At 40.0% G+C, this 121,896-nt stretch overlaps 8 protein-coding genes across 10 annotated transcripts; 6 read left to right on the forward strand and 2 right to left on the reverse strand.

The window, feature by feature from the left end:
• Nucleotides 1-30,135: 30,135 nt before the first annotated feature.
• RRAD (RRAD, Ras related glycolysis inhibitor and calcium channel regulator) lies at nt 30,136-34,006 on the reverse strand. Its single transcript, XM_065641012.1, has 5 exons — nt 33,933-34,006; nt 33,467-33,825; nt 33,157-33,230; nt 32,458-32,662; nt 30,136-30,954 (listed from the first exon to the last, which is right to left on the reverse strand). The coding sequence occupies exons 2-5, from the start codon at nt 33,819-33,821 to the stop codon at nt 30,677-30,679; spliced, it is 912 nt and encodes a 303-aa protein (XP_065497084.1). The 5' UTR covers nt 33,822-33,825; nt 33,933-34,006; the 3' UTR covers nt 30,136-30,676.
• A 13,417-nt stretch (nt 34,007-47,423) lies between these two features.
• CIAO2B (cytosolic iron-sulfur assembly component 2B) lies at nt 47,424-49,699 on the reverse strand. Its single transcript, XM_065640983.1, has 5 exons — nt 49,495-49,699; nt 49,325-49,402; nt 48,921-49,046; nt 48,397-48,442; nt 47,424-47,863 (listed from the first exon to the last, which is right to left on the reverse strand). Exons 1-5 carry the CDS (start codon nt 49,636-49,638, stop codon nt 47,766-47,768), a joined length of 492 nt encoding a protein of 163 aa, XP_065497055.1. The 5' UTR covers nt 49,639-49,699; the 3' UTR covers nt 47,424-47,765.
• Nucleotides 49,700-54,154: 4,455 nt separating this feature from the next.
• LOC135991943 (fatty acyl-CoA hydrolase precursor, medium chain-like) lies at nt 54,155-63,809 on the forward strand. The gene is made up of 13 exons (XM_065640812.1): nt 54,155-54,230; nt 54,811-55,015; nt 55,444-55,579; nt 55,841-55,974; nt 56,505-56,658; nt 56,916-57,017; nt 57,842-57,940; nt 58,429-58,569; nt 59,864-59,944; nt 60,725-60,872; nt 61,505-61,654; nt 63,398-63,470; nt 63,620-63,809. Exons 1-13 carry the CDS (start codon nt 54,155-54,157, stop codon nt 63,807-63,809), a joined length of 1,689 nt encoding a protein of 562 aa, XP_065496884.1.
• A 4,013-nt stretch (nt 63,810-67,822) lies between these two features.
• On the forward strand, nt 67,823-76,206 carry LOC135991906 (fatty acyl-CoA hydrolase precursor, medium chain-like). Its single transcript, XM_065640756.1, has 13 exons — nt 67,823-67,953; nt 68,684-68,888; nt 69,734-69,875; nt 70,312-70,445; nt 70,783-70,936; nt 71,574-71,675; nt 72,576-72,680; nt 73,366-73,506; nt 73,591-73,677; nt 74,492-74,639; nt 74,832-74,963; nt 75,273-75,345; nt 75,766-76,206. Exons 1-13 carry the CDS (start codon nt 67,881-67,883, stop codon nt 75,938-75,940), a joined length of 1,671 nt encoding a protein of 556 aa, XP_065496828.1. The 5' UTR covers nt 67,823-67,880; the 3' UTR covers nt 75,941-76,206.
• Nucleotides 76,207-77,450: 1,244 nt separating this feature from the next.
• On the forward strand, nt 77,451-85,821 carry LOC135992251 (fatty acyl-CoA hydrolase precursor, medium chain-like). Its single transcript, XM_065641289.1, has 13 exons — nt 77,451-77,581; nt 78,328-78,532; nt 79,378-79,519; nt 79,956-80,089; nt 80,427-80,580; nt 81,218-81,319; nt 82,221-82,325; nt 83,013-83,153; nt 83,238-83,324; nt 84,373-84,520; nt 84,713-84,844; nt 85,154-85,226; nt 85,647-85,821. Exons 1-13 carry the CDS (start codon nt 77,509-77,511, stop codon nt 85,819-85,821), a joined length of 1,671 nt encoding a protein of 556 aa, XP_065497361.1. The 5' UTR covers nt 77,451-77,508.
• LOC135992252 (fatty acyl-CoA hydrolase precursor, medium chain-like) lies at nt 85,775-95,001 on the forward strand. 2 transcript variants are annotated; one of them, XM_065641291.1, is made up of 13 exons: nt 85,775-85,832; nt 88,209-88,413; nt 89,258-89,399; nt 89,840-89,973; nt 90,195-90,348; nt 90,503-90,604; nt 90,893-90,997; nt 91,696-91,836; nt 91,917-92,003; nt 93,052-93,199; nt 93,391-93,522; nt 93,834-93,906; nt 94,327-95,001. In XM_065641291.1, exons 1-13 carry the CDS (start codon nt 85,793-85,795, stop codon nt 94,499-94,501), a joined length of 1,638 nt encoding a protein of 545 aa, XP_065497363.1. In that variant the 5' UTR covers nt 85,775-85,792; the 3' UTR covers nt 94,502-95,001. The 2 variants fall into 2 exon arrangements, with proteins under 2 accessions (XP_065497363.1, XP_065497362.1); XM_065641290.1 differs by lacking the exon at nt 85,775-85,832 and adding an exon at nt 87,332-87,462.
• A 1,866-nt stretch (nt 95,002-96,867) lies between these two features.
• PDCD2L (programmed cell death 2 like) lies at nt 96,868-102,514 on the forward strand. 2 transcript variants are annotated; one of them, XM_065640939.1, is made up of 7 exons: nt 96,868-96,988; nt 97,078-97,241; nt 97,328-97,397; nt 98,464-98,867; nt 99,975-100,088; nt 101,700-101,848; nt 102,384-102,514. In XM_065640939.1, exons 1-7 carry the CDS (start codon nt 96,875-96,877, stop codon nt 102,512-102,514), a joined length of 1,146 nt encoding a protein of 381 aa, XP_065497011.1. In that variant the 5' UTR covers nt 96,868-96,874. The 2 variants fall into 2 exon arrangements, with proteins under 2 accessions (XP_065497011.1, XP_065497012.1); XM_065640940.1 differs by having other exon boundaries at nt 101,700-101,823; nt 102,384-102,496.
• A 1,222-nt stretch (nt 102,515-103,736) lies between these two features.
• On the forward strand, nt 103,737-120,896 carry UBA2 (ubiquitin like modifier activating enzyme 2). Its single transcript, XM_065641025.1, has 17 exons — nt 103,737-103,945; nt 107,015-107,098; nt 107,347-107,417; nt 108,556-108,620; nt 109,101-109,201; nt 109,364-109,485; nt 110,234-110,301; nt 112,610-112,731; nt 113,536-113,635; nt 114,187-114,347; nt 115,240-115,333; nt 115,432-115,544; nt 116,005-116,160; nt 116,751-116,847; nt 117,449-117,554; nt 118,425-118,561; nt 119,990-120,896. Exons 1-17 carry the CDS (start codon nt 103,802-103,804, stop codon nt 120,169-120,171), a joined length of 1,923 nt encoding a protein of 640 aa, XP_065497097.1. The 5' UTR covers nt 103,737-103,801; the 3' UTR covers nt 120,172-120,896.
• Nucleotides 120,897-121,896: the final 1,000 nt, after the last annotated feature.

The following is a 121,896-nucleotide window of genomic DNA, read 5'->3' on the forward strand; positions in this document are numbered from 1 at the left end:
GTCAGCACTCCTTCGACAGCTAGCTATTAGAGTAAAGTTTCCAAGTCTGGTGTGTTAATCTGTCTCCGCTGAGATCAAACATCGCACCTTCTATAATAAGAATGCCAACATCTTAACGGGCCAGATAGTTATCAAAGATGTTTGGAATCACTTCCATGTTTTGTGCTGTGTTTATCTCAGCTTTAAGCCTTCATGTGCTACTCTAAAAACAACAAAGAAATATTGAGATTGCAAGAAAAATTATCCTATTGAAGTTCATCTCCATTTATCAGAGCATTTTTCTAACCTAAGGCCTCAAAAAACAATGTTACACCAAGGAAAGGAGATCGTGTCAAACCTAGAAGAGTAGGTCAAAACTCTGACCTACCGTAGAAATTTCAAGAGACTTTTGGAATTTTGAAGAGTTCCTACAGGTGTGTAGACATCCAAGTCGGTATGCCCAATGCTCATATTCTTATTGCAAATCTTCTGAAAACTGGTACTTTGATTATAGCTTTAGCTCTTGATATAAAAAGTAACTCTTATGCTACTTCATGCAGCACATGGACTGTGCTGGTAGATACCCTAAACATTTGAACTGCTAGCCTATCTAATTTGGAAGAGACGCATCACCAAAACAAGCTAAGCAGTCAGTCTTGTCCAGAAGCTGAGAATTTATGCCATGAGCTGGACTACAAAGAGCTAAAATTACTTTCTATTTTTAATTTTTTCTGACAAGTATTGATCACATTTCAAATGACAGTATTTCAAATAAGAGTTTGTCTACAGAGATCTGCAAACAGGACTTCATTGTATGCACTATTCTCAGCTTTATATTTTCCAGAGAAAAATCTAAAACCTAGAGGTAAAATGTGTTATTACTGACAGAAAATACACTTCAGAATCCCAGATGGCAGCTTGCAGGCTTTCCTACTACATGGAAGTCCCAAGGCTCTTTCTATAAATATGTAGGACCATATGTTCCTACATTACTGAAACATCAGTAATCTCTTTTCTATTACACCCCTTTGGAAAAGTGGGACAGTAGCATGATAATAGGGACATCTGAAATATCCAAGACCAAGATAGTGTAGACAAGAAGATCTGTACTGTATGTCTATGCAGCTCAACATTTGGCACAGTATTCTTTCTTAAGAATGTTTTTATGGGTTGATGGATTCTGGGATCAAGTTCAGATGGACATGAAACAGTATTTAAAGCACAGATGCGATTAACAACAGTGCTGCTGCCAGACCTGCCTTGCTGTTGGGATGCTCAAACTGCTTTCCGTGCTCATCGTTCCTTTGGAGGGCCCTGTGCAGCACCTTTAGCTCAGCATCTGCTTGTCCTTACTGGGCCAGAGGCTGGGATTTTCCTTCTAACTGTTTTCAGGTAAATTACAGTTTGTTTCCCTCATATTTTGGGGGAATTATGACTAATTACATAGCGAAAGATCATGAGATTTACTCCCATGAAAATAACTATGGAGGAAGTATGAAGGAGTGCAATACTGGTGTAAAAATCTAAACACAGTTAATACTTCAAATCAAATAAGAATTAAAGTCCAAGTTAATCATATTTTGTAAAGCACTGTTTTTACAGTCAAGGGTCAAATCCTTCTCCTAATCCACTCCAGCCTTTCTCTACTGGAAAACAGAACTGCACTCTGCAATTGATATCAGCAGCTTATTCCTCAAGGGAGGAGCTTAATGGATAAGGCACTGAACGGAGCATAATTCCTGGGTTAGTCACAGGCTGCATCTACGTGTTTGGGCAAATGACTCTACCTTGTGTCTTGCCTTCTGCAGGAGGAGATAATAGCATTTTCCACTGCTCGGAAATGCTGAAGTGCTATCCGTTAAGAGTGGCAAGGCGGCATGCAGGGACATAAATCCTAGTGTTGTGAGACAGGGAGTTCTTAGCAGGCAAATTATTGTTTCTCTGGCCTTATCTTGAAGAATCCTATTGTTTCACATAGGTGAAGTTTCCTTAATCCATATTAACAAAGCCCTCTGTGTACTTGAATCTTCTGAGCACTAGTTGAAGAAGTTGTACTACAACATTGGACTGATTGCTCCTTATATGTATACTTACTTCTGCCTGACTTTCTCTGTCAAGCTCTAATGTTGCATAAATGTTTCTGGCTGGATCAATTGAAAAAAAAAAAAAAGCCCTGAGGGGAGCTCACCTTCAAATGGTAATGGACCTCTCTACTTTGCCACTGAACCTGGAATCATGGGTAAAATATTAATGCAAATGGAAATATTCCAAGTTTAAAAAAAACCCCTAACAACAGCAACCCCAAACAAACAAACAAAACCCCCAAAACATTGGGATGGTTCAGTCTCAATGACACAGGGTCTCTCAAAAACACCATTAAATTTTTGCTGGCAACTACAGAAGATTGCTATTAAAATAAACAGGTGTAGAAATGAAACTGCCCTGTAAAAATCATCTACTCAGAGCACTGTCCGGGCACTTTGAGTGGATATTAGCAAGTTCTTGTGTTATCATTCCATCTCCATACTATCCTGTGTATGAACCAAGAAGCTTGTCTCTGGTGTTAGCAGCCCAGAATATGTTCTTATCAAAAGAACTTAATCCTTTTTATCAGTTATTCTTTTTAGAGAGGCAACACACCTCAGGATGAAGCTGGAGACAACATTGCTTTTGCATCTAGCTGCAGTACAGTGTCTGCTCTTAAAGCGGCTATGGTTGAAGACTCTGCCAATGTGTTTTGCCATAAGAGGTTTCTTAAACAATTTATATTATCAAAAAATGTTGAGATGTGATTTACTAGCTATAGAAGGTATCTGGGCATCCAGAAATACTGGGCTTGGATTTCCATTTCTGCCAGACTCATTCTGTGTATGAGTGGGCAAGCTATTTGTAACTCTGAAGTTAACCAGTTTCTCTTGAGTTCAACTGGATTTATGAATGAATGTCTAAATACCCAGCCATTACTAATCTCTGCATCAGTTATAGTAAAATACAATAATTTATGCCTGCGTCCTGCAATATTGCAGGACTCGTATACCTAATTTTTTTAATCTGCTTTGAGATCCTTTGAATATATAATTGTCATGATTCAGACTTTTGATGAGATAGTGCAAACCTCTGCAGCTCCACAAGTAGCAGTATTTTATATCAAATAAATTCAAAAGAGTAATAAGGAAATTGAAGTTAAATAATGAAATAATGAATTTCTTCTAGAACTTTGGGACTCATTTCCTTGTTGTTACATGGTATAATCTATCCATCATCACAAGCCAAAGCAAAATCGAATCAGTGGAAGCTTTGCCTGACATCCACATCCTTTGGCAGACTGAAAGTTAACTCATTTTCAGACTGATTTAAATATGAAATTGAATTAGCAGAGCTAAAAATATTTTTTCAGTACTGCACTGGTGAAAAACAATAAACACTTTTATGCCAGATAGTCTAAGGAGGAATGGACAGCAAACTCTGAGAAAATTATAACCTTTTTTTTTTTGCTGTTACCATGGAAATGTAGCTACAAACACTTGTGTTTAGACTGTACAGTCCTTGTGAAATACAGCTTGTCAGCTGTTTTTGTAAGACATAAACCCTTTCAACTCCATGGATGCAGAACAGTTCCTAACAAGGAGAAATGAGAAGATGACTGTTATAAATGGGATGTGTGCAGTGCCTCATCAGTCCTCAAAATAATAAGGCAAAGCCATTATGGAGGCCTCATTCTAATTTAAACATCCATTTGTTTATGCTAGCATTAATGTGTTTCTTGGGTGATTTTGTTTAGATTTTGTGCCTCTTAACCCATATGACTGTATTCCCAAAGTATGTGGATACAGTCCTGTGACTCGGTTCCTTCACTGCATTACTTGCTTTGCTATGAGGAAAGACAGTTCAATCTCTAATTCGTGTTTAAAATAAGATTGCTGTTTTAAGTGACCTTTTGTATCTCCACGTGCCTGAGGGATTCCCTTTGGAGTTCCAATAAACAGAACAACAGCAGGCTTTACTCCGTGTATTAGACAGCCCTGTGTTTCTGTTATTGCTCAAACAATGCGAGCTGAACAGGCAGTTAGGGTTGTAGTAAGAAGTCGGAAAATGCAGCACTGATTTCAGGTATTTCCTAGAATGTAGGGGTAAGAATGCAAAAGTGTGGAGTTTAGCCTTTTGGGGAGAAGACCAAGACTTTCAGTCCAAAACATAGGCGTATAAATTATTTTAAACACCTTCACGCATATGAAACACGCTTTCATCAGTTGCCAGTTGAAGATCATATACCTGAGATCCGTTTCCTAATCTAATTAAAATTGGCCTGTTGCCACACACATTTCTTTTTTGCTTTCCAATATGCAACACACAGCATATCTGCCTTTTGTAATGAACCTGTGCACGTGGCAGCATTTCTGCAAATGCACAAGAGAAGGCTAAATTTAATTGGATTATTCATAAACCTAAATTAATCAGGGGTTTGCAGTATCAAAGCCAATGTTCCTAATCCAAAGGAATTACCCAGAGTAGATACAAGATTGCAGGAGAATCCCATCTCATCTGAGTTGAATGATTTTGAAAATCAGGATCTCCTGACTTACCTGGGAGATGATCTGAGGATAATTCGCATTCAGGAGTTCTGGAAGGAAAATGGTACCTTGGAGCTACCTGGGTGTTTCCCACAATTGCAATTTCCACTGTTGCTAAGGCACAATATCCTAGAGACCGATTCCCCAAATCTTTGACTTGCACAACTAGATGATAATCACTGACCTGGGATGTGTCTAGCACAGACGAATAAGAGAAACTTATTAAAGACATATATAATTATTTTGCAAAAGCATGACAGCTGATATAGGAACATGAAATTAAGCTCCCTTTCTTGTTAACTGCTGCTAAATAATTAGAGCAAATACTTCGCTACAGGGATCTGTGGGTTTGATTTTGTGTATTTTTCTATAGTTGTTTACGGATGGTTCAAATCAGTTTTGTTACTGCCAATTGTAGTAAGGTGGTGGATGTGAGACTTTTGCTGAGGCTGCTAGAACGGAAGAGTTTGGGGTGCTCATGGGACAGTTCTGTAGCGTATTTTCCATGATACCAATGTGTCTTTCAGAGGCTTGTAATGATTGTATTGATCACTTGCTGCTGGTAATCCTGGGTTACTGGCTGCTAAATCTTACTTTAAGGTGACTGCATCTGCTGCTGGAAAGGGAATGAAGCGTTGCCAGGAAAAGGTCTTTAAGTAACCCTGAATGAGAGATGCCAGGAGAGAGAAGCACAGCTTCGGGGCTCTGAGGAGAGAGCTACTCTGCTGAGGGACAGGTGAAGCAGTATGTGGGCAAATGAGAGACAGCCACTTAGACATCATACAGATCTTGTTCTACGCAAAGCTGTGACCTGTGTTCACTATCACTTGTCTGAGGTGATGTTTGTTTTCATGACAATCTGACTGCTCAGCATACAGCATGGAACACTCCTTTGTTACTGCAGGGAGTTGGGGGAAGAGCTTTCAGAACTTGGATGTAGGCAAGTCCTCCTTCCCTTTTCCAGTGGAGGGGCCCATTCAGACAAGTTAACATAGCTACACCAGCTCCTAAATCCTTAGGCACCGGGCATCCCGATCCGCCTGGCATGCCAATGTGATGGGCGCTACTGTCTAAAGCTGGACAGAGATGATGTCAAGCTGACTCGTGATGACCAACGTTTCCTTGGTGAGGACAGTCTCAGACCCCTGCGAACTCCAGCAATTTATCACTGAGTTGCATTACCTTTTGCCCTGCCTGGCCCCTCTGTGAGCAGAAGGCAGCCCTTCCAAACTGCTCTGTAGGGACCTTTCCTCTAGTTCCAGACTTTTGCTGGGTTACCTTCCTGCTGCTTCTGTATGAGTAACCTCATTGACTGGAGTCGGGAATGTCAGGAGAGGGAGGGGATGTAGGGCTTAAGCTTGTGTTAAAGCAGCCTGTCAGGGGGGTGTAGATTTATCTTTGAATGTTCTTCTCTCCTACATTTCTGTTGAGCTGGTGATGCAGCTTTCTGTAATGATTCTGTAGTGACTAATACCTAAAAGCCATAGAAATTTCTCTGAACTCTTGAATGAGGGAAGGTGTGCTCTTCTGTTATCACGAGGGAGACAGAGGATGTTTTTGCTTTTGTATCAGAGGGTGAGATTTACATCGGGTTGCTGTGCCAGTACAAAAGCAGTAGCAGCCAGCAGAGAGAAGTTAGGGAAGCCTGGTATTTTTCAATCTGTTTACCCAAAACACAGTTATGTGGACAATGCATTTCACTGTTAAACTGTTCCTGGAGCAAAAGAAATCAAGTGGATGACAGCTGTATTTTAGATAAAAAAGGTGCAATACTAGACTAGAAGGCTGGGAAAAAAACCTAATTTATCCGAACCTTTCTTTTTGGAGTTTGTTGTTTGACACACATTTTCAGTGATAATTTAGTTAAAACAACCTTCATATAATCCTAGAAACTAGCTGTCCAGATTGATCATTGTTCCTGACTGTTATCCTGACCTTAGCCTTTACCTGAAACATGAACAAGGATCTTAAGTGATGCCCACCAGCTGTTTTTCCAGAGGAAAACATTCTTTTCCCAGTTTCGTGAAAACACTTAAAATCACTGTTTCAGCCTTGGGTTTGTTTTTAAGTGCCCTTCCATTATGGTGGTCAACCTTACATAACATTTAGAAATGTAAAAATAAGCGAAAAAATATATTGAGGAGCAGCTTTGAAATTTTTATTTTGTAATTAAATAATAGGTGTTTTCCATATTATTGCATAAAGCATATCAAGAGGTGACCAGGAATGCACCTCTGTGCGCTGTTGTAACACAATGCAGCAAGGTACATTTCAACAGATTATTGTAACCTGTGTTAGCTTCTTAAAAGATGAGATTGCTCTGCCTTTCCAATTCATTCCATTATCGTTTTTGAGTTGTCATGTTCTACTGTTATATCTCCAGGAGATTTTTATCTGTATAAAATGTCATTTGCAGAATGTCTATGGCAGGAGACTGCTACAGAGCCAGCCCATTGAAGCCCAATCCCAGACATTCATTCTTCAGTCAATATAGCATGTGATTAAAAACCTCTCAGGCTGGATATTTTGTTTGAGGGGAGCAGACATACAGTGCTTGTAGTTCTCTTTTGCAACATTTGACATTATTAAATTTTTTGTAGTTTTTTAAAGGAAAGTAATTTTTCCCAAAGTCTTTTTTACTCCCTTTGACTTCCTCTTTTCTTTCCTACTGATGCAAAATAATACACAAAGTTTGACACAATTCCAAGTTATGGGTTTAAAAAAATCTTTATAGATTTATTTAATCCCCTACCCATATGCATTGACTTCTTTTAGATGCACTTTCCAAAATTTTTGACAGCTGTTACGTTAGTATGGACTTGGTCTTTTGAGAATCTTTCATACAGTACACAATGACTACAGACGCACAAAATGAACTTCAAAAAGACCTTTCACTGCACTTCAAAAAGCCTAATCCAACCTGTCACTATTGGTGATGCATCATGTGGGTGTACACAAAGCATCAGGCAGTGTTTTTCAAGGATAGCAATTTTCACGTTCTCAGCTGTACTTTATAATCTGCAGATTCAGAATAAAATCTGCTATAAAATAAAACTTTGCATGCTGGATTTAATTCACAAAATGTGAGGATAGGAGTCATGAGGGGCAGCATCATCTGGTGGTAGGTGCATTGGGATACAATCTCATTGAAAGCTTTCTGCCCGGCTTCACAGAAAATCTCAGCATTGCTGAGATCATTATAAAGTGCTACTCAGAATGAGTAATGCCAAGGTATTACATTTCTACTGCTTAGGTAACTTAAAATCAGAACCGTAAACCTGATAGAAAATTTTACATCAGGTATTACTGAAGGGCCTTTTTTTCATATAGAAACAAGGAATTCCAAGATATGACAGCTGCTGTGTTGCGTGCTTTTGTTTCTCTGCTATGTATTCATTTGGTTATTCAGAATTTTATCACTGGAGTTGTGTAGGGAGTTGAAGACTTCTTGTGGCAACAGCACCTAAACGGCTCTCCAGACCCAGGGCTTATTCCTAGCTCTAAAAAAGACAGTACATCCATGAACCTCTAAAAACATTCCTTCGTTTAGTTTGCATGCTTGTCTGCATTTTACATGGTCTCAAAATAGATAACTGACTTCTGTTTCCTAAGGCTTAAGGTCTGTTCTTGTTCAAACACTTCAATACAAAACAAGGGAGAACTACCCAGTTGTATCTTACTTTCTACAGGTAAAGAAATAGCCCATGTCCTTGAATCCACCTGGAACATATGCTCCAAGGTTGACTTGGAGCCTGTCTGATAAATTTATATTGTAACCCAGTATTTGGTGTGGAAGAGTCATCTGAATCAGTGACGCAGCCAGGCACAAAGGATACTCCAGGTTTAAAGACTGCGAAATGGTTTTAGTGGCACAGTAATTTATCTAAAACACAATGGAGCTCAACATGACAAATACTTTTTATAGACACGTTTGTTTTCCTAGTGAGCACCTACCTATCCTGAAAACATTAAGTACATTGTACTTATAGGCATTTTGTATGAGAGTTCGGTGTTTCATTAGGTGGAAAACACAGCAGTGTGTACCTTCCAATCATGACTCTGTTCAAGCTGATTCTGCATTTGCTGCCTGTTTAATAGTTTATTTTTTAGAAGTTATGTCCTGTAAGTTTTTAAATCTTAGGGCTGCTTCAAATACCTACTGTAAATGAGGATACACTATCAAGAGTAAATTTATAGCCACTTTTCTCTGGGGCATTGAAGGGCCTTACAGCATTTCTTATCAGCCTTGTTTTGTAGGCTCAAAGTTGCCAGCTCTCATGACATTTGTCTTTCTTACTAACCCATCTGCTGACAGTTTCGATTAGGCTAGTAGTGGAACAATGCATTTTTTCGATTGCACAGAAAATCTTCAAAGTGGATGTGAGGTTTTAGGCACAGGTGGTTCTTTCTACTTGTTTTTACAGACTGTATGCGTCTCGCATTAGGTCTCTCTCGGCAACACGTGAAGAAGGCACAGACAGGTCCTTGCTGGTTTTATTCTAACACCATCAGAAAGAAAGCTTCACCTGAGAATTTGGGGAAGAGAACTTAATGGGGTGTATGTTATGTTTGTTTGTGCGACGTGTGGAAGGAAGTCAGCAGTAAGAACAAACGCTGAGTGAGAGGTACTTGTGTGTGTGTCACTGCGTGTCAGCTAAATTTCCTGGTGATAGTCTTGCTAAAGTTACAAGACTGAAACAAAAAATAATACAAAGTTTTATACATATGATGGAAATGCAGGGCCCAGATACTGGTGTGCCTCATCTTCTGTGGTCATCTATACCACTCCAAAAGGGGTGGGTGCTTCCTCCTGGATTGATGGTGTTTCCTTCTACTTTGCATTGAGATTAGTTACGGCCCAAGAAATGCAGCAATAGATCAAACGTGAGTTGAGGCCTAAGCCTCTCACTATGGTTTTACTCAGGAGTGGCAGTATTTCTAAAATATTCTTTTAACACCTGGTATGAATGAAACCAAATTCTCTTGTCTCTTTAGCAAGAGTGTGAAGTAGGCAATAAAGTGATATATCGCTTAGAGAGATTATAGTCTTGTTGGTCAAACTCAGCAAGTTTCCCTGATGTGAACAGTGTCCGTTCTTTTCTTTCTATATTTTAATACAGTGTTGCTTTGTTTCATTTTGAAAAAACAAAAAAAACCCCAAACCCGTACTTCGAAGTAAATAGTCCAGTTTTTACATTTGCATGTACATTAAACAGCTGTTAAATAGCTTTTGTATTCCACACTAGAGGTAGCTATCTTATGGTCAAAACATAGTCAAAGTCTAGCTTTGCTTATATGACGATATAAGTGGGATTTTCTAGATGTGGTAGATAATTTCTGTGTGTTTGTAGTTTATGCAATCAGGTGGCATTTGCTAAATGCAGATTGAATGGTGTTGTCAAGATCAAATGGTTTGACATGCATGGGAAATCCCAAAGGACCTGCTAATTACCTGGTCAAAAATGTGTCTCTTCTCGGGGCGGGGGGGATAGTAGAGATCCAGCAATGTTTTGCAGGATTGTTCTGAGGAGTAAGCATTAAGAAAGCATCTAATCAATATGATGTATTCCCATTAATATGAAAGCAGAGACAGGCCATGTAGAGGTTAGTATTTGGAACAGTAGAAATATTTAGAAAATAACATTAGGAAAGCACTGTTATGTTAAATGTCAGTAATTGTAGCACTACTTTTCTCCACCCATTTTTTCCTTTATTCTCAAGAGATTTTGTTATAGGTTGGAGAAAATGACAAGTACTCATTAAAACTCATTTAGCCTTCACACTGTGAATCCTTCTGCTGCTGTGACTTGAAGTAACTTTTGCCTCTCTTACAAACATATGGAAATGCACAGCAAACCTTTTATAACGTCTACAATATAACAAATATTGCTGTTAAAAGCCACCTTCTGAGATGTGACGCAAAACAGCATGACCAATGCAAGTCAAATGAATACATTGAGGAAACCATCATGCTGAAGACAAGTATTTCAGACGGAAAAAACTTCTTGTGATTAATCAAGGATCTTATTCTCTGGCTTACACCTCATTCTCATCAGTATAATAAGCCTGAGTTCAGTGAAAATACCCCTGATTTATAACAATGTGAGAGGAATACAGTACGAAATAGGTCATATTCTCTGCTGATTTTTTGCTTTGCATCGTGACTGTCTGACATCTGTGCCGGCTTAAAAATGCTTCCTGTTTCATGTTGGAGCTTTTTATACCATTTGTACCTGCTGTGTAGGGGAGAGGAAAATTAATCGCAGTCTAAATTAAATCCCTTTGGGATGCATTTAGATATGACTAAAAGGACTTCTAAAAATATGTTAACTAACATGCTTTAAAAGTATATTGTGAACAAAGAACATTTTAATATACGCTTGCAGGTAAAGGTGATCTATAGATTGAGTGTGCCTTTACAGGATCACCTCTGGAAAACAGTATTATCTTGTCCGTCACCACTCCAGTCTTTGACGATTTCCATAATGTGTTGCCTAAGGTGATCTAAACCCACTTCTTTTCCTTTGCGGTCCGCACGCATTCTTCTGCGTTGTAAACCCAGTTGACAAGTAAAATATGATGCACCTGATTTTGCTCCTTTTTGACATCAGTAGACCACAAGCAAATACAGAGCTAATTTAATATACACTTTTCCTGGGAAGCTGGGTAAATCCCCTCAGTTTAAATTTCCAGAATGTTTGCAAAAGATGATTGACATGCACTTTGCTTACTGTTTGAAACAGTAGTGCTCGTGTGTTGGAAAGGTGATCACGAAGTGCCTCACCAGATATCACAAGTCCCAGTTATGAGGTATTTCAGAGCAATGCACAAGCTCAAGAAGTGTGCCCACATGAACCAAGTGGAAGGTCCTGCACCTGGGTTGGGGCAACCCCCAGTATCAATACAGGCTAGGGGATGGAGGGATTGAGAGCAGCCCCGCAGAGAAAGACTTGGGGGTAACTGGTGGATGCAAGACTGGACATGAGCCGGTAACGTGCGCTTGCAGCCAAGAAAGCCAATTGTATCCTGGGACAGGACAGGACAAGGGGGAATGGTTTTACACTAAATGAGGGTAGATTTAGAGTAGATATTAGGAAATGTTTTATGATGAGGGTGGTGAAACACTGGCCCAAGTTGCTCAGAGAGGTGGTAGATGCCCCATCCCTGGAGACATTCAAGGCCAGGCTGAACGGGGCTCTGAGCAACCTGATCTGGGTGAAGATGTGCCTGCTCATGGCAGGGGGGTTGGACTAGATGACCTTTTGAAGGTCCCTTCCAACCCAAACTATTCTATGATTCTATTAATTCCTGCTATTGCAAAACTGAGATTTATCAAGAATTTGGCCCTTATTTACCATTCCATGATAACTTAACGATCACCTGAAGATAGGTAATTTTCTTCCTATTTCTGGCTTGTATCCTGAAGATTTACACTTATGTTTTCCCCATTTTTCTGACAAGAAGAATCATTTTAACATAAAGACTTAAGTACACTAGCAGCCTTAAACAACAGCCTAACAAGATCAAACTATCTCACCCTGTATGAAGCTCCTGAAGTAACCTCTAACTCTGTATTAAAATATTAAAATACTGTCTCCTCCTGACTTTATGTTTGGCTAAGCAATAACATTTGCTGTTCAAAAATATGTTGGGAAGTTTATCTATAGAACTAATGATAGAACAGTCCATGTTTCTAAAATAGTCTCTGTTTAGCCTGCTTATCTCTTCCCTGACATTTCTTACTGAGCATCAGTGAACAGGCAGCTTTGTACTGACATCTGAAAGCAAGTCTGCAGCAGCAGTGTGCAAAAGGCTATGGAACAACCAGTCACATGGTTTCTATATTTTCTCTCTTTGTTTACTGTGTTCATAATGCCAAATGGCAAATTAAAAGAGTGCCCTAATCCCAAAGAGTAAGGCATGGTATTTCTCCTTCCCACATGGATAGCTGTGATTATCTTTGGGGAAGGAAGGTATTTTATACTTGTTCTTTTTATATTCAGTTCTAGTCTTCTCTCTGGGAGAGCAAATAATTTCTGAACTTCTTCATATAAAGACTATATAAGTTATATAAATTTACAATTTATATAAATTGGATTATTTTAACAAAATGTTTTACTAAATTTACAGATATTGGCACATGTGATCTGTTTGGCTTTGAATGTATGAGGAGACAAAGAAATGTGCATTTTTAGAAAGGAGCTGGGGAGGTTGATGTTACCTTGCTATGTTTGCTAAGAACTGCAGAGAAGACATCTTCAGCCAACACTGGTATGATGCCTTATTTCCATCTTTACCTGCTGTGATTGTGGTCATAGAATTCAGTTCTGGATGCTCACCTTCATCTTTTCCAAATGCCATTTTCCAGAAACATTTTTAAATCCCCTTTGAAAATATGTGCTGTAATTTCACTCTATGAAAAATTGTACGCTTGTATTTGGACCATGTTGTGTGCTGGGGAATTCAGAAAGTGCCAGGTGAAGAAAATACTAAGACTGAAAATAAAGTTCCAGCACTGGCTATGCAAGCCTTGAAACCGTTTTCAAAGATATTGGCGTTATCAGTATTGACTTTAAGGGTCCTGGTTAGTGGTGCTGAGCACAGCAGCAATAAAATGGCAGTGTTCTGTTCAAAGTCAATTTAAGTACAGACTAATGAGTCACTGAAGCACCTATTAAATGGCAGATGGTGCTTATGCCTGGGAAGGAGAATCACCGTTTGTTATTCTAGCAGAGGGCAGTTACTGACAGGTTGTTAGGGATTAAAAGGCAAACTTAGTATCAGTGACATTTGTTTTGTTTCAATTGCAGGCTCCATGATAAGACTGAGAAGGAGCACAATATTTATGTTAAAAGGACTTTGACTCTGTTTTCGTGAACAGTTATGATGTCTTTTCCAAAATCTCTTGGTGCCTTATGAGCTCTCAAGATACAGAGTAGTCCACAGTATAAATTGTTTTCGGTATGCATTTTAACTGAGTGACTCCAGTCAACAACGTTTATACTTACAAATTTAGGATATTGGGTTTGGTTTTCATCATTTATTGTGTGAAGATTGTATCGTGTAGTAATTGTAGAACTCTAAAGGTAGACTAGGTGTGTCTAACTCTTCATTTAAAATGAAGATGCTGAATAAAAATCGGGAAATTATGGGTTTAAGCATTTAAGAATATATTTGGAGACCCTCAAAGCGAACTAGGAAGTATTTTCTGGGTCTCTGATAGTTCTTCTCTGTGAACTAATCTCCCTGTTATCCTACTTTTTGATATACAATGATCAGTAAATCTTTAGATATGTAAGCAGCAGGAACACTTCAGTGCTTTATGGCTGCATATTGCCCTGTTAGGGACCCCAGCTCCTGCAGTAGAATAGAGGACAAACTGTGACTCCTCGGAGTTACCACAGCAACATTTTCAAATCCAAATTTCCAGGATTTTTTAAAAAAATTATTTTATGAATTTTTCATGCCTATATACTTCTGTTGACATTTTTCTTGGAGGAAAACTGCTTTCCAAATACTTTTAAGCATTGAGAGAATTCTTTTACGTAAATAAAGACCAGGAAAAAAAGCTTTTCTAGTCCATTTTTCATACTGAAATCCTAGCCTCAGTCTGCTTCAAAAATGTTGTCAGTATAAAAGTCTATCTGGATGTAAGGCAAAAAGGAGGCTGCTGAAGTCAGGTATATTAAAATCAAGATATTTTTATCTGATACTAGTGGCTTTCTCTTGTATTTCCCGGACACCAGCAATAGGAGCCTGGAAGAGCAAAAGAAATTAAAAAGGACATACCATGCTAAGATCAAAAGTGGTGCATGTGGGTTTTGGTGGGTTTTTTGTTTTGTTTTGTTTTGCTTTTTTTAATATGCTGAAAAGTGGTTTTGCAAGCAGCACCAGACTATAGTAGTGCAGGTGAGGTAGGTTAGTCTGTTTGGCTCATGCCTGTTTTACAATGGTGTCATTTCATTGACTTTGGGGCTACTGAACAGTGAAAATGAGGGGAGAATAATACTTGTGAAGTCTTGAGTGAGTTTTTATGGTAGCGTAAGGAATACAGTGGCAATGAGCCACCATACCTTTTCAGGTACCTCTACCTATTCTTTTCTGAGATATATTGTTGATAAAAACATAAGAACCTGAAAGATAAATTAACCTCTTAATTCAGATAAAACCAAACACTTTTTCTTTTCTGGCAATACTAGAGTGACATCTTCCTTTCACAGCAAGGGAACCAATACCAGTCTCATTCAGTGGCATCACTGCCTCAAAGTCAGTCCTGTTATTCTGAAGTTGATCAATATGCACCAGGGCAGACTTCAGTCCTTTCTCCTCTTTCAAATAAGAATAATTGCTTGTTTATTTGTACAGTGTCCCTAAGTACATTCCTCTAAGTTCTCTACTTCAGTGAAATATTTAACAAAAATGTTTGCATAGGTTAACAACTTAAACATACCATTCTATGTTTAATCTTCCCTTTATGTGTGACAGGAATGGCTGGAAACCTGGCTATACTTCAAGGAAATGTTTAGACTGTATCTAGCAGCAGATAGGACGAGCTCTAACGAACAGAGGATTGAATCTTGAATAGTGCTGAACATCGACAACTTTCACTGAATCCTCTAGAATTCAGAGTGTCTTTGTGTCAGGTTTCTAATTATGATTATCTGAAGTCATCTCCCTAATCTGGAGATGCTTTTAATGCTAAGGAACGAGTTCTGAAACAATCCCTAATTCTGAATATGTGTTATGGTCTGAGCTACTCAGCTAACCTTGGTGCAGGAACCATGTACAGTCAATTTGATTGTTCTTTAATAAACTTAAGCTAGAGAGTTGTTATAGTTTAAAGATGGTCAGAATAAAACTTCAACAACAGATACCCCTGCGCTTTTGAAAAATTTTCCCTCATGATAAGTTTATGGTTCATGGTCATCTGAATAACAAACATCAACCTTGAATGAGGTCTACATAAAATCTCAGGGTAATTAAACAGACAGGCATATCACACAGGTGGCTGCTCAGGTGACAGGATTACTGCACTTATAAAGGTCATGTGGAAGAAATTAATCTTATCTCCATCCCTGCAGAAAACTCTTGTTTGTAACATCACTGGTGATCAGACGACATGGTGAAGCAGAAAATGCTTGAACCTACAGACTGATAGGTGTCACATTTCCTTGATTTGATTATTGATGTTTGCTACAGATTACATCTTAGGCAAAAAGCATAGAGGAAAGCTCTGAATGATGTCACAAATATATCTTAGCCTATTTAATAATATAATGTGATCAGGACTCCTTGGTATGCCTAACATTTCTTTTTGGTTCTGGTATAGTAGTGTACCAACATAAAATATATTTCTCAAAGATGTGGTCCCCATACGTGCTTTATATTAAGAGGATCCACAGAGAATATAGGACATCCCACATATATTGTAATTAAAAGTTACCTGCTTTTATTTACCCAGTAGCTAGAGTTAACAATTCCATGCAAAGTAACCAGTGAGACAAAAACATAGGCCATTACTCCTTCTCCTTGTGCAGAGAAACCAAATCTTGAATGAGTTTTCCTCATTGTATGTTTTCCTATGATGCAAGCCCAATGAAAAATGAGTCTGTTCAAAAAAGTACAGATGATTCACTATTCAGAAGGAAAAATTTTATGTATGTGTATTTTCTGTCTTGTGAATCACCATGGAGAGGGAAAAAAAATCATGAATAATTATGGACTGTTTCTATAACTCTTCATAAGAGTGAAAAGACCTCACGAGAGACTTGTAAGTCTTCCTGTAGCATCCAGAAGGTCTGAAGAGCAAAGAAGTGGAGACTCTGCTGCTTTGGTAGTGGTGTCACTACCTAGACATCACTATTAAAGAAATGTCAGTGACGTTTTTGTAATAAATATTCCTCTGTTGGAACGTGTGGTATCTGAATGACACAAAAGTGACAAAGCACAAACTCACTCCTACAAAACAGGTGAATATGTGTGGTCCAATATTCTGTCAGTGTGTAGCTGTATGTGCAAGAGAATTATCTGAACCTTTAAAGTCTTCATCATTAACTTCCTACAGTGTTATCACCTTGTTTTCATATTTTTCTTCTTTACCAGGTCATTGTCTTTGTCAGCCTACACCCTTTTACATCTAATTATGGAACAAATGCAATAATAAGCTGACTGTGGATATGTGTATCACAAGGTTACAGGGCTTGGCTCTTCCAGAATTGTCAGATTTCTGTTCATGGTGCAAACTCCTGGAACAGGTTCATAGTGTGCTTTAGGGACAAAATCAAACTTGCTATGACTGAGAGAGGGTATTTATGGTACAAATGACTGGTTTAGTCCCCTATTATTCTTAGGGTCATATCACAATATTATGATCCAAATATCCTGTTATGATATATTACTGTAAATCTGCATCTGTCTGTTCACTCAAAATTTCTGAATATTTGGGTTCAGCTGACACTTGCTGAGACCTTAGCTTGTCCAGAGAAGCTGGAATGAAGGCTTGGCCGTGCTGTTTATCCAGCATCAGTGGTGTGGGTCAGTCAGCATTGCACGGCAGCCCTGAGAAGCTGCAGCTTTGCCAATTGCTGGTATGCTGGAAATGGGGTGAGGAGGGCGTTAGGTAACCTGCACAAACAGGCTTTTCCACAGAGGTTGCCACAAGATGATGTACAAAACACCCAGGTCTCCTTTGCACTGCGCCTTGTTCATCTGTACGCGGCAGATACCTCATTTGAGTTCTCTGATCTCCACATTGTTTGGGACTCACTTTGCATAAAAATGTAAACAGGAAGTAAAGAATGGGACCCTCTATGTTTCATTCTGATCTCACAGCAGTGTAAGTTCAATTAAATAGAATAACTCTTGATATAGGTCATGATTCACCCACTTTCTTAAGTAGGCATCCAGTTTTAAGCACATAGGAGGACAATGACTCATATAGTCAAAGTCGATTATGCCTTTAAAAACTTAGCTTAACTGGTTATTTCAACATTTTGAACTGAGATCATACACAAGAAATTATGTTAACTTAAATATTTCGATGTCCAGTAATAGTATAATTTTTTTTAAATTGGAATAGACATTCCATATTTAGAATGGAGAGTGGCTGGGATCATAAACTTGTACTTAAAACTAAAAGCTTATTTCCTTTTTTTAATGTTAATGGTATAAATGTGCCATGAAAGAAATAACATAGCTTTCTTATCCAATTTTAATCTTCTGATTTGCTTAGAAATAACTGAAAAAATTTCTTCAAAATGTATTACTGGAGTAAGGTACAATTAATATGTTAAAATGTTATTAAAATACATACAATTACCCAGATGAAATATAAATTAACTAGGAATATACAATACCTAAGCAAGAAATAGGGAGGATTCATTCTTATTCCCCTCATATCAGTAAAGATTTCTTTCAGCCTTATCAGAAGTCAGGCAGCAGAAGAATTTAAAAGAAACTTGATCATTCCCAATACTCCTGAAGGAAAAACAACAATGACAAAAACACCAAACAGCCACCAGATGTTATTTTCAAATCTTCTGTATATAATAAGATTAGAAAGGGACAACTTTTGCAGGTGACCTGTTTTGTAGGTTGGAGATATACCTACAGATTTTAGTACAGAATACCACTTAGAGTATTTAGAACTGCCCATAACATCACATAACACTACTATATAGTGGTGTGGTTTGGTTTTGTTTGTTTTGTTTTGTTTCATTTTTTCCTTAACTGCTAATAGGTATCGTGCTGTGCTAGGCAAATTTATTTCTGGAAAATATTGCCTCGTACAAGCTCGATGCTTCTCAAGTGGTACGTGTGCTTACATAAATTTACTCTTGGACCCTTAAGTCAAAAGAAGGAGTAAAGGAAAAAAACCCCAACACTGACTTATTTCTAAAATGCCTAACTCTAACCTACCATGGTTTCTGATTATTTTTTTTTTTACAATTTCAAATAAAATGTTGTTTCTTTTAAGACTTGGAGTTTTAACTAAAAAGCCCACATTCATGTTTTAAAGCAGTTGAGCCTTCAGTACCCTTAAACAGAGATATCTGAAAGGTGTAGACATGTATAAGGAATCTCAGCTAACACAAACTCATTAAATAGGAGAACGAGCTCACTAATGTCATTTGTGCTGTAGTGAATAGTCCTTGTAACATTTCAGTCATAAACTAGACTGATGATATTTCTGTAGGCACAAGCTAGATAATTGAAGTCTGATATTTAAATATCTGTATGAAAGGTAAAAGGATTTCAGGGTGAAATAGAAGTTCATTTATACTAGAAAAGTGGAGGTAGCAATTTTATCAGAACAGAGCATTAACGAAGAAAAATTATTGTAAATACTCTTTTTTAAAAATATAAATCTAATTATTAAGGCTGTATGGAAATTCTTGTTTACTGAAAAGTGAATGGTGAAAGAACAACATGTGCAAAAATAATTTTAAAGCCAGCTATGCCTGCTGTTTGGTTAAGTGTCAGAAAATTGGCTTAATTGCATCCCTCGTGTAAACTAAATTAAAACAATTGACTAAATTTAATTGACCATTCCCATGATATAAAGCAACAAAATCACACAGTGAATGAATGTTTTTGATTTCTCCTGTTTTCGTGTAAGTACTGGACACTATTTTAATCTATCAGTATTACCCTGATGTCTTTTGAAAAAGTTATTCTGAGGAAAAAAATATTGGTTTACATAAAAAGAAGAGTAATACTGCAATGGATGTCCTGGTAGCACAGTTACTCATTAGAGCAGTAGGTCTGCAAATACGTGTGCACATGTTATCCTGAATTTTATTCAAGTAGCATCAAGTACATGTTTAAATGTCAGCACATCAGGGAAGTAGCAATATTAAAGTTGCCTTCATTAAAGCAGTCTATCAGTTTGATTTCTAACAGATTAGTTGTTTAATACACATCAGCTTGTACAGGAAGGCTGTAATAATTCGGAGCTGTGATAGAAGAGCTCTGATAAATTCTGCTGTGGATCTTTAAAACGCTGTTCTCAATATGGATGGGACCTCTTGGGTGAGGAGTGACCAGGTCTGACCACAGCCCTGCCCTGTCTGAGCCAGGTCAGCCGGGGGGGCGGCGGGACACGCACTCGCTGCCAAAGAGAGGGGGCTGGGGAGGGGCAGCTCTCCAAATCCCCCAGCATATGTTAAATTCCTTACATTGAAGTTGTCCCTTTGAACTCAATAAAGCTCTTCTGTAGCTTAAAGCGCGGCAGGAGCATATGCATTTGTAGGAGCCTGATCTTTGCTTTATTTTTAATCCAATAAAATGAAAGACTTTCCTGCATTTTGTTGTTAATTGCCTCCCAGACATAGAAACATAGTTTTGCATTTAGTCATTCAAATATTTGAGATGTTGGAAACAAAAATAAACAGGAAACCTTTACTGGGTTCGTTTTCTTAATTTCTCTGTCTGAATGCATCCGTCAAAACATTCTTGTGCAAAATACGTAACATGAGGTACAGGTTTTGAATTTGTTCTGTGCATATCTTGCTAATTTGTACAAAACCCACTTAAAAACATAACTAATTTTCCTTTTTGTGCTGTTTCAAGTTACTACATCTTTAATGACAGAGGAAATACAGCTCTTGGCTATAGATGGGTCTAAGGCAAAACTTAGTGCCTTCATCAGGATTAGCATTTAACTTGCTGTATTTGCCAGCAGGGCTTGGGAAGGAAACCATTTTCCTACCACAAGATTCTTGGAAGCATTCAATTATTTTCTTATTCTCAGCTTCAGGACAAACCCCCAAAGTACTCTCTGTTTTCATTAGGGAGGGGTGGGTGAAAAGGAATCTCAACAGGCATTGATTCTGGAAGCTAGAGCAACTGGATCCTGATCCATCTGTGCTCCAAGATACACGTGTGCAACTAAATTGGAATGGGTCTGAATTAGGAAAGACAAACGCAAAAAAATAACCATCACATTTAAGCTCAGTACTCCAACCATCCAAGTAACGGGCACTGTAGGGTGTCTTGCCTTTGGGCCTTAAAAATTCCCGAGATGTCCTTGGGTTTCTTCTCCTGTATTGCAGCGGTACAGGAATGGTACCTGATGTTTCAGCACTCAAAGAAAGAGCGTTATGTAGACATAGAGAAAACAAAGAAACTCCAGATAAGGTGGGATTACATTACACTGTAAATCTGTCTATTCAGCTTTTTAAGAATTCAACATCTAAGATGGCAAACAAGGTTTAAATAAAAATAAAGAAAATAAAAGCTAATTACTATAGGCAAAGCTTGATATAGGGAAAGAGTGTGCTGTGCTGCAAATTTATAGAATATTTTCTTTTTTAAAATAATCATACTTCTAATGAGAATATTAAAAATGTCACACAGTTAAACTTAGGTCTAAAATGAGTTGCTGTTTCTCCAAGTAAGAGCCAGTGGATGGATATGAAATTAATGGTTCATTTCACAAGATATTCTTATTGAAGAGGAAATGAAGAGTGGCTAAAAAACCAAAACAAAAACCAAACAAGCACAAACAAAACAGAAACAAACAAACCAAAACCAAAACAAAACCCAAAAAACACCAACTACAAAACCCCGTAAATCCAGTTCTCTTCCAAAATCCATGTAATTATTTTTTTATTTATTCTGCTGTAATTCAGAATCCTTATTGGCTCAGAAGCAAGTTCATACTGGTTCTCTAAATTGCAAATGGATGTTTTCCACAGACGATAGAGATCCATGATACTGCCAGGCTTAAATTTTATCACAGTCACAAGACAGAATTTTAAATTATATGAAATATAATAAATAGCCAGATCTTTAATTTCTAATCAAAGTGAGATTCCAACATAATTACTCTCCAAAATGGGTAGTATGTTAAGCAAAATTTCAGCTATTCCTTTGATAAATTTGCAGGACTTAGAATTAGAATAGTATGTTAGAATTATATCCTTTTCTTTGGAAAACTAATTCTTAACTCTATTCTGCCCTGTGAAAGTTCTATGTCTATGTGACATTAAGTTTATTATTTTAATTTCTTAACCAATGAACTGTAAGTGCTGAGATCATACCAAAGTAGGGTTGAATTTATTAGTAATTAATGTAATCCCTCATTCTTATTCTAGCAGTGAATACCTGATCTGTCTTATTGTTATGGCTCCTGAAATTTAGTAAAACAAATCAGTGGAGGAATGGTTTGGTTTTGTTTTTCTTTATTTCAAATAACCTATTCTGTGCTTGTTCATGTTTTTGCCACAGTGTGATTGTGTCTCTCAGAAACTGCCCTGCAATTATTTTGTTTTCAAAATGTAGTCCTGATTCTACAAACGTGCCAATACATTTTCCTGACATCACGTAGACACTCTCACAATGCCAAATTCTATTTTTGTTTTCCGCATAGTGTAGCAAGAACACAATTCCAAACTAAGAGCCTTTTACATATTCATTTTTACACACTCAATGTACACTGTTGACATTAAGCATGTGATAGTGTTTCCAAAAACAGGGCCTAAATCTGCTGACTCTCCACAAAAGAGCAGGATTTGTCCTGTGATCTTAATAACGTTATTTGCATAAATGGTATTCAGTTGAATAAGGAATTATAAAGCTGGGTGTACATTTAGCAATGAACGTGCTGTGCCTTCTCTGCCATATAGACAGGGATGCAAGTTACGTATATTGGAAATTTCAGTTGTGTGGTTTGTGTGTGTCTGTTGTTGTTTGTTTGTTTTCCTATTAATTCTTCTGGAAATTACAAAGGATAAGGGAAACACAGATATTAAAATGCAGCTAGTTTTCTTCATCCATTATTCACCAAGTGACCTTAATAAGCCATTTTCAATGTCATGTAAAATGTAATGTTTTAAAGATTTGAATGGTTTTGGCAGGTTTTACCACAGAAATATGGTTAAGTTCAAGGAAGAGAACAGAAAACTGCCTAAACTATATCACTTTGGTTAAACAACCTCGGCAAGGATTTGTTTCCTGAAATGGATAGGATTTTGCTGGATTATGTTAGTACCAGGTGGAGTTTTAATTAAACCTCTGTCCTGCTGTTGGGAAAGAAAGCTTTACAATCCGAGAACTTAAAATAGCCTTTCCTTTGGTGGGGGGTGAGGGAAGGGCATGAAGGAGGCAGGGAGGAGGTGATGCTCTGAGATGCAGGAAGTTTCCCACCCAGCCCAGCATGGAAGAACAAACTCCTGCTTGAGCAGCTGAGAGACTTTTCACTCAGTCTGCCTCAGGCACAGCTCCTTGCTGAACTCTGCAATCCCCACGCTGCACTCTCTTCTTGAAGCATCTCAGAGACAAGAAGTTAGTACAAGTGATGTTTTTATTCCTCCCTTCCTCTGCTTCAGCCCAAGAACCCCTGCATTTGGCTGTAGAGTTTGGGAAGAGAACAGTTGGCAACAGGAGGTAATCAAAAAGTTCGTTCTACATTTGGACCTACAGTTCTTCTCTGGCCTGTTGATCCACTCCATACCCCATCTGCAACTTTGGCAGTGAGGTCAGAAGTGGTTCGCTTCAGAAATTCTTCCCTTGAATAGAAAGATGAGGTTGCGAATAGATTTCGTTTCAATGTCTTCCTTCTTGCTCAGTCTTTTATGTAACATCTGTGGGTGCCAATGTAGAGCCAGTCTTTCTGCGATACCCAAAGTAAAAAATGCTAGAAAACTCAGTGTAGAACAAATGTCATTTTATAGACATAATTTTGTCTTTCATACTTTCCACCAAACATGACCCATGCAGTATGTAACTGAAAGTTTAGAGTGCATGAATGCTTCAAAAAGTCTTAAAAACAAGCCTACAAAATACTGACAGTTATTAATGAGGAGAATATTAAAAATCTTTGTCCAGCCAAGAAAACCTGAAATTACCACCTGGAATACTAATTTGCTTTTACAATATTCACAACATTCAAACTCCTGTCAAAATTTGTTTGTGGTTTGTTCTTTAGGGCTTGTCATCTGCTCTACATCATACTCCTCAAACGAATACTGTATTAGCAGATATTTGGGCATAGTCATTCAAAAAGAAATTGAAAAGCAGGTGAAATGCTCATGACTGCAGGGCTCAGTTCCAAGGCTGGAGACCTCCTTATGTTGGTGGGAGGGACAGGTGAGAGCAGCCCCCGTTTAAAGGGGTCGCAGTCCGAGCCAGCAGAAAAGACAAAGTCAACCAGCTCCCCATTTCTCTGGTTAAAATGAAAACGCTCCATAATCCATCTGGCTTGTGAAGGGCAGAATGTAACTTTTGGGGTGAAATAGTAAAGACATGTTCGTTAATTATGTACCTTGTAATTAAAATGAACCAATTACTAACCAAGTCAGGATCTGTAGAATTTAACTAAGAATTTAATTTACAGCTCATTTTCTGAAGGCTGAGTATGAAATTGTTCATTAAAAAGCCCTTAGCTTTTTTTTTGGTTTTGAATATGTTTTTAGAATATAGCATGTGCTGTTTCCTTGAAACCGATCTAGAAATACTTGGATGTTCTGCTAATGAAATCTCTGGGAAGGCAGAAGGTACATTGGTGCATATTTGCATCCTAAATCTTTGTTCTTGAGGACCTGGCCATTCAGAGTTTTGCTCTGATACTTGAATAGCTCAGCTTTTGAATAAATGTTGCGAAGGCATGCATGGGTACTTTAGCTCTCCAGTACCCTGAAAAAATAAAAGATGAATAAGAGGCAGATCTGCAGGAGGCATTATTTGCTTACTCAGTGCTGTCTACTGCTTTATTTTTGTGCTTATTTCCCTTCTATGCTGTAACTCAGATTTTTAGTATTATCTTTTGAATTACTACATAAGAGAAAAAGAAAAATGGTTCTGCAAGTAATGGATGCATATAGGTGCATTTGTTCTGTATTTATCATACATATGAATTGAGTGTCTTTACTTGCACAAATGAAAGCTTATTATTGGTAATGATTAAAAAGTGCAGTGAAAACAGCCTAGTCTTGTAGTTTCTGGTTTGTCTACTTCTTTGCAGTTTATTACAGTGACTTTAGATCTGCTCCAGAGTATCAAGACAAACACAGAAATTCTTATTATTGAAAAAGACTGAGTTCTGTTTCCTTCGTTTCTCTAGCCGGTTTTTAATTCTTGAATTTAATGGACTACCACAGTGCTGTGGACTGTCAGCTGTAAACCCTGCACAGAAATGTTAATTTGAATAAAATGTTTTCATTTCAAAATCACGGAAACTTTTCCATTGCTCTTGTGTGTCAGATTCTAAGAAGGTTTTCCATATGAGACTTGGATAGAGATATAGTGGATGGTCAGAGGGCAGAAGAGCATACGCAACAATACTCCATGGCTGAAAAGATTTCCATTGAAAAAATTGCTATAGAGTGAAAATTAGAGGTGGCTGTCTGATTGCATACGTTTTTTTTCTTGTTTCCTCCTTGCTTAGTTAGCTAAAAATCTTCCATTCCCTTTTGCCTTGCAAATGCAACAATACCTCCTGACATTCAAGGAGAGAGTAATTTAATTTGCTGTGCTGTCTTAATCAGAGACTTACGTGCAGCAAAATCTGACATTTTTATCTAGACTATATTATGTAAAGCAATGAGCTGGGAGACCAGGTTCATGTTACAACTGTTGACAGCTGCTGTTTTTCAGTAAGTTTTTTCAGCAGAGCGGTGCCGCTTTCCCACCCCCAGCGCACCGCTGAGCCACTGCTGCAAGGGTGACAATGTGTAACAATGGAAGGTGGAAAGATAAAAGTGAAGTTGACATGAAAAGCGTGTGACTGAGATACCCATAGATAAAAAATCTGTGAGAAAATTGTTTGGCACCTGGCTGATACCCAAAGAGCGTTACATTATTCTTTTCGTTGAAGAATGTTAGTGAACACTCAATAAATTCCAAGGGCAGGCCTGTAATGAAGTGGAGCTGATACAAGTTGGCATGGTTTTAAAATTCAGCATATATTCTAGTTCAGATAAGATGCATTTCTCTTGCTTTATTCTTTTTGCATCCTTGATCTGCAAGAGTAATAAATAGGGCACGATCTCTTGCAGTTACCATTGCAGTGTCAAATGCACTGAACTGTTCTGGCCTGGATACCTGTAATGAGGTACCTGAAAACCTGCGATTAGAAATGCAAAGATCGTTCTTGTTGGGCAGTCCAAAATCAAGCAATGTTGCTGATGTACCGAGTTCCACAACCTTTGTAGCCAGCCAAGAAACATACAACAAAGTGAAGCAGTTTCAACATTAGACATGTCCAATGCTATTTACAGCTTCCCTAAATCATCACTTCACCTAAAAACGTATGGGAACCCAGACCTAAGCACAGAAGTTATGTGCTCCTTTTGACCTAGCCAGCTTAATTAACGTGGCTGCATTTCCTACCACCTGAAGCTCCTGAAAGCTCTTTGCTAAGCATAATGCATTACAATAATCCAATTTAGACATGACAAAAATTACTGTTCTTCTGCCAAGGCATCTACTGAGCTGAAAACCGTCATTCCCAAAGTAAGGGTCACAACCTTTAGTGGGACTGCAAGCCTAACAGTAGTGTAATTATTTATCCTAGTGTAATGAGGCTGATGAAAATGGGACTTACTGCCAGAAGCAAGCTGAGGAGATTTTTATGGGTCTGACTAGACTATTCTGAGCAGGAACACTTGCTCTCCAAATCCTGTCCTTTGTCCAGCCCCTGTTTTGGACCTCAGAGAAGATCTTTTAGGAGAGTGAAAAAAAAATAATATTTTCAAATGTAGTCTATTTCTCTCAGTCTCTGAATCTGCTAAATTATAGTTTGGATTAATATTTTCTTCAGCTCCTGTGATAAATATGGGAACAACTAGAAAAAAATCTGTAGGCTCTTAATTGGTTTCCAATGATTCATTCAGACAGCACATTTATAAATAGGGCAGGAAAAAAAAAAAGAAAAAAGAAAAAAAAGGAAAAAAAAAAAAAAGGAAAAAAAAAGGAGAACAAGAGAGAGGAGAACCTTTAGAATGTACACTGCCCATTTTACCCAGTTGCCAGAACATTGTTGTGACATATAATTAATACTATTTTGTTGGTGAAGAACTTGATGTTGAAGTAAATTTCTTAGCCTCCTTCCTACCTTCTAGTGCTAGAATCCTTAGTGTATTTTTAAGTTAAACAATGTTGTTTCCCCTTGGATTCTAAACAGTGGGTTAGAGAAATCTTATTTGGAGATAAGCAATGGGCATTTGTTCTCTCTTTTTATATTTTACTTCTCTGTTCAATATCCATGCCATAGAGCACAAGGACAGTTGACATAATTTACTATTTCAATTTTTAGAAATGAATAACTTCAATAGTATTGGAGTTCAGATGTTCTCTTATGCAGAGAGGGAGTCAAATTGTCTGTTATAATGCTAGAGACTATCTGGTAAAATATAAATTAAATGGTGGTCCTGGAATTCACAGAGATCACCTTTGAGTGTAACTGCAGATTCAGTGAGGTCTCTGTGATGTACATTCAATTGAACCTGAACATTGCCTCTGAATAAAATTCAGAGTATTAAAGCAAATTTCAACATAAGTATTACTCTACTTATTGTAGACTACGTCTTAGCAATCTTTTCTCATACGCTGGATTGTTAATCACTGTCAACTCACTATACTTTCCTTTTCAGTAAAGAAAAGTGAAGTTATGCAATCTTACTATGTAGATTATGCCCTGTTTTTTCTAGTCCTATTTTGAGAAAATGCATCTAAGTAAAACCACATTTTTGGTGATGCTAAGTCTTCCCCTAGCAGTTAACATTTCATCTATATTTATGTGACATGACTTTATGCTTTGTGGTTTTGGCAGATGGAGGAATGATTTTCTTCACATTTTTCATATGGTGAAGAATTTACAGGAGCTAGTTTAGCAATAGCAAGCAGAGGAGGCTTTGATTTGTTTACCTAACATATGTGTCACATATAAAAGGCAATGTCCTTCCACTGTAGTTGTTAATAACTAGCTGTTCCAAATGGATTTGTGCCAACACAAAATCCACCACCACAATTAGCAGTAGTAGGAACTTCAGCTGGCAGCAGCAGTGAAGGCAGTAAAGATTAAATGACTGCGTGAACTGTCCCTTCAAATTAAAATGGATGTACGTTGGCAAAAAATAAGAAAACTCACACAACTGTTACCCCTTACACTCATTTCTGCTCTGGTGATACTTAGAGAAAATACTGCTGTCTGGAACACACTAATTTTAACATTACATAGATTCACCCTAGTAAGGACAAGAATCTGAGCATCCATATCAGTAAAACATCTCAAATTATTAAAACATATAGATGACTTTCAAATGCTCGAGGGTACAAATAATGTTTTGAAGAAGGCATTTGTTGGTCAGGTACCTGTTACTGACTTCTAGCTGATGTTGCACATGTACTTCCAAAAAGTCTGCTTGGAAATTCCGCTAAATGATACCCAAGAATTTTTTTTTTCCCCAGTAGAAAATCTTCCAGGAGCTACAAAATCTCTGCTATAGAAGTATTACTATGAAACAAACCCTCCCCCTTTTCATGAACCATGGCAGAATTATGCTAATCCCTGGACAAACGAATGAAAAAAAATAGTGTAATGAGGATTTGAATCAATATTTTATTGTACAATATTAACTGATAGAATACGTTATAGATTAGCCCAAGCTTCTTTAGAGTGATTCACAGTTTACTGTCTCACAGTATCCTGTATAATATACTTTCAAAATATAAATTATTTTCCACAGTTTAAATGGACCTCTAGCAATGCGCTAGAGCACCTCAGAAATATTTTAGGCTTGAGTTTTCCAAACCTAACCTTTGAATTCATGAAGATAGTAAAACATCTGATTTGTAGGTCAGAGTATGTAAAAAGCAGGGCTGTTAACCATGGCCTTGGAGAGCCTTTGCAGCTGCAGTTACGTTGCAGCATTCAGTGACACATCTTTGTAACACTTGGCACTTCGTGAAATGCCGTTTCCTTAACTCTGGGTTTGCATCCTGTTCCTTGTGTTTATTATGAACAGAATTAAATCTTGCAAGCCAATCAGACGTATCAGTCCTCTCTGGTTGTTCTGAAAGCACAAGGCAACTGAAAGACAGAAGCCTTGCGAACATCCAGGGAACACCGTGTAGTTTTGTCGGTAACTTTAGCGTGTGCATGAACAGGTATTTATGCACGTGAATCTGGATACTCTTGCTGTAGAATTGTCAGGACTAGAGTGATTGCTTTGGTGTTGACAGTTAAAAGCTTCCATGTAAACAGACACCTGGTGTCGTACTCTGGCAGTGGTTAGACGTCCCAGTGATAACAGTTTGCCAGAAAGCAAGGCTAGTGAAAAAAAGCCAAATTCAATTAAAATGTATCATCAGATAAATGTGAGTTTTGGCAGCAGCACAGAATGATACATTTTAGGCTTCACTCAGGTCACAAAGTAAGCACCTCTTTTCATAAAAATAAATGTTCTGTTTCCAGCAACATATGCTAAACCGTGCATCTAACCACTTAGGCCCAGCATCGGCAACACCAGGCAACACTCATTCTACAGAGCATTACCTACACAAATCAGATGCCATTTCCCCCGGTACTAACTGTTCTCTGACAAGTGCCCAAGCACTGGGCTAACCCAAGGGAGAGCTGCTAGTTCGAGCTCAGGGAAGCTCAGTGTAAGGTGTAACAGCAGATGCAATTTGCCTGCTGCATGGAAAGGTCAGCCCCTATAAAATCACGGACAAACAGAGCTCCCAGGCAGCTGGAACAACCTCTCTGAAGAACTGGACTTGGGCAGGAGAGTAGAAAGAGACAGAAGAGTGTATGTTTTACTGGTTTTAAGAAGTGAGTTTATGGACAATTTTAAACAGAATGTATCCTATGAAAAGGAATGCATAAAGCAAATGAGGTAAGTCCAAGTTTTTCACTGAGATATGACTGCTTTTTAACTTCATGAATAGCAAATAGGGAAAAAGAATAGAAGCACATTAATTATAACACAGTGAAATGAATATGAAGACTTTAACAGCACTGAAGGCCACCATATACCACAGCTGAAGCCCACAATTCTTTCAAATGGCCTTGCCAGCCTACTTTGAGCTTCTTGAAACCACGGGGAGGTATCTACAGGCTTGTGAGTAGGTTAGAAAGCTATACCACTCCCAGAAAAGAAGAAAAAAAACAAAATCAAAACCAAACTCACACATTTGCTTATTGGCTGTAACACAAGGCCTTCAAGCCAGGAGAGGACTTACAAAGTAGAACATTGCAGGCTTCGATTTATCTAACTAATGGCATTATAAAGAGGCCTGTTCCTGCCAGAACCAGGTTGAAGATAAACAAAAATATGAAGGGTCAAGGCACCTCTTTCCAATATGAACTGTAGAAGTAGTGTTCATAAAAGCAGGTTTTACTTCTTAAAGAAAAAGTCTGTTGAAGAACACAAGATATTCCTGATTCATCTTGTTCCAGATCTTCAGCATGTGTAAATCTGCATAGTTTGTGTGTAACGTTTTGCACAGTGAAAAAAGTCAGTATAAAAATACCGTTCTCCCATTCTTTATCCATAGTATGAGAAAAGCACAGTTGATTATAACAGGAAATAATACTTTATTATAAAATCTGCATGTAAACAAGTAACAAATTAATTGAATAATGGTTAATGCAAGTGCAAATTAACTTCATAAAATGATATCTGTTCTGTATTTAACTATATATTTATATGTCATTTGTTTTCTCCCATTCTAATGTAGTTCTAATCCCCTCTCCCCACATTTGTTTAAAAAGATTTATCATTGCTTGCTTTATACTAGAAAGAGTGTACGAGCCTGCGTACAAGTTTAAGTTTTGCTCTGCAAACAAGACAAGTCTATGGTGATACTCATCATATCTTTGCATCTCTGGTATCCACAGGACAAGAGGATATATAACATATGTACACAGTGAAAATGTGGCCATGCCAAGCCACTATTTACAGTTAGTTCATTTACTTGCACACATTGAAACTTAAACCATTTATCAATGAAGCAGACATTGTCGCACAACTTCTGGACTTGCTTGTGCACCTTAAGGCATTAACAAGAGTCTCAACTGACAAGTCATTCTTCTTATCACCATGAGGATCATCCATATGCTTCTCATAACAGTCAGATGCTTGTTCATCACACACGCATAACATCTGGCCTTGCTGAAGCTTCTAAAGCACAGATAAGTCATGGCAAGACTTGGATTTTGCTTTGAAAGCCATCTTCTTATTGTTCTTTGCCACAATTCTCCCAAGGAATCGCTTTGCCTTTTTGCCTATGCTTTCTCTTCTTTTTGTGTTAGCCATTCTCCTGGCATTGTCTTCTTTACTGTCTTTTCGAAGTCTGATTTGCCGAACAATACCTTCAAACAAGTCCTTGACATTATGATGAAGAGCAGCTGATGTCTCGATAAATTTGCAGTCAAACACAACGGCACAGGCCCGTCCCTCTGGATGGAAAGAGAAAAAAGGAGATGAGTGGAGATGTACATTTTCTCTCCATATATACTGTCAGAAAAAAACCCCAAAAGTTGACTTTAAGTGAGGGAGTGCCTTTACTGCCATGAAGAACCTTACTGCATAGTGGGAAAGTGCAAATTTGAGCTCGTGGTTTTGCCCCCTTACTTTTCTTGGTTTTGTTGTGATATAGTCAGAAATCTCATTTGACCAATGGTACTGAATGTAAGACAACAATAGTCCTACAGGCTGACAGACCATCCCAGTATTGTTTAAGAGCTAAAGATGAGACAGGAGTGGTGCTTGGATGCACGCTTGCTGCTTGATGGGAAAGTGAGGTACAGAAATTTTTATTTCTTCTGAAAGCTGTTGAGCAATTATACACCTCTGCCTTACTGCAATAAGTGAGAGTTTTCCACATTAGTTATAAATGAAGGTCAAGTCATTGAACAGATCAGTAGAGATCATGAAGATGTACACCACTGGATTTGACTAGGACTACATTCAAAATGCAAGATGCTCAATGTTCCAGACATAAGCACGTAACTCCAGAACATTGCTGCAGTGTAGATTTCCATGCTCAATTTGTGGTAAATAATGGCAAAGTTGTAAACCTGAGCAAAGTATTGATGTTACCACTAGGACAGGTCAACCATGCACTGCCACCAGCCTGAAAATTGATAATCTCCTGGTGAACAGTCAACTCCCTGTGCAGGCGTTTGATATAGGGAACATGGCAAGACCAGACAGCAAGAGATGGCTCATCATCATCAAGGCACCAATATTTCAGAGTATTCTTCCCAATGAAAAACACAACCACCACCAATCAAACCACACACCACAAAATGTTTACTTAAGTGAAATTAATATTGTGGTGTTGGCAGTGGTTACTGTGCTCTAGTTACAGAAATGCTAGCTGGAACTGAGAAAATTCTCACTGATCACAACTGCAGAATATACAAGAAGACTAAGTTGTGTGAGCCTGGTCCCACCAGCTCAACTCAAATGTGATGGAATCACTTCCAGAAGAAAAGAGGATTGTACAGGCTGTAGGGGATTGCCCTTTTCAAAGGCTGCCTGAGTTCTATGACATGGCACTCCTGTCCCTTAAAAAGCATAGCTCGGTCTATCAAATCTTGAGACTAGCAAGTGCTGTTGTACATGTAACATACAATTAAACTCTTTCAGTTAATATGGACCAAACCTGAATGCTACACAAAACAATCTGCTAAACTGCAGCTCTGAAGCATTTATTTCTCTTGTACTGCAGTTGAGAGCATTGCTCTGTGCAGTCACAAATCTTCCTCCACCACCATCTCCACCGGTTTCTGCGGTACCAAGTCCCTCAGCGTGAACCAGCTGGCTTGATTTCTCTGGTGTGCCTCAAATAATATGTTTTTCCTACATCAAACCCAGACCATTTCTATTGACTATGATCATCCATAGCCTTTGCTACTGATTTAGATGCTATTGTATAAACTAATAGTGTCTCTTACCATCAACTGAGACTTCCCGGGACCTGACCAGGTCGCTTTTATTGCCCACAAGAATAATAGGAATGTCTTCTGTTTGCCTTGCTCTTCTTAGCTGGATTCTTAGCTCAGAGGCCTTTTCAAAACTAACTTTGTCTGTCACTGAATAGACAATAATATAGGCATCTCCCATTTTCATACAGTGGTTCTGAAGCCATTGGCTGTCATCCTAAAACAAAAGCAAGAAATAGATTTATTGCACTGAAAAAATCTATTCAACACCAATCAATGATTTAATTATTTTAACCACCTTAAAGATATTTTTGTTAGCTTTATTAAATAGTCAGTAAAAGTAAGCCAACCTCCCTTTAAAAAAATGATTTTGTTGGTTTTTTTTAAAAAAAAAAATCACAAAACAAAATTATCTTTTTTTGAGAAATAATATCAGGTCTGCACTGATCAGATCGTGAATCTCTAATTTTACAGTAACACCCTGGGCTGCTCATTCAAAACATTAAGGGATTTACACCCCAGCCCTATTCAGTTTTTTTAATTGCCTGCCTAGCTACAAGAAATTAATTGCAGGAGAGAACAAAGGCAGTATGAATTCTTATTTTTTAATATTACTGATCGAAGAAATAGACATAGTTGTACCATTTCTACTTTTTAGGATGAACCACTGATCACGCCATAAAGAAAAAAATATCATAAATCTGTAAGTACCTGCTCCCATATATCAAACACCACGAGAGATGCTTCTTCTCCGTCAACTATAATAGATCTGTCATATGTATTTCCTACGGAAAAAAAAAAAAAAAAAAAAAATCAGAAAAAAATAAGTTATTCTTCTCCCTCCCTGCCGGCAGCCTGGGAGGGGTGGCCGGAGGGGATGCTCGGGGAGCCGGGGCCGAAGCCCGGGGAGCCGGGGCCGGCGGCGGTACCGCTGCCCTCTGCCGCTCGGAGCGGCGTGTCCCCGGCCCCGGGATCCGCCTCCCTCCGCCCGGGGGCTGCCCTGGGGGCCCCGCGCCCTCACCGGCCTCTTCCGCGTCCGCGCAGTCCTCCACGCCGCCGAAGATGCGGGCCAGGCTGGTCTTGCCGACGCCGTGCTCGCCCAGCAGGATCACTTTGTAGAGGTTGCTGTCGGAGTCGCTGCCCGAGGAGATGACGGAGTCGGAGGAGTCGGAGGCCCAGCTCTCCCGGTGCTCCTCGCCGGGGCTGTACGAGGTGCAGCGCACCAGGCCGGAGAGCTCGCCCTGCGGCAGGGCGGCCCGCAGGTCCCGCTCGTCCACCGGCATGCTGCGCCGGTGCAGGTGCTGGTGCACGGAGAAGGGCATGCTGCCGCGCCGCTTGTCCAGGTAGCGCAGCTTGTCGCCGCGGTTCAGAGTCATGGAGCTACGGGCGGAGGGGAGAGCAGAGCTGTCAGCACCCGCCGCCCCTCGGTGCCCCAGCCGCTACAGCACGGGCCAGTCCCGCCGCGCCGCCCGCGGAGCAGCGCTTACCTCGGGGCGCTCCGCGGAGGGAGGGAAGCAGAAAGGGATTCCCCGCCGTTAATCGCTTGTGCTGCCGCGGGAGCTCCCTCAGCGAGTGCTGCCGCCACCCCGCTCCTCGCCCCTATTTATGGCTCCGCCAGCCCGGCCCTCCCCGCCGTGACGCGCACCGCACGGCTCCCTGCCAGCGCGGCCGTGGGCAGAGCTGTCCGCCCACGGCACCGCTCCGAGCCGCTGCGCTCTGCGCGGCGGGGGCGGGGAGCCCGGCGCGGGGAGTCCCGCCGGGGGCGGCACGGCCCGTTCTGCTGGCGGCAGCGAAGGGGGCGGCCGCGGGGCTGCCCTCCTGCCGGCCGCGGGGCTGCCCTCCTGCCGGCCGCGGGGCTGCCCTGCTGCCGGCCGCGGGGCTCCCCTCCTGCCGGCCGCGGGGCTGCCCTGCTGCCGGCCGCGGGGCTCCCCTCCCGCCGGGGCCGCGGCACGGCGGCGCAGGGGGAGCGCTGTGTGGAGGCGAGGGCTGGAAGCGGAGCGTTTCAATGGGAAATACCGTCATGTGTAGCGAGTGACAGGCTGTGCAGCCAAGCTACCGGGCTCTGCCCCGCGTCCCGGCCCTTTCCCGATGCTCCCCCGGTGGAAATGGAAGACAGCATTTGCTATCTATGTCACCTGGTTCCACTCGCAGCCCAGTGCGAGAGAGCGTGTGTCGTACCCAAACAGGTTTCCTCGGTTTGTTAGGCTCCATGTTATTGTTCAGGAGTTTAGGTCTACAGTAGTGTTAGGAAAAACAGTTGCAAATCTGCAGTATTTGCAATCTTTGCATTACTTTGTGCTTGCTTGACCTAACGTTCAGGACTGGCTTATGAGAAAAGCACCTCTGCGAGGTGTTGCAGTTACATAGTAAGCTTGCCAGAGTGTCCACATGAGGTGTTAACGGTTTAAGAGGGAAATATAAAACATAAAGGTCAAATTCTTCTCTTGATTTCACCTGAGCAGCAAAGTGAGACAGTGAAGGGCTTATCTCATAAGTGGTACAGTCATGAACGTGTGATCGGGTGAAGAAACGACTAACCAGATAACTATACTTGTATTCTGAATGGCTCACCCAAGCATCGCGTATACAGTTTATTGTTTACCTAGCAACCGAAACGTGTTAGACATTTTACAGCCAAAATAACTCTGGCTCCTGCTCCCAAAAGATTACAGCCTGATCAGTAGGGGAAAATCCCTGTGACTCTGTATAGGGATAGTTGCCATCAAATCCGTGAGAGTTTAAGGGTTTACACATCCACTACAGAAACAAGGCTAAAGAAGGTAAGAGATAGGGAGGTAATGGAAATTAAATTATAGATGTAGGGAATAAAGTAAGGGAAGGAAAAGAACCTGTGGGATTTGGCTATGGGGTTTCATAGCAAATAAAACACAGCATACCGCCTCAGAAATATTTTTCTTACAACATGTTGAACTCCTCACACTACTTAACTGCAGCAAAGGTAGACATGAAAAACGCTTTGAAGGGACTGACCACAAGGAATGGATTTTTTTTCCTGTGAAATTAAGTAAGCAAATGTTCTGTTATTTTCAGGAGCTAATTATAATTCTCTAGTCCATGCTCTTCGGGTGGTTTTGGCCACCCCACCCTGATAACTACAGTTTGAAGTGTTAATGTGGCAGTTAAAGATCATCAAGTGCTTGCAGCAAGTTCTCTCTGCCTGTCTCACAAAACAGCAACCAAAATAGCCTTGTCAGTTTAAATAGTCAGAGTCTGGTGGTGAAATGAAGTGAGTGCTTCAGTTAACTGAACCGAATTATAAACCTCTGGTTAGCATTTTAAATCACATTTAAATAAATTACGGTTAGCATTTGAAGTACGCCTTGGTTACTTAACTTGGATAGACTGGAATCTGCCAAACCATCTTAATCTGTATTTATATACAGTTAATTATGTAAATACACTTCCAGAAATTGAAGTTCTTCTGTTAACTTTTTAAAAATTTGAATGTTTCTGAATGGGTTTGTAAGTCTTTTGGATCAGTCTTTCTTGCATGCCTTTACTGTGTTTCAGGGTCAAACTTTAGAAGTTGACATATAAAGTGTGGGTATTTCTAATTATTTTCTCTGTGAAAGAAAGGAAATCTGAGAAGCACCAGAATCAAAGATACCGTGCCACTTTTGTGACACATATAGCACTACTGACTGGAACCAAACTAAAAATGGGAGTTTCACTGACACTTAAAGAAGCCATACTTTATTCTAGGCCTTTTGCTCATGAGAATTATAAATATTTTAATGATGTAAATGCAAGATAGACTGCTTGCTAGCCAAAAAGTAATAGGAAAGGCATATGCAAAGTGTTAGATTAAAAACTTGAGACAACAGTGTTTCAGCAGGAAAAGTGACTGAAAATAAAATAATGCCTAATAGAAATCATGCAAAAAATTTGGGAATCTGTGGCAAATACTTGTTTTGTGCCAGCACCCAGGTACAACTAATGGATTAATGGTTATGGAATTCCACCAGGTTTACAGGATACGACTTGGGATCTGGCACTGGGTTCTGTGAGTTGTCCTTTAACAGAAAGTGAGATGGCCTTGGATTAGGTCCCTGGGACTTTGCTTGTTCCTGCAGGGATGAGGACCAGCTGCAGAGAGGAGCGCTGTGCCAAGGCAGTCGGGTTTGTTCCCACCCGCCGCAGGATTTCTGCCTGGAACCAGAGAGAGGGGGAATTCACAGGAGTCATGTAGCTGATTTATCTCCTTTGATCTCAATAGGTCCAGCTATTTTGTGAAGTTGGGAGGAATTAACAGATAATTCAGGTTAATCACTTGAGACATATAACATGCTTCTTCACATAGCATGTGATCCTGTTTGCTGTTAATTATTGCTATAGATTCATGTACACATTACCGTGGCACCTGCTGATTTCAGTGGGGTGCATATGAGACCACGGGCTTGAAATGCTGATCCTCTAGTTTCTTTGAAGGATTTTCAGACCATTTATTTCTATTTAAAAGTGATTTGCATGTCTTGCTTTTCTACTCTTACGTTCTATTTTTCTAGCTTTTACTGGTCTAGGGTTTGTTTTAATTAAATGAGTGCTTCAGACACATACTGTAGACTTGATGTTTTTAGTAAGCCTAATATACAATTCCTTCCGTATTGAAATGGAAACAAAAAATTTTATAATTCTGTTGGATTTTACATAGAGCCAGACCTGGAGTCTGTCACTGGTGAAGGTGCAAGTCCACTCCAGCCTGCAGGGCAGCCTGTAAGTGCATCACCTGGGGGGTACCATCTGCGGTTCTTCAGAGTGGCTCTGCAGCAATCCAGGTGTCCGTCCCCTGCAATGGCCGTGTCACATCACCCGCAGTACAGCTGCAGTCCAGGGGCTGCTGTCTAACCCAGACCCTCACTACATGAGGAGGTACGGCTTAACAAAAGGAACAAGCAAATTCTGCCAAGGCCAGAAGCACCGGGTCATTTTTTGTCTCAGGGACCTCAGCTACATCCAAATTACCGGAGTATTCTGGGATCCTGGAGGAACCACTGTAACCTCCTGTACGAGAATCAATCCAAAAGCTTCACTTTTGCTTGGCTGCCCACCATCTGTGGTGCGTGTTCTGTGGTGCTCATAGAAGAATTTGATCAGAGATTTAGAAAGAAAGATCAATATAGGATGTCCTGTATTCTGTGGAACGGAGCACGAAGCTCTCTAAAAATTGATTACTTTTTAATTTTCTTTTTTTTTCAGTTTTATTTAATTTTCATATGATTTTCATTTTCCTTATTTCATATGCTTTTCTCTTAAGGTGCTTTTCTTTGTATTTTACATGTAGCACATCCAGTTTGTTGTTTGTTTAGTTTTCTTTTCTTTTCTGTTATCTCACTCCTTCCTTACTCTCTCTCCTTTTTTTTTCCCTTTCAGTTTTCCTCTAGTTTTTGAGAAGTATCAGTGTTCACTTCTAGAGCACTCTCTTGGCCTGAGTACTTTTCATCATATGGAAAATGAAAAACATGCAGACCAGTCCTGGTTTTCCAGTGGTTTATTCCTGGGGTAATAAAGCTTGTGTCTGGAGTTTCTTTATGCTATATTAGGTGCAGAGTGCATTTCACGGTGTAAATGACAAGCACAGACGTTGCAGGGAGTGCAGTGATAACTGAGCATGTATAACCTAACACCTGACCTTCTCCCCTCTGAATTTTCAGATAAAAAAGCAGAATTTGGGGGGCTGAATTAACTATATGTGATTCTGTGCCATCCGTGTTTGTTCAAGGTCAAATGACATGTTATGAACAGCATTTATATTTTTACATCAAACTAACATTATTACTGAATTCCAGTTTTTACTTTTGCTGCTGTCTCACATTGTTTCACATTTGATTAAGAGTAATACAAATAATTTTAACAGCCCAATGACTGGATTAGCAGCAGTGAGGTTTGGGAGAAAATCTTGTTCTCAGCGTGACTCTATGCTGGAAGTTGTTGGTTTCTCCTCTTCTTACTTCTCAACTCATCTGCACTGTCTCACATCTAATTAATCAGCCATTATGTGGGTGAAGTTATTTCTATACGAGCTGCAGAGATATCCAAAAAGGTCTGTTCATGCCAAGTTATATGAAGCATTACTATTGCAGAAGCATGAGTCTGGCTACCTCCCAAATACGTGGATTAAAAACCAGATAGCAGCATTTATTATTATTTTAATTACAGGAGTGACAGACTCAGGCCAGTGGAAGAAGAGACAGAGGCAGCAAAAGGAAATGTGCTGGCTTTTTTAACCTAAGCAAGAGAGATAGAGGTATAGGGAAATGAAGAAAACACCAGCATTTTTTCCTTATCCTACAAAAAGCAGGATATAGTGCAAATGTGGTTTCAAGTTTTCCTCACCATCACCCTTCAAGCCATAGATTAGTGTGTGCAGAACAGATACAGACTAATTGGTTCAGTTTGTGAGCTGCATGCAAATGCACATGAGACCTTTTCATGTGTAGCATATGGTATGTTGCACTGTCTTGCAGTTAATGTGTAGGGATGTAAAAGCGGGCTACAGTTTGAACTGTGTGAGTAACTGTAGCAATGGTGGAGCTTTCAGCCTTAGCACTAACTGTGTTGTGGGAAAGCCTGATAAATGTCACATCCACGCTGAACCTGCATTTGGACACTGCCAAAGGAGGGCAGCACATCCCCTTGGCCAAGGAGCCATGCCTTTGCTTATAACTACTCTTGCATTTAATGATAGGGAATATTTTTGGTTGAATAGTGGTAGTCATGAATTGAGGCTGCAACAATAGCATGTGAGAAGTATGAGCTTTGGAGTCAATAGGAACCAACTTAGTTTAGAAACCTAATGTAGAGTGCCGGGGGGAAATGCAAGCAGAAACCTAACTAAATCCATTATTAGATCTACAAAATGAATCACAAGTTGGTTCCTCTCTTAGCTACTGTGCTTCCTCTCAGCTCCAGACCAGAAATTCTAAAGGTCGCTGATAGACACCGCAAAAGAATGTAGTACTGTTTGTGTTTTTCAGGTAGAAAATTACAAAATAGGTATGGTTTAAGTCTATTGCTTGTAACATAAAGCAAAGGCTTCTGTCTTTCTGAAACTCGTGCAAAAGAGTGCAAAAAATAACTTGGGATAAGAATAACTGGAAATGTGGTTCATCTTCCTGCTGCTCTGAATTTCTCACTGCTGTGAGTAAACTAAAAAAATTCCCCCACTAGATAACCTTATGACCAACTGCACCAGGTGAATCATTGCTCCGAAAAAAAGAACTTGCACAAGTGGCATATCTAATTTCATTTTTGCCTGTGCAGTTCTCCCACTTCTTTTTCACAGAGTGCACCACACGATTAGTAAACTATCCTGTTAGAATATACTTGGGAAAACCATTCTTTCTCAGTCTAACTTTAAATTTGCACTGACTTTTAGTTTTTCAGATTCAAGTTTACTTCTTACTGACATGGTAACCACTTGTGCTATACCCTGCTACAAGAGCCTGAGTTTGGATACCCCCTTAGTTTCCTCAGTCACCGCGGAATGGACTCATTAGCACGTACCGTATGTGATCAGCTGTTCAGTCCTATTGCATTTCAAGTTTGGAGTAAAATCAGAACATGACCTAAGATATTTCCATAATTATTTTCTTTCATCACCCCCAATTCCTCTTTTTCAGCATGAAACCTGTCATGGCCAATGTGCATGACATACCTCTTCTGTCCATGAGTGGAATGCTAGATATCCTGTTACAATTCCTGTGGGATGTATACTCCTTAGTGTGGATTTCAGAGGCCCTTTAAAAGAAATATCTAGAAGTCTGATACTATTAAAAAGTTTCTGAATTTACAGTTTGCAACAGACAGTTGGTTTAAGGAGTGGACAAGTAAATGGCTGACTGGCTGTCTTACTAAGAAGTGCATAGTGGTAAGAAAGAAAATTGCAAATGGAAGATTTATTGGTTACCAGCAGAAGCTCTTGGCAAGAGGAATGAATCTATTTACAATAACAAATTAAAGGAGCTGTACTGGGTCAGACTCAGCTTACAGCCAGTTTCCAGTAGCTGTCAGTAGTAGACATCTAAAAAAGAATGGACAATAAGAACATGATAAACACAATTAAAACTCCCCCTGTACAACTGCCAGGCTAGAATATTCCTTTTGTTCAGAGGTGCTTAATGTGTTTTTTCTGCATATTTTTCTAATCACTTTTTAACCCATATAGATTTTCAATGTCATGCAACACCTGCATTTACTGTATTGTGAAGCAGAGAATAAGGTTTCCCTCATCTTTTTCATACATGAAATGATTTTATAGTTTTCTGTAGTAATTATCTCTCTTGGCTGAGGAACCCAGAGTATTCAGTCACTGCTTGTATAAACATGATCTCTACTTGCCCTTCCGTCTATCTTTTCTAATGCATCTTTTTAGAAGCTAGGGTCCAAGAAGCACACAGATTAGAAACACAGATTGTTCAAACTGCACATGTCCATGGACTTCCACAGTGGGCGGTGATGCTTTCTGCTTTCTTTGTTAATCCTGAGAATTAACAGCATCTGTTTACACTGTCAGCTGAGCAGTGAGTAATATTTTCATGGACCTGCTGTGACTCTCTTTTGAGAAACAAAGGGTTTAATTAGGCAGGAAATTGGGTAGAAAACAGCCTAAAGATGCCCTTGCTAACCCACAGAGCCCATTTCTTCCATACGCCTACAGAACATCTTCAAAAGTTGCCTGTTAACAGCCATCTTCCACACAGTACTACAGAAAAAAAACCCACAGAAACTGGCAGAATGAAAGTATAGTTAAAAGGGAAAACTACTCTGTAGCAAGAGATTACAGTGAGGGTGCTGGGAGTACGGCAGATTGCGCCAGTGACAAAGCATTGCTTGCGTTTCAACACATTAGGGAGATACCAAAGGAAAGAAGCCCTGGGAATATGGGGTCTGAAAATCTGGGTAAAGTCATCATATTGTAGGTGTTTCCATGAATATGATAGGTGAACAAGGAAAAGTCTCCTTGCAGTGGAAACCCATCAGTAGGAGCAGACCTGTGGTCTGACGAGATGACCAACAGCTTCCAGCATGCAAAGTCGCATTGATTCATCGCTGAGGGAAGAACGTAAGACAGAAATACAATTTGTTATGTTCGTGGCAATATAAACTGAAACTTTAACTATGCTGCCCTCTTCTGTGTGCTTCCTATCTAACAAGAAAGGACAAGGATTTTTAAATCTATCTTTTCTAACACAGAAACTTCAGTTTTGTGTCCAGACGTGCATTTATAATGCTTAGAATAGCTGCACCTTATATAAGGCTTGTGATGGGGACTGGTGGTGACCAGAATTAAAACATAGCTGCTGTTTTGCTATAGGTGATAAAGTCTGATCTTGTTTCCCTTGTGGGCAAAAGTCCATTTCCCTTTCATTTCAACAAATGAAAGCTTGAAACAGGGACAAAACCTCACAGTTACAGGAGAGACTTATGAATTTGAAATAGAAAGGCATCACACTTCTCTATAACTCAGTGGAGAATTTGTGGTGTCTTTTGCTGTGGTGAGTGATGTCATGGAATTGTTCATGTGAAGTGTGTAGGAATTTGGATGTGAGAGATGTTATCGTCTGTTCCAGGAGAAACTCGGAATTTGTCCAGTTGGAATGTGCTGAGTTGGGCAGATTCCACGTTTGCATCACAGCAGTAATAGGCATCTCTGCTGCTTTTAAATGTCTCATTTCCTGCTTTGCCTCTGCTGCTATGCAAGAAGACTTCAACAATTCTTATAGTAGAATTATACTAGAATCAAATAAAATTTATTATTTTCACTTTAAATTGTCAAAGTTCTTTCTGATTTTATGATTGAGAAAGAATGTAATAGTAATTATGCTAACCATAATACGCTTCATTATCTACCACTTTCTCTCCAAAAAATACAAAATGATCAGGATCTAGGCTCATGATAAAATACAGAGAAAAGCACAAGCATAGACGGATATAATAGAAAGATATGAAGTGCGTACTTATATAAAGAGAGTTATAGACAGTAGACTTGAAATATATTATTTTATGAAAGCAAATGCAGATCTTAATTTCACAGCCAACCCTAAATAAAAAAAACCTGCATCAGAACTCCAGTGCCAAAAGTATCTCAGTCCCAAAGATAAAACCACAAAATCTTGACGTGGATCAAGGACATTCTACACCCAAACCAGTTATAGTGAAGCAGGTAAGAAATAACTTTATTTCCCTGTTCACTTATTCCTTCCACAAGCAACTTCTCCACATTTAGTGAAAGCCAGAGTACTAAACTGGTGAGGCAGCAGCACACTGAGCTGCTGATCATGGTGGGGAAGTGCCAGGGAAATGTTGCTCAGCTCTCGATGTCTGCATGTCTCACGCTTGAGAGCAGAGTTCGTTGTCAGAGGTTTCTTTGATAGGCACATCACAATGTAAGTCTTTGGGACTCTGGCATTTTAAGTGGACTTTCTTAACTTTCCAAATCATCAAATCTGCTTATATTCAAAGAAGGACTGAGTGATCGCCCCATTCTCTGGTAGTAACAAAATTCAGCATGTTATTTGCCTTTCATGGCATTTTTCCCTGTTTACAGTTTTGGAAATGAGATCAGAATCAGGCCTTGACAGTCTTTCCCCTTTTCTACACTTACATCAGTAATTAACATGAACCAAGCAAACTCTTCCTTGGCATCAGAATCTCGCGTCAAAAGCATCAAGTCTGTGATTTCACTGCCTGCTCATGTACCCAGGGCTGTGGGGGGAAATGGTCTTTATTAATGTCACGTAAAATATGATGAATACAGTGAATTGCTTTTCTGTAAAGGCTCTTTCTGTTCACACTGACCCCTTTATTCCATTATCTTTACCAAAGAGAGGGTTATATATTTTCATTACTCCTCTGCTGAAGCACATCAGCACCACCAGAATCATTCAAATGAATCTACAGCCTTCTAAGGTAACAGCAGCATGTAGCTAGGCAACAAAAAAGAATATAGTATTTTTCAGGAAGGAGGACTTTTCTAGATGATGTCATGCAGATGCAGTGCTTTTTTTGCCTTATAAGAAGAAAACAGTTCATTGGAGAAATGAGTCTGTCATCCTGTCACCATCAAGTCATATAGATAAATAGACTTCCCTTGATTAACTGTGAAAGAAAATAACAATACATTGTGTACTGTGCCTATTTATTTCTCTATATCTAGTACGTATTTGTAAGGTTTTTTACAAAGACTAAAACCCACAAATGCTCTTATGGCAGATTTCATTAACTGTCATCCTAATTAAAATTGACTGCTTCAATAATTACCAAGACAGCTGAAATAAATTGCAACTCAGTTCAGCTGAAACCATGTCAGCTTTAAAAAAGAGATTTTATAAGTGGAAAAGGCATCTTGTTGTATGTACTGTCCCTCACGATATGTAGGGACAGAGCTGTTGTGAATGGTGAACACTGATTTTATGGGGTGCGAAGGACTTGGTTAAGTGTAAGCTGAAAACCTGACGTGGACTAGCAGGTACCGCATAGGCACCGATGCCTTGGTGTCCTGGATGAGCACAGTGACCTTGGCAAACAGAGGATGATGGAGGTGCCAAGCCAGCTTCTGGGCTTTGGCAGGACTCTTTCCAGTCTTGAGGGGCAGCAGGAGCTCTGAGATGCTGGATGAAGACATCTTCCCTTCTTCTCGCCTGGTTTTGTGCTGGCCAGGTCTCAGGACAGCCACTGACCCGCATGAAATTATAGTACCATCTGCTGGGGTGCAGTTACCAGCCCTGAGCCGCACCTGGATTCACGATCTCAGCACATGATTTCAGCTATCCCGTCTCCCATTTTTTCTGTATTCCCTCTCTACATGTTGCTAACTTGACAATTTGTCCATGCATGCAGAAATGTACGTAACTTGCAGAGCTTTCAAATTTTGTTTCCCAGTCATGGTGCAGCCTGCATGGCGGGGACAGACTGCGGGGCGCCGGCTGGAGACCTGCGGGCACTGGGAGAACATCTGTCCTGGGGCAGGGCAGTCCCTCGCCAGTTGTCCATGTTTGTGAGAGGATGTGCTCTGTGCATTGCGATTTCTGTGGCATATATTTTTTCTGGTACAGATCTGAACTAGCTAATCAGAGGCATTACATCACAGTCTTGGAAGCTTTCGTGTATGTATTTCCTCTCTTTGGCATGTTATTTTTATTTGTGTATTCCAGTGCCTGTTCTGTGGGATGGCTTCTATTCTTCCCAGCTGGACCAAAGCACGATTCACACTACGTTTTTTCTCTTTCATCTTGTCATTCTTCGTGGTGGAGCAGGGGTTGCCCAGATCGGCATTCAAGCCAAAAAAAGACACAATTTATTTGTAGTCAGTGAAAGACTCAAGCAACTTTTAAGAGCATGAAGACTGGATCACAGGAAAATGTCAGAGGTAGGTACACTGTCTTCATATCATTCATAGCAAAGTTCCTGCAGTTTTAAGGATTAGTAGAATATGTTGCAAGTGCTAAACTAGTATGATACATTAACTGATGTATATACAATTTGCATCTAAGCTATAGTGTTTACTTATTGAGCCATAAAATGCAGAAAACTGTTTATTATATGACTTGGTAACTGCATAAGTGCATTTCCTGTGGAGTTAAGCACTCAGACTACAGATGAACTAAAGTGTGTACGTGCAAATGGCAGATGCGTTTAAAGTGAGGCAGTTATGACCGAAGTTAAAGCTGATACAATGCTTAATTTTTGTTTGAAAGAATAAATTAACTCTCAGTTGTTTTACTAGGAATGACCCAGTATTCTTCTTACCAACAAAAATAAATGTGACAAGACTTCATCACTTCCATACTAAAAATAAAATCTGGGGTATAACCTCAGTTAAAGCTCTAAGTTTGTAGGAACAGACCCAGAATGGTGAGTTTGAAGGGGAAAGGGAAGAAAGTGTCTAAATAACAGCTCCTGTTTCAAGCTCCTCGTCAATTTTGCCATTAGTAAGAATCAATAATGAAGCAGAATTTGACAGGCTCTTTACATTATTGACTTATGTTTCAAAAAACAATGTCTACAATGTATTGTTGTGAAAGTAAGTCAGTACCAATTTGAAGAGAAGCAATTTATGTGACTCATTCCTAATAATTTTCTGTCTACCTCAAAAGCGTTTGTGTTTTTCAAAAAGTTGGCCACAGTGTTAATGAAAGTATTTTCTGATTTTTCATTTATAAAACTAATTTTGTTCTATTAAAACTTAGGGGGAAAAAATGGAATCTATTGGCATTTATTGTTTTTCTCTGCAAGCATTTCAGACTATGTGGATGATTTATTTGTTGTTTTGCAGGGGAAATAAAAAGTATTGCTGCTTAGATACCTTCATAATCCTTAGACCATGTGCCAGCTCTTCCATTAGCAAAAGTGTAGAGAAATCAAGCTGCCAGGCATCCTGGGGTTAAGCAAGCTCCTGACAATCTACTGAGGTTATTTTAGTCAAAGCCATGTGTGACACATCTGATGGGAACTCAGATGAAACTAATTGGGGTAGATTAGGAAACAAAAATGCTATGATAAACCATCATCTCAAAGTTACATCGAAATAATGGGATCCTGTCCAGCAGAGAGAGTTTGGTGGCAATGACTTGCCAGTCGCTCAGGTCTTCCCGCTTGGCTCAGAGTGGACACAGCTGCTGCCCACACTGGTTGGCCGCTGCACTTCCAATCTGGCAAAGTGTCTGTCTCCCTGTGTCAATTTAAAGCATTAGTTCTACATAGATATTGTCCTCCTGCTGTTTGTGACTCACCTGCAGTGGGACAGCAAAGGCTTTTTGTCACCTGCAGGGCAGAGGGGCGGCCGTGGCCGGTCCTGGGCTACAGGCCCATGTGGGAACCTCCGTTCAGGCAGCAGCTTGTAGGAGCAAGGAAACCAGAGGGGTCCAGTGCAAGGTAAGGGGAGCTCACGTTTCCCCTGCACTTTGGACAGCAAAGCCTCCAGCGCTGCAGAAGCTCCCTGTTCTCGGTGTTGCCACAGGCCGAGGCTGGAGGTGCCCCCAGACAGTGGCAGCACAGTGAGTTATTGTACGGCCCTGCCATTCCCTTCTCTTTCCCTTCCTGTGCCTTCCCAAAGCTCCCCAGCAGCAGCTGCTCCCCATTGCCATGTTGTATTTGCTTAAGCCTTGCTGGAAATAAACTTCTGCCCTGTTCTCTCCCTCCAGCCTGGCACTGAGAGCTGAGCTCATGGCAGGAACCAGAGACTGTTTTAACTTCTGTACTAAGGAGGACAGCCTTGGCATCTGGAACTTGAATGCACTGCAACAAAATGCTGAAAAGCAACAAAACTGATGAGACAACTGGAAAGTTCCTCAGTGACCTTGATGAGCGTGCGGAATGAAGCTGGAAGAGCAGAGTTTCCAACCATCTAACCAACCTGCAGATGGGGCTGCTCCTTTCATCCACAAGGGCAAGTTAAGGAACGGAGATAACCTGCTGCAAGACACAAAAGCCCTTTACAGGTAGGACATGAGAGAAGAAATGTAGGAATTGATACTAAGAAATACATAAGGTTACAGCATGCGATAGTGTGTCTGCTGCAACTACTGAATTGTGTTGAACAACATGAGGGCTCTCTGCTACTGGTACATTTTGTGGAATGAAAAAGGTTTTATGTGCTTTCTATTAAATGTTGCTGGCAAATGGTTGTGACACATACCAGCACACAAACACACAGGCAACAGCCTCAACTTTAACTGGTTTTATTATGTTTGCTGATACTTACCTTTCCACAGCATTAGGGAATACACAACTTCTCTAACAATAGGAATGTTTGAGAGATTTTGCTATAAACTTTTGTTTAGGGAAGAAAGTTGACTAGTTGACTCAGTCAACTTGTTCAGTCTGTATTTAGGCCAAACAGTGCACTTCATAAAGGAGGGGAAAGTGGTATAGTTGTCTGCTTGACAGGCTAAAGAGAAATGTTTTTAACAGCTATTAAAAAAAAAAAAAGTAATATAAATACAAGCCCCAGAGGCAGATCTCTATCAAAGCGCTTTATTGACGTAAACACAATCTTAAACATGGCTAGAAGACTGAAATAACTTTTTTTTAACTAATGGTACCCAGTGTGTGGTACACATTGCTCCATATGCAATCACTAGTAAAACTTAAAAGTAAATTTTCATTATGGTTTTGTAGCTGTATGCAAGCTGATTTCCCATATACTATTTTTCGTAGGAGTAATGAAACATTTCTTTAAGAAAATCCAAGTGATTTTATTTTGCTCATACGTATATGTATAGTGTAACACTAGCATCACCATTATATAAAAAAAAATACATTTAACAGAGCAGAATACCAATAATTTCCTCATCAGGCAATTATGATCTGGCAGACAAACACTGATTCACTACTTCCAGTAAGTGAGAGTTTTCCAAAGCAGCTGCTACACGTTCTTTATCAGCAAGCTGTTTATTAACTGTGAAGAAAAAAAACACACCACAAGAAACCAGTCAAAACCTTGCTATACAGGATCTTTGTTACAGCATTTTTACATGGAGACACATAATCACACTGTTGCTAAGGCACCCAGGCAGACCCATAATTCTGCAGCTGCTAAGGATGCTGCAGAGTTGCAGTCTGGAGTCACAGCTGGCACGTTATCACAGGTTAAAGCACAAAGCTGTTTGTGATCCAGCAGCATGTTTAGCTGTCATGCAAGAGGAAGCTTCCCCCCAGCCCCTCCCCATTTTCTGAGTCCTCCAGAACCCAGGCAGATCCATGACCAGGTGACAGCACAGGCTGCCTGAGGAGATGGTTCCAGTACGGTACAGGACACACCAGAGTGTCATTATTGCACATTTCTGTTCCGTTACATCCCCCAGAAGCTGATCCATATAAAGGATACTAAACAGCTGCTCTGCAGGTGCGGGAGTCTCTCTCCCCTCTAATTTTCAAAACTAAAAAAAAAACCCCAAAGATGACCACAAAACAGAGCGCTAAAAACCTTACCTGCATGCTCAGAGGCATGTGTTCCTGGTGTTATGTGAACATCCAGCTTAAAAGGCATCAAAAAAGAAAAAGGGGACAAGTCAACACTACATTGGAAGCTCAAGGTCAAACCATTTGATAATAAAAATAAGACGGTAACCAAAAGAGGGGAAAAAGAGACATTCTTGCCAACGGCAGTTACTGTATATAGCAGAATAAAGTCTAAACTCGCAGACTATTCTGCATTCCCATCTGCTTAAGCCTCCTTCAGACAGGGCACCAACCTCTCCTCCTCCCGTGCTGCACAGCACTGCAGGTCACTGCCCCTGCAACCCCGCTGCCCTGACACCACTGTCACAAAACCCTGACTCTGCATCGACATTTCAGTCCGCTGCCCTCGCTGGTTCCCAGAGCATTCCCCTCACCCGCAGTAACAAAAACACTCTAGCTATTTTTCACCACGAGTTAGGTAGCACGCTTTTTTTTCTTTTTAATTTTCAAACACGATTCCTGTCTTTGGCTTTTCGAGCAATTTGATTACTCACCTTAAATCTCTCAGGCAGAGATCTGATCAGTTTTACTTTTATGGAGAGGCCGATTAACGTCGCCATGCTGCAGTGCGGAATGGTGGGAGTGAACTCCACGGCCACCGTGCTCTCTGCGTCATTCACCTGGGGAAAAACAAACACTTCATGGACGAACCGCGCTGGCCGGACCCCAGCCCAGCTGCAGGCAGCTGCGTGAAACGCAACTCGGAGCTGCACCTTGCCGCCCATCGTTTTCTTCGCTGGCATCGTGAAGTACCATGTTGAGCTGCAGCAGAGCGCTGTATGAGCGCCCCTCAGCGCTAGAAAGCAGCAGCTCAGTCAATCAGACGGCTGTGCCCGCAGCCCCGCCCGCGTTTAACCCCCGGGGCCCCGGCGGCTCGATGAGCGCCCCGGGCTCTCACTTTCACTCGCACTTGCTCGACGACGTTCAGCTCCTCCAGGGTGAGCGGGTGCTCGGGGTCGTTAATGGAGCGGATGAGATTTGCCGCGTTAAGGAAAGCGGAGCGGAGCTGCACGGCCCGGCCCCGCCCTGCCCTGCGGCCCCGGCCCGGCCCTCCCCTCCCGGCAGGATATCGAAGATCTCCCGGTCGTCGATGGAGTCGGGCAGCTCATCGTCCTCCTCCCGCGCCGTCACCGGCCGCTCCCCCGAGCGGCGGTAGATGAGCGGGTTGGCGTTCTCCAGCGGCGCCCCGCCGCCCGGGCCCGGGCCCACCATGGCTGCAGCGGCGCTGCCGGGCGGAAGGAGCCCGGACGCCGTTCGGCGCCGCACCGGGAGCGGAGGCGGGTCCTGGGCGGTGCTGGGGCGGCCGGCGCTTCCCCGTGCGGCTGCGCGCTCCCGTGGGCGCGGGGCCGCGGGCGGGGGCGGCCGGCGGGCCGGGGACGCGCGGGAGCGCGGGTTCGCGGCCGGGAGGGAGCGTGGGGCGGCTCCAGTCTTGCACAGCTTTCAGCTGAAGCCTCGATGGGGTCGGCGACGCTGCGAAGTGTCTGTGAGGGACCTACGAAGTGAACTTAGTGTTATGGAGGATGGGTAAATTAAATTGCACGTTAAATACAAAATGTTATTGATTAAAATTATTTCTTTCCTCTAAGTAATTTGGTAAGTCAAACAGTTGTCGCTAAAACTGCGAGTGCATTACCCGGGGTACATGACCGCCAGTTCGCTCTCAGAGATGAGATACTGCTTCATTACAGAGTTGCGCAACTCCGGATGCTAGATTAAACTAGCATACCCGGAAGGAATTTCCACGGGATATTTGCATGTAAAATGTAACGAAACCTCGTATTGTGTAGTACACAGTTTCATCTATCTAATGCGTAGTCAGAACATTGAGTTGAAGCATATGCTGTAACTTTTCGCTCTTTCAGCTTGTGATTTCTATACAGGTGTGAAGTGTCTGGTAGTCTCTGGTGGTCGTTTGGGGAACTAATACCCTCACCCACATTGTCCACACCTGGTATTGTGTCATCTCAGGATATAATTCTGCTGAGCAGTCTTTGCTAAGTTTCAAGAAATGTCTAGGATGTCCTTGAAGTAGCTGTAAAGCTACTGTTATCAACTGATAGTTACATTTGAGCTGATTAGTGAGCTGCTTATCCTTGCAACAGCTTGCATGTTTCTTCGGTCGACTTGTTCTCAAGGCCTAAGCAAAGTTTCGTAGTTATCTCAAGTCGTAGCAACTGCGATGCACTTAGGATCAAAGCAGACGCAATTAGACAAAACCCATATAGAAGGTTTCAATATTTGTAAGGCATTAGGCACGTCAGCTTAAAAGATGTTTTAAACTTCAACAAAACCGTATATAAAAAACCCCTGCAAACAAAGAAACTGGAATGATGGAGTGTAATGATGACATATTTGGGCTTCATACACCCCTTTATAATGGGGTTAAAGCATAAACACCTGTCCGAATGTACTGTATATTATCTGATTTAGCTTCCTTCAATATGTTCAATTTCTTTTTGGAAAAAAATATCTGTATGGGGTTTGGTTTTTTTCATACCTGCTGTGTTAAGTCATGGTCAGGGGTAGGAAGATGTGAACATGCTCCCCAGGCAGAGGGCAGCAGAAAGAAAAGAGGATTTGAAAGGAGGTAAGGCTTGCTGCTTCAAAAGATGTTGCAGCTAGAAGAAGAGACATATGTTGTGGTTCTGTTGCTGGGCACCACCTTACAGAGGTGGTGTTGGTGATTTCCTCAGGTGTCTCTTTGACTGCAGGGAGTTGGGGCAGCTTGGGCTTGCCCCCAGCGAGTTCTGAAGATTACTGAGATATTTATACATCTCCTGATATTTCAGATAAGACATGCAAACCGCCTGTGAGCAAAGTCTCCATTTATTTCTGCTTTCACCTTGGTTTTGTATTATATTCAGTTAATGTGTAGATAACATTGGCATTAAAGGTCATGTCTTAATCTAATCTTTTATCATAGAATCATAGAGTAGTTTGGGTTGGGAGGGACCTTCAAAGGTTATCTAGTCCAACCCGCCTGCCATGATCAGGGACATCTTCACCCAGATCAGGTTGCTTAGAGCCCCATTCAGCCTGGCCTTGAATGTCTTCAGGGATGGGGCATCTACCATCTCTCTGAGCAACCTGGGCCAGTGTTTTACCACCCTCATAGTAAAAAAACCTCTTCCTCATGTCCAGCCTGACTCTCCCCTTCTTTAAGACCATTACCTCTTATCGTAACAGACTATACTAAAAAGTCTGTCCGCATCTTTCTTACAAACCTCTTTTAAGTACTGAAAGGCCATAAGGTCTCCCTTGAGCCTTCTCCAGGCTGAACAACCCCAAGTCTCTCAGCCCGTCCTCACAGCAGAACTGTTCCAGTCCTCTGATCATCTTTGTGGCCTCCTCTGGCCCCTCTCCAACAAGTCCATGTCTTTCCTGTGCTGAGGTCTCCAGAGCTGGATGCAACACTGCAGGTGGGGCCTCACCAGAGCAGAGGGGCAGAATCACCTCCCTCGACCTGCTAGCCATGCTCCTTTTGATGCAGCCCAAGATACGATCGGTTTTCTTGGCTGCAAGTGCACATTGCTGGCTCATGTCCAATCTTGCATCCACCAGTTACCCCCAAGTCTTTTTTTGCACGGCTGCTCTCAATCCCTCTGTCCCCCAGTCTGTATTGATACTGGGGGTTGCCCCGACCCGGGTGCAGGACCTTCCACTTGGCCTTGCTGACCCTCATGAGGTTCACGTGGTCCCACTTCTTGAGCTTGTCCAGGTCCCTCTGGGTGGTGCCTCACCTCTCAGGTGTGTCAACTGCACCGCACAGCTTGGTGTCATCTGCAAACTTGCTGAGAGTGCACTTGATCCCACTGTCTGTGTTACTGATGAAGCTATTATACAGTACTAGTCCCAGTACAGACCCCTGAGGGACACCTTACATTGAAGTTTAAATTAGTGAATGTTATTTTGGATAATAACTTTTGTTGGTAAGCATAATTTTTCTGTCTATTTAGGAAACAGAAAGTTGACTGAGCTGACTTATGAAGTTGTTGGCTGAGTTTAAAAGTGGGTTTTGTTTGTTTGTTGGTTTGGTTTTAATTGGATAAAGAGAGTTCAATTTGGCAGCACAAGAAATATGTATTCATTAGATTTCACTAATGGAAAGTGTTCAACTAAAGTAGCCTTATGGAATCATGTTTTGTCCAACCCTTTGCTCCCTGCCTCATGTATATGTGCATGGATGGATGTACACATACACAAACAGATGCGCACACTTATTCCCATATGTTGACACTCTGACTGCTGGTTTTAGTCTGTCTTTAGTCCACAAGAAGAATCAACAAAAATCCCAAGGCTGTTCATATTGGACTGGAACAAAAATAACTGCAACAGAAAGGATTTTCCAGAAAGATTTGAGGGAAGTATAAAACATAAGAGGCAAGTTATGTTCTACAATGCACGTTTGCACAGTTCCAGCTGAAATTCCTGAGAAACTGGCACACTTTTCCAAAGCTATCGCAACCCAGACACTCAGGAGCTATATACAAAATAGCAAGTAGCTCTGAATTCTCTTGCTCTGAAAATCTTGTTTCACATCTCATTTGCAACCCTTTTTGTTAAAGATTACCTGACTTATTGTGACAAACCTCTGTATCCCAAGCAGGATGAACTTACATGATGTATGGTCTGTGGTGAAGCTGGCTGCACAGGCTCTGCGAGTGTCCATGCTGAGGTGAATTAAGTGAAAGCAGTACAGAGGAGTCAGAAGTGGTGCCTTTGCAGTTGAGTGATGACACCGTTCATCCAGGAGATGTGAAACAATCCAAGGTGGAAAGGCAAAGAGCCGTTTTGTGGAGGGTGTTTTGCCGGCTGAAGGTTGGGAGTTGGTGGAGCATGAAGAAGGCCTTGAGGTCAGTCATCTGCACTGAGGGGTATTACGCTTCTACAGACTACAAAATCTTTTAGGACTTTTTCAGCCAGCAGGCAAAGCTGTCTATTGGATTTCCAGCCTATTTCCACTGTAGGAAGCTATTTTATAGAGAAGGTGAAGTCATGGCCCTTTCCCACTTTTTTGAGGGAAGTCTATCCCCCATGAGGGGTTGGTTGTTCACTCTTGCTTTCTGTTCTCCACTGAGGCTGCTTGTAGAGAAGAAGCTATAGTCTGACCCTTAACTTTAATCTCGCCTTTAATTTTGAAAAATGCAGGAGGCCTATTTTTATTCAAGAAGGGATAAAGAACTAATGTGGAAGTTGGAGGCCCGGCCCTGCTGAAAAGCACAGTGTCAATTATTGTACAGATGTGCTAGCCCTCATTAAAACTTCTGTATGTATTAACTATTTTTATTTCTTTTTTCTTTTAATTGTTACTTCCTAGTTATTTTTAATCTACAGTCCTGTATTTTTGTGAGGTTTTTGTTGTAGTTTTTCAGGTTTTTTTACAAGAATTTAAATGTTACAGGTCTGGAACCTCTTTAGAGCACAACTGCTTTCCCTGCTTGTAGGATAACAGGAGATTAACCACGATTAGGCCTTTTGTTGTTGTTCACAGATGGTGTTGAGTCATTTTCAGATTATTCTCAGGATCAGGTAATGATTAGGTGCACTGCACTAAACGGTTGTATTTACACTCTGTAGCCAGTACAGCTCTGAAAGTGCTGAATGCAGGGCAGGTTCAGAACAGAACTGAGCTGCACTTCCTGGTCAGAATGCCTTCAGCCAGGACCTTTGTAACCGTCCCTTCAGCATAAAACCAGAAAATAGTCTGGAGCCCAAACAGAGGTGAGAGATGACTCCTCGAAGCCAGATTGCTTTGCTTTGTACCTTGGTTTGTAGTATAGCATTCATCACTTGCAGAGCAGAAGGTGAGATGTTATTATTGCTGTTGGGGAAGCAAATGCACTAACAAGCTTAAGTGTACTGATTTTCGAAGGCAATATATCTCTAATACTTTTGTTAGCAAGCTGCGAAACTATCCTAATAAGCGTGATACAAAGTTACTACTTTTGTGAGACGAAACCATTTCTGAGATGATTTTATGAAAATAAAACTTTCTGTCATTCTTAAAAGGCAGAAAGCAAACACATTTCTGAATTATCTAAACAAAATTATTTTTAAGATCTTGTTGGATTATAGATTTAGAAAATGTTCATGATTTTGACTGTTGCTTTTTACTCTGAAATTTGTTTTTAAGTTTTATGCTCTTGCACAGTAACTAAACTATGTCTTGCCTAGCTCCAGTTGTCATTGGCAGAGCCAGCTATAGGAGTGTTCCACAGGAGTGTCTGTCATTGCACAGAAGTGAAATGAAGACTGAACAAAATTGGAAGGAACACGCTAAAATCTTCTAAATTAAACAGTCAGTTAAAAATGTTTTTCATTGAAAAGTCTGTCTGATAATTATGAAGATGCTTGCTTTTTTTTTTTTCCTGATGTGTTATTTAGGACAGAATGGTGCTGAGCCAGAAGTGACTATCACACATGGACGGCTCAAAGGGAAACAAACTGTTGTGAAGGAGACGGACAGACTTGTAAATGTTTTCCTTGGAATTCCTTTTGCAAAAGCCCCTGTTGGATCCTTGAGGTTTTCCCCACCTGAACCACTTGAACCCTGGAATGATCTGAGAGATGCAACTTCTTACCCACCAATGTGAGAGCCATTCAGTTCATTTGTATATAGGACCTGCTCATATTTGTCAGTGTTGTTGTGTTTATTAGAGTACAGAGGCCTGATATTTGGTAAGGAGCCTGTATTGACTGGTAATGAATATGCTGCCAGTACAGAAATATTTCATAAGAACTGTGGGACTAGGACGCACAAAGAATTCCTGGAAAATTCCTGTCTTTGGAAATCATATTTTCTCATTATACTGTAATGAAATAATTCAGCTTTTTAAGGACAATTATAGAGCTGTGCTTTCACAGCTTGCACCTCTAACTGTATACAAGTAACACAAAGTTTGAGCACCCTGTGGGAATTCAGTCTGTGGGGTACAAGGAAGTGTGTTTTCTCTGTCATTGTTATGTTGATGTTATTGCAGTTTTATCACTAATAGTTGTTTCCTTTCTTTTGTGAAGATGTCCTCAAGATCTGTCCTTGTTGAAAATAGGTGAAAAAAACTTTAAAGAAAAACACATTCCATTCCGAACTTCTGAAGACTGTTTGTATCTAAGTGTTTACAGTCCTGCTGGTTCAAACAAGAACAAGTTACCTGTATGTAAACCCATTGTACAAACTTGTGTTGTACAAAGTTTGCATCTAATTATAGCTCCTAAGTCACTTAGTTGCTTTTGAAAGTATGATGCTGTATTTGCAAAAATAATGTTACATGAAATTCAAAGTGCATCAATCTAAAATTCAGCTCCCATGGAGCTTCAGTGATTTGAACTTCCTAATTCTCTGCTGTTTTCTTCCTTTTTCAAATGAAATCTACCAAGCAATGTATAAAAGTGCATCTCACCCTTTTTCTCTAAGGTCATGGTGTGGATCCATGGAGGCAATTTTATATTCGGCGGTGCTTCTAGGTATGATGGTTCTGCACTAGCAGCCTACGAGAATGTTGTGGTAGTAATAATTCAGTACAGACTCGGACTCCTTGGATTCTTCAAGTAAGATGACCTATTTCACTTTTTACAAAATACTTCCTATCGTATTTAAAGCATAGGTAGTTTTGTTTTCTGAATCAGCCGAACTTGTATACCAGTTTCCCGCTGTTAGAGTGGTTTGAATGCACATAGTTTGCTGACATCAGGATTTAAGAACATTAAGAAATGTTTGTTAATTCCATTTGCATTGTCATTTGATTGTAGCCTGCTATCAAATCATAGTTGGGCTTATTTGGTTCTGGGTAGGATTTTTGTTCTTGCCTTTACTTCCATCCATTGCCGTGTAAAGCAAAAAAAACCACATAGTGTAAAGGACGGGAATCCATCCGTGGGTGGGTCAATGAACAGTAGAGGCAAGTAATTCAGTGGGGCTTAGGTTTGACTGGGGAGGGCTTTAGGTCAGTAGGCTGTACAGATCTTCCCTTGGCCAAATATGACACTTTGCACAAAATGTAAGTTGGTGAGATTTATTTATTCTGGTATTAGAAGAACTATTAGTCTTCCTGAGAAGCTGGCTTATGCTTTTCTTTCAGTACTGGTGATGAACACGCACGTGGAAACTGGGGATTTTTGGATCAAGTAGCAGCTCTTCAGTGGATCCAAGAAAATATTGAACACTTTGGTGGAGATCCAGGATCTGTCACGATCTTTGGTGTATCTGCAGGATCTTGCTCTGTTTTTGCACATGTAGGCATGCAGTGGATACACTAAAAGTTAACATAGTTTAAAAAATCTTTTAAAACTCAATTAGTGTAACATTTTTTGCTTAATCTGATTTTTGAAAGTAAGATTAATGGCACATTGTGCTAAGTCTGGACACTTCCCCTGTAAGCACATAAAAATGTGTCATTCCCCACTGAATCCAGCAGTCTAGTCAAGTATAAAGTTATGGGATAAGAACCTTAATGTAGAATAAATACTTTCTGTTCTTCCCTTCTTGGCAGATTTTATCTCCTATGTCTAAGGGTCTCTTTCATAAAGCAATATCAGAGAGTGGAATTCTAATTCCTCCAGATAAATCTTTACATGTTACAACAGATCTTAAGGTAAGCTCATTTTTTGTATTTTAAAGCATTTATAACCTAAAACAGGATATTGTTTATATCTGATAATTTCTTTAAAGAGAAAAGGGGAAAATCTAATTGCATATTATTCAACAAAGTTGATAAAATTTATTCCCACATTATACGTATAGTCTATTTATTTTCGGTCTCATTTGGTGTCGGAAATAGATTATACAGTTATGTGATTATAATATCTGTGGGTCAAGTTAAGTATTTTCAGTTACACACATGCCAAGCTGGGCATATGTTGATTTTCATGCACACTGTAACTTATATGGTAACTATGAAATTTATTATGGAAAGTTTTATTAGAATCCAGAAGAGGCATTCAGTTTTTATTCAGCTATGGTTTTTCATGCAGCGCTTTTGTTTGAAATTCATTAATTAATTATTTTTTAAAAACTTTAAAATTAAATTTAAAATTAAAGTCCTCTCTATAAGTACCTTTTAATTTCTCCTCCTGAAACAGCAAGTAGTAATAATGTAAATATCTCATAAGTTGATTTTCTGAATTTTCTTTCCTTATTTGATTTATGTTACAACTTTGTATTATCTCTACAGCAAGGTTTGTTATAGAACAGTGAATGGAAATACAGCGAGAAAGAGAAGTATGCCAGAATGATTTCACTTTGTGATCAAACTGTAGTATTTCTAGTAAAATAAAATACTCAAAGACCTATCAAGCTCACCTAAATCTGTCCTTAAATAAAACTATTAACAGTACTGTGTATAGTAATTTTATGGTAACACATTCCTTAAAGACCACCTCACAGCTAACAGTTCTTGTCTTTGTTAATGATTTTCAGCAAATTGCAAGTATATTTAAGTGTGAGATGAGCAGCTCACTCTCACTGATAAACTGCTTAAGGAACCAGGAAGCAAACGATATAGTCTTTAACAGTACGGTAGGTGAAACTTTACTTAGTAAAATTTTTTTAATGGCACATTTGCAAAACTTTAGCTCAGCCTCTAACCAGAGTTCGTTGTTGGCCTGTTCCAGAGTGGAATTTTCTTAATTTTTGTCAAAATACCACCTAAATATTGAAATAATTTAACATAATTTCTCTGTAGAATTTTCAGTGAAGTGTTACAGTGCCTGTAAAGTTGTGAGCAAGACTGGAGCATACTTAGGTTTTAACGTCAGTTAGAAGCAGCACAGGATCAGGAAACTGTTACATTTCTCCATGCTACGACCCAACTGGGCTTGCATTTTATACTCTTGTACAAAACTATAAATTTATGTTACAGTGGCTGTAGATACTCAGATTTCTTAAAGCCCTTTTTTAAATTTTGCACTTGGAACATTAAATGTGGACATTATATTATATGATTCGAAGGAAAAATGGGAAATACTATTAACACATAATTTGATTTTTTTTTTCTTCTCCTTCAGAATATCACATTTCTACCTTTAGTTTTGGATGGAGTATTTCTTCACAAGTCGCCTGAAGAGATATTGGCTGGAAAAGAATTTAATGCAGTCCCATTTATGATAGGAGTCACCAACAATGAATTTGGCTGGAACATGAGATCTGTAACTTAGTGTTATTCTTTTTTTTTTTGATTGACTGTTTGTGTTAACTGATGCAGGCAACTCTGAGAAGGTATTTGCTGGTAGGACACCTTTTAAGTACGGCCAAAAGGGTTTGCCTTGTTGGAAATATAGACAAGGTAAACTTTTCTTGCACTAGGATTCTGTAGTGACCCGGAACCAGTTGGTCACAAAACAGTGAGACAGGCTTCATCCCGCAAGTTAAATTACATGGGCATCCTCGGAACATTAATTTTATACCATATTGCCTTATCCTAAAATTTTAATCCCTCATCCAGGCAGAGAGAGGAAAAAGAAGGCTTATTACTTATTACTGAAAGGAAAATATAACTAATCTTTTCCCCAACAACGTGCAGTATTCAGGACTGATACACAGAATGTTTAAAAATGTGACGATCACCTTAAACAGCTTACCCCGCATGCCATTATGAACTTTGATGCTGGTTATGTCATTGCCCTGTGTTCCTCGTTACCATATAGAAAGATCTAGTGTTTGAAAATCTCATCTGGGGACAGAGTGTGGGCATAATGCAGGTGTCGAACCCATTCTCAGTCCAGAAATTCTTTCTCATATCAGTTCCATGGGTAACTTCAATAAATGAGCAGTTGCTATACAGAGCACAAAACAGCAGGAGGTAGATTTGTGTCCTTTCTCTTCTTTGTCCTCTTTTCTTCATTTCCTAAGTATTCATCTATATAGTACAACGCATTTGTTCTAGATCTACGTAGTAATTGTGTGTCTCTGGGAGTGTGCTGAGTCCAAGAAGAAAAATGTAAAGTGAAATCTGTTGTAATTCGTTTTGCAGACAGAAGAGTCATTGGATGTAATAGTCTAAGAGAGTAGGAACACTGCCTATCTGTATTTCCTTCAGAGGGTTCAAATAATTGGACTAGAGACAGAGAGACTTTTAAGATCTCCCCTACCAGAGGGAAAATCAGCCCTTGAGACAGAGGAAGCTTTTTGTTTCAATTCTGCCCTAATGCTTTCTAGTCTTAAAAGTTTCTTAAGAACGTGTGTGGATTTGAGCATAAACTATCTAGTATGAGTGGTTTATGTAGAAGCCTTCACCATGTAAACATTTACTGCAATAAATACAAGCTTTTCAAGACAGCTGCTGCATTGTACCGCATTTTCACGTATGATATGCTTCAAAGATAAAACCAGTAGTAAGAGTAAAGTGCAATAATGTAGTTCCAATGTTAAAAATATTGGAGAAGTGGAATGGCACTAATGACATTCTTTTTTTGTTCTTTTCTTTTTTTTTTTTTTGTGCAGACATCAAAAATACCAGGTTTGAAGGAAATAGGTGATAAAAAATCGATCACTTCAACTTTAGAGGTTTTTCTCCCACTGATAGTAAGTACTGTTGCACTAGCCTAATTTGAGAAGTGAAATTTCTTTTTAATGCATATAACAGATTTGTGAAGTTTGATGTTCTTTGATTTCCTGCTTGAGCTGTAGTGTTACCAAGACTATGCTCTGGGGAGCATCCCAGCAAAGCTGACAGGACTATGGTGTGCGGAGTTACACAGAAACAGGATTGACCAAGGCCTGGGATTTGAGGAAATACCTTTTTCCTTCTAGACCTCTGAACAAACATTTTTATCTTATGCATTTGTGTGTAGGATTACTGTAATAGTGTCCCCAATTTTACAGCATCTGGTGGCTAATCTCCTGGTTGATGGGTTTCAAAGCAGGATTTTTCAATATGTTTACATTAAATATAACTTTAAAATTAGTTACTTTGCACTCCTAGTTTTGAAATATAACTTTCAAGCAGCAAATTCGGACACTAAAAACATAAGCTGTGTTTGGAGATCCCATTGGTCTTGCCCTCTAGCCTAATAGTCCATAAACTTTTCAAGGACTGAGATAATTTTCTGTTGTTATTCCGATCTCTTTTCTCTTGAAGAAAAGAGAAGCCAAAGGTATTATCAGGAGAAGTTGCTGGATCTTCGTTGATTCCTATAGGGTTTTAACCTGTACAAATTGCAAATTTGACCTGAGGTGGTTTGTTTGGCTTGTGTTTTGGTGTTGCCTTTGCAGAATCCGTGAAGTTTAAAAGATGACAGTTTTAGTTGCTAATTCAGAGACATTATTTTTCTGTACGTTTCTCATTTCCCCAATTTCTCTTAGGATTTATCACCAGAGTTTCTGCCTGTGATAGTGGATGAATATATAGGAAACACTGATGATCCTGCTGAGCTGCGAGATGGATTTGTGGACTTAATAGGGGACCTAGGAATTGTCATACCATCCATTAGAGCACTGAATTACTACAGGGGTGAGCTAATGAACACCAATAGGATATTCAAACCTTTTACTACATGCTGGATCAAATGATGTAGACACAAATCCTGTTGTGTGTAGGCAGCCCTTCTTGAGATTCCCACTGGGAACTTGAGGGTGAAGAGGCATATAGATCTGCAGGACTGTGTGAAGCAAGTGTGTGTACTCCTTTATCCTTGTACTAGTGTCTTGCACTTGTACTCATAGTCATAATAGATTGAGAGCAGAGCACGATGATGCAGGTAAATACTTGATAACTGAAGTATACAGGCTTAAAAATTAAAATATATTAAAGCAACCTTGGCCCACTGCTACTTGGGAATTCAGCAGCTCTGTAGTCTGGAGTTATTCTGGTATTGAAGTGTACACAAGCCAGAACTGGAAAATAATTTGATGTTATTTTGTTTTCTATATATTTTCGTGGGGTTAATCTTTCATTTTTTAATGTAAGTGCTGTGGGTTCTTGATTTTTAATTAAAAAGAGAAAAATATATTTGAATGTAACATTACATTAAAAATGTGCCCTGTATAAATCTTGGGGTGTATTTAAAGTAATATTTTAAACAGCTGATGTCAGCTGTGATTTACAGATCTCTCCCTTAACTCTCTAAATGTCACATCTTCTAGAGTCTGGAGCTCCTGCCTACTTCTTTGAATATCAACATCGACCCACCTCATACCGGGATAATAAACCAGCGTATGTGAAAGCTGATCACGGAGATGAAGTTGGGTTTGTCTTTGGAGGACCGTTTCTGGCTGGTGATATTCAACTACGCAGTAAGGAATAGAACATTCCATGTTCACTTACAAATTACTCTTATAACACTGGCATTATTGTATTCAGTAGTGCTGCTTCCCTTTTAGTCAGACTAGAGTGCATTTATTAACAGTGAGACCAAAGTATAACCCTTTCTCATGTTAGCATTTAACATGACTTTACTGTCTTCTCCATTCTTTGTCCTGTACATTTTGCTGTTTCTGAAGCACTCTAAGTTATACATGTCAACAATTTAGCAAAGAGGACATTTGCTTAAAAACATCACTGTCATTATATCAGCACTGTTGATGAATTTGACAAATAGCTTTGACTGAAAAATAAATTCAAGGAAAGGTCAATGAAACTTGCAGGAGACTAGCAGAGTGCTTGGGAAGCAGGAAATCTAGGATTTCTTCTTTTCCTGAGGAATATAAGCTAATGTCTCCTCCTTTCCAGGAAATCCTATGGGCTGTCAGGCCCCAGAGAATGTGGCATTCAGTCTCTTTTGCAGATAGCGTTCCAGTTGTGTTGATTAGAGCAATGCTTGGAACTCCAGTGTTTCACTTTCTGCATGAAGATCTAACAGTTAGGTTAAAGACTATTGTCTCCTATGACTCAATTAATATTTAAGCATCTTATTCAAAATGGAACCAGTCCATTGGGGAAGGCTTAAGAGTGTACTCCCAAAATTGCCTTTGCCTTGTCAGTTTGGGCATTCTCATAGGATTCTGAAAGTTCTGGTTCCTTCAGGCAGAATCCCACATTGCTACAGTCCAAATGAATGTGCCAGTCATTGAACAGTTGGATGCAAGATGCCATATCCTCAGGAATATTATGAATCCAGCAATTTGCTTTAATTGCATATGCCTAAACACATAATATTCAGGATGGCTTATTTTCTTTCTCATGAAACAAATCAGGGGCAGCTCTTATTTTGACAAAGAAACACAGAAATTCTACTTAAGTGAATTTGCCATTTTTTTGCTTTTATCTTTGTCATTTGCACAGTAGTTCATAGTCTGTTTCAAAGCCTACATAAATGGAAGTATCTCCTTTCACTTCACTGAACTTTGGAGCAGTCCAGCTATGTTGTAAAAGCATTTCTTAATCCGTTACAAGACCCTTTTGATTTTGTCTTCCCTCCCCCCCCCTTATGTTATCCTGCACTAGAAAACACCATATAGTTCTTTTTCTATTTGCCTGAATTTACTGAGAGCATTACTGTCATGGTTGATTTCAATTAAATCAGCGCACTGATGCAGTGGGCATATGTGTGACTATATTTAAATGAATATTCGTGAAGTGTTGAGACATGGAACGACCTTGTCTGGTATCAAAATGAAGAAATTTTTGCCTAGTCATGCTGTGAACAGTAGGGAAAATTTTTGTCCCACAAAGCCAGAATAAGATCTATGAAAATAGACCATGTGGCCCATTCCTTAAGTTGTAATGGGACTCAGGACACGTGGGTTCTTTTTTTGGTTCTGCTTTTGATTTCCTGAAAAGCTACAGGCATATCACCTTGTTTCCTGTGCTGCAATTACTCAACTTGTAGGATAAGGATAATTCTGCTCATCTCGTTCACAGAGTGTGCTGAAGTTTTCTCTTGATGATTGCTGTGTTACTAACATATTGCAGGTACAATGCCTCTGTTGTAATCAGTAAGTTCTTAAAACCTATTCACAGACTGAAATGCTCCTTCTGTAATAGCAAGGTTTTGATTTCTGCCACACATAATAGTTATTTAATATTTTGTCTCTCAGGTGAAGTTACAGAGGAAGAAAAGAATCTTAGTAGAATTCTGATGAAGTACTGGGCTAACTTTGCTCGAAATGGGTAAGAATCATGAGATTCATGACTCATATTGCTGGTTTGTGCTGACTCCATAATGAGTCAGCTATTTTGTTGATTCAGTCTGAACTTCTGTGATTGAATTCCCTTGCAACTGAAAAGGGCATTCACTCTCTCTTCATTGTTGTTTACAGAAATCCTAATGGAGAGGGTTTGGTTGAATGGCCGTCTTACAACCTAAATGAAGAATACTTACAGATAAATCTAAAACAAAAGAAAGCCAGAAAGCTGAAAGAAAAGAAGGTAGACTTCTGGAGAAAGGTGATGTTTGAAAAGACAAATAACAAAAGAACAGAAAACAAGAAGGTTAATTCAGAGTTATAATGTACAGTCTGAACATGTACATAATATGCAAACTATTAGGATAGTAAAAGAAATTACTTAAATCAATGTTGAGGATAAAATTATGTTTCCCTTCTTTTCACCTTTTCTTCACACTTTTCATATTTGCAATTATTCCAGTTACATATTTGTAATAATTCCAATTGATTTATTTCCCCTTTGTGATCCTTTACTTCTTCCTGGATTTGCATCTACAACAGAAGCCTCACTTAATAAATTTAGTTACCTAATTTCCCTACTGCTCAGGTTTTTCTCTCGCTTCCCCATGACTGAAGACAGAATGTAGCAGCAACATCATTTTAATAAAGTGAAATCAATAAAGACTGGATTTGGAGGTAAAACTGTCTTTTGATGTCAAGTGTATCAGCAATGGTGCAGAAGTTTTAGTCTGATACGGAAATGTCTTCTATGGAGAAAAAAAAAAGAAACAAAAAAGAAACTAAAGAATGTTCTGCTTTGCAAGTCGGCTTGAGATAGTATATTTCTGACTGTTGTGATACATAATCTATAACAGTAGTGCTGGAATTAAGACTTCTCTCAAATGTTAGAAAAGGGAGAAATGGTCTACACTACCCACGCTTTTTTCCTTTTAAATTTATTAATAACTCCCTTAGAAGGATCAATGTTGGTAACATTATTTTCACACTTTCTCTTTTCCGTGGTGCTTGGTGCTATGCTCCAGGCTGTTCTCTGTGCTATCGCAGTTCCAGATACTCCATTTGCACTGGGTCACATCCCTTCAGTACTAGCACTGGATAGAGATTCAATTGTACCAGAATTATTTCAGTGCCCTTACTGGCTGATATGCACTTGGACTGCCAAAAACAAGTCTTGAACACTTTAGCGTTGTCCAGAACTTCTTTCTCTGCTATGTCAGTTCTTTCCTATATCTGGCTCCCAGGCTACTCCAGCTATCCCAGCCATACTGACCATACTGCTGCCCCACAGCAGTGTTACACAGCTCCACAGATCCCACAGGGCACTGGGCATCTTGTTCCCCCTTCTCTCATCTCCCCACTGTACCTCTGGAAGAATTTAAGATTGTTCATAGCTAATAATATACTACAGCAATTACCAAGCTATCACTTCTTTGTGAATTACTTTATTGGAAGAAACAGGGTGGGATTTCCTACATCTTTGTGCTCAAATTCTGTTGCCAGTCAGAACGTGGGAGGTCGGGCTAGGCTGTTAGCACAACTGCTGTTTTGATAAGTAGGAATTCCTGTTGAGAATCTGTCCCTTCTCCTTTGTTTTAGCTAACATGTTTTGTGATGGGAATATAGTCGCAAAATAGTCTTGGTAGATTTTCACTGCACATACGGTTTTACTTAGTTCCTGTACCATTCCCTTTAAAAGAGGCAGCATTGTCTGTATCTTAACAAAATATATGCTTATGTTGTAAGTGCATGCAGTGAAGACCAGTGGAACCGATTCTTAAACACAGGCACAGTGCTAAAAATAAATCACAGTGGAAAATGTCTGAAGATTTTACTCCTATCTATTTAGGGGTGAGAGCTGTGAAACTCAGCCCCATCCCAGAGACACCCCGACGTGAGATTACCATGTGCAAAAGAGACACAGAGTTAAAGCTGTCCAAGCTTTATAAACTCTGGCTCTAAGTTCTGTACATTCCAGCTTCATTGAATACTCACCAGGGGCTGAGTAAAAACCCAAACTTAGCCTGTTTTAAATGCAGACTTTAAACATTACTACCATACACTCTTGAGGCAAAATGTAATTGTGAGCTCTTATGCAATTATGGGCCTGTAAACATGATACTCGTCTCTATTTTTCAGTTATTGAAATCAAGAAAGGTAACAGGGCATTGAAGTATAAAGAGGAAAATATAATCTTGTTGCAGGATTATTTTTGATGAGTCCCTGACTTCTGCATTATTCACTGATTGACGGTAAGCTGCCAAATATTCTCTCTTAAAATTCAATACCAAACAGGTGTTCTCTCTTAAAATTCAATGCCAAATGGGATTCAAGAATTCCACTTACCAGGTATGTAACACTGTCCTCGGATTCCACAAGTTAGTCTCTATCACTACAATAAGGGTTTGACATACAGGTCATGTTTGTGGATCTGTACCAAGTATCTACAGGCAAGGCTGTAGGGATCTAAAATCCCATTTGTTTATTTTCTTGTTGTAAGCAAGATTGGCAGAGTTGGCAGAAACTGTTTTGCACTGGTAATATTTTCAGAGTGGCTGCTTCTTTGGGACTCTGGATGGGACATGGGCTGAGAGATTTTGCAGATCGTGTATTTGAAAGACAAACAGCGAGTAGAACAAAGAAGGATTGAAGAGTAAGGCTTGGAAAATAGAATAGTAAATGAAGGGGAAAAATAAAGGGAAAGCAAATAGGAAAGGACAGAGTTTAGTAAAATGAGTGAAGATGAGGATATAGAAAATAAATTCTTGATGGAGATAAAAAAAGTTTGTTTCAGCAAAAGAGCAGGAAGCAGAGTGCCCAGCATTTGGCTTTGTAGCAAAGAACTCCTGTAGGTTGCAGATCACAAGTGAGCTGAGGTGTGCGTGCCCATCGGGATGGAAGCTGAGGCACAAGCAGCGATTCTTGCTGTTCCACATTGCATGGAAAAAAACCCCCCAAAACCAAGAAAAAAGTCTCCCAGTGAACATCTCTACATCTATGCAGCCATAAATATTCTGCAATGAAGTTATCACCCCCATTATCTTGTTGGAAGTGCAAAATTACCGTGTTATCCCATTTACCAATGTATACCTTGCACCAGCTGTACACTTGGAACAGCACATTGGCATTGATAACAGGGTAGTGCTGCAACTCGCAGCTCTGTACAGAGGGCAGGAGCCTCCTGATGAACAGAGCAAATGCCTGAGATAATCAGTGTGCACCAACTGTGTATGCCTGAGGCCACCTGCCAACAGTTTGCTCCCTGAGCAGCCCAGGTTAACGTTGACTGGGGTTACCTGCAGGGGCTGTAAAGCACAGCTGTGCGGATACACTGAGGAAGGTTGGAGTAAAGGACGCAAGTACAGTCATAGTGCACAGGGCTACTAGGTGCCTAGTATGTGTGCTGAACTGATTTAATGACTGTGGGTCTTTAGGGCCCACTCAGGTGAAAACAAAGGTGCAGGCAGTAAATTAATCTATGCTGTCTCTGACAACTGAGTATTCTCGTGATATATTATAAAATTGTGAAATGGCCTTTCTGGGGCGAGAGCTACTGAGCCGTGCCAAAAAAAAAGAGGCAGAGCCCAAAGTTCACATAGAACTAACACAAGCCCTTAGTTCCATGGGCAGAAAATCTCTATTCTTTCTGTTCACCTATCTCGTTCCTCTTTTTCATGTCATACTCCAATGACAGATGTGAGTTCACACAGAAGCCCATAAACGCTCCTGATTTGTCAGAGGCATTAAATGTACAGTTCCCACCCAAATACTTTAATATCCTTCCCATGCTACAAAAGCTGAGGAATCATCTCATTAGTGTTGAGAAACTCTCTAACTCTTGTGTTAGCTACCAAGCAAACATCCCTGAACGTGCAGGACTGAGTGGCAGGTGCAGTATCCACCTTGCAGGAAGAGCGAGATTTTTCTGGTAGTGTTTTTGTCAACAAATACTGTTTGCGAGAAGAAAAATCCCTCAGCTTTTACTTCAGCCAAAGCACATTTTTCAGGAGTATTGTTTGGGGTTTTGCTCTTGGTGGCTATATTGTGTGTTCCTTACCTTGAGTCATTAATAGCAAGACAAAGTAAACAGATGTAATAAGGTGAAAGTGGAGTTCCCTTCCTGGTCTCTTCACTGTGTAGTGTGAGGAAATCCTAACGTCGTTGTGAAGTAGGTGGTGTTCCAGCAGCAGGACGAATCTCCTGCTGCAAGGAAAACTCTTTTCACAGCGTTTTACAGCGGCTCAGAGGCCGGGCAGCTGCTCTGGCTGCCCCCGCTCGGTTGGCTCACAGCTTGAGTATTGCTTTTGCTAATCAGCGTTTGCCTTGCGTAACACGTACACTTAACAGGGTATATAAGGCAACAGGCTGCGGGTGTAAATATGTGACTGGCTTGAAAATGGCAACGGGAAAGGACATGTTGCTGCTGTCCCTGATTCTGACTGTCGGAGTCACGGAGCTTGTAGCTACCGGTAAGCTTGGGAAGGGATTTTACCTATTGCCTTCTGTAAGGGAATAGAGCATGTGGCAGCTTGTTCACCTACGGGAAGCCCAGCTGTATCGGGGGAGCTGGGCACCCAACCTTGCTGCATAGAAATTACGTCTGAATAGCAAACATTTCTCGATTTCTTTTCATGCTCTGTTTTCAGCCATTTGTCTTCTTGACTGATTTTGCAAATAGAGAAATCAGCTTCCTGTCCCAACATCTTGTCTGCCGAGGCAGTGCAGACCACTGCACCACATCTGTAATTTGGTATAGAGAACTTTCACACCAATCTTAAAACAAGCGTTACCTAAATGTTAACAGTATTTGTATATGCCAGAGCATTTTCAGGAACGTTAGAAGATTTTTCTTTTAGCTGCACATACTGTCAAGGGTCTGGAATGTATTTTGTGTATTCACAGCTCTTTTCTTCAAAAGGAAATGCCTTTTCTTAATGGGAGCAATCCATTGGACTTTCAACTAACAACCTGGATCAAAAAGTATTAAGGTCTGCATGCAATTACTAACGTGCGTGGATAGTAAGACAATTTATCTGATATACCTGAGGGAGTTTACACATAGAAACCAAGTAGAATGAAGGTTGAAATAATGTCAGCTATACTGATTAGAGTTTGATGAAACAAAAGGTGTCTATTTAAGAAATCTGGCAATTACTTGCAAATAGATCAATTACATGATTTTGTGCTCACATCCCCCAGGGCAAAATGCAGAGCAACCAGAAGTGGAGACCAAATACGGGAGAGTCCGAGGGTACCGCTTCAAAGTGGACGCAGCTGAGAGGAGTGTGAATGTCTTCTTGGGGCTTCCTTTTGCTAAGCCGCCAGTTGGACCACTGAGGTTTTCTGAACCCCAGCCACCTGAGCCATGGAAAGGTGTCAGAGATGCCACTTCCTACCCACCAATGTAAGACAACAACAAAACCAGTGATCTTTGTAAGAATTTTACATGGTATGCAATACCAGGACACTGATGTATATGGCAATCAAAAGCCACCAAGATACGTTCCTTGCTGCCATGTCGTTGCCACCTGTGACTGTTACAATGAATGCATTTCTAAAGATATCTCTATAAGTTGCTCTTTTTATGAAACGCTGGTGGGCATTAGTGATGAGCTAATGTGGACCAGCACTTTGCTAATAATGTTCTGGTTTTGGAGCATTTGGCCATTGTTTAGCAATGTTTATGAAGTCTGTAGATTTGGAGCAGAAACTGAAAGAACCTGAGGAAATTTTTGAATAAAATGTTAGAAGAAAAAATGTGGAGCGAGTCACATGCTTAATAGGACACATAAGAACCACAGAGCATTTCTAGTCTATGTTGTAAATGTCTTGCTGTATTTGTGCTACTGCCCTTGTTTAGTGTCTCAAGCCTAAGAGCCACCATTACAATAGAAAAAGCTACTGAAGATGCAAAATAGTTGATTTGCATTTTCATTGAAGGAATTTATATCCACAGGTATTTGCAGGTATATTTCTGAAATATTTTGAAACACAAAGTTATATCTGCATGTCACTGTGTACTGCCATAGATTGTGGCTACTTTTTACAGATGTCCTTAAGGTGAGCTCAAAGGAAGAATGTATTTTGAAGGTGAAGAAATATTATATGTTTTCTGTCGCCAACAATCTGGAAATGCACTAGAGACTGGTTTCTGGTTAGCACTTTATTGTGGAAGTACAAAAAAGCTACACTTCATAGCTTTGTGGTTTTAGTTATCCCTGTTACTTTTTGTTTTTTTCATTTATTCAGGTGTCTACAGGATAAAGCAAGAGGAGATTTGTTTTCAGACCGTATTACTAATAGAAAAGAAAAAGTTCATCTCCAAATGGCTGAAGATTGCTTATACCTAAACGTGTATACACCCGTTACTACAGAAAAACAGGAGCTGCCTGTGAGCAAGATTATTATAAAACCTCTATCAAAATTATTTTACAATAACCCTACAAGCTGTACTATCTGCAGACGTACAGGTGCACTTTGGTGATGGTGATCAAGTTACATACTTTGCCCCAGTAAATATGTGGTTTAAAAGATACACAAAATCCTATTTTGAAATTAAATTTTATTGACATTTTAGTTAGGTAATGTTTGATTTCCTCTAAATAATCTGTGAAAAGTCGCAGGGCGGTGGTATAATGTGAGTATTTAATCCAAAACCACTTTGTAAGACTGCAGGCCTTGTATTTGAAAGACTTCTACCACTTGTGAACTGTAATCTGAATGAGTCAGGAGTGACACAGCACAAAATATGATATTTTGGTTTATATTTAGTTCTTATCACTGGAAGCTCTTATCCGTGCTGGGTTGTCTTTGTTTTGTCTTCCCAGGTCTTTGTGTGGATCCATGGAGGTGCACTAGTTTTTGGAGCAGGTTCATCCTATGATGGTTCAGCATTAGCGGCCTTGGACAATGTGGTGGTTGTAACAATTCAGTACAGATTAGGCATTGTTGGATATTTTAGGTAAGATATCTTATTTCAGTTTTTGCTCAGTGATTTCTACAATGATGTGTGCAAAGCCTCCGTGAAGAGATGTGCAGGACACTTGCTTATGCAAAGGGACTATACATTTCTTAATTTCATACACAACAGTTGGGAACAACTTACAAGTCCCAAGTCAGCCTCAAGTCTGTTCTTGTGTCGTTGCTACTATATAGCTCAATGCTTTCTGAGCCGTATATTTTTCAGATTGGAGAAAAGCTCTGTGTAGAGAATGGCAGCTGATTTCTTATACCACAGATTATGTTTTTTTCTGCCTTTTTTCTTGCGTTGAGCATTGAAACAAATCTATTCTTTGCAGCACTGGTGATAAGCACGCACCAGGTAACTGGGGGTATTTGGATCAAGTAGCAGCTCTTCAGTGGATTCAGGAAAATATCAGACATTTTGGAGGAGATCCAGGATCCGTCACTATCACTGGAGAATCTGCAGGAGGAGTCAGTGTTTCTGCTCTTGTAAGTTCACAGTAATAATGAATTTTAATTACTTAGGAGAAAAAAACCCAGCTTGCATGTTCATTTTTAGTACCTACTTGAAAAGTCAGTGAGAGAATAGGGATGGTTTAATAGTAAATGACACATCCTAGAATCACAGAAAGTCCTGAGTTGGAAGGGACCCACGAGGATCATTGAATCCAGCACCTTGGTCTATAATAGAATTTGATATCAGTACAGCTTCTGATTGATGAAAATGTTCTTATGTAAAATTTTTGCATCAACACTAAGCACCTTGGCTAAGAGGTTGTTCTTGCCCAGTTTCTCACAAACTGGCCAATAGTTCTTTCTTCCCCTCCTGCAGTACAGGCAGACTCTCCTGGATACGGTTTTATTCGGTCCGTCTCTGGGTTGTGGTGCTGTCCCACTGAGTCTTGGCAGCGAGGTGCTATGGGAGGGGACAGGGCAGGCGCTGGCTCCTTATCCCTGGCCGTGCTGCAGAGCCCTTGGCACAGCCGAGCTGGGATCAGAGGCTGCACAATAACAGTCTTATGGCATTTGTTTCCAAAATATTTTAAATGGCAAATTCCTGAGAGTGAAATTCTAAGTTGGTGGTCAGATCATAATGCTTGTCATGCTTGTTCTTGCTTTTTTCTAGATCTTATCTCCCCTGGCAAAAGGTTTGTTCCATAAAGCCATTTCAGAAAGTGGTACTGCAATCAGGCTTTTGTTCACGGACCAGCCTGAAGAAGAAGCAAAAGTGGGTATTTTGTGGTAATTTTGATTATTTTTCCAGAGAGTTTTGCATAGCTTAAACTGTGTATTCCGAAATGTAGAAACAGTTGTGGTTTTTTTTACTCGTGAAACTGCCACCACTGTCATTAAAGACTGTATCTCTGTGTGCAAATAATACATGTTTAATGATTCCTTTCTTTTCAAATTCCCAAATATTGACACATGTCTGAAAGCAAAAGACTAAGGAAGCAAAGACAGAAGTCAGGGAAGAAGCGTGAAATGTAAAGGAATCCTAGAACTTGTACTGTCATCAGGAAAAGTAGAGCTGTAATTTTTGGCTGGAAAATGGCAGCAGATTCTGAATATTCTTCTCTTTCCCTCTTTTTTGATGCCTGTTGTTGCAAGTAAACAAGACTTTATCCACTCTGTTTATATTTCAAAAGAAGAGGTGACTTCAAGCCAGTTTTTTTTCAACTACAAGAAACAACATCCAGGAACCTGGATTTGATAATATGGGATATAAAAGAGGCAACATCATAATGAGTTCTGTCTCTCTATTGACAGCCATTACTCCACCCAAAAGGACATCGTCAAGAATGGCATCTACATGGTCTTATTCTGCCTGGGCATCCCCCTCACTCCTTTATGTCATCCTGCCCTCTCAGCCCAGCATGTTATTTACCAGAATTACTATCTTGTTCTATATAGAAATACTTGGAGGGCGTTGGTTTTGTCCTTCTGCTCAGCCCCCAGTGTGAAGGGTTCTGAGGGCTCCCAACTCTCTGCCCCTGCAGCTGGAGCGTGTCTGGCTGCAATGGTCCTTGTGCAGAAGTTTAGACTCCCCCGTGCTGCGCTCTCAGGTTCGGTGGCACATAGAGCCTTCTATGGGGAGTAGCTGAAAAGTGAGTGTTTTTATTGATTTCAGGAAGTTGCTGCTGCCTCTGACTGTGAAAAACCCAGTTCAGCTGCAATAGTTGAATGCTTAAGGGGAAAAACAGAAGAAGAGATAGTACAGATAGCACAAAAACTGGTAGGTGAAATTATACTTACTGTGTTTAAATGATTTCTCCAATTTAATCCTAACTGAGCATACTGTTTGTGTGTTGGCATCTTAGGAAAACTTGAAGTGAGTGAAAGATGTGACTTTCTTGAGCTTTCCAGGCTTTGACAACGTTGCAGCTATGCTGTAACTCACCTGAACATTGTCAACAGGTTACTCTCCTTTCATTCTGCGTGGACCTTGAGCTACTTGTGTTTTGCTCTCTTGCTCTGCCAGGGGAAGGAAAAGAGTGTGTAAATGTCACAGTTTCTCCTGGAGCACCTGAAAATTAATTAATAGAATATATTATATTCCACTTAAAATTCTTCTCACAATGCTGGCTTCCATGTTCCTTTCCAGTTTCAACACAGAAGTTAGTTTTTCCACCACTCCACAAATGATAAGATTGAACTAATTAAGAAGTGATATAAATTGAACATCATCACCTGTGTTTCACAAACATTAAAAATATAATGATAATCGTCACAGAATCTTCTGCCTAGTGCAGAAAATCTGTCAGAAAAAATGTGATAGCTTGAATACATTGCTTGAAGTATTTTCACTTAGCACTTTATTTTGTTTTACTTTGGAATTGCAGGAAAAATCTGATTTTTTTCTCTAGAGGCAACATTCAGGTATTAATGAAGCTTTGTTTGTTGTTAATTTTTCCCTCCAGCCTTCCCTGACTGCCTTTGCATGTGCAGATGGGGTATTTTTTCCAAAGAGTCCAACGCAATTACTATCTGAAAAACTGATCAATCCAGTCCCATATATAATAGGAATAAATAACTATGAATTTGGATGGGTGATTCCTATGGTAAGAGATTTATAATGTCATTATTTATATATAATTTTCTTAACATAAGGTTTTCTAATAAATATGGTTCTCTGTATCATGTAGAGTATGAAAATTCCTGCTTACGCAGATGGTCTGGATGAAGATGTTGCACGTCAACTTTTACAGGGCCTCTTAGCAGTGAATATCAAGGTAAGAGACCATTTTCAGAACAACCCGGTGCTGCTTTTTCACTGGTCTGGTTCTATGTTTGTATTTTTTATATATGGGGTATATTTTAGAGGCAAACTTGGTTCTATTTGACAGCTTCCTACCATGGGCCAGTATCAGGCAGCAGACACTGTGCCCCTGTCACCACTAATGACTGAAAATACACTTTAAATTTTTATCCTAAATGCCCTTCTTTTTTAAAAGGAGTTCTGTGGAAATCCGGGAGTGATTCAGGTACCTAAACACAGATGTCTTGTGACATTTTAGATTCCCTAGGTTATCCAAGGCACGCATGGTACCAGCAGGTGTGACACAAGCCCTATAGCACGTGCTGTTCTGAAGCAGTAGGTATCCAGACAGGAGACCCTGAGATGTTTAAAATGGCCCTGAGAGACCCATGCTTAGCTATCTGGAGGTTTTGCTTCCCTGTAATTTACAAACCTCTTAGCCTTCTGGTTCCTTTGTGCTCTCCTGAACCTATTAAAAATAGAAAAATGCAGATAAATAGGAAAGAATTAAGGACTTCATAAGCATGGCCAGCATTTGCAATGGATCAGTCAGTGTCACAGACATCCATCATGAACCTGGAAAGGCAGAGCCCAGGTTTGTTCTGAAAGGGAGTAAATGTGAGAACAGACTGCTCTATCTATTTATCAGCATCGCTGACTGATTTTCTCTGAAAGAAGGTAATGGTTGGGGTTTAGCCAGGGATGTGCAGGTGACACACTCACTCAGTGCCATTACTCTTGATAATATTCGCCACCATTATAAGGAGTATTTTTGTTGTTCATTTCAGGGTGTTACTTCTGAAGCTGTTGATCAAATATACAATGAATACATAGGGAATGCAGCAAACCGTGCTCAGGTGCGAGATGGTTTTCTTGAGGCAGTAGCAGATGCTGTGTTTGTTTTTCCATCCATTGAAGTGGCTAGATACCATAGAGGTGAGTCTATTAGAAGAAATGTAGAATTCCACCCTGAGGTGTGTCTACGGACAGTATGTATCACACTGCATTATCCAAAGAATTGATTGTGTTTTCATTTTATCAAAATAGCTTGTAATCAAAGTTTATCATCTTTGATGGCAGATTGATGGCAGCTCTCAAACTAACACTCTTCTATACATTTTCTGCTAGATGCTGGCAACCCAGTCTACTTTTATGAGTTTCAGCATCGCCCCAGTTCAGCGACAGGGGTTGTACCAGAGTTTGTAAAAGCTGATCACGGAGATGAGATTGCATTTGTCTTTGGAAAGCCATTCTTAGCTGGTAATGTATCCATGCTTACTCAAGTGGTCCTTTAAACATCCTTATTATTAATTTTACTTATGGGGGTGCTTTTAGAATAGACTTTCTCTCTTAGAAACATTGAAATCAACATAAGCATTTTCTGTCTTTAGCAGGAGTTACTTTCCGTTAAATCATCCATCTGCAGTTCTCTCCTAAAGCTCTACTGGGTAAAACTCCTGTAGCTCAGAGTGACAAATAGAACGGATTACAGTCTATTGGAATTTATAGAGCTGCTACTTTTTTGATTATTTAGTTTTTAACATTGCCATATTATCTCTCACTTTGCAGGGAATGCTACAGAAGAAGAAAATAAGCTTAGCAGAACTGTTATGAGATACTGGACTAACTTTGCTAGAAATGGGTAAGAACCGTAGTGCTAATTACAGCTCAAGTTTTATCTGTGCTGCCTGAACCATAACGGCAATACTTACATGGCGGTTTCTAAGAATTTGGCAGAATTTCAGATAAATACTGAATCAAATTATATCTATTCTTAATGATCACAAGAAAAACCTTTTAAATGAACATGCAAACAAACAAACAAACAAATCCAAGAGCGATTATTCCATGTGCAGTGGAGTTTTCCATCGCAAAGTAATGGCAGTTACAAAATGTTTGCTATTCCATTGATGAGCATTGTGATAAAAACCAGCCAGCTCTTCAGGTACTAGAATCACATTATCTGAGGTTGTGTTAGTTTCCTGAAATGCTCTCAGCCTGAGCATTCAGAGCACAACTGACAGGCAAATGAAAAGCTAACTGTTCATTACATTATTTCCAGAAATCCCAACGGAGAAGGGTTGGTCCATTGGCCTCAGTATGATCTGGATGAAGGATACCTGGAAATAGACCTCATGCAAAAGGCATCAAAGAAATTGAAAGAACGCAAAATGGAGTTTTGGACACAGCTCATGAAAGAAATGATGAATGAAAGGAGAGCACGCAGTGAATTATAAGAGTGTGGGGGGTACAGTTTGCTTTTAAAACTCTAAAGTCAAACAAATTTACTTTGTCAGGATGCAGAGTTTGATAACTCTTCTAAATCTGTGTTATGTAATCTGTTGCCATGATCACAGTGGAAGGAGAGAATCCAGGGAAATTTGGAATGTTTGCAGGCCTCCGAATCACTATTTAATGAAAACAAACAACAAGAAACAAATAAACAGAAAACAACAAACAAAACACCAAACAAACAAACAAAAAAAGGAAATAAAAAAGTCTCCCAGAGAACGTCCATACATCTGTGCATTGGCATTGATAACAGGGTAGTGCTGCCACTCGCAGCTCTGTACAGAGGGCAGGAGCCTCCTGATGAACAGAGCAAATGCCTGAGATAATCAGTGTGCACCGACTGTGTACGCCTGAGGCCACCTGCCAACAGTTTGCTCCCTGAGCAGCCCAGGTTAACGTTGACTGGGGTTACCTGCAGGGGCTGTAAAGCACAGCTGTGCGGATACACTGAGGAAGGTTGGAGTAAAGGACGCAAGTACAGTCATAGTGCACAGGGCTACTAGGTGCCTAGTATGTGTGCTGAACTGATTTAATGACTGTGGGTCTTTAGGGCCCACTCAGGTGAAAACAAAGGTGCAGGCAGTAAATTAATCTATGCTGTCTCTGACGACTGAGAATTCTCGTGATATATTATAAAATTGTGAAATGGCCTTTCTGGGGCAAGAGCTACTGAGCCGTGCCAAAAAAAGAGAGGCAGAGCCCAAAGTTCACATAGAACTAACACAAGCCCTTAGTTCCATGGGCAGAAAATCTCTATTCTTTCTGTTCACCTATCTCGTTCCTCTTTTTCCTGTCATACTCCAATGACAGATGTGAGTTCACACAGAAGCCCATAAACGCTCCTGATTTGTCAGAGGCATTAAATGTACAGTTCCCACCCAGATGCTTTAACATAGTTCCAATGCTACAAAAGCTGAGGAATCATCTCGGTGGTGTTGAGAAACTCTCTAACTCTTGTGTTAGCTACCAAGCAAACATCCCTGAACGTGCAGGACTGAGTGGCAGGTGCAGTATCCACCTTGCAGGAAGAGCGAGATTTTTCTGGTAGCGTTTTTGTCAACAAATACTGTTTCGTGAGAAGAAAAATCCCTCAGCTTTTACTTCAGCCAAAGCACATTTTTCAGGAGTATTGTTTGGGGTTTTGCTCTTGGTGGCTATATTGTGTGTTCCTTACCTTGAGTCATTAATAGCAAGACAAAGTAAACAGATGTAATAAGGTGAAAGTGGAGTTCCCTTCCTGGTCTCTTCACTGCGTAGTGTGAGGAAATCCTAACGTCGTTGTGAAGTAGGTGGTGTTCCAGCAGCAGGATGAATCTCCTGCTGCAAGGAAAACTCTTTTCACAGCGTTTTACAGCGGCTCAGAGGCCGGGCAGCTGCTCTGGCTGCCCCCGCTCGGTTGGCTCACAGCTTGAGTATTGCTTTTGCTAATCAGCGTTTGCCTTGCGTAACACGTACACTTAACAGGGTATATAAGGCAACAGGCTGCGGGTGTAAATATGTGACTGGCTTGAAAATGGCAACGGGAAAGGACATGTTGCTGCTGTCCCTGATTCTGACTGTCGGAGTCACGGAGCTTGTAGCTACCGGTAAGCTTGGGAAGGGATTTTACCTATTGCCTTCTGTAAGGGAATAGAGCATGTGGCAGCTTGTTCACCTACGGGAAGCCCAGCTGTATCGGGGGAGCTGGGCACCCAACCTTGCTGCATAGAAATTACGTCTGAATAGCAAACATTTCTCGATTTCTTTTCATGCTCTGTTTTCAGCCATTTGTCTTCTTGACTGATTTTGCAAATAGAGAAATCAGCTTCCTGTCCCAACATCTTGTCTGCCGAGGCAGTGCAGACCACTGCACCACATCTGTAATTTGGTATAGAGAACTTTCACACCAATCTTAAAACAAGCGTTACCTAAATGTTAACAGTATTTGTATATGCCAGAGCATTTTCAGGAACGTTAGAAGATTTTTCTTTTAGCTGCACATACTGTCAAGGGTCTGGAATGTATTTTGTGTATTCACAGCTCTTTTCTTCAAAAGGAAATGCCTTTTCTTAATGGGAGCAATCCATTGGACTTTCAACTAACAACCTGGATCAAAAAGTATTAAGGTCTGCATGCAATTACTAACGTGCGTGGATAGTAAGACAATTTATCTGATATACCTGAGGGAGTTTACACATAGAAACCAAGTAGAATGAAGGTTGAAATAATGTCAGCTATACTGATTAGAGTTTGATGAAACAAAAGGTGTCTATTTAAGTAGCTAAAGCTCTCAGAAATCTGGCAATTACTTGCAAATAGATCAATTACATGATTTTGTGCTCACATCCCCCAGGGCAAAATGCAGAGCAACCAGAAGTGGAGACCAAATACGGGAGAGTCCGAGGGTACCGCTTCAAAGTGGACGCAGCTGAGAGGAGTGTGAATGTCTTCTTGGGGCTTCCTTTTGCTAAGCCGCCAGTTGGACCACTGAGGTTTTCTGAACCCCAGCCACCTGAGCCATGGAAAGGTGTCAGAGATGCCACTTCCTACCCACCAATGTAAGACAACAACAAAACCAGTGATCTTTGTAAGAATTTTACATGGTATGCAATACCAGGACACTGATGTATATGGCAATCAAAAGCCACCAAGATACGTTCCTTGCTGCCATGTCGTTGCCACCTGTGACTGTTACAATGAATGCATTTCTAAAGATATCTCTATAAGTTGCTCTTTTTATGAAACGCTGGTGGGCATTAGTGATGAGCTAATGTGGACCAGCACTTTGCTAATAATGTTCTGGTTTTGGAGCATTTGGTCATTGTTTAGCAATGTTTATGAAGTCTGTAGATTTGGAGCAGAAACTGAAAGAACCTGAGGAAATTTTTGAATAAAATGTTAGAAGAAAAAATGTGGAGCGAGTCACATGCTTAATAGGACACGTAAGAACCACAGAGCATTTCTAGTCTATGTTGTAAATGTCTTGCTGTATTTGTGCTACTGCCCTTGTTTAGTGTCTCAAGCCTAAGAGCCACCATTACAATACAAAAAGCTACTGAAGATGCAAAATAGTTGATTTGCATTTTCATTGAAGGAATTTATATCCACAGGTATTTGCAGGTATATTTCTGATATGTTTTGAAACACAAAGTTATATCTGCATGTCACTGTGTACTGCCATAGATTGTGACTCATTTTTATAGATGTCCTTAAGGTGAGCTCAAAGGAAGAATGTATTTTGAAGGTGAAAAAATATTATATGTTTTCTGTCGCCAACAATCTGGAAATGCACTAGAGACTGGTTTCTGGTTAGCACTTTATTGTGGAAGTACAAAAAAGCTACACTTCATAGCTTCGAGGTTTTAGTTATCCCTGTTACTTTTTGTTTTTTTCATTTATTCAGGTGTCTACAGGATAAAGCAAGAGGAGATTTGGTTTCAGACCGTATTACTAATAGAAAAGAAAAAGTTCATCTCCAAATGGCTGAAGATTGCTTATACCTAAACGTGTATACACCCATTACTACAGAAAAACAGGAGCTGCCTGTGAGCAAGATTATTATAAAACCTCTATCAAAATTATTTTACAATAACCCTACAAGCTGTACTATCTGCAGACTTACAGGTGCACTTTGGTGATGGTGATCAAGTTACATACTTTGCCCCAGTAAATATGTGGTTTAAAAGATACACAAAATCCTATTTTGAAATTAAATTTTATTGACATTTTAGTTAGGTAATGTTTGATTTCCTCTAAATAATCTGTGAAAAGTCACAGGGCGGTGGTATAATGTGAGTATTGAATCCAAAACCACTTTGTAAGACTGCAGGCCTTGTATTTGAAAGACTTCTACCACTTGTGAACTGTAATCTGAATGAGTCAGGAGTGAAACAGCACAAAATATGATATTTTGGTTTATATTTAGTTCTTATCACTGGAAACTCTTATCCGTGCTGGGTTGTCTCTGTTTTGTCTTCCCAGGTCTTTGTGTGGATCCATGGAGGTGCATTAGTTTGTGGAGCAGGTTCATCCTATGATGGTTCAGCATTAGCGGCCTTGGACAATGTGGTGGTTGTAACAATTCAGTACAGATTAGGCATTGTTGGATATTTTAGGTAAGATATCTTATTTCAGTTTTTGCTCAGTGATTTCTACAATGATGTGTGCAAAGCCTCCGTGAAGAGATGTGCAGGACACTTGCTTATGCAAAGAGACTATACGTTTCTTAATTACATATGCAACAGTTGGGAACAACTTACAAGTCCCAAGTCAGCCTCAAGTCTGTTCTTGTGTCGTTGCTACTATATAGCTCAATGCTTTCTGAGCCATATATTTTTCAGATTGGAGAAAAGCTCTGTGTAGAGAATGGCAGCTGATTTCTTATACCACAGATTATGTTTTTTTCTGCCTTTTTTCTTGCATTGAGCATTGAAACAAATCTATTCTTTGCAGCACTGGTGATAAGCACGCACCAGGTAACTGGGGGTATTTGGATCAAGTAGCAGCTCTTCAGTGGATTCAGGAAAATATCAGACATTTTGGAGGAGATCCAGGATCCGTCACTATCACTGGAGAATCTGCAGGAGGAGTCAGTGTTTCTGCTCTTGTAAGTTCACAGTAATAATGAATTTTAATTACTTAGGAGAAAAAAACCCAGCTTGCATGTTCATTTTTAGTACCTACTTGAAAAGTCAGTGAGAGAATAGGGATGGTTTAATAGTAAATGACACATCCTAGAATCACAGAAAGTCCTGAGTTGGAAGGGACCCACGAGGATCATTGAATCCAGCACCTTGGTCTATAATAGAATTTGATATCAGTACAGCTTCTGATTGATGAAAATGTTCTTATGTAAAATTTTTGCATCAACACTAAGCACCTTGGCTAAAAGGTTGTTCTTGCCCAGTTTCTCACAAACTGGCCAATAGTTCTTTCTTCCCCTCCTGCAGTACAGGCAGACTCTCCTGGATACGGTTTTATTCGGTCCGTCTCTGGGTTGTGGTGCTGTCCCACTGAGTCTTGGCAGCGAGGTGCTATAGGAGGGGACAGGGCAGGCGCTGGCTCCTTATCCCTGGCCGTGCTGCAGAGCCCTTGGCACAGCCGAGCTGGGATCAGAGGCTGCACAATAACAGTCTTATGGCATTTGTTTCCAAAATATTTTAAATGGCAAATTCCTGAGAGTGAAATTCTAAGTTGGTGGTCAGATCATAATACTTGTAATGCTTGTTCTTGCTTTTTTCTAGATCTTATCTCCCCTGGCAAAAGGTTTGTTCCATAAAGCCATTTCAGAAAGTGGTACTGCAATCAGGCTTTTGTTCACGGACCAGCCTGAAGAAGAAGCAAAAGTGGGTATTTTGTGGTAATTTTGATTATTTTTCCAGAGAGTTTTGCATAGCTTAAACTGTGTATTCCGAAATGTAGAAACAGTTGTGGTTTTTTTTACTCGTGAAACTGCCACCACTGTCATTAAAGACTGTATCTCTGTGTGCAAATAATACATGTTTAATGATTCCTTTCTTTTCAAATTCCCAAATATTGACACATGTCTGAAAGCAAAAGACTAAGGAAGCAAAGACAGAAGTCAGGGAAGAAGCGTGAAATGTAAAGGAATCCTAGAACTTGTACTGTCATCAGGAAAAGTAGAGCTGTAATTTTTGGCTGGAAAATGGCAGCAGATTCTGAATATTCTTCTCTTTCCCTCTTTTTTGATGCCTGTTGTGTGCAAGTAAACAAGACTTTATCCACTCTGTTTATATTTCAAAAGAAGAGCTGACTTCAAGCCAGTTTTTTTTCAACTACAAGAAACAACATCCAGGAACCTGGATTTGATAATATGGGATATGAAAGAGGCAACATCATAATGAGTTCTGTCTCTCTATTGACAGCCATTACTCCACCCAAAAGGACATCATCAAGAATGGCATCTACATGGTCTTATTCTGCCTGGGCATCCCCCTCACTCCTTTATGTCATCCTGCCCTCTCAGCCCAGCATGTTATTTACCAGAATTACTATCTTGTTCTATATAGAAATACTTGGAGGGCGTTGGTTTTGTCCTTCTGCTCAGCCCCCAGTGTGAAGGGTTCTGAGGGCTCCCAACTCTCTGCCCCTGCAGCTGGAGCGTGTCTGGCTGCAATGGTCCTTGTGCAGAAGTTTAGACTCCCCCGTGCTGCGCTCTCAGGCTCGGTGGCACATAGAGCCTTCTATGGGGAGTAGCTGAAAAGTGAGTGTTTTTATTGATTTCAGGAAGTTGCTGCTGCCTCTGACTGTGAAAAACCCAGTTCAGCTGCAATAGTTGAATGCTTAAGGGGAAAAACAGAAGAAGAGATAGTACAGATAGCACAAAAACTGGTAGGTGAAATTATACTTACTGCGTTTAAATGACTTCTCCAATTTAATCCTAACTGAGCATGCTATTTGAGTGTTGGCATCTTAGGAGAACTTGAAGTGAGTGTAAGATGTGACTTTCTTGAGCTTTCCAGGCTTTGACAACGTTGCAGCTATGCTGCAACTCACCTGAACATTGTCAACAGGTTACTCTCCTTTCATTCTGCGTGGACCTTGAGCTACTTGTGTTTTGCTCTCTTGCTCTGCCAGGGGAAGGAAAAGAGTGTGTAAATGTCACAGTTTCTCCTGGAGCACCTGAAAATTAATTAATAGAATATATTATATTCCACTTAAAAATTCTTCTCACAATGCTGGCTTCCATGTTCCTTTCCAGTTTCAACACAGAAGTTAGTTTTTCCACCACTCCACAAATGATAAGATTGAACTAATTAAGAAGTGATATAAATTGAACATCATCACCTGTGTTTCACAAACATTAAAAATATAATGATAATCGTCACAGAATCTTCTGCCTAGTGCAGAAAATCTGTCAGAAAAAAATGTGATGGCTTGAATACATTGCTTGAAGTATTTTCACTTAGCACTTTATTTTGTTTTACTTTGGAATTGCAGGAAAAATCTGAATTTTTTCTCTAGAGGCAACATTCAGGTATTAATGAAGCTTTGTTTGTTGTTAATTTTTCCCTCCAGCCTTCCCTGACTGCCTTTGCATGTGCAGATGGGGTATTTTTTCCAAAGAGTCCAACGCAATTACTATCTGAAAAACTGATCAATCCAGTCCCATATATAATAGGAGTAAATAACTATGAATTTGGATGGGTGATTCCTATGGTAAGAGATTTATAATGTCATTATTTATATATAATTTTCTTAACATAAGGTTTTCTAATAAATATGGTTCTCTGTATCATGTAGAGTATGAAAATTCCTGCTTACGCAGATGGTCTGGATGAAGACGTTGCACGTCAACTTTTACAGGGCCTCTTAGCAGTGAATATCAAGGTAAGAGACCATTTTCAGAACAACCAGGTGCTGCTTTTTCACTGGTCTGGTTCTATGTTTGTATTTTTTATATATGGGGTATATTTTAGAGGCAAACTTGGTTCTATTTGACAGCTTCCTACCATGGGCCAGTATCAGGCAGCAGACACTGTGTCTCTGTCACCACTAATGACTGAAAATACACTTTAAATTTTTATCCTAAATGCCCTTCTTTTTTAAAAGGAGTTCTGTGGAAATCCGGGAGTGATTCAGGTATCTAAACACAGATGTCTTGTGACATTTTAGATTCCCTAGGTTATCCAAGGCACGCATGGTACCAGCAGGTGTGACACAAGCCCTATAGCACGTGCTGTTCTGAAGCAGTAGGTATCCAGACAGGAGACCCTGAGATGTTTAAAATGGCCCTGAGAGACCCATGCTTAGCTATCTGGAGGTTTTGCTTCCCTGTAATTTACAAACCTCTTAGCCTTCTGGTTCCTTTGTGCTCTCCTGAACCTATTAAAAATAGAAAAATGCAGATGAATAGGAAAGAATTAAGGACTTCATAAGCATGGCCAGCATTTGCAATGGATCAGTCAGTGTCACAGACATCCATCATGAACCTGGAAAGGCAGAGCCCAGGTTTGTTCTGAAAGGGAGTAAATGTGAGAACAGACTGCTCCATCTATTCATCAACATGGTCATCTAGAAAACAAATGAATTTTATGAAATCCAACAGGATTCCTTTTCTCTTACGGGGGTTATTTCTACAGTGGTGAGAACAGACTGCCATATTTATTTATCAGTATTGCTGACTGACAGTTATTTAAAGAAATTTGATCTTTAGATCTTGCAAACCACTTTTTCCCTGGGAACGTTTCTATCCTGTCATGGTGTAATTCCCCATTCTGAGCTCTGAGCCACACTCTGGCACAGCTGAGGATTTTCTCTGAAAGAAGGTAATGGTTGGGGTTTAGCCAGGGATGTGCAGGTGACACACTCACTCAGTGCCATTACTCTTGATAATATTCGCCACCATTATAAGGAGTATTTTTGTTGTTCATTTCAGGGTGTTACTTCTGAAGCTGTTGATCAAATATACAATGAATACATAGGGAATGCAGCAAACCGTGCTCAGGTGCGAGATGGTTTTCTTGAGGCAGTAGCAGATGCTGTGTTTGTTTTTCCATCCATTGAAGTGGCTAGATACCATAGAGGTGAGTCTATTAGAAGAAATGTAGAATTCCACCCTGAGGTGTGTCTACGGACAGTATGTATCACACTGCATTATCCAAAGAATTGATCGTGTTTTCATTTTATCAAAATAGCTTGTGATCAAAGTTTATCATCTTTGATGGCAGATTGATGGCAGCTCTCAAACTAACACTCTTCTGTACATTTTCTGCTAGATGCTGGCAACCCAGTCTACTTTTATGAGTTTCAGCATCGCCCCAGTTCAGCGACAGGGGTTGTACCAGAGTTTGTAAAAGCTGATCACGGAGATGAGATTGCATTTGTCTTTGGAAAGCCATTCTTAGCTGGTGATGTATCCATGCTTACTCAAGTGGTCCTTTAAACATCCTTATTATTAATTTTACTTAGGGGGGTGCTTTTAGAAGAGACTTTCTCTCTTAGAAACATTGAAATCAACATAAGCATTTTCTGTCTTTAGCAGGAGTTACTTTCTGTTAAATCATCCATCTGCAGTTCTCTCCTAGAGCTCTACTGGGTAAAACTCCTGTAGCTCAGAGTGACAAATAGAACTGATTACAGTCTATTGGAATTTATAGAGCTGCTACTTTTTTGATTATTTAGTTTTTAACATTGCCATATTATCTCTCACTTTGCAGGGAATGCTACAGAAGAAGAAAATAAGCTTAGCAGAACTGTTATGAGATACTGGACTAACTTTGCTAGAAATGGGTAAGAACCGTAGTGCTAATTACAGCTCAAGTTTTATCTGTGCTGCCTGAACCATAACGGCAATACTTACATGGCGGTTTCTAAGAATTTGGCAGAATTTCAGATAAATACTGAATCAAATTATATCTATTCTTAATGATCACAAGAAAAACCTTTTAAATGAACATGCAAACAAACAAACAAACAAATCCAAGAGCGATTATTCCATGTGCAGTGGAGTTTTCCATTGCAAAGTAATGGCAGTTACAAAATGTTTGCTATTCCATTGATGAGCATTGTGATAAAAACCAGCCAGCTCTTCAGGTACTAGAATCACATTATCTGAGGTTGTGTTAGTTTCCTGAAATGCTCTCAGCCTGAGCATTCAGAGCACAACTGACAGGCAAATGAAAAGCTAACTGTTCATTACATTATTTCCAGAAATCCCAACGGAGAAGGGTTGGTCCATTGGCCTCAGTATGATCTGGATGAAGGATACCTGGAAATAGACCTCATGCAAAAGGCATCAAAGAAATTGAAAGAACGCAAAACGGAGTTTTGGACACAGCTCATGAAAGAAATGATGAATGAAAGGAGAGCACGCAGTGAATTATAAGAGTGTGGGGGGTACAGTTTGCTTTTAAAACTCTAAAGTCAAACAAATTTACTTTGTCAGGATGCAGAGTTTGATAACTCTTCTAAATCTGTGTTATGTAATCTGTTGCCATGATCACAGTGGAAGGAGAGAATCCAGGGAAATTTGGAATGTTTGCAGGCCTCCGAATCACTATTTAATGAAAACAAACAACGAGAAACAAATAAACAGAAAACAACAAACAAAACACCAAACAAACAAACAAAAAAAGGAAATAAAAAAGTCTCCCAGAGAACGTCCATACATCTGTGCATTGGCATTGATAACAGGGTAGTGCTGCAACTCGCAGCTCTGTACAGAGGGCAGGAGCCTCCTGATGAACAGAGCAAATGCCTGAGATAATCAGTGTGCACCAACTGTGTATGCCTGAGGCCACCTGCCAACAGTTTGCTCCCTGGGCAGCCCAGGTTAACGTTGACTGGGGTTACCTGCAGGGGCTGTAAAGCACAGCTGTGCGGATACACTGAGGAAGGTTGGAGTAAAGGACGCAAGTACAGTCATAGTGCACAGGGCTACTAGGTGCCTAGTATGTGTGCTGAACTGATTTAATGACTGTGGGTCTTTAGGGCCCACTCAGGTGAAAACAAAGGTGCAGGCAGTAAATTAATCTATGCTGTCTCTGACAACTGAGAATTCTCGTGATATATTATAAAATTGTGAAATGGCCTTTCTGGGGCAAGAGCTACTGAGCCGTGCCAAAAAAAAAGAGGCAGAGCCCAAAGTTCACATAGAACTAACACAAGCCCTTAGTTCCATGGGCAGAAAATATCTATTCTTTCTGTTCACCTATCTCGTTCCTCTTTTTCATGTCATACTCCAATGACAGATGTGAGTTCACACAGAAGCCCATAAACCCTCCTGATTTGTCAGAGGCATTAAATGTACAGTTCCCACCCAGATGCTTTAACATAGTTCCAATGCTACAAAAGCTGAGGAATCATCTCGGTGGTGTTGAGAAACTCTCTAACTCTTGTGTTAGCTACCAAGCAAACATCCCTGAACATGCAGGACTGAGTGGCAGGTGCAGTATCCACCTTGCAGGAAGAGCGAGATTTTTCTGGTAGTGTTTTTGTCAACAAATACTGTTTCGTGAGAAGAAAAATCCCTCAGCTTTTACTTCAGCCAAAGCACATTTTTCAGGAGTATTGTTTGGGGTTTTGCTCTTGGTGGCTATATTGTGTGTTCCTTACCTTGAGTCATTAATAGCAAGACAAAGTAAACAGATGTAATAAGGTGAAAGTGGAGTTCCCTTCCTGGTCTCTTCACTGCGTAGTGTGAGGAAATCCTAACGTCGTTGTGAAGTAGGTGGTGTTCCAGCAGCAGGATGAATCTCCTGCTGCAAGGAAAAGTCTTTTCACAGCGTTTTACAGCGGCTCAGAGGCCGGGCAGCTGCTCTGGCTGCCCCCGCTCGGTTGGCTCACAGCTTGAGTATTGCTTTTGCTAATCAGCGTTTGCCTTGCGTAACACGTACACTTAACAGGGTATATAAGGCAACAGGCTGCGGGTGTAAATATGTGACTGGCTTGAAAATGGCAACGGGAAAGGACATGTTGCTGCTGTCCCTGATTCTGACTGTCGGAGTCACGGAGCTTGTAGCTACCGGTAAGCTTGGGAAGGGATTTTACCTATTGCCTTCTGTAAGGGAATAGAGCATGTGGCAGCTTGTTCACCTACGGGAAGCCCAGCTGTATCGGGGGAGCTGGGCACCCAACCTTGCTGCATAGAAATTACGTCTGAATAGCAAACATTTCTCGATTTCTTTTCGTGCTCTGTTTTCAGCCATTTGTCTTCTTGACTGATTTTGCAAATAGAGAAATCAGCTTCCTGTCCCAACATCTTGTCTGCTGAAGCAGTGCAGACCACTGCGCCGCATCTGTAATTTGGTATAGAGAACTTTCACACCAATCTTAAAACAAGCGTTACCTAAATGTTAACAGTATTTGTATATGCCAGAGCATTTTCAGGAACGTTAGAAGATTTTTCTTTTAGCTGCACATACTGTCAAGGGTCTGGAATGTATTTTGTGTATTCACAGCTCTTTTCTTCAAAAGGAAATGCCTTTTCTCAATGGGAGCAATCCACTGGACTTTCAACTAACAACCTGGATCAAAAAGTATTAAGGTCTGCATGCAATTACTAACGTGCGTGGATAGTAAAACAATTTATCTGATATACCTGAGGGAGTTTACACATAGAAACCAAGTAGAATGAAGGTTGAAATAATGTCAGCTATACTGATTAGAGTTTGATGAAACAAAAGGTGTCTATTTAAGTAGCTAAAGCTCTCAGAAATCTGGCAATTACTTACAAATAGATCAATTACATGATTTTGTGCTCACATCCCCCAGGGCAAAATGCAGAGCAACCAGAAGTGGAGACCAAATACGGGAGAGTCCGAGGGTACCGCTTCAAAGTGGACGCAGCTGAGAGGAGTGTGAATGTCTTCTTGGGGCTTCCTTTTGCTAAGCCGCCAGTTGGACCACTGAGGTTTTCTGAACCCCAGCCACCTGAGCCATGGAAAGGTGTCAGAGATGCCACTTCCTACCCACCAATGTAAGACAACAACAAAACCAGTGATCTTTGTAAGAATTTTACATGGTATGCAATACCAGGACACTGATGTATATGGCAATCAAAAGCCACCAAGATACGTTCCTTGCTGCCATGTCGTTGCCACCTGTGACTGTTACAATGAATGCATTTCTAAAGATATCTCTATAAGTTGCTCTTTTTATGAAACGCTGGTGGGCATTAGTGATGAGCTAATGTGGACCAGCACTTTGCTAATAATGTTCTGGTTTTGGAGCATTTGGTCATTGTTTAGCAATGTTTATGAAGTCTGTAGATTTGGAGCAGAAACTGAAAGAACCTGAGGAAATTTTTGAATAAAATGTTAGAAGAAAAAATGTGGAGCGAGTCACATGCTTAATAGGACACATAAGAACCACAGAGCATTTCTAGTCTATGTTGTAAATGTCTTGCTGTATTTGTGCTACTGCCCTTGTTTAGTGTCTCAAGCCTAAGAGCCACCATTACAATACAAAAAGCTTCTGAAGATGCAAAATAGTTGATTTGCATTTTCATTGAAGGAATTTATATCCACAGGTATTTGCAGGTATATTTCTGAAATATTTTGAAACACAAAGTTATATCTGCATGTCACTGTGTACTGCCATAGATTGTGGCTCCTTTTTACAGATGTCCTTAAGGTGAGCTCAAAGGAAGAATGTATTTTGAAGGTGAAAAAATATTATATGTTTTCTGTCGCCAACAATCTGGAAATGCACTAGAGACTGGTTTCTGGTTAGCACTTTATTGTGGAAGTACAAAAAAGCTACACTTCATAGCTTCGAGGTTTTAGTTATTCCTATTACTTGTTATTTTTTCATTTATTCAGGTGTCTGCAGGATAAAGCAACAGGAGATTGGTTTTCAGACCTTATTACTAATAGAAAAGAAAAAGTTCATCTCCAAATGGCTGAAGATTGCTTATACCTAAACGTGTATACACCCGTTGCTACAGAAAAACAGGAGCTGCCTGTAAGCAAGATTATTATAAAACCTCTATCAAAATTATTTAGAGTAAACCTACAAGCTGTACTATCTGCAGACGTACAGGTGCACTTTGGTGATGGTGATCAAGTTCCATTCTTTGCCCCAGTAAATATTTGCTGAGGTTTAAAAGATACACAAAATCCTATTTTGAAATTAAATTTTATTGACATTTTAGTTAGGTAATGTTTGATTTCCTCTAAATAATCTATGAAAAGTCACAGGGCGGTGGTATAATGTGAGTATTTAATCCAAAACCACTTTGTAAGACTGCAGGCCTTGTATTTGAAAGACTTCTACCACTTGTGAACTGTAATCTGAATGAGTCAGGAGTGAAACAGCACAAAATATGATATTTTGGTTTATATTTAGTTCTTATCACTGGAAGCTCTTATCCGTGCTGGGTTGTCTCTGTTTTGTCTTCCCAGGTCTTTGTGTGGATCCATGGAGGTGCACTAGTTTTTGGAGCAGGTTCATCCTATGATGGTTCAGCATTAGCGGCCTTGGACAATGTGGTGGTTGTAACAATTCAGTACAGATTAGGCATTGTTGGATATTTTAGGTAAGATATTTCAGTTTTTGCTCAGTGATTTCTACAATGATGTGTGCAAAGCCTCCGTGAAGAGACGTGCAGGACACTTGCTTATGCAAAGGGACTATACATTTCTTAATTTCATACACAACAGTTGGGAACAATTTACAGCTGATTTCTTAGAGCACAGATGATGTTTTTCTCTGCCTTTTTTCTTGCATTGAGCATTTAAGCAAATCTATTCTCTACAGCACTGGTGATAAGCACGCACCAGGTAACTGGGGGTATTTGGATCAAGTGGCAGCTCTTCAGTGGATTCAGGAAAATATCAGACATTTTGGAGGAGATCCAGGATCCGTCACTATCGCTGGAGAATCTGCAGGAGGAGTCAGTGTTTCTGCTCTTGTAAGTTCACAGTAATAATGAATTTTAATTACTTAAGGGAAACCGCCCCCCGCCACGCGTGTTAATAATTATTGCAATGCTTGAAGCCTTACGTGAAGGCTAAGTCAGTGGTCAGAACATAATGCTTGTCATGCTTGTTCTTGCTTTTTTGTAGATCTTATCTCCCCTGGCAAAGGGTTTGTTCCATAAAGCCATTTCAGAGAGTGGTACTGCTATCAGGCTTTTGTTCACTGACGAGCCTGAAGAAGGAGCAAAAGTGGGTATTTTGTGGTAATTTTGACTATTTTTCCAGACACATTTGCATGTCTTGAACAGTTTATCCTAAAATGTAGAAACAGTGTTTTTTCTTTTTCTTGTGAAACTACAACCACAGTTATTAAAGAATTTCTTTGTGCGAATTATATGTTTAATTATGCTTTGCTTTTCAAATACTCAAATATTCACACAAGTCTGAAAGCAAAAGACTAAGGAAGTGAAGAGAGAAGGAGAGGAAGAAACCTTCTATGGGGAGTAGATGAAAAGTGAGTGTGTTTCTTGATTTCAGGAAGTTGCTGCTGCCTCTGACTGTGAAAAACCCAGTTCAGCTGCAATAGTTGAATGCTTAAGGGGAAAAACAGAAGAAGAGATAGTACAGATAGCACAAAAACTGGTAGGTGAAATTATACTTACTGCGTTTAAATGATTTCTCCAATTTAATCCTAACTGAGCATGCTATTTGAGTGTTGGCATCTTAGGAGAACTTGAAGTGAGTGAAAGATGTGACTTCCTTGAGCTTTCCAGGCTTTGACAACATTGCAGCTATGCTGTAACTCACCTGAACATTGTCAACAGGTTACTCTCCTTTCATTCTACGTGGACCTTGAGCTACTTGTGTTTTGCTCTCTTGCTCTGCCAGGGGAAGGAAAAGAGTGTGTAAATGTCACAGTTTCTCCCGGAGCACCTGAAAATTAATTAATAGAATATATTATATTCCACTTAAAAATTCTTCTCACAATGCTGGCTTCCATGTTCCTTTTCAGTTTCAACACAGAAGTTAGTTTTTCCACTATTGCTCCACAAAGGATAATAGGATTGAACTAATTAAGAAGTGACATAAATTGAACATTATCACCCGTGTTTCACAAACATTAAAAATATAATGCTAATCATCACAGAATCTTCTGCCTAGTGCAGAAAATCTGTAGAGAAAATGTAGTGATGGCTTGAATACATTGCTTCCTATGTTTTCTCTTGGCGCTTATTGTTTTGCTTTGGAACTGCAGTAAAAATCTGAATTTTTTCTGGAGTAAAAATTTCTGTGTCAAGGAAGCTGGTTTGTTGTTTTCTTTTGTTTTTTTTTCGCTCCAGCCTTCCCTGTCCACCAGAGCATGTGCAGATGGGGTATTTCTTCCAAAGAGTCCAACACAATTACTATCTGAAAAACTGATCAATCCAGTCCCATATATAATAGGAATAAATAACTATGAATTTGGATGGCTGCTCCCTACGGTAAGAGATTTATAATCTCAATATTTATATATTGTTTTGTTAACATTATTCTAATGAATATGATTATCTGTATCATGTAGATAATGAAAATTCCTGCTTACGCAGATGGTCTGGATGAAGATGTTGCACGTCAACTTTTACAGGGCCTCTTAGCAGTGAATATCAAGGTAAGAGACCATTTTCAGAACAACCAGGTGCTGCTTTTTCACTGGTCTGGTTCTATGTTTGTATTTTTTATATATGGGGTATATTTTAGAGGCAAACTTGGTTCTATTTGACAGCTTCCTACCATGGGCCAGTATCAGGCAGCAGACACTGTGCCCCTGTCACCACTAATGACTGAAAATACACTTTAAATTTTTATCCTAAATGCCCTTCTTTTTTAAAAGGAGTTCTGTGGAAATCCGGGAGTGATTCAGGTACCTAAACACAGATGTCTTGTGACATTTTAGATTCCCTAGGTTATCCAAGGCACGCATGGTACCAGCAGGTGTGACACAAGCCCTATAGCACGTGCTGTTCTGAAGCAGTAGGTATCCAGACAGGAGACCCTGAGATGTTTAAAATGGCCCTGAGAGACCCATGCTTAGCTATCTGGAGGTTTTGCTTCCCTGTAATTTACAAACCTCTTAGCCTTCTGGTTCCTTTGTGCTCTCCTGAACCTATTAAAAATAGAAAAATGCAGATGAATAGGAAAGAATTAAGGACTTCATAAGCATGGCCAGCATTTGCAATGGATCAGTCAGTGTCACAGACATCCATCATGAACCTGGAAAGGCAGAGCCCAGGTTTGTTCTGAAAGGGAGTAAATGTGAGAACAGACTGCTCCATCTATTCATCAACATGGTCATCTAGAAAACAAATGAATTTTATGAAATCCAACAGGATTCCTTTTCTCTTACGGGGGTTATTTCTACAGTGGTGAGAACAGACTGCCATATTTATTTATCAGTATTGCTGACTGACAGTTATTTAAAGAAATTTGATCTTTAGATCTTGCAAACCACTTTTTCCCTGGGAACGTTTCTATCCTGTCATGGTGTAATTCCCCATTCTGAGCTCTGAGCCACACTCTGGCACAGCTGAGGATTTTCTCTGAAAGAAGGTAATGGTTGGGGTTTAGCCAGGGATGTGCAGGTGACACACTCACTCAGTGCCATTACTCTTGATAATATTCGCCACCATTATAAAGAGTATTTTTGTTGTTCATTTCAGGGTGTTACTTCTGAAGTTGTTGATCGAATATACAATGAATACATAGGGAATGCAGCAAACCGTGCTCAGGTGCGAGATGGTTTTCTTGAGGCAGTAGCAGATGCTGTGTTTGTTTTTTCAGCCGTTGAAGTGGCTAGATACCATAGAGGTGAGTCTATTAGAAGAAATGTAGAATTCCACCCTGAGGTGTGTCTACGGACAGTATGTATCACACTGCATTATCCAAAGAATTGATCGTGTTTTCATTTTATCAAACTAGCTTGTAATCAAAGTTTATCATCTTTGATGGCAGGTATCTTCAGCTCTCAAACTAACACTCTTCTGTACATTTTCTGCTAGATGCTGGCAACCCAGTCTACTTTTATGAGTTTCAGCATCGCCCCAGTTCAGCGACAGGGGTTGTACCAGAGTTTGTAAAAGCTGATCACACCGATGAGATTGCCTTTGTCTTTGGAAAGCCATTCTTGGCTGGTAATGTATCCATGCTAATTAAAGTGGTCCTTTTAAAACATAATTATTATTAATTTTACTTATGGGGGTGCTTTTAGAAGAGACCTTCTCTCTTAGAAACATTGAAATCAACATAAGCATTTTCTGTCTTTAGCAGTAGTTACTTTCCATGAAATCATCCATCTGCAGTTCTCTCCTAAAGCTCTACTGGGTAAAACTCCCGTAGCTCAGAGTCACAAACAGAACGGATTACAGTCTATTGGAATTGATAGAGCTGCTACTTTTTTGATTATTTAGTTTTTAACATTGCCATATTATCTCTCACTTTGCAGGGAATGCTACAGAAGAAGAAAATAAGCTTAGCAGAACTGTTATGAGATACTGGACTAACTTTGCTAGAAATGGGTAAGAACCGTAATGCTAATTACAGCTCAAGTTTTATCTGTGCTGCCTGAACCATAACGGCAATACTTACATGGCGGTTTCTAAGAATTTGGCAGAATTTCAGATAAATACTGAATCAAATTATATCTATTCTTAATGATCACAAGAAAAACCTTTTAAATGAACCTGCAGACAAAAAAAGAAAAAAATCCAAGAGCGATTATTCCATGTGCAGTGGAGTTTTCCATCGCAAAGTAATGGCAGTTACAAAATGTTTGCTATTCCATTGATGAGCATTGTGATAAAAACCAGCCAGCTCTTCAGGTACTAGAATCACATTATCTGAGGTTGTATTAGTTTTCTGAAATGCTCTCAGCCTGAGCATTCAGAGCACAACTGACAGGCAAATGAAAAGCTAACTGTTCATTACATTATTTCCAGAAATCCCAACGGAGAAGGGTTGGTCCATTGGCCTCAGTATGATCTGGATGAAGGATACCTGGAAATAGACCTCATGCAAAAGGCATCAAAGAAATTGAAAGAACGCAAAATGGAGTTTTGGACAGAGCTCATAAAAGAAATGGTGAATGAAAGCAGAGAACACAGTGATTTATAAGAGTCGTGGAGGGTACAGTTTGCTTTCAAAACTCAAAGTAAAAAAAAATATTTGTTAGGATGCAGAGTTTAATAATCACCTTCTAAGTCTCTATTATGTAATCTGTTGCCATGATCACAGTGGAAGGAGAGAATCAAGGGAAATTTGGAATGTTTGAAGGCCTAAGAATCACTATTTAATGAAGCAAGGAGAAGAAAATCCACACTCTTTTAGGCTCAAAGAGACCATGGTATCTACTCAGTGGATATTAAAACTGAATAATGCTCCTGTGAGAGGGGGGAGTGAGGGGGGAATTGGCAAATGTATTGAAATCCGTAAGAAATTATCCATATAGAAAATATCAGAAGAGTTATAAGATGCTACATGCTTATTCCCCTCTTCCTTCAGAAGTGAATGGTCTGTTGTTATTCTCACAGGCTCTTTCCTCTTTCTTTAGTTGGAAATAGCTTGTAGGGAGCAGAGCATCCATCAAAAAACCTCTGTGAGATGAGCTTGACATTTCACAAATGAGGACAAAAGATCTCTACTTGTTTTCTTGTTTTGTAAACTGTTATAAATAAATGTTGCTTTTGATTTTTTGGAGCTTCCTTTTTGTTCACTTAATGGATACAGGCTGATTCTAAGAGGTTAAATCATATCCCAGAAGTCAGAAATGTGCCCAGTTTATGTCTTCACCCCAAGGGTTGAATTCAGATGTGAATTGTCCAGCTTTCTTTGCAGAACCTGAGTCTCAAGGCTCTCGGGTTTTCACAAACCCCCAGTCTTCTTCCTTGCAAGGGCACTAGCAGCTGTGGCCATGTTTTTGGCATATCTGGAATGCCTCAGGTCGCACAAGTAGTGGTGTTGGCTTTTTGCAAAGTTACGTGACAAGCAAGATTCACTTGCCAGGCACAAATGAACACACAATGTAAGCCCCCAAGAATCTATTAGAACTCATAACAATAAGTAAACACCAATAAATTAGCTCTAACTACTACCTCAAGAGTTGTTGGTCTGCCACTCTTGCCTCCCGCAGCGTCCCACAGTCTGTGGCAGCTCTTCCCAGAGGGGCTGTTACAGTTCCTGCCTGTGGGTGTTGATGTCCTGAGGATGTCATCGTCATCTTCTTTTTCTTCTTTCTTCTTTTTCTTCCTCTCTTCTTCTTCTTCTTCTCCTTCTTCCTCCTCCCCTTCCTTCTCACCTCAGGGCTCACTGAGGCTTTCGCACATGGGTGGACCTCAAACAGTGGGATCTATACTGAGCCTCTGCCTGGCTTTCCCCTTCGTGCTTATTTTCTGTAACTTGCCCAAAACCACTAGTTGTTACCATTACTTGCAAAAAACACCATTAAGGAACAGCTGATTGTAGCAACAGCATTCAACCATCCTGCTAGTTCTGTCACACATTTCTTAATGCAGCATGTGGGGCACACTGGGCATTTTATTCCTTCCTCTGTTTTCATCTGAAGGAGCCTTTAAATCCATTATTGGTTTGCTTGTTGAATGAGTGTTTCTGTCCTTGTATGTCCACAAAACCATTATCTCAATCAAGACAGAAAAAATCCCATGTGTTTGTGAACACATAATCATAGGTATAACTTCTGTGGAAAAGTGAAGCCTGTTATTTTATTAGGCACGTACGACAACGAAGTAGTTTCAGACTGTGTGAGGAGCAGCATTTTGTCCATCTGTGCGCTTTGAAAGTCCAAATATAACAACTGGTATGATCTGAAACAGTTGAGAAAGGAATAATACCGGGACCACAACATGTAGGGTACCTTTAAGTAGCAGACTCCTACATTGTGCTCCAAAGTGCATTTTATTTTATATCTTTACTATTAATGGTTACTTGGTATAGATACCCAGTTTGGCACGAGGTTAACAGTGCATATATATTAAATACCAATGTGTGCACTGGGCACTTTTCCTAGTTTGGGCTGGGATAATTTTCTTCCTAGTAGCTGTTATAGCGCTGGGATTTGGATTTTGAATGAGAAGAATGTTGATAAGGCACTGATGGTTTAGTTGTTGTTAAGTCGTGTTTACATTTGAAGACATTCTTAGCAGTATATTTAGCTGACAATACTAAGGTGCAGACACTCGTGGGACAATCAGCGCTGCCGGTACTCCTGTGGCGTACCGGGCCCAGGCCCCTCCCGGTCCCTCGTTATGGATCCGTTCTGGCCCCACACCGGTGCAGAGTCGCTGTGCGGCCGCTGTTGCTTCCCGCCCGGTTCCCAACCAGAGCGGCACGAGTCGAGCGGCTCCCCCGGGTCCCCCCGCCCGCCTCCCGGGGCCGCGCTCCGGGCCGGGCACACGTGGCTCCCGCAGCGGACGGGGCTGGGTGTGGTGTGTCCGTTGGCGGCCGCCGTAGCGCGGCGGGGGTGGCGCTGCCATGGCGGCCGGGCCGCCCGTGCTGCTGGGGCTGCGCGACGCCGCCATGGCGGGGCCGGGCCGAGGGGGCGAGCAGGGCCCCGCCTGGGCCACCAACAAGCTGGGCGGCTCCGCGGTACGGCCGGGGCTGGCCGGGCCGGGGCGGGGGGCGGCGGAGCGGCCCTCGGAGCCGCTCCAGCGGTGCCGGTGCTGTTGTTCTTTCAGGACTGGCTGCCCGCGGTGCGGCCGGGCCGTCCCCGCTGCGGGGCGTGCGGGAGGGCGCTGGCGCACCTGGTGCAGGTGTACTGCCCGCTGGACGGCTCCCCCTTCCACCGCCTGGCCAACGTCTTCGCCTGCGCCGGGAGGGGCTGCTGGGGAGAGCCCCGCAGGTGAGCGCGGGGGGTCCCGGCCGGGCGCGGCCCCGCGGCCGGCGCGCGGCGCCTCACGGGTCCCGCTTCCCCGCCGCGTGTCACAGCTGGAAGGTGCTGCGCTCCCAGTGCTTGCAGGCACAAGGAGAGGAACCGCGAGGCTGCGGCGTGAAACAGGTACAACGAGCAGACTGCCTTCTTGCGCTCTGACCTTCGTTTCAGTGCGCGGGATGGCGGAGGTTTTGAAATAACGCGGTTGGGTTGGGTGAGTTTTGCACTTGTAGATACTTGTTTAAGTAACCGCAGCCGTTCTCAAGAAGCTGTGCTCGCTGCTGCTTCTGAGTCATGTACCTGGCCGCGTGGAGCTGTCATGGTCGTGGAATGTTTGGCACCGTGAGTACTACAAGTTATTCAAGAGAAGGTTAACTTCTTTGTGTTCTATGTTAGGCTTGTTTTAAAACAGAGATTGCAGTCCCACTGTATGGTCAAAACGATATTTAATACTTTAACACTTGAGCTACCTGAACATTGTTTTTCAACTTTAAGTGATTATGCTATACTGTTCAGGTTTGGGTCTTTAAGATGTTTTCCTTGTTTTCTAACTTTAATAGTTTTTTTTAAAAAAATTTATCATCGATTTCAATTAATTTGACTAAATTATTGTTAATAATCTTCTGGTATTTTTGCTTTGAAGAAAAACTGCATGTTGGCTTAAGAAGATTGAAAGAGGAGGATGGCTATCAAAGTAGTGGTGACAGGCAGAAAGTACTTATTCAGGTGGTCCATTTGCAATGTGCAATTTTAGTCTGTGGTAAATGACCTTATACTCTGACAAAACAATGGTATTATCGTTATTGTTGTTGTTGATATTTTTCTCCATATTCTGCCGTTTGAGCTTACCTGTGGTGCAGTAACTGCTTCAGATAAATGTGCCCAAACGAGCTGTCAGTGGTCGTGCCAGCAGCCGAGGTAAGGCAGCACCGTGTACAATGGCCGTGCAAAAAGCCCATGAAACCTTGTTCTGTTTCTCCAGTGCGAGATGCTTTTTGCCATAGCTGCGCTGCTGTGAAAAACGAACATGGGTAAGCTGGTAAGGACCACTATGAAGAGAGTTGGTGAAACAACACTAAGCATTAGGTTAAGGTTTTTGTTTTCTTATCTGTTATGAAACTGTATTGGAAGTGCATTGGGGTGGCAGATCTTCAGTGTTCTTTTTCCTTTTTTTTTTTCCTTTCATTCTCAGAAACAGGAATCAAACTTTACTGCAAAGGATTGGTGTGATGAAGCAGATGACTGGGGAGTCTGTGAGGGAGCAGAATCTCCTGCATGCACCTCCCTTCAGCTGCTTGGCTTGGATGAAGCTGTGAGCAGCTCCTTGTCCAGAGAGGTGGAGTGTGCATCCCAGTTCCAACAGCTTCACTTGTCTGAAGCCATGGACACATCAGGTTCCCTGCACACGCATCCTCCAGCCAGCGAGGGATTGGTAACGGCAACGTCTAGTTTGGCTCCTGTGTTCCAGCCCTTTTACATTAGTGTTGTGGATGAGGAAGACTACACTGGTTGCCTTGATACAGAGCATGCAGATCAGCTATTGAAGGAGTATCAGCAGAGAGAGGGTGTTGATTTGCAACAGCTGGTGTCAGAAAGGTGAGAACAGGTTTGGATTTCATGCTGAAACTGAAGGGTTTACGTAGTTTCCTGTATGCTGACTGATCATCTAAATATGACTCTTGCTAAATCCGAATGCTTTTTGTTTGTAACTGGCTCCATCAGGAGTCATTGGTGTGTAGTACTTTGCTGGAAGAACATAACGATGCACCCAGTTCTGTCAAATTTTGAGTTATTCAGAGATGCATCTATTTCTGAGTGTCCGAGCGGCTGGAATGTACTTGGGCTTCAGACAGAGCAGTGGCCCATCCATCTCTGAAACCGAACCAGTGTGGTTTAACCAATATCTTACGCTAAATGGCATGAGTTTATATTGTGACATTTGACTCTTTTTTTTGTGTGGTGGTTTTTTTTTTTCCTTACAAAGCTAAAGGTTTTCTTGTATTCCAGTTGCATTTCTAAGAGTTTAGGTACTTAAGGATTTTGGCTAGAGACTGGGATCATGGTAAGACTCCCAAAGATTTCATAAAGGTTTTCTGAAAAACAACTTTGGAGCGTAGTTACTGAAAATATTTTCAGTATGAATTTAGGTGATCATAGTGAGCATTTGTATCCAGACCATTTCTCTTTTGATTATATTAACATGTACAGTGACTTTTTCTGAATTGTGGACAACATTGAATTTTTTCATAACTAAAGCTACTGTCAGTTGCAGAATGTGCATAGAACTCCTTTCAGTAGTGGTGGTCTTGTTGAGTTTTGTTGACCTTTACAGAATCAGAACTTTACACTTAATTCAAAATTTTAAAAGACAACGTTATAATTTAAAAATTAGGAAAACTTCTGAGAAGTTACTAAAGGTAAGGGTTTTTTTAAGGAATAAGCAGCTATTTGATGGATTTGAATCTCCTGTGCTAGTTTGAAACACGGTTAGTGATTGTAAGTCACAAGAAACTGAAGAACTAGAAGCAAAATGTTCACTTGCAACTTCTAACAGGAATTGCCTCTTAATTTAACCTGGATAGTTTTCACAGTGTACTTAGTATAATTTAATGTGAGTGTATAGTAACAATTGCTTTTTTAAAGCATGCCTATCATACTGAAAACCTTACTGGAGATTTTGTTTCTTTTCTTGTTTTCTTATAGTTTTGCCAATGAGGGTTATAATGAAAAATATGAGAAGAGTCAAGTCAAAAGCAGGGACCACACATTCCATAAATTTATGAAAAGAATATCTGTGTGTCATGAACAGATTCTAAGGTATGTTGATCATCTGGTTGTAACAGGGAGATAGAGATCTTAGGCAGAGATTGTTAGTACATCAAAATAAACTGTTTCCTGGGAAATACATATATGTTTTTATTTCTTAATAAAATATTTTACTAGGAGGGCTCTTTCCATGCCTGTGTGGTCAGACTAGGGTCCCTGGTTGGGCTTTTTAATACAAAATATAAGTAGATGAGAAGCAGAACAGGATCAGAGACCCCAAATCTGGCTATGGGAGACTTTCTTCAACTTCAGACCTGATGAGAATAGACCCAGACTGTCTTTAAGCATGTGCTGAAATCCTGGTGTAGAGGTTTGCAAGGGACAGTTTTGAGGTGGAAATATAATACACGGCTGCATGCTGTTGTGTAACCTTATTGTAATTGCTTATGTCTCAGTCCTCGAGATGTTACTGAAGTAAGAAATTACTCACTTTAAAGCCCAAGTTCTTCTGCAGCTTACTGTGATTGCCTCTTGGGACCCTGCAGTCTTCAGTTCTTGTAAATCTGTTGCTTTTCCTAGAACAAAAGCAGATTTAACCTCAGAGCAGCCACTTTCCCAAAAGAGGAGTTAATTCTTAATGAAAATATAACAAAGAGTTCAGATCATGAATTATTCATAGTACCAGATAATACATGTGGTTTTCATGGATCATACCAAGTGTTAGTTTTTGACTGCTTTGTTCCGGAGTCCAGTGCAGCCCATCTGTTCAAGCTGTCTCAGTGTAGTGACAGGACCTTTGTTTATCAACTTTCCAGAACTGGTGGGACTAACTGGTACCTTTTTGAGGAGGAGGTAAAGTCTGAGGGGCTGGTTATGCAGAGAAGAAACATTAGAAACTTTCATTAGATGTCTATCAAAGTTTATACCGAAAATGTACTAATGCAGAGTGAAAGTGACATTTTCAGACAGCTTTTTTTCACTGGATCTATCACTTTGCAGTATTATGCTCTTTGAATTTTCCATTCTTCTGAACTGTCGCCTCTGATCCTGATGACTGTCAGTAGTTACAAACTTTATGTAGTCCTCTCTTTTCCCTTCATGGGTATTGTGAGTGTGCTTGTTAGACCCCCATTTCTCCTGGGCTGCCAGGTCTCTGAGCTTTCAGCACTGAATCCGTTGCTTGGCATTCAGTGGAAACCACGTTCGATCTTGTTTTTCTGGTAGTTGTGAAGCCATGATAACTCTTATAAACAAAACATGCGTTCTGTGACATAACTACGGTGGGTTTGAGACCTGTTATATGTTGACCGTCTTCAACTGCCACTGATTAGGAATCAGCTTTTCAGGAAAGTGTAGTTTGCTTTATTAATTGAGTCAGGTACGGCAATGTTTAGAGTTCTCAATTCAAAGCATTTGTCTCCTTTAAATCCAGCTCTTTCCTGAAGATTTTTGAAGTATTGAGCTTCCAAGTATTTCTCCTTCCTCATCTTTATTCTTTGTTTAATGACTCATCTGAAGCTTAGGCAAGGATTCTGTTTTTTACTTCAAGCAAGTTCAGAGGTTTCAGAGAATCCTAACCACTGTTGCCAACATGTAGGTTTTCCTCTGAAATTTAAATACAAAAAAGAAAGAATTGCTTTTTTTCTTTCTTTCTTCTCTTAGATACTCTTGGGGTGGCCAGCCTTTATTCATAACATGTCCTCCAGATGACATTAACAAAGCGGTTCCAGCCTGCAGTAACTGTGGAAGCAACAGAATATTCGAATTTCAACTCATGCCAGCACTGGTCAGCATGCTCCAGAGCGACTCAGGTCTTGACCTTTGACTAAGCTGAATTAATACTAGAAACGGTCACCTTCTTGGTAAAGTTTAGGGAACTGCTATTTGGATTGTTTCTTGGTAACCACACGCACCGATGTGCTTAACTGCAGTGATCATCTTGTATAGAGTCCACTCTGTTCCCATTATAGATTCACTAAGCAAAAGAGATCAGTCTGGTTTATGGAGACTATGGTTGCAACTCCATTTACTCACTAGTGAACTTTTAGAACAGCCACATAGATAATTCTGTGACCTTGGGAGTATTTTGTCTTTACTGCCTCTTAAATGAGGCTTTGGAAAATAATAAATATTGTCAGATAAGATGGCAGACACGAAGCTCTTTGAAAATTCAGAGTTAGCTTGCTTTAACATCTTTAAAATTAGAAAGTGCTATGTACATAGGAGATTGAACATGAAAAATATTTTCTGAATTGGCAAAGATTGAAGTATAGCAATAAGCAAGAGCTCCTGATTCTGTTGTTTTTCATACCTTTACATTACATACCTTTATTGCTTGGCTTTTAGGTCTGTCAGTGGAATTTGGAACTGCTATAGTTTACACTTGTGAGAGAAGCTGTTGGCCAACAAATCATCAAACCCCTCTTGAAGAATTTATTTTTGTACAAGAAGACCCAGATCAGAGATTATTTAAATAAATTGTATTTCTCTGCATCGGTGGAAAGTCTGTTGGGTTTCTTTACTACAGGTGAAAGTGTGGAATTATGCGACGGAATTTGTCTCGGATGTGGTGACAAATGAAATTCACAGTGCTTATTTCCAAGAATAACTGACTGAAGTATACATTAGCATGCCTGCAAAATGTAGTGACAGAGAGCTCGCATACATTGATTACACATGGAAATTTAAGTGTAGAGATTGTTGCATGATTCTAGTTACTCTTCACATTTGGGGTGGAAAGTGAAGGAGAAAGGTTGTCTTAGTGCAGTTCGTTACACTGTTGGATTCATCAGCCAACCAGGATGTGGGTTTTGCAGTGGAGAACTTAATGTAAGCTTGATTTTTAAAAACCAAATATGCTTTGTTTGGATCACAGGTTGGAAATGACGGATAAGTTCCACCTGCATGGTTAAATGAGCTCTGAGAGTCACTTTGCCGTGGTTGGGGACCAGGTGGAGGGGTTTGTTAGCGCTCTTGTTCTGGCAGGTACAGAATGCTGGGGTGGGTGCAGCACCTGCCTCCTTACCCCAGTCTAGTGCTTGCAGGCTAGTTGTGCTGCTTTAGTTGAAACAGTGTAAATTCTTCTGTGGACTTCCCTGTTGGTTTAGGCTAAATTGCAGTATTTTAATTGCCTTAATGGAGGAGTAATTTAAGTGTGTGTCCTTAGAGCTTTTTGCACAGGTTTAGTGCTGCAGCATAAATTAACGCACTAAAATGTGCGTTTAAAAAAAAGGAGGGGTGGAGGAAGCTAAAATGCCAAACTACTATTTTTAAGGAAGAATTGTAGTTCACTATGTCCTTTTCTAGAAGTGACTCAGTTTACTTAGGCTAACATCTAAACAGCTCATGTTACACCTGGAAAGCTGCCCGTGCTTGCCACGGGTGCTGGGACCGCTCTTTGCCCAGCAGCCCCGAGTGCACAGGGTGTGGGTCCAGCCCCGGCTGCAGCAGACGGGCTATGGCGCCCCTCCCGCGGGACGGTGCCCCCGGGGCCGGGACCCGCCGAGCCGGCCAGCGGGCCGGGGCGGGAGCGGGGCTCGAACCGGCGGCTCGTCCGCCCCACCCGCCCGAGCTCCGGGCCCGCTGCCGCCTTCTGGGCGGTGCGCGGGAGAAGGTCGAGGCCCTCCACGCCGGCAGGGGGCGCTGCGGGCGAGGCGGGCGGCCGCCGCTCTGGTCTCGCCCGGGCTCGCTGTCCGGAGTGCGGCCCGGCTGAGGAGAGGCCGTGCGGAGTCGCTCCCGCCGCCGCCGCTTCGTTCGCCGCCGTCATGTCCGCGCCGGTGTCGGGCCCCTTGCGCAGCGAGCTGGCGGAGGCCGTGGCCCAGGCGCGGCTCTTGGTGGTGGGAGCCGGCGGTATCGGCTGCGAGCTCCTCAAGGACCTGGTGCTCACCGGCTTCAGCAACATCGACGTGGTGCGGGCCGGGGCGGGGGCCGGGGCTGATGAGGGGCCGGCGGGCGGCGGCGCGGCTGAGGCCGGGGCGGGGGAGCGGGGCGGGGGCCTGAGGGGGCCGGGGCGGCAGGGCCGCGGCGGGCGCGGGGGCGCTGTGGCGGCGCGGCCCCTCCCGCCAGCCGCATTGTCTGCGTGTTTTCAAACTGCTCCGGCCCGCCAAAGCTGCCGGGCGAGGCAGCCGCGCCGCCCCCGCCGCCGGGACGGGCTCCGCCACAAAGGGGCTGCGGCCTGTAGGCACCATCCGCCCTCCCATCTCACAGCGGGGCTCCTGAGTCCGGGCTGCCCGCCCGAGCGAGCGCCGGCTGAGGGAGGGAGAGCGGGCGGGCTTCCCCCCAGGGCTCGGGCCGCCTTCCCGGCGCTCCGGCGGGTCCGGCCGGCGCTCGGCCGAGCGGCTGCGCCTCTGGGAGCCCCAGGTGACATCTGGGACCAGCGCTGTGCCAGGTTTGCTGCCCGGTGATTGCTCGTTAAGAGTCTCAGCTTTGCTTGATGCCGCCTTTGCTAATCCGTGGATCGTGGTCCGGGGCTGGATTGCAGCGAAAAACGAAACACGCGGGAGGTGAACTGTATTTTTAGGCTCCGAGTTGTAAAACTGTCAGTCTTAGCGGTCCGGTCACGACAGCTCCCGCGGGCTGTTGCTTTCACTTTTGCTTCCTGCTACTGATCTCTGGATGTGTATAGGAAGGGCAGAATTGATAGGGTGGTAATTAAAATGGGACACAGAGAAATGCTATTCGCAAAACTCTGGTTATCTCGTTTCTAGCCCTTCATTAATTTCTTATTGTAGTTATGAAAAAATATATGATTTTAAGAAATGGCGGGAGTACAATACAAATCCAGCTAGAGCCCAGGTCTGCTTCCTTGAGTATGTTTTTACTTGTGTGTGCCTGGTCAGGAGTCAAGTCAGAGAGTTTTATACGAGTTGTAAGAAGTATGTTTTTACAGTCAGGCTTGTTGAGCAGAGCATCTTAGAAACAGCTTTTATCTACCCCCGTATCAGCTTGTAGAAGAGTACAGCTACTGGTTTGCCTTGTTATTCACGTCATTTCATTAAGTATACCTTGTTGAAAGACAGTGAGTGCTGTTGTCCTCATGAATGAAGAACAAAATCAAGTTACTCGTAAACCAAATCAGGATTAAGAACATGAATATATATATTATCTAGGAAGTTCTGAGACCTTTCCCTCCAACTCACAAAAATGGGAGCAGTGTAGAAGTTGTTGTAATAAGAGAACTGTGAAATTCTGATCATTCTTAGCCAGACTGAAGCTTCTCTTGAGGTCTAATGGTCTCAAGTATTCTCTCTGGAGAAGAACTTCCTTTGCTTCTTTTGGCCTTGGTTGTGCTGTGTTCTGTTGTAGCTTATGTCACTTGGTGTCATCTCCAGGGAAGACACTAAAAGCTTTCTGGGTAGTGGAAGTTTTAGAATTGTGCACTTGATCGTTTTCACTTGACGTTCTCTTTGGCTGTGGACTAAGCACTTTCAGAGAGTGTCTTAGGAGCAAGGAAAGGAGGTAGAAGTGTATTTTCATGCAAGCACCATTATAATGAAAAGATAAAAGACTGTGGGCAGTTACTAGGATGCTATGGGCAATAAAGATTAACAGTGTCTGCTTTACAATACGTTTCTAAAACATTGTATATTTTCTGTTTGTTCTGTATCCACACGTGCTTTTATTTAGTGTTTCAATAAAACTCTTTAGCTATTACAGTTCTTAGTAGATTAAAATCTAATCCTTAAATTAAACAGGCATTTTGACTTTGAAGCTTGGATCTCGTACGCAAGTATCTTCAATGAGAAATGCGTGGCACACACTTTTCATTATTCAAGTTTGGTTAATAAAATTAAAAGCACGTGAGAACGCTGTCAGTACATCATGTCTAAACTTCACGCTGCGCAGTCAGTGTGATAGTACTCTCCGCCAAGCTGAAAGCGTTACTGTGTTGAGTTTGTCAGCATTATCTAGGAATTTGGGAGAAATATCTCTGAGGTTCAGAAAAGTTATCTCCCCTCCTAGTTAGAAATGTTACAGACAGGAGAGGACTTCTAAAAAGAGCGGTTGATCACAGAAGCTCTTTAATTAAAAGAAAAGTAGTGGCAGCAAAGGTAGGATTATATCTTCTGAAAGTTCTAATTAAATTTGCTTAATTGTTGAAAGTATGATGTGCATGTGCATATATTGATAAATAGAAACATGACTGTTAGGGGAGTTTCAGTCATGGCATCCTTTGAGGTTGTACATCACAGCTGTTCTGTGGTACTTGTTTTTAAACATCTTGGTTGTGTGATTGTGGGGGTTTTTTTAAGTAGACTTCATATTTTCATATATATTACATATCTACACTTCTTCATATTTTAATATGCACTGAAGCAGTTAGTCCTGGTGACAAACAGTAAAACTTTTGCCCTGCAGTGTATGGATTAGATGACAGTGCAGCCCTCAGTGTCCTGATTCAGTTGCTCAAAGCCATGTTCAAATATAAAGCAGAAGTACTAATTAGTTTGCTGAGTAGCCTTTCTTGGACCCTGGGGAAGCATGGGACAGACCGGTGTGGAGGGTGGTTAGTCCCGTGTAGAGCCAGACTGGATCTATCTCGACCGAGTTCTGCTGTATCTCCTCTGTTTGTACGCTGTGCTCCTGAGGAATTCTCACTGAAATCTTTATCCTGCGGCAAACGGGACAATCAGTTTTTGACTTGGTGTCAACTACTGTGCATGCGTATCTCAAAATTCCTGTGTGTTTTTAGTAGGGACTCTTGCTTCAGAAAGTTTATTGTCATGTAGCCCTTAATTTTTGATATCTGGTTCCATTGTCAGTGATTATTTAAAATGCGTGGATTCCTGAAGATGATTAGGTGATTACTCGTGTCTCCACAGTTGCTGTAATGCAGATGTAACACGTACATGCAGATCTAAAAAGTGGGCTGTAAAGTTTATGCATTTTGGTTAATCACTATTGCTTCAAACTCTGTTAACGATTTTGTTCTTTTTATTTCTGTAAAAGTGAAGTGGCTGTCTCTTGTGTGTTTATAGATTGATTTGGATACTATCGATGTCAGCAATCTCAACAGGCAGTTTTTGTTTCAAAAGAAACATGTTGGAAGATCAAAATCACAGGTGAGGAAAAAGTGAAAGCTCAGGTCTTACTCAGTATTATTTTATGGACAAGTTTAGAAACATGTCACAGTTTTATTTCTGCCATGAAGAGGTAAGTGTTGGTTGGTTGGCCATGGCTATCCACAACATATAATAAAAGTATTTAAATCTCTTAAGGTAGTGAACTTAATACTCAACTGGTATTCTGTCTACCTCTAGAATGAAGGAATAAATAATTAGTGATTTGTTTTTGTTTTCTTTATTTCTAGGTTGCCAAGGAAAGCGTGTTACAGTTTTGTCCAGAAGCTAATATTGTAGCTTACCATGATAGCATCATGAAGTATGTTTGTTTTTAAGCTCTAACTACATTTTTGATTTGCAAGTACTGTGTTATTTCAGTGCTACAGTGGTGTGCTTTAAGATATTTTTACAAAGCTACTGCAGTAAGAAGAAACAGCTGTAAATATGACACTACCACACACCTAAGTGGGAGTATGGATTTTGCATGAGTTTTCCAAAGCTCTGGCAGCAAGCTGTAGTAATTTGCTTGTGTCTATTTTTCATCCTCTTAGCAACATTTAGTATATAAGGTTCTACACTGTAAAGATGCCCTGGTGTCTTGAGCAATAATGAGGTTAAAATAAGTGTGATTGTTGAGTCTATGATTATAAAAATGAAGTCCTTTGTGTGTGTAGATAGCTGAATATCATTTTTATATGCCCCAAACTGTTTAAATTTAGTCTTTGTGGTCCATAACCAATGAGTACAAGATTATGTAGATTTTCATTAGCTGTTTCCCATACTTTAACTTGTATTTGTCCAGCTTCTTAAAAATTGATATTCTGTAATGTTAAGATTTGATCTCCAATGTTGCTATAGGCACTGAAACACTGACTCACTGCATCCTTCTCCTGAAACTGTGAAACTGTTAATCCTGTTTGCTCTTTATTGTCTCTTCTTTGCCACCTTCTTTAAACCTGAAAAATGCAATGTAAAGATACTGAAGTGTCAACATTTTTAAATTCCTTGTCTTGGCTCCTAAGGGTAGGGAGGCACAATCCAAACCAATTGGGCTATCACAGTATAGTGAATTGTCAACAGTTCGATGAGCTATGGTAATTGCAGAGTGCATGTCTTAGCCTCAGCTGATTGTTTTTAGGGTCGGTTACCAGAGCTCAGCCAATTTACTCATTAGGTCAGAGCAGTATAATCACTTTTTTGTTGTCTGCTTGTTTCATGGGTCAAATTAGTACTAATTGCAGTAGCTTCCTTCCAACAGCATAAAATTCATGCTTTCCCCCAGCTTTAAAATGGGCAGAAGACAAATGGGGCAGTTAAAGGCTACCAGTCAATTTATAATATATGTAATTTATCACCCAAAGATCAATCCACCTTTTGCATATGTATACTTTCTGTTGTGGCATAATCACCCCCAACTTTGATATGCCATTTTTGAGTATTGTTTTTCTTTTCCATAGCCCTGACTATAACGTGGAGTTCTTCCGCCAGTTCACGTTGGTTATGAATGCTCTGGATAACAGAGGTGAAATTTCCACTATGATTTTTATATTGGAGATGAAATACTGTTGCTTGTTCATAGAAACATAACTTTAATGTGTTCTACTCTTAGTGTACTTCTGCAGTCTCCGTTAAATAACAAGTATCCTCTTATCCCATCTGTAGTTTGACTAGTGCTTGTGTGCTTCACTAGAAACTTGAAAGGGTAGTTAGTGCTTTTACAGGTGTTTTGAAAGTAAACATAAACTGCTGTGTTGCTGCTTTATGAGAACTGATGAGTATTTTGTGTACATATGTAACTTTATTTAGTTGAGTTTGCTATATTTAATAGTGTTGTTATGTTTTGTGTTAATTGGAAAATTGACTTTGTGAAAAAGTCGTAGTCCTCTGTAATGAACTAAGGCAGATTAAGGATAAATGCATAGGAGGCTAGTTTGAATTTGGAGATGTGAAACTATTTTTTTCTAATTATTCAAATTTTTCTTTAAAACCTCTTGATTTGTAGCTGCCCGTAACCATGTGAACAGGATGTGTCTTGCTGCTGATGTTCCTCTTATAGAGAGTGGGACTGCAGGCTACCTTGGACAAGTAACAGTTATTAAAAAGGTTAGGTTGTGTATTACTCTTGACGCTTTAAGTTTAAATCATTGGCTATTTTAGACAACAGCGAGTTGGGTGTTTTGAGATATAGTTACAGTTCATCTGGTAATAGCGTATACTATCAGTAGCCTTCACAGTGAGACAAGTAAATATTTCACTTTTCCTTAGGGAGTGACAGAATGTTATGAATGTCATCCTAAACCAACTCAGAAGACTTTTCCAGGCTGCACAATCCGAAATACGCCATCAGAACCTATCCATTGCATTGTGTGGGCTAAGTATTTGTTCAAGTAAGTGATTTTTTTTTAAAAAAAAGAAAATGGATACTGTGGTCGCTCTTCTGGTTTCTAAACCTACAGACAGAGAAATAAAGTAGACACACACTCTAGGTGGGTTTTTTGGCTTGCTTTGGTTTTTTTGTGTGTTGTGGTGTGTGTTTTGGATTTTTTCGTTTGTTTGGTGTTGGTTTTGGTTTTTGTTGTTGTTTGTTTTTAATGAATGTGGGTTATAGCTAAAACCTCCAGTTCTTTAACCTGGGGTTTGGGGTGTTTTTTTTTTTTTTTCTCTTTTAATATAAAGACGGAAGGTTAGTTAGTACTTATGCCTTGCTCTAATATCACAGAAAATCTGGCAGAGTAGTTTGGCACACCAGTGTAGTTTGAGGTTACTTTAATCTCCACCTTTGTGTGAAGTTAACACATTTTTCAGTTTAATGCATGTTTTAACAGATGTGAAGTTTGCTAGGATCTTGGAGGGTTATAAGCAATGCATTCAGTACTGGAATATAAATATAAGGCTAGGTGAACTATTGAGTTATAGAGAACTGTTTTGCTAAATTCATTTTTGTATTGGACATTTTGTGTTGTCGGTGTTAAGTCCACGTGTGATGAATCCCAACAATTTCAAAAGCAGTGTATGAAATGGCACTCTGGTAGCAAGAATTCTAAAGTGGATATATATCTGTTAGCAAATATTTCAGTCTTTAACCAGATATGATGAAATTGTAGTGTTGTGTTGCTGTTCTTGATTATTATATAGCCAGTTGTTTGGAGAAGAAGATGCTGATCAAGAAGTGTCTCCTGACAGAGCTGATCCTGAAGCTGCCTGTGAGTGTGACATAAACTGGGAGCTTACCCTGTTACTGAAATGTTCTATTTCAGAGATGATGATTTGTTTCTGTACATTTCTTAAGGTTAGAGAGTTCAGCTACATTTTCTTTTAAGAGGATTCCATTTGCCTTACCCTTCGACAGCAAGAGTATGGGATGTGTTAACAGTAGTTTCCCTTACAGACCTTCATGTACACTGCATAATTTTGTTCCCTCATACTGCCACTTATTAGATATTTGAAACAATTTCAGTGTTTTTCAGTTAATTGGATGCGTAGTGCATACCAGCGGGTTTTGCATGGAGAATGAGCAAAAAATACTCTTCAAAATTACAACAGTTTAACAGTTTCACCTGTCAGGGCTGTGGCCCTTGTGGGCAGCCTAAAATATTATTAAAATTATTACTTCAGCTGTTGTGAAAACTTTTCAATACAGTGTAAGATGAGTCACTGGCATTCACTAGTTTGCAGATAGTGTGGGTAGAACAGCTGTGAGGAACAGTCAATACACTCGCGAACATATTTCCAATTCACACATCCAGGTGTAAAATACATGATTTAGATGAATAGACTTGGGTCTCTTTGGAGACTCCTGTTCCCTCTGCAGCAAACGGTCTTCCCAATGTGCACAGAAACTTGAAGCGAAAAGGGAGCAAATTAAATACAACTGATCTTCTTTTATCCCCTGTATATTTGGATTTGATGGAGTGCTTCCTTCCCTGCAGCTGGGAGGCTTGTCTTTTGAACTGAGGACTGGCTGCTATTTGCAGTCACTCTGCATTTTCCATTCCTAGCTGAGGGATTGCAAGGAAACACAGGGATTGTGTTTGAACTCATCTAGCCTGAAACACTTCATTGTTAATCTACATAGGAAATATGCCCATTTCGAGTGATGCTGTTGTAAATGTTTAGTATTTTTCTGTAAGAACAGTAACTCTAGTTACTGCGAAAGTGAATAAGCATCTTTGTTGATTCTTTTGGATCCTTTGATAAATGAATGGACTTGGGAGAGGGAGCTTAGAGGATCCTGCGACTCTTCAGATTCTCTGAACATCAGTGATCACCTGACAGGTTGTTTCTACAGGAAGTACAGAATGAAATAGCCGAGTCTTAAAAGGAGTGGTGTATAAACTCACTTAAACAGTGGCTGCTGGGTTACTTGGAAGGTAGCAGATACAATGCCACTGACTTAAACAAAGATACCAGGGCAATTATAGGAAGGCCTGAGCTGTAGCCTCATGTCTGTAGTGAGCAAACAGTCCGTAGCGATAGTGCTGTGTAGAATGAGTGGATGAACGATGTATCAGGGAAGAGTCACTGCAAGGGAAGTTGTGCCTTGTATGGCTCTGAGGGTCCTTTGAAGGAATCAGCAAACTGTGGACAAACACATCTGGTTTACACTGTTTTGAATCTGTGCGGGGCACTCAAAATCTTTTTGAGGAACCTGAAGGATCTAAGCAGACATGGGGAGAAAAAAGGATTAAGATCCTGCAGAAGATAGACTACTTAAATGATAGAGATAAATGGTGACAAGAGAAGTGTCTCATATTGGGGATGGGACCAATGCTGTTCAGCATACGTGATTAAGCAAAGTCACTCAGGATAATAGATGAGAACTAACTGCAGAAAGTAGTAGAAAGCTTCACAATACAGAATGACTAGGCAATGAGACATTGGGTAGATTTGGTGCAGATGTATATGAAATTATGCAAATGGTGTGTTGGTGAAAGGGAAGAAATAGTCACAAATTGACATATAAAGTGATGGTCTCTGAGTCGATTTTTCTCAGTCAAGGTGTTAATAGATAGTTTTATGAAAACATCAGCTTGCTGCTTATTAGGAATCACAATAGCAATTGCTGGATGTAACTGGGAAAGCAACAGAAAATTAATAGCATCTGTATGTGTGGAATTTTTTTTGTATAAGAATAACCAGAGGTAGGAAGCTGATGAATTTTTTGGTGTGTCTTGAATTTCTAACCTGACTCTTCAGCCAGGAAAAGAGACTACGGAAAGGAATGGTTAGACATTTTTCTGAAATCACAATGTTATGTGGAGAAAAATAATAGGAAACAATTGTTCACTGTTTCTGACAACAAAGGAATTGGGTGACATCAAGTTAAATTAGTGAGTTGGAGTTGCAGAAGCAAACAGGAGTAGTTGCACTGTGCCTAATTCAGTTTTTGTTGGGCACATTAAAGCCTCTTAATGATCCCTGCATAATTTTGGTTATTGACACTAGGGGAAATACTGGGATGTGATTTTTCCTTTTTTTGAATTAAAATATTGGTTAACACTTTGTTAATAGGGGAGCCAGCAGAAGCAGAAGCCAGAGCACGAGCATCCAATGAAGATGGTGAGATTAAACGTGTTTCAACTAAGGAGTGGGCTAAATCAACTGGATACGATCCAGTTAAACTTTTTACTAAGGTATTTTACTTACCCCCAACAAATATCTTTATTTGAAGTGCATGAGGTGCTTTAAAGTCAAAACCCAGTTTGGACACTCAGTGCTAGCCATCAGTTATGCAGTTATGTTACAACTTCCACCAGTTTTGCTGCAGTGCTGGTCTTTTGCAAAACTTGCTCGTTTTGCGTCTGTACAGATGGCTTCAGCAGCTTGTCCACACTGTACAGAAAAAACTTCATTTGAATTACTTTCCATATGAATTGTGCAGGAGTTTCACTTGGCATAATCAGAACCAATCTGAGGACCTGAAAGCTACCTATCATCTTCGGTTTAGGAGTTTTTCTTCTAAGTAGCTGCTGAAAGTGGATAAAAAAAGGAATGTAATGGAATGGAGTGTTGATAGGTAGTAATAACTTTGGCAGTTCATAGGCATGTAGGTAAGAATATCTCTGAGTATACAAAGAGCTGTAGTGATGGATTCAGTAGGCTCATGAACCCACTGTTTAGACTGTTGTTTCTTCATTTTTACTTTACTCCCCCACATTAATCAGCTGTGTCTGTTTTATGCAATAAATGTTAGAGAATGGGTAATAAGTAGTTTTTAATTTTTTTTTTTCCTGTGGAGTTTGATTTTTTTTTTTTAAAATTTATGTGGTTGAAAATATTTTCAAGAAGAAAAACACAACCTTATAAACCTAATGCTGATTTTTCAGTTTCATAGCAGATGTAAAATTAAAGTATGTCTTTTTTTACCTCTTTCGTTTTAATGATTTTGGCATTCATGTTGCCTTTTTTAAAAAAAAAAAATATTTAATGTTTCCTAGCTTTTCAAAGATGACATTAGATATCTGCTGACAATGGATAAGCTGTGGAGGAAAAGAAAGCCTCCAGTGCCACTGGACTGGGCTGAGGTACAAAATCAAGGTAATTGTCCATCCTCTCACTGTGTTTGTAAGTTACACCTCCTGTTTGTTAATGCGTCTCTGTGTTACGTACATTTTCTCACCGTCACAGCTGAGTACTGATAATGACCATATTAATTCCTTGTGATTCCTGAAGATTTTAAATTTTTCTCTATATAGAAAACATTTTTTTCTAAAACCATTTTGAAATTGTTATAGATACTGAGTATTGGCTGTAGAAAATGAACTTTTCACAAAATTACATGTCAGCTTATTCTAGGAGACCTTGCCATAAGCACTGATATCTTTATCCCTGAATACTGTGTTTTGCTGAAATTTTACATTTGCTGTAATTTGTGCATGTCTGGGTGATCAATGTAAGTATAGCTATAGTTGCAGTTTTCCATGTAGATTTGTTGTAGAATGTTGGGGCTACTGTAGTTTAAGGTTATCATTCTTCAGTTTAGAAAATATTTGATATTACTGAAATTTGAATATTCTTAGCTCTTTGAGAGAACTTCTATGGGATTTACAAGTATTTCTGATTTTAGTTTTGTTTTTCTTTTCCCAAAGAGAAAAACATATCTGACCAACAAAATGAATCCTCTGCAGTCTTGAAGGATCAGCAGGTTCTCGATGTCAAGAGCTATGCACACTTATTTTCAAAGAGTGTTGAAACCCTGAGACTTCACCTGGCTGAGAAGGGGGATGGAGCAGAGCTTATATGGGATAAGGTTAGTTTGCCAAATACATAAGAACAGTTATACTCTTCATATGTAGTACAAGTGTTAATTGGACTCATCTGCTTTCATTCCAAAATAGAACAAAAATGTCTGGCACTTCACTGAAAGCATTTTCCATATGTAAACAAACATATACTTGAAAGACTCTGTATTTTGTAACTCACTGAGTGTAAGGATTAACTATTGTGATGTAAAATAACTTAGTTCACCAACTTGAAAAAGCGCAAATTCAGAAGTATTTGTCATATTTTGATTTTTGAAAATATTTTAATAATGCAACTTCGTTTTTTCCTTTTTAGCTTTCTCTAAAACATGCTCTTATACAGTGGTTTGTAGCTAGTTCTACTGAGTTGTACATGGTAATTAGCTCTGACAATAGGGATGAGATTTATTACGAGTTTTACTGAAAAAAAAAACAACCAAGAGCTTTTAACACCAGAGACAGTGTAATCTTCCTGCAGTCAGCTGTCATTTGGCATGAGAAAAAGAGTAGTTTCTAAATATAGAGGGGACAAAACAGTAAAATAGCATTACAACAGGTAGTAAAAATATTTCTGGAACACCAGTTTTTGAAACCGAGCATAAAACATTGCAGGATTTAGGTTTTAGACATTATTTTGAACATACAAGGCATTTTATCAATACTAATACACTGATTCACTACTGAAATACTACGTGCAGTTTCTAAACACATGTATTTAATTACTGCTCTGTCTAAACATACCATCTGAAAGAGGAAGTATATTGACTTTGAAATGGAATATTGTACAAACTTTTTAAAAAAAACTTTCTGTTTTCAAGGTTTTAGGAACCATGTGTTGCAAACTTTTTCCATTGAGTAATCCGACTCTTAAATATTTCTTTTGTGTAAACTTCCTGTCAGGATGACCCTTCTGCAATGGATTTTGTCACTTCTGCTGCGAACCTCAGGATGCATGTTTTCAGTATGAATATGAAGAGCAGATTTGATATCAAGTGTAAGGATAAAATATAACATTGTTTTATTTAAATAATAATCTAAACCTCTCATTTTCATTTCTTGTTAAAAATCTGCATATTCCTGCTTATTTTACAGCAATGGCAGGAAATATTATCCCAGCTATAGCTACTACTAATGCTGTAATAGCTGGTCTGATAGTGCTGGAGGGTTTGAAGATTTTATCAGGAAAAATAGATCAGTGTAGAACGGTAAGTGGAAATATTATACTTCTACTTTCTTGTTATTTATCATTTGTTTAAAAGTGACTTTGATTATTGTGTAGTTTTGCTGTTTCTCACTTGTTGTTGCTTCAGTAGATTCTGAATGTACTGAGAACTTTGAGCCACAATGAAAAGAGAAGCAGAAGTCCCAAGAACCATTAAATCCCCCTGATTTAATGAAAATTGGCTAGGGGAGAGAACCAGACTGACATCACTTGAAACGTGGTTGTTTCATGTTAGAGGTCTGTTTGGCAATGGCTGGTCAGTCAGCACAGGTGTCGTGTCGGACTGGCCGTAATAGGCGCTTTCTCCTGTTCAGCAGGCATGTCAAAGCGGATTAGGGACCAGGACACCTTTTGAGACTTAAAAGAATAAATCTGTAGGAAAGTAGGTTTTATGAGTATTGTTATGTACAGAATAACTTGTTTTATTCCTGTCTGTCCTCAAGATTTTTCTGAACAAGCAGCCAAATCCCAGAAAGAAGCTATTGGTTCCTTGTGCTTTGGATCCACCAAATCCTAACTGTTATGTCTGTGCAAGTAAGCCAGAAGTGACCGTGAAACTTAATGTACACAAAGTTACTGTGTTAACACTCCAGGATAAGGTAAATCTTGAATATTAGCTACAGCTTTCATTTTTATTCCAATACTGTAATTACTACAGTTAGGTTTTTGTTCAATATATTTTGACTGAACATCAGCTGTTTATATTTGCTTTAAGTTTTGCATTTTTCCCAGCTACAAGAGGAGCCAGATTAGCCAGTATGCTTCTTGCTTATGTGTGCTTGTATATCTTGTGAAAGAATGTTTGTATTTTGTATTTTTGCAATTTTAAAGTCTATTCATATCTAACAGCAAATAACTAAATTTGTATTTTGGTTGAATAGTTCCATAGCCACATTACAGTTCCATAGTCACAACTGATGTGTAATTCTGTCATTTTATAAAGTACTCTAAAATTTTTTTCAGTGTATCTGAACCTGTAGGTTTCAGACAGCAAAAATATAATTATTTTGTTCATGGAAGTAAAATCAATCAAACAAACAAACAACAAAAAGCAAAATCACGAAGTATTGGCTTTCAGCAGATGCCTGACAGTGGGCCAGGATAGGAAAATCAACCTAATTCAAGGTTCTTTCTTTTATAAGTGTTTTAAAGTCAAATATTGATTAAATAATCATATTCATCTTTTCAGATAGTGAAAGAAAAATTTGCTATGGTAGCACCAGATGTACAAATAGATGATGGAAAAGGAACTATTCTTATCTCTTCAGAAGAAGGAGAAACAGAAGGTATGCATTTTAGATAAGAGTAGATAAAAACTGGGAAGAAACCAAGATATACAGAATGGAAGTATAGCAAATGTTCTAGTGTTCATCCTGTAGACTAGTATTTGAAGAGAACTGGATTTGCAAGTATTTAAGTGTCTCGAGAATAGCTAGCGGTATTGTCTACAAGCCTGCATGTCCAGTTCCGCTTTTCTGTGTAAAGTACTTTTCACCTGGAGTGTCAGGATTCCTTTCAAGAATAGGTATTCAGCTATAAAGTGTACCAGTTATTTTCCTCTGTTTGCAAGTCCCGTTCATTTTCGTGTTCTTAGATTGTCGTCTTTTTATGATGCTTGTAGGCGCTATTGTACTACAAATACTATCTCCAAAATGTTCCTAAATGTAGTAATAATGAAGTGTTTGAACATGATGCATGACGGGTAAATAAGTCAAACGTAAGTAACTCCTGATGGGCTTAAATGTCAGATTTAAATACAGCCAGTAAATTTTAATCTTGCGTTTCTACATAAAACTTCTGGAGTACTCATTTCATCATATTTATTGAGGTATAAAGGATCTTTATATAAATAGCTGTATACACTGTAGTTTTTCACTATTTTTGTAGCAAATAACCACAGAAAATTATCAGACTTTGGAATTCGAAACGGCACTCGACTACAAGCAGATGATTTCCTCCAGGACTATACACTGTTAATCAATGTGCTTCATAGGTAAGGATTCTGAAATTATTTTTGTGTGTGTATAGATAGATAGATATAGATGTGTGTGTGTGTGTGTGTGTGTATATATATATATGTATGTATGTAACAATTCCACAGGGAATTTCCAACTCAGAATTTTAAATTAATGAGTAAAGCTCAAAGATTAAGCTGTGGAAAGAAAATACAGGGGTAAAAGAGGAATTCTTTTTTTTTTATGAACTTACACAGTTTAGCTTTTTTGTTGTTTGGTTTTTAACAACAGTAGTTGGAGAAAGTTTATTTGAATAATTTGTCATTACACAACATAAAAATACAGTGCAAAACCCAGTTTACTTTTGGGCTAGCCAACAAGCGAGAAACTGCCATTTAAAAAAACAAACAAAAAACGAACAACAAACAAACAAAAAAAACCCGGAATTTTTTAAAGGCAAAAATGCCTCAGCCTGCTGGGTTTGTAGATCGTCTGCTTGACTGCCTGTATTCAGATACAGCAATGCAAATAGAAGTCACTTTGAAATAATTGGTGTGTATATTTAACCCTAGATAAGTAATATACATATTATATACAGTAAATTAACACCCCGCACTTCAGTGAGAACAGGAATGTGACACTGAGGAAGAAAGGTAAGCTCAGGTAATGATTCTTCTCATTCTGAAGCATTTTAAGTCATGGCACTGGGCCGAACAGTGTTTATGAATAGACAAAGCATAAATCATAAAGGAGGACTGAAGTGATTTTCCTCTTTTTTTGATATGCTTTTCTTGTTTTGTCACAGTTGCAGGGTGCTCCAGCACTTGAATTACACACTTTCTTTGTGAAAAGCACAGGGTTTTTTTATTTTCACCTTGTTGTTCAAAAGCATATGTATTTTTCTGCAGTGAAGACCTGGAAAAAGATGTAGAATTTGAAGTTGTTGGTGATACCCCTGAAAAAGTTGGCCCTAAACCATCAGAACCAACATCCAAGAACATTACCAATGGTAGTGATGATGGAGTACAACCCTCGACATCAACAGGTAAATAACAGTAATTGATATTAAATAAAACAAAATAGTCTTTCAGTAGTGCAGTCCAATTAAAATAAGTCATAAAACTGAAGACAATTAACTTTCCAACATGAAATAAAAGGCATTTAAGTTTCCCCGTGTATAAATATTGAACAGAAAAATGCACATTTACAATTTTTACAAAATGCACACTTAAGATTGTTACAAATGTTTACAGTAAAGACACAGAAATTATTTATTTAACTCCCAAGGGCTTGGTCGCATATCAGCTTAAGTGCATCATTTCCACAGTGATTTAAATAAAGTTAGACCTATTCTATCCGATGGTCACACTATTACTTAACAAAAAAAGAATGAACCAAATTTGTTACTTTCTCCCTACAGACTAAAAATTACTGTGTGGATGTCTTTGCTCATGTTTCATTTTGTTAATTTAAGAAGACATCTTTATTATTTGTGTATAAAATAATTATTGTTCACCTGTCAAGCAAAGCACAACAAGAAAATAGTATTTGCTATCCATCACCTTCCTAATGTAGAGCGTTTCTTTGAATACACTCAAGAGAGTTTAACTTAAATGAATATGGGATGCTTAAGCACTGAAGGCTGATGTGCTGTAAACCTCATGCTGTTTTATAGGGATGGTGCATGAATCTGCATACTTGTTGTGACAGATAAAAGTTAGATATCTGTAGTTCTGTCTTACACTTTTGGATTATGTTCCTCTGCCTGTCAGTAATATTTAAGATACGTGCACAAATATGTAGTCACTTCCATTTGCCTCCTGTTTCAGGGGAGACGGAATGTTAAGAGTATTGCTAAAATTGATTTCAAATTCTATTTTAAAACCTAGCATAGAATTAGTTTTTAAAGTGAATTTGTACTTCAAAACAAACAAAATCCACCTCATGTCTTAAAAGTTCACATTTGGTTCTATTTTCCCTCCTTTATACTATCAGTTGTTATCCTTCAGCTCTTCAAGTCTTCTCACCCTTCCACTGCTCCCTGTGTTTGCATGTTCTCTCGCAGAGCCTGGCTCTACGGGGAGTTCTGCTGATGCACTAGTGAAAGGGGAGGCTGGACTACAGCTCAGTGCGTGTAAATGTTCTTTTTTCAAGGACTGCTGCAGATACCATGCAATTCTTCTATTTTGTAAATGCGAAAAAAAATGGTGCCAACAAATGCCTTTCCTGTATTTTTGGGGGGTTATTGCAATATCTTCCATACCTCTAGTGAAGAAGGGATAACCATGTGAAAAGCCTATTTTCTACCAATTTCAGAGAAGTTCAAAATGCTCTTGCAGTTGAATGACAAAGATTATGGATAAAGAATGCCCCAAGATGTAATTTTTTTGTATTAGAGACATTCTTATTTTTATGTATGAAACTTGGTTTGAGAGTAGGCGTCTGTTCGAATTTAAAATAATATATTTTGCAGCTCCAGATCAAGACGATCTATTGATTATTGATTCTGAAGATGAAGGTACTTCAAGCAATGTTGATGATGATATGGAAAACAAAAACCGCAAGAGAAAACTAGAAGATAAAGAGGGCATTAGTACAAAGAGAGTGCGTACCGAGCAGACCGAAGAGCAAGATGAAATTATAGCATTAGACTGAACATGGAAATGCCCCTTGACAAAATGATTCAGATAATGTAATGCAGTAACAGCATATTATGTTGGGATGTGAAAAATGTCCAGAACTAGACTAATTTTAAGGCCTCTTTTCCAAGTGAATACAAAACCACTGGCTTAGATAATTGGTTTCTGTTTCTCTTGATGATAAAGCTCTCATGTCAATGGACTCTTTCAGGTGTTTTTCCATATTAATTCCGTATATTAAATGTAGTAGAAACATAGTTTATAAATACTTACAGATAAGTATTTGCTTAAAACGGTCATGAAAAAAGCATGTTATTTTTGTGTAAATACCTTTTAGGTATAATTCGATAGTACAAGAAAATCTTATTCTTCATTTAGTAAAGGGTCATAATCTGATGCCCAGATTTTAAGTAACAACTTTTTTGCTTGAAGAAAAAGTATTTTTAGCCTAGTCCTAAACATTTTTCACACACCGAACAAGTAAAGAAGAAAATTCAATAAGCAAATTAGTGCCATGTTTTAACAGTGTTCTTAAACTTCAGCTGGCACTATGTACATTACTGTAAAACTGTTAATTTACTCAAGTTTTTCAGCTCGTACTGCCTGATATGTCAATGTAAGAAGCAAATTTTTGTGTATTGTTACAGTTTCAGGTTATTTATATTTGATGTTTTGTAAACTCAGATACTACTATACTGTACATCTGATGGACCAAATAAATGACATCTGAAATACTTGCTATATTTGCTTGCACAGTCCAAGTTTATGCTGACTTAAGGATTTTACAATGTATAGCCTTCAAAAATTACTGTATTATTTTCATTTTTCTAAACATAACCTAGTAGTACAGAACTTAAGCTTCACTTGTTTGAGGTGAAAGGGGAATTTTTTTAATAAAACTTTTTGTGAATGTTTTTCTTGGACAATCAATCATTGGCCTCTTCAGTTGGAGTGTTTGCACCACTGTACGCGTGCTTTCACCGCCTCATGCCTTCAGAAAGAAGAAAGCACTGGTCTTTTATATGTTAATTTGTGCATAGGATGAAAGTGCAATGTCTAGAATCAGTATCTTAAAGCCTATTGCATTCACTTAACTATTTCGGTAGCTCTAAAAACTCAGTGTTGATTCTTGGAACACATTAATCAGCCATTTCTGTCGCTGTAATTAAATTACTTCCAGTTTCGTGTTAGTGAACCAAAACCACTTCTGTTCATAGATAAGTGTGCAGAATTAGTTTTACAGAGCAGAGAAATTGAGCAGGCAAGATTTATTCTGTTATAGTTTGCAAACTAAATGAATTTTAAATGAAATGTCAACTATATAGCAGAATGTAAAACCAAACAAACAAAAAACGAAAAAAACCCTGAACCTTTTAGGTTTTGGTTCCTGTGTCTCGTTCTGTGTAGTACAAAAGGCAGCTCTTCAGCAGTGATGAGTTGCCAATGCAGTGCAAAACTACAATTCTACTGTGCAATTAATGTTTTTTTTCTCTTCTCTTAGGTAGTAATAGTCATATGCAATAGCTTGTTTGGAGGCATAGTACTCCACTGTGAAATTAAGTACTTTTGAGTTAATTGCTTCTTGGCCAGCACAGGGAAGACTAAGAGGTAAATAAGACTAAGAGGTAAATGTAAATGAGAGGCTTTACAGAAGGGTTTTCAATGCCACAATGGGAAGCTTTTGTAGTTCTTGTCATAAACAGTTGAAGCACTAGAATTTAATGTCTGATTTCACCTGCCA

This window comes from Caloenas nicobarica, chromosome 9 (genome assembly GCF_036013445.1).
Source record: "Caloenas nicobarica isolate bCalNic1 chromosome 9, bCalNic1.hap1, whole genome shotgun sequence".
NCBI classification, from domain to species: domain Eukaryota; kingdom Metazoa; phylum Chordata; class Aves; order Columbiformes; family Columbidae; genus Caloenas; species Caloenas nicobarica.

Bases quoted from the DNA above. Each gene is read 5' to 3' on its own strand.
- RRAD (XM_065641012.1), bottom strand. From the start codon at position 33,821: ATGACTCTGAACCGCGGCGACAAGCTGCGCTACCTGGACAAGCGGCGC. The intron at 32,663-33,156 runs GTACTTACAGAT...CTTTTGTTTTAG, and splicing joins TGTTTGATATATGGGAGCAG to GATGACAGCCAATGGCTTCA. The intron at 30,955-32,457 runs GTAAGAGACACT...CTTTCCATCCAG, and splicing joins CCGGGAAGTCTCAGTTGATG to AGGGACGGGCCTGTGCCGTT.
- CIAO2B (XM_065640983.1), bottom strand. From the start codon at position 49,638: ATGGTGGGCCCGGGCCCGGGCGGCGGGGCGCCGCTGGAGAACGCCAAC. The intron at 49,047-49,324 runs GTGAGAGCCCGG...GTTTTTCCCCAG, and splicing joins TCGAGCAAGTGCGAGTGAAA to GTGAATGACGCAGAGAGCAC. The intron at 47,864-48,396 runs GTAAGGTTTTTA...TTTTCTTCACAG, and splicing joins ACATGCCTCTGAGCATGCAG to TTAATAAACAGCTTGCTGAT.
- LOC135991943 (XM_065640812.1), top strand. From the start codon at position 54,155: ATGACTCCTCGAAGCCAGATTGCTTTGCTTTGTACCTTGGTTTGTAGT. The intron at 56,659-56,915 runs GTAGGCATGCAG...CCTTCTTGGCAG, and splicing joins CTTGCTCTGTTTTTGCACAT to ATTTTATCTCCTATGTCTAA. The intron at 57,018-57,841 runs GTAAGCTCATTT...AATGATTTTCAG, and splicing joins ATGTTACAACAGATCTTAAG to CAAATTGCAAGTATATTTAA.
- LOC135991906 (XM_065640756.1), top strand. From the start codon at position 67,881: ATGGCAACGGGAAAGGACATGTTGCTGCTGTCCCTGATTCTGACTGTC. The intron at 70,937-71,573 runs GTAAGTTCACAG...GCTTTTTTCTAG, and splicing joins GAGTCAGTGTTTCTGCTCTT to ATCTTATCTCCCCTGGCAAA. The intron at 72,681-73,365 runs GTAGGTGAAATT...TTTTCCCTCCAG, and splicing joins TACAGATAGCACAAAAACTG to CCTTCCCTGACTGCCTTTGC.
- LOC135992251 (XM_065641289.1), top strand. From the start codon at position 77,509: ATGGCAACGGGAAAGGACATGTTGCTGCTGTCCCTGATTCTGACTGTC. The intron at 80,581-81,217 runs GTAAGTTCACAG...GCTTTTTTCTAG, and splicing joins GAGTCAGTGTTTCTGCTCTT to ATCTTATCTCCCCTGGCAAA. The intron at 82,326-83,012 runs GTAGGTGAAATT...TTTTCCCTCCAG, and splicing joins TACAGATAGCACAAAAACTG to CCTTCCCTGACTGCCTTTGC.
- LOC135992252 (XM_065641290.1), top strand. From the start codon at position 87,390: ATGGCAACGGGAAAGGACATGTTGCTGCTGTCCCTGATTCTGACTGTC. The intron at 90,605-90,892 runs GTGGGTATTTTG...TCTTGATTTCAG, and splicing joins AGCCTGAAGAAGGAGCAAAA to GAAGTTGCTGCTGCCTCTGA. The intron at 93,907-94,326 runs GTAAGAACCGTA...CATTATTTCCAG, and splicing joins ACTAACTTTGCTAGAAATGG to AAATCCCAACGGAGAAGGGT.
- PDCD2L (XM_065640939.1), top strand. From the start codon at position 96,875: ATGGCGGCCGGGCCGCCCGTGCTGCTGGGGCTGCGCGACGCCGCCATG. The intron at 97,242-97,327 runs GTGAGCGCGGGG...CGCGTGTCACAG, and splicing joins TGCTGGGGAGAGCCCCGCAG to CTGGAAGGTGCTGCGCTCCC. The intron at 97,398-98,463 runs GTACAACGAGCA...TTTCATTCTCAG, and splicing joins GAGGCTGCGGCGTGAAACAG to AAACAGGAATCAAACTTTAC.
- UBA2 (XM_065641025.1), top strand. From the start codon at position 103,802: ATGTCCGCGCCGGTGTCGGGCCCCTTGCGCAGCGAGCTGGCGGAGGCC. The intron at 112,732-113,535 runs GTATTTTACTTA...AATGTTTCCTAG, and splicing joins CAGTTAAACTTTTTACTAAG to CTTTTCAAAGATGACATTAG. The intron at 115,334-115,431 runs GTAAGGATAAAA...CTTATTTTACAG, and splicing joins GAGCAGATTTGATATCAAGT to CAATGGCAGGAAATATTATC.